Source organism: Ascaphus truei, assembly GCF_040206685.1.
Source record: "Ascaphus truei isolate aAscTru1 chromosome 12 unlocalized genomic scaffold, aAscTru1.hap1 SUPER_12_unloc_5, whole genome shotgun sequence".
Classification (NCBI taxonomy): Eukaryota; Metazoa; Chordata; class Amphibia; order Anura; family Ascaphidae; genus Ascaphus; species Ascaphus truei.
In genome coordinates this window covers 95,944-240,122 of record NW_027453841.1, presented here as the reverse complement: position 1 = coordinate 240,122, position 144,179 = coordinate 95,944, and the positions used below count along the sequence as shown (strand labels likewise).

The 144,179-nt window shown below is 39.7% G+C and overlaps 32 non-coding genes across 32 annotated transcripts; 19 read left to right on the top strand and 13 right to left on the bottom strand.

Moving 5' to 3' along the window:
• Positions 1-37,958: 37,958 nt before the first annotated feature.
• Positions 37,959-38,040, top strand: TRNAS-UGA (transfer RNA serine (anticodon UGA)). The gene has a single exon. It is a non-coding gene; the product is annotated as a tRNA-Ser (tRNA).
• Positions 38,041-40,954: 2,914 nt separating this feature from the next.
• On the top strand, positions 40,955-41,036 carry TRNAS-UGA (transfer RNA serine (anticodon UGA)). The gene has a single exon. It is a non-coding gene; the product is annotated as a tRNA-Ser (tRNA).
• Positions 41,037-43,472: 2,436 nt separating this feature from the next.
• TRNAI-UAU (transfer RNA isoleucine (anticodon UAU)) lies at positions 43,473-43,565 on the bottom strand. Its single transcript is given in 2 exon segments — positions 43,473-43,508; positions 43,528-43,565. It is a non-coding gene; the product is annotated as a tRNA-Ile (tRNA).
• Positions 43,566-43,944: 379 nt separating this feature from the next.
• On the top strand, positions 43,945-44,026 carry TRNAS-UGA (transfer RNA serine (anticodon UGA)). Its single transcript has one exon. It is a non-coding gene; the product is annotated as a tRNA-Ser (tRNA).
• A 2,435-nt stretch (positions 44,027-46,461) lies between these two features.
• Positions 46,462-46,554, bottom strand: TRNAI-UAU (transfer RNA isoleucine (anticodon UAU)). The gene is given in 2 exon segments: positions 46,462-46,497; positions 46,517-46,554. It is a non-coding gene; the product is annotated as a tRNA-Ile (tRNA).
• A 379-nt stretch (positions 46,555-46,933) lies between these two features.
• On the top strand, positions 46,934-47,015 carry TRNAS-UGA (transfer RNA serine (anticodon UGA)). Its single transcript has one exon. It is a non-coding gene; the product is annotated as a tRNA-Ser (tRNA).
• An 11,416-nt stretch (positions 47,016-58,431) lies between these two features.
• On the bottom strand, positions 58,432-58,524 carry TRNAI-UAU (transfer RNA isoleucine (anticodon UAU)). Its single transcript is given in 2 exon segments — positions 58,432-58,467; positions 58,487-58,524. It is a non-coding gene; the product is annotated as a tRNA-Ile (tRNA).
• A 379-nt stretch (positions 58,525-58,903) lies between these two features.
• On the top strand, positions 58,904-58,985 carry TRNAS-UGA (transfer RNA serine (anticodon UGA)). The gene has a single exon. It is a non-coding gene; the product is annotated as a tRNA-Ser (tRNA).
• A 6,133-nt stretch (positions 58,986-65,118) lies between these two features.
• TRNAI-UAU (transfer RNA isoleucine (anticodon UAU)) lies at positions 65,119-65,211 on the bottom strand. The gene is given in 2 exon segments: positions 65,119-65,154; positions 65,174-65,211. It is a non-coding gene; the product is annotated as a tRNA-Ile (tRNA).
• A 379-nt stretch (positions 65,212-65,590) lies between these two features.
• Positions 65,591-65,672, top strand: TRNAS-UGA (transfer RNA serine (anticodon UGA)). Its single transcript has one exon. It is a non-coding gene; the product is annotated as a tRNA-Ser (tRNA).
• A 2,436-nt stretch (positions 65,673-68,108) lies between these two features.
• Positions 68,109-68,201, bottom strand: TRNAI-UAU (transfer RNA isoleucine (anticodon UAU)). The gene is given in 2 exon segments: positions 68,109-68,144; positions 68,164-68,201. It is a non-coding gene; the product is annotated as a tRNA-Ile (tRNA).
• A 3,374-nt stretch (positions 68,202-71,575) lies between these two features.
• Positions 71,576-71,657, top strand: TRNAS-UGA (transfer RNA serine (anticodon UGA)). The gene has a single exon. It is a non-coding gene; the product is annotated as a tRNA-Ser (tRNA).
• Positions 71,658-77,724: 6,067 nt separating this feature from the next.
• On the top strand, positions 77,725-77,806 carry TRNAS-UGA (transfer RNA serine (anticodon UGA)). Its single transcript has one exon. It is a non-coding gene; the product is annotated as a tRNA-Ser (tRNA).
• A 6,066-nt stretch (positions 77,807-83,872) lies between these two features.
• Positions 83,873-83,954, top strand: TRNAS-UGA (transfer RNA serine (anticodon UGA)). The gene has a single exon. It is a non-coding gene; the product is annotated as a tRNA-Ser (tRNA).
• Positions 83,955-86,396: 2,442 nt separating this feature from the next.
• TRNAI-UAU (transfer RNA isoleucine (anticodon UAU)) lies at positions 86,397-86,489 on the bottom strand. The gene is given in 2 exon segments: positions 86,397-86,432; positions 86,452-86,489. It is a non-coding gene; the product is annotated as a tRNA-Ile (tRNA).
• Positions 86,490-86,868: 379 nt separating this feature from the next.
• Positions 86,869-86,950, top strand: TRNAS-CGA (transfer RNA serine (anticodon CGA)). Its single transcript has one exon. It is a non-coding gene; the product is annotated as a tRNA-Ser (tRNA).
• A 2,516-nt stretch (positions 86,951-89,466) lies between these two features.
• Positions 89,467-89,559, bottom strand: TRNAI-UAU (transfer RNA isoleucine (anticodon UAU)). The gene is given in 2 exon segments: positions 89,467-89,502; positions 89,522-89,559. It is a non-coding gene; the product is annotated as a tRNA-Ile (tRNA).
• A 379-nt stretch (positions 89,560-89,938) lies between these two features.
• Positions 89,939-90,020, top strand: TRNAS-AGA (transfer RNA serine (anticodon AGA)). The gene has a single exon. It is a non-coding gene; the product is annotated as a tRNA-Ser (tRNA).
• A 2,515-nt stretch (positions 90,021-92,535) lies between these two features.
• Positions 92,536-92,628, bottom strand: TRNAI-UAU (transfer RNA isoleucine (anticodon UAU)). Its single transcript is given in 2 exon segments — positions 92,536-92,571; positions 92,591-92,628. It is a non-coding gene; the product is annotated as a tRNA-Ile (tRNA).
• A 379-nt stretch (positions 92,629-93,007) lies between these two features.
• TRNAS-AGA (transfer RNA serine (anticodon AGA)) lies at positions 93,008-93,089 on the top strand. The gene has a single exon. It is a non-coding gene; the product is annotated as a tRNA-Ser (tRNA).
• A 2,515-nt stretch (positions 93,090-95,604) lies between these two features.
• On the bottom strand, positions 95,605-95,697 carry TRNAI-UAU (transfer RNA isoleucine (anticodon UAU)). The gene is given in 2 exon segments: positions 95,605-95,640; positions 95,660-95,697. It is a non-coding gene; the product is annotated as a tRNA-Ile (tRNA).
• Positions 95,698-96,076: 379 nt separating this feature from the next.
• On the top strand, positions 96,077-96,158 carry TRNAS-AGA (transfer RNA serine (anticodon AGA)). The gene has a single exon. It is a non-coding gene; the product is annotated as a tRNA-Ser (tRNA).
• A 2,991-nt stretch (positions 96,159-99,149) lies between these two features.
• On the top strand, positions 99,150-99,231 carry TRNAS-UGA (transfer RNA serine (anticodon UGA)). Its single transcript has one exon. It is a non-coding gene; the product is annotated as a tRNA-Ser (tRNA).
• A 2,985-nt stretch (positions 99,232-102,216) lies between these two features.
• Positions 102,217-102,298, top strand: TRNAS-AGA (transfer RNA serine (anticodon AGA)). Its single transcript has one exon. It is a non-coding gene; the product is annotated as a tRNA-Ser (tRNA).
• Positions 102,299-104,809: 2,511 nt separating this feature from the next.
• TRNAI-UAU (transfer RNA isoleucine (anticodon UAU)) lies at positions 104,810-104,902 on the bottom strand. The gene is given in 2 exon segments: positions 104,810-104,845; positions 104,865-104,902. It is a non-coding gene; the product is annotated as a tRNA-Ile (tRNA).
• Positions 104,903-105,276: 374 nt separating this feature from the next.
• TRNAS-AGA (transfer RNA serine (anticodon AGA)) lies at positions 105,277-105,358 on the top strand. Its single transcript has one exon. It is a non-coding gene; the product is annotated as a tRNA-Ser (tRNA).
• Positions 105,359-107,876: 2,518 nt separating this feature from the next.
• On the bottom strand, positions 107,877-107,969 carry TRNAI-UAU (transfer RNA isoleucine (anticodon UAU)). The gene is given in 2 exon segments: positions 107,877-107,912; positions 107,932-107,969. It is a non-coding gene; the product is annotated as a tRNA-Ile (tRNA).
• A 379-nt stretch (positions 107,970-108,348) lies between these two features.
• TRNAS-AGA (transfer RNA serine (anticodon AGA)) lies at positions 108,349-108,430 on the top strand. The gene has a single exon. It is a non-coding gene; the product is annotated as a tRNA-Ser (tRNA).
• Positions 108,431-110,949: 2,519 nt separating this feature from the next.
• On the bottom strand, positions 110,950-111,042 carry TRNAI-UAU (transfer RNA isoleucine (anticodon UAU)). Its single transcript is given in 2 exon segments — positions 110,950-110,985; positions 111,005-111,042. It is a non-coding gene; the product is annotated as a tRNA-Ile (tRNA).
• A 379-nt stretch (positions 111,043-111,421) lies between these two features.
• On the top strand, positions 111,422-111,503 carry TRNAS-AGA (transfer RNA serine (anticodon AGA)). The gene has a single exon. It is a non-coding gene; the product is annotated as a tRNA-Ser (tRNA).
• Positions 111,504-114,009: 2,506 nt separating this feature from the next.
• Positions 114,010-114,102, bottom strand: TRNAI-UAU (transfer RNA isoleucine (anticodon UAU)). Its single transcript is given in 2 exon segments — positions 114,010-114,045; positions 114,065-114,102. It is a non-coding gene; the product is annotated as a tRNA-Ile (tRNA).
• Positions 114,103-114,502: 400 nt separating this feature from the next.
• Positions 114,503-114,584, top strand: TRNAS-AGA (transfer RNA serine (anticodon AGA)). Its single transcript has one exon. It is a non-coding gene; the product is annotated as a tRNA-Ser (tRNA).
• The last annotated feature ends 29,595 nt before the right edge of the window (positions 114,585-144,179 follow it).

Sequence of the window (144,179 nt, the reverse complement as noted above, 5' to 3'; positions counted from 1 at the left end):
GTTAATGACACTGGCATCAACTATCTAAAAATCTGGATACCGTGGCTAGCCCAAACAGACATCCCTGGGGTGGAGCGCGACACAATATGGCATTGATAGTTCGAGGTGCATTCACCTTCGGTGGGTAAAGACCTTATTCCACTTCCACACAAAGGCCTCAGGTGCCACGTTCAACTAGACAAAAGGGTTCCTCAATAACAATAATGTGAAGATGGGCTCCAATAAACAGTCTTCAGAAACTACATCCGCAATCCTATCATCCCACCCTCCCCTCCCCCTTTCAGTAGTCCCACCCCTACCATCCTTCTCTCTCCTGTGTCACCCCCCCCCATCACCCGGTAAATTGTTATGAATGATATTCAAATACTCAAACGACTTACCCACCGAGAATTTGGTGATGTCTGAGTCAGTCTTGTCTTTTGTTTTCTTGTCGTCACCCCTAGTGCAATATATCACTTCTACATGTTAGTTGAATTTTATTCTAATTGCTTATATTGGTGTCATGTTATACTTTGTTCCTATACCTTACCTCAATAAAAATACAAGTTATAAAAAAATAAAAAAAACATCAACAGGTGTATGGTTTACTGCTAGTGAAAAGATTTATGTACAGAAAGTCAAAATATTTACAGTCAGTCAGGCCTGCACACAACTCCAGTCCTCGAGGGCCGCAAACAGCCCCGGTTTTAAGGCCTATTTGCGGCCCTCGGGGACTGGAATTGTGCAGGTCCTGTGTACAGTAAGGAAAAACATTTCTTTATTAATATAAGTTAAAACACGCAACATCTCCTTTATTAAAGTACAGAAAGTCAAAACATGTACAGCATAACAGTATGGTGTTATTAAAAAAAATTATTTAATCATAACATTTTAAAAACGCAACATCTCCTTTATTAAAGTACAGAAAGTCAAAAAATTTACATTAGGATGGTGTACAGAACAGTCAGTCAGGCCTGCACAACTCCAGTCCTCGAGGGCCACAAACAGCCCTGGTTTTAAGGATAACCTTGAAAACCTGGCCTTTTTGCGGCCCTCGGGACTGGAATTGTGCAGGTCCTGTGTACAGTATGTAAAAGCATTTCTTTATTAATACAAGTTAAAACACGCAACATCTCCTTTATTAAATTACAGAAAGTCAAAACATGTAAAGCAGAACATTATAGTGTTATTAAAAAAAATTATTTATTCATAAAATTTAAAAAACGCAACATCTTTATTAAAGTACAGAAAGTCAAAACATTTACAAAAACATATACAAAAAATAAACAACAGTTGAACAGTCACGCAAATTCGATCCCCACCAGATTGTCCTTCCAGGGCCGATGCCTTGTATGGCGCAAAATGCCATTAATGGAGTCTCGAATGATTTTCATGAAAGGATCTGTAATTGAAAAATAGCGCCACAATTCCTCCACAATAGTCCTTCTTAAATTTTCAGGAAGCGCCCTTTTTTCGCGATTTCCTTCGTAGTTCACTTTGTAGACCCACCCGCAGTACACCAAGTAGGACACGTGGTGCTTAAAAATTAACATGGCATTCTTCTGGGGTAAACCAGCACTCATCACCCTGTACTTCTCCCTGAGTGCCGGTTGCAGCTCGCGCAGGATGATGTCAGGCACCGTGTCGATGCAAGCGTATGTAGGTTGGGTTCTGGAAGCGGGTGTTCTTCTGTGAGTGGGTGTGCTTGTGGTTCCGGGCGAGGGTAGGTTGTCTGGGAGGGAGCTTTCCTCCTGTCTTGGTTGCCGTGTTGTCTCCTGGCGTGGTCTTGACGGGGTTGTCATGTTATCCTCCTCCTCAATGGCATACATGTACACACATTCTTCTGGTGGAGGGGGTGCGCTTGGTATTGGAAGGTGGTCGAAGGTCCCATTTATCACATCCATGCCACCCTCCTGCTCCGGCATCGGGGATACAGGGGCATGAACACCGAGCAAATTATGGATCCCTGCTATGCCAGTCTCTATATTCTCCATCCGTCGATCCATCTTCTCCATCCATTGATCCATCTTCTGCATCCGTTGATCCATATTTAGCATGGTCTCTAAAAGCAGATCTATCTTTACCAGCACATTAGAGTTCCCGGGGATATCCACACTTATCCCATTCAGCATGCGGTCTAACGAGCTGGTTCTTGTGCATGGCGTGCTGTGGACAACTGGGTGGATGGGTGCTGCAGAGGATGAGATGGGGGTTCCATGGAGAGAAGCGGCAGTGTCGTCGAAGAAGGATGGAGGAAGTGACCTGTGGATTTCCGGGCGAGAAGCGGCAGAGTCGTCTAAGCGTAATGGAGAAAGTGACCCGTGGATTTCATGTGCACCAGTGGCAGCGTCGTCGAAGAGCAGTGGCGAAGATGGGCTGTGGGTTTCCGGGAGAGCGTCGGCAGAGTCGTCGAAGCATAAACGAGGAAGTGGCCTGCGGGTTCGATGGGTTGGCTGCCATTTGTTTTGCGTTGAGTGTACATCACCGATTTTCTTCTTGACATAATAAGGTGTATTAAAACCTTTAGCCTTTGGGGTCAGCAGAAGTTTTTCTTTATTGGCCTTAGCCTGTCCCTTTGGCCTTGGCTTGGAAATGGCTGCCGCCTTTCGCTTTTTCTGTGTGATAGGCACGGCAGAGGCAAGTGGCTTCTTGCGTCCATGGAATCGGGGTTGATCCATGGAAGCACATGGCACAATGCAGTATCTGGACAAGGGCAAGTTCAGATAAAGTTCATCGAGTGGTGGGCTATGCAAAGTGTGTAACCTTTTATGCATAGCGACGAGGTACAGGTGTTGAAAGTGGGCGTACTCTAATGTGAGTCATTAACGTATAAATACACCATCCATTTTGTGGATTCACTGCACATTGAATACACATCAACCAAACATCGAATATACATTCTTGTGTTTGTATTTCTTTCTACTCGCAGCAATGCCTGTTAAAAAGATTTCAAAGGGTCTCAGCATGAGAATTAAGGAGATGTACTGTACACGAGCGGACAACGAATTGCAGATATCCAACGCTGGTTAGCTGCTTCTGGCCTCGTTGTGCCATTAACCACCATGTGCTATCATGCACACGGAAAAAACAAACAACGCACGAGGACACAAACGGTAACTAACGCGTAAGTATATTTATATAACTATATAATACAATATATCTATTATTGTTTATATTGCTGCATATTAAGAGAACTATTTTTTGTGTAGATCTATCTCATGTTATAGTTATTTCGGTATATTTATATAACTACAGTATTTAATACAGTATATCTATTGTTTATATTGCTACATATTAGCAATTAGCCGTCGGACGCGACCACCGGAGCCACACTGGTGAGAGGAACAATACCGGACGATCGGGCGGATGCTGGGCTGTTTTCAAAGCTGTATCGTGAGTGTTATTTTGTTTTTTGTACCTAATAAATCTTATTTGCTCACTCACCGAGTTCGGCCCTTTTCTTTCAATTTGGGAGAGAAGCAACTCACATACTGCCTCCACTAGGAGGGTGAGAAAGCCATTCATTGCTTCTGGCAGCATTCCGTGAAGGAAAGACTGCACACTAGACTCTGCTAACCAGCCCCATTATCCCTTTTAACCCCAGACTAACAGCAGGCTATACAAACACACATATTTTGCATCTGCCCACAAATAGCTCAATAAACCACACGATTTTATTTAAGAATTTTATTTAAGAAATTATCTCTTTTTAAAATATTTTTAATAATATCAATTATTTTAAAGGAAAACTTTTTTACTCTCTATTGTACTGTTTGGCTACCAAAACACTAATTCCGTGTTCCATATCTTCTTATCTCTATGTTTGAGCAAAATCCCGTGCGCTGACCAACCCTCCATCTCCACTGCAAATACAAGAAGATTCCGGGCTTTATCTCCAGCCGCAGAAAACAACAAGGGCAAGTATACACTACCCTTTCTTTGGTTACACATTACAACACAGGCAGCATCACAAGCCTATACAAATAGGGAGCGCCCCAACCTCTTTTCTTTTTGTCACATTGTTCCAAACCCGCTTTGGTGGCAGTACCCTGACCTTTGCATGATGGAAGAAGAAACACTAGAAACAGAAAACACCAATGAAATTATGGAAAGTATATTCACTAAAAGATTGTTTAGAAGCAATAATATAGAGAATAAAATGAAGGAAGTTGAGACGGCCGAGATGGGGGACATAGAAACCATCAACAACGAGTTTGATAAACTAGAGACACTCCTAAAAAAAGAAACAAAAAAAGTTTGGGACAAGGTATATCTACAGAAATACCTAGATGCAAAACGCATCCCAAGAGGATTGCGTTTTTCCAAAAAAGCCTCTTTTGATTTATCAGATATAGAATTTAATGTCATGTGGGAAGAGACTATGGATACTTGCTCCTACACCCTCATGAAACGCATCATTGAGCATCATAACAAAACCCTGTCAGATATAGACAGGGAGGTGGTTCTGATCCAGAAAAGACTTGAACCTATAATGGAAAATCCAACTTTCCAAAGTAGGGACAAAAAACTAGCAGATGAAATTGACACGATAGAAAGACTTCTAATAGAATCAAAAAACAAAAAATACAGAAGAGATGAGGAAGACTATCTAGTCGGCTCAAATCCAAGATGGCAGAAAGTCACACCAATCCCACCAAGCACTCCAAGGGAACGCAAGAGAACATTCGAATATAAGAGTAGGGACACCAATATAGAAGTGGTCCAAGCACTTCAAGCCACCAAACCAACACAGACTACTCTAAAACTAACGCAAAACACGGGAATAATAAGAATGTAAAATTCAGGCATGACGAAAAACAAGCACCCTCATGGGAATGGGCACCAAGGGAACACGAGAACCACAGAGAAGCAAATGAGAGTAGATATACATACCACGAAAGAGATAATAAGAGAACAAACACACACAGAAGGGATGAAGAGAAAAGACAATACAGACAGGGACACCAATATGATGACCAATGGAAATATAAATCTCACACCACCAAACACAGCGATTACCACGAGCACCATCACAGGGCCAGATCTCCCATAGAAAACCACAGAGCAAGATCTCCGCTAGAACAGAGAGAAAATAGATATGAAAGGGAACGTAGCCCAAGGAGAGATCAAAGGTCACCACCCAGACACTCAGGACATTCTGGGCCTTTTTTAGAGAAGGCCCCAGTGAGGAAAGCCCCCCCTCTAACGACACAGAACAGATATTTACTCTTAGAAGGACAGAGAGAACAAGACTCCCCGAACACAACTGCCAGAAAAAGACCACACGAGGAAAACGGGGAGGAAGAAATCAGCAGAAAAAGGCCAGCAACACAATAGAAACTAGCAACATCTTCAATCTTAGCAATAAGAGTCTGAATGCCGATGAGTGTAGTCTCATCAAAAAGGGCCTTAACTTTGCACCAGCCGCTGTAGCTAGTTGCTTCAATCTATACATAGACGCACATAAATTTATAAGACAACTGACCCTGAAAAAAATCTTCCTATCTAAAGATGTACAAAGTAGGGAAATCACAAACAACAGTACACCTACAACAATAGAAGAAGACACTTTCAAACACACATCTCTCAAAGAAAAATCTAAATTTTATCCCAGCTGGGCTAAGAGCCATAATATAGAGACATTCCACCAGAAAATACAAGGAGACTTCGAAAAACTAACTCAGAGCAATAGAAGTAAAATAAAACATAACCTAACACTAAAAGAGAAGACTGCGCTCAAAAAACTGGAGGATGATAAGTCAATAACCATCAAACAAGCAGATAAAGGGGGGGGCGTAGTCATCATGGATACTATCAACTACAAAAAAGAAGCAGACAGGATCCTCTCAGATGCTATAACATATGAGAGTCTAAAAGTAAATCCCCACAAGAATTTCTGTACAGAATATTCAAAACACCTAGACAAGGGTAAAGAGATAGGGGTCATAAACACCAAGGAATACGAATACCTGAATGTTAAATTCCCTGTGATGCCGATTTTCTATTTCCTTCCCAAAATACACAAAAGTCTTATAGACCCACCAGTAAGGCCGATCATTTCGGGAATAGGCTCTCTCACCTCACGACTGTCAGAGTACATAGACATTTCCCTACAACCCTATGTCGTGGGGATGAAATCATACCTTAGAGACACCACACAAACTATCAATCTGATAGAACAAACAGTATGGAGCCCAGATTTTATACTATGCACATGTGATGTAACATCACTGTACACATCCATCAACCACGAGGATGGTATTTCAGCCATTGATAGGATATTAAGTAATGACCCAAATGTTCATATAGAACAAAAATCTTTTATTCTAGAGAGTATTAACTTTATTTTAAAACATAACCTTTTTAACTTTGATGGAAAGTACTTCCTACAAAAATGTGGCACCGCGATGGGTACGAAATTTGCACCAAGCTACGCCAATCTTTTCATGGACGCCTGGGAACAGGACAAAATTTGGTCCACACATGAATTCAGCGCAGATCTGGCGCTATGGCGGAGATATATTGATGATATCTTCTTCATCTGGAGAGGAAGTGAGGATGATCTAAAACGGTTCTTGGAATATATCAATGACAACAAAATCAATCTGAAATTTACGGCCTGCACAAACTCCATCTCAGTAGATTTTTTAGATCTCACTATCTATGTCGAGAACAGTTCTCTTAAAACCAAAACATTTTTCAAGAAGGTAGACTGCAACAACTACCTACTGAGAACAAGCTGCCACCACAAGAAGTGGCCATCTAACATACCCCCAGGCCAATTCCGCCGTATCAGGCGGAATTGCAGCGACGGTAACACTTTTAAAGAACAAGTAGATATCTTAAAAAATCGGTTTATTAACAAAGGATTCAACGAAAATTCATTAGATGAATCCATTAAAAAGACAGGTCTCCTACAACGAAAAGATATTCTTAAAACAACTCAAAAACAACCGAGAGATAATTTTAACGTCGCATTTCTAACTCAGTATAGCCAGGATTCAGGCAAAATACAACAAATTTTAAACAAACACTGGCACCTTTTACAAGGAGATGACACTCTTAAAAACTACCTCCCAGAAAGACCTAAGGTCATTTTTAAAAAAGCAGATAATATAAAGAACAAACTAGCACCCAGTCTTTTCAGAACTGATAACACCAAAAGGGAAGAGAATTGGCTATAAAAAGCCAAGGTTTTTTTTAAGTGCAGCGCCTGTAAAGCTTGCAAACAAGGTCAAATGACAAAATAGACTTTTCATCACATGTAACAGGTGAACAATTCAAAACCAAGCACTTTATCAATTGCAAGAGCGACTACGTGGTCTATCTACTAAGCTGCCCCTGTGGACTCCAGTATGTCGGCCGCACCAGCCGACCACTAAGGGTTCGTATATTAGAACATATTGGTAACATCCGACGACAGGTTATGACCCATAGCGTGTCAAAACATTTTTCACTACAACATCAGGGAGATCCCTCTGGCTTGACCTATAGAGCCATAGAACAGATTCCCCCCCTTTGGAGAGGGGGAGATAGACTTACAAAACTAGCAAGAAAGGAGACACTATGGATTTATAAATTAAAGACGCTAGCACCCCAAGGACTTAACATTGACATCGACATTGGGGCTTTTCTTGAATAAAGCATATATATTTTTGAACACACTAATTAGGTTTCTCTTCTTCTCTCCTTTCTCTCCATCCCTCTCCCACTTTTGTACCAGTACCGCCGCAATTTGATGATTCACTCATATTTGTTATTTATCATCTTCACCGTTCATATTTCTATATTCTTTATGTTCACATGTTTGCTATTATACCAACGAGTATATGGAGTCTATCTGCCTCTGTGTAGCATAGCTAACTTATCACACTGCTATTGAGTGAGGGCCATAATGACCGTGGGGTCAAATCCCCAATGAACCACACACTATAAACACTGGAAATACACACTAAAATTTGAGTTCCACACATTTCTAAATTACTGATCATTATTTTGAACTACTGACCTATCATTTTAAAGAATATATTTTATTTCATTCAGATACCATTGCTATTCTCTAAACTAACCACAAGGGGGAGTCAAGACATATACAAGAACTTCAAATATTTTAAAATAAATCTTAAAATACCTTTTAAAATATCATTTCAGCCTGGGTAATACACCAAATGTTTACTAGCACTGATTATTATTGAACACATAAGTGATACCATATGGTTGCCCCACAAAATTTCCATTTTTTATATTTTTTATATTTTCTAATTTTTTCACTTTTACAACTTTTAATTTTTCATCCTTTCAAAAACAGAACTTGAGCTGTTTCACATACTGGCAGAGCCATGAACACATTTAGCTTAAATGTTACACACCACAGAAATGCAAATTCTAAATGCAAAAGCCATTTTGGGAATGCAAGTCAATTCGTTTAACAGATTGTTTAAAGGTTAAGGTCACAATGTATTCTGCTGCACCTGCCTCCAATTTTAAGAGATTTGTTTAAAGACGTGTGCATATTGCCCTAATCACTAATTGTTTACACCACAAGAGAGATAACTAGAATCCCAGAGATCTAATATGGAGAATAGATATCATGTGTGCATGATTAACTGCTTTATATAATATTATTACTATCTGCACCACTATTGTATGTATTTATGTATGTATTTAGCTTTTTAACACTTTTAATCACTTTTTCACATCATTGGACAATAGTCCAACACCCAACAAGGAATAAAGGTTGTTTTACGCTATGTAAATGTACCAGCACCAATTTATGCCAATCCAATCATCAATTAGATATCAGCCTATAAAGAGGGAAGACACAGGGCATCCGGCAGGAACCTGACGAAGCATCACTGCGAAACGCGTAGTTCCCTGCCAGAGCCCATTAACTGAAGGACCCAGCCAGCCTGCTGACATCCGGTAAGACCTCCTCTTCCGGTCCCGCCGTCGGACGCGACCACGGGAGCCACACTGGTGAGAGGAACAATACCGGACGATCGGGCTGATGCTGGGCTGTTTTCAAAGCTGTATCGTGAGTGTTATTTTGTTTTTTGTACCTAATAAATCTTATTTGCTCACTCACCGAGTTCGGCCCTTTTCTTTCAATTTGGGCACCCGGGAGAGAAGCAACTCACATACTGCCTCCACTAGGAGGGTGAGAAAGCCATTCATTGCTTCTGGCAGCATTCCGTGAAGGAAAGACTGCACACTAGACTCTGCTAACCAGCCCCATTATCCCTTTTAACCCTAGACCAACAGCAGGCTATACAAACACAGAAGCCCTGCTAGTCATCCACATATAGCACATATTTTGCATCTGCCCACAAATAGCTCAATAAACCACACAATTGTATTTAAGAATTTTATTTAAGAAATTTTTTTTTTTTAAATATTTTTAATAATATCTGTTATTTTAAAGGAAAACTTTTTTACTCTCTATTGTACTGTTTGGCTACCAAAACACTAATTCCGTGTTCCATATCTTCTTATCTCTATGTTTGAGCAAAATCCTGTGCGCTGACCAACCCTCCATCTCCACATATTAATAGAACTATATATTGTGTTGATCTCTAATTTTTTAGTTATTTCGGTATATTTATATAACTACAGTATATAATACTGTATATCTATTGTTTATATTGCTGCATATTAATTGAACTATATATTGTATAGATCTCTCATATTATAGTTATTTCGGTATATTTATATGAAGGAAAATCCGTTATTTCCTCCCCTGGCTTCAGAACCGAGAGGAACCTTTCCTCTGACAGGTAAACTGAAGCCTTGTGACTGAATACACTATCTGCACCGTTTGCAGCAGACTCCCCCGGAGAAGCTTTCACGCACTGCAACTGTTATCTTCGATCTTTGATTAACTTTATCAGGCCTGGAAGACGAACGAAATGAAACGTAACGCATGCCAGGTTTCAAATCCTTTGTCTCAATGTATTACTCATAGGGTAATGACTTTTATACAGAAAAAAAAAAAGATATTGGTTAGAGGCGTAACATAGGCGTATCATAGGCGTGTCTTGGGCGTAGCTTTGATTAGAGGCGTGATTTAGGGGCAGGACATATTAGTGGCGTGACTTTTGAGACGTGTCTTTTCCAATACAAGCAATTGTCTGAATACATAGCTTATTCATTGTCTGTTATCAAAAGAGACCTTGAGTCTTTAGCAACTATATTACACTATTTTGCTTCTTGCAGAGAACCATTCTATTATATTCTAACTAAAACATCAGGAAATTGACAACACAAAAGTATCGTATTAATATCCTGACCAGGAAGAAAGGAAATGCAATTTAGCAGAAACTGTGTGCATTTAGGAATTATATTTCAGCAAAAAGGCTGACTACAGAATTTTAACTAGTTATGACCATACAAAATGGAAGCTTAACATGAGTGCAGATTCTGGCCTGACATATTGGTCCTAACAATCCCCTCCTTTTTTTTTCTCTAAAAGAACAAATACCCTTACTAGGTACGCTTCTCTATGACTATGGCCTTATGGGGACCAATAGTATCATAGACTCTGTTCATGGCCACATATGAATTATTAGTTACATACATGGCGTGAGATGAAACTGAAGGTTTCCTTGAGACAAATGAAAGCATTGCACACTTAGCACAGTGAAAAATAACAAAAATTGCTGCGATTATACTAATCACTACAATAAAACCATAGAGAATTTTCATACCCAATTCTCCGATCCAACTAGTGAGTCCTGACATCCAATTAAAGCTAAGGCCTGAGGATTCTTTATGCATCCTTGCCTGAATTTCCTGTAACTTATCCATATCTTTATGAATAGTGCCAGACTCATCTTCAATATAGGCACAGCACTTCTGTCCTACAAGTTTACAAACACCTCCTTGTGAGGCTAGCAGAAAATCAAGAGCCATTCTATTCTGTAATAATACTGTTCGGATCTGCTCTTGTTCATTAGTCAGACGGATAATAGCATCACTTGTCTGATTAAGAGCATCATCAATATTTACCATAACATCACTTAATTTAGAACAGAGATCCAGAACACCTAAACTAGGTATAAAAACCCCAGCTGCAATGCAGGTTGGACTAATGGTCCTGGTCAGATCTTTTCGATTTCTCAGCTTCCCTTGGGGTAACGTGTCAGATACTGTACATAGAAAGTGGGAAGAATGAAACCCAGATAACAAGGGGCAGTGTGATTGCAGGGTACAATCTCCCTTTTCCATGTATTGCATTGAGTAGCTGCACAGCCTGCCTGCCTGCCCTACCAGGATGTGAGTATTTGCATATTTTTCAGGGGAACCTGCCAATGAGACATATGGTGAGTGGGTTGCACCACACACCACCTGTCTTCAGGAGGATAGTACCCATTATATGACACAATAGGTACTATATCAATTGTTAGTACCCTGGTACAGTGGTCTGGTTTATTATCATTTTGAGATATACCTGCATTTGAGCGCTTCAGCTATTTTCCATATTACAATCTTAGTGGCCCACATGCCACACAACCAATATATATATATATATATATATATATATATATATATATATATATATATATATATATATATATCATTAAATATTTCTATAGATTAGAAAATGGCTTACATCTCAATATGTCACATAATCTAAGGGTCAGCTATTTGTGAGAATTGGTGGGGGCTAATTTCTGCTAAGAGCGACTGCACAAACATTCTTCTTGCACACATCTTTCATACTGCATTTACTCAGAATGGCAAAACGGACCAAGATGGTTGCTATGGTCAAAATGGCTGACTTGTGATCCTTTCCTTGTGGTTGACTCACGTCCCTTTGTGACCTCCCACCTTCCTCATATCCAGTCTTCTCAGTCCCCCCATATCCTTAAGAGACAGTCTATTTAAAGAACAGAACAGTTAACCGTTTCAAAGTCCTGATGGACCAAGATGTCCAAGTTGTGCATAACTTCATTCCTTTCTTTTCCGGCCATTATATCAGCCCAGTTGATTTCTTCTTTGGTCTCTTCTTCTGGGGGACTGGCGACATCATCACCGCAGAGAGGCATAGCGTCGGTGGGGGTTGCAACGCACTTCTGGATCAGAGTTTTGCTGTACTTAATACATAGAGAGCAATGAGTAGGACAAACACACACATACAAAAACATTCGCTAGCTTCGCTCAAAGCAAATCAATCCAACCACCAAGTCCCCATGGTCCCTAAATCCTGGATAAATACACAACATTGGGCGTTAACTAGGGCGCATACATGCCCCTCCTTTTGAGGCTAAAATATAGTCTAGAGCTATTTTATTCTGCGGAGCCATTAATTTAAACTAAACCTATTCTTGGTTAAGTGAGTAAATGTCTGCGATTGTATGATTTAGGATATCCCTGTAAACCTGTCATACAGTAACCCAACTCCTACATTTGGGAATAAATTCCCTGAAACTTATTCTTCCCATAGACTACTTTTTAGCACTTGTGTATTGGGTGCATCTCTTCTGTTTCTAACTCTACCTGTGAGCAATTAACATAACCGTGTGTTTGACTGATAAAACATTCTCCCACCGGGATATCATTCTCCAGGAAGATTCTATTAACCTATAAATCCAAACAAAATAAACAAAGTTAAACAAATAATACCTTATACTATTTTGTCATCCTTATGGGACGCCACTTACACAAACATAATGGAGCATACATTGTAACTGAAAAATAATAAAAACCTGTAAAAATAAAAAGTTCAAAGTTTGTGTGTTGAGGCCTGGACATTTTTGCCTATAACCTTTCTCCCTTGATGATTAGTGGTCAGAGAGTATTGTGTCCATCAAAACACTTATTTGCAGGTGCTATGTCTTTGTCTTTATTAGCTGTTTGTGCTTAGACTGGCACTATTTTGACGTGCGTGATGTATATCCATGATGATAAGAAATTTTTACTGCAATGCTGGTGATGAGTAGCATTTAAATGGCCTTTTCATCTGGGATGAAGAGCGTGCTTGCGTAGAAAATGCTTGACCATTAACCCGTCTTGCGTAGGTGCACTTTCAGCTTTAACCTGTGCCTAGAAAGACTCAAAAATATATATTAGTTGCATGCAATACTCATTAATTGTTTTATTACCAATAACATGGTCCTTAATTCGTTACTTTGAACTACTGATGGTCATAACTCATCCCATAAGTGTCTCATAGGGAGAGAATTTATACATAGAAATAAATTATTGTATTAATATGGTTACTACTATTATTAGCATCCGCAATATTAAACAGAGATATTCCCTATTAACGCTCCTCAAATTTTAAACTAAGCAACCAATATGGACTTGACTTTGCTACAATACAAGTTCCTAAAACTTGGTACCTCAGCCTTTGCCAAACCAATTGCTTCCATAATCAACTCTATCCTGTCTGCAGGCCATATCCCTAAGACCTGGAAAACTGCTAGAGTTGTCCCAATCTTCAAAAATGGGGACAAAAACACTGTCTCAAACTACAAATCAATCTCTCTTCTCCCAATACACACTTACTCTCATTCATACCTAACTGCCATCTGCCATTTTCTCTGATGCAAATGGTGTCAACCTTTTAGTCATTTAATACTAACTAACCTTAAAACTCGCCCCACAAGTCAAGCATCCCAACAGCCTGCACTCATGGCTATTGTCCCACACCCACAGTCACTCCTGGCTTTCACCTCAAACACTCCACTGTAACTATTCTGCTAAAAATATGAAATGCCTTGTATATAATATGTATACCCTGTTCACTTATGCAATTATATATCCCCTGTCCTTTAACTCTATTTCCAGGACATACCCAAAAACAAATAAATGGTTACAAAATTATAAATTTGGCAGATATGATATATCCCTCAACATAGGGACGGCTTGCTACCTGCTTTGCTGTGACATCTGCAAAGGTATTATTATTATTTACCAGGGGCCTGTCAGCCCTTGGAGTTAACATTGCTATAATAAATTCTGAGGAATCGGTGGATTGGTCAGCGCACGGGTTTTTTTCTCATAAAATGAAAAGAGAGGATAAGGAACACGTGATTAGTGTTTATTTAGCCAGACAGTACATTATGCAATGATATAAGGTTGTCTTCTAAAGTATATAGTAAAATGCTTGAATTAAAAACTTGGATAAAAACCTGAATAAAAAGCTTGGATGAAAAGCCTTTAATAAAAACTACTTCATATATTTTAAAATGGAGTTCTGTGATTGATTGGACTGATCTAAGGTTGGGGGTGGTGGGATGGAGAATGGAAAATGAAAAATTGCAGGGTGGTGGGGGCTGGTGATTAGCAGGCTCTTATGCAGCCTGCTGTCTGACAGGGATAGGGATGCTGATTTGGCAGTATACGGGGGGCAGTCTTACTTTAACAGAGTGCTACCAGAAGCAATAACTTCCTCCTCCTCCTAATGAAGGTAGTGTGTAGGTGAAGCTAATTTAGCAGTATATGGGGGGCAGTCCTACTTTGACAGAGTGCTGTCAAAAGCAATGACTTCCTCCTCCTCCTAATGGAGGTAGTATGTAAGTGACTTCTCTCCCGGGTGCCCGATTTAGAGAAAAAAGGGCCGAACATGGTGAGTGGGTAAAAATGAATTTATTAAGTGCAGAAAAAACAGCAAACAGGAAAAACACTTACGATACCGTTTGGGCAACAGCCCAGCTTCAGCCCGATCGTCCGTTCATGCTCCTCTGACCAGTGTGTCTCCCGTGATCGCGTCCGATGGCGAGACCGGAAGGAGGGGGCTTACCGGATGTCAGCAGGCTGGCTGGGTCCTTCAGGCAATGGGCTACGGCAGGGAACTACGCGTTTCGCAGTGATGCTTCGTCAGGTTCCTGCCGGATGCCCTGGATCTTCCATTTTTATAGGCTTAAGAACTAGTTGATTGGTTAATTGCAATCAATTAGTATTTCATACAATTAAAATATTAAAACAGCTTTTTCTTCAATTGTGGGTACTAAATGTTTTGTACATTGACTGTAATGGGCGATTTTGGAGGAAAAGGATGAATGAATTGTGGATGCAAGATTTATACAATCGTGGAAATAAGTCAAACAGTTAATTATGCCCACATGGTATCACTTCTGCATAGTAGATTACTTGGAGCCTGATTATCTCACAAGCGGGTATGCAATTCAGTAATCAGGATAATACACATATATCTTTATACAGGTTTCTTAAAATGAGTGCTGTAGCAGAATTATATTGTACTATAGCCTTGCGATTGAATCCCCATGGATGTACATATGGCTCTATAATTGGGTATGACCGCTCTGTGGCTGGTGATTAGATTGTTAGAAGATGGTTTGATGGCTAAAAATAGGCTATGTGATAAAAGTATAACATAATGGGAATTTCATATGAAATTTGGAATAAAGGTTTGTGAATGGAGAGAATTAGAACTAGCAGAGTTCATGCGTGGTAATTTAGTCGCATCACATGTCTCTTCATTTAAAAATTGCTTCATAGCTTGATGGAAAATATAAAATATGAAATAGTAGAATATGTAAAAAAGTAGAATATAGAAAATATAAAAAATATATTAAAAAATATATTAGAAGATATATAGAGAATTAAAAAATTCAAAAAATTCGTAGACCTCATGTTTCCCCTTGTGGTTCATTTAGAAATAATATGAAATATTATGAATTGTAATGGTGCCTTTGGTGTATAAGGTTTTGTATTTCAGTCATTTACAGACTTTGAATACCTGAGTGTTCTTGTGTGTGCTGCATCGGGGATTCGATTCCAGGGTCACAGATGCAGATATTAGATGCATGCTTGCTGGTACAATGAGAGGTGATTTAACACAAATATTGCTGGATCCTCAGAGTTGCGCCGGTACTAGTACATTGGAGGAGGGGAAAAGGAGAAGGGGATTGATGGAATCAAGATAGAGAGGGAGAAGGGGAAAAAGATGAGAAAAGAGGGAAAAGGGAGGAGAAGAGGAAGGAGAAAGAGGAGGAGGGAAATGGGGAGAAAAAGGAGAAAAGAGAAAACATGATTAGTACAGTGGATCTTGAATGGAATGTGATCTTTATTCTAGAAAAGCCCCAATGTCTATATCAATGTTAAGTCCTAGGGGTGCTAGCGTCTTTAATTTGTAGATCCATAAAGTCTCCTTTTTGGCTAGTTTGGTTAGTCTATCACCCCCTCGCCAGAGGGGTGGGATCTGTTCTATGGCTCTACAGGTGAGGCCGGAGGGATCTCCTTGGTGATGTATTGAAAAATGTTTGGACACGCTGTGGGTCATTAACTGCCGTCGAATGTTCCCAATATGCTCTAATATGCGAACTTTTAATGGTCGGCTGGTACGGCCGACATACTGTAATCCACAGGGGCAGTTTAATAGATAGACTATGTGATCGCTCTTGCAGTTGATGAACTGTGCAGTTTTAAATTGCTCACCTGTTACTTGTGATGAAAAGTTCATTTTGTCGCTGGAGCCCTGTTTGCAGGTGCTGCACTTGAAAAAAACCTTTTGCTGTTGATAGCCAATTACTCTCCTTTTTCGTGTTGTCTGTTCTGAACAGACTGGGTGCTAGCTTGGTTTTTATATTGTCAGCTCGTTTGAAAATGACCCTTGGTCTTTCTGGGAGGTAATTCTTAAGAGTGTCATCCCCTAGTAGGAGGTGCCAGTGTTTGTTTAGGATTTGTTGTATTTTACCCGAATCCTGGCTATATTGAGTTAAGAATGGAGCATTGAAATCTTCTCTTTGTTGCTTTTGGGATGGTTTAAGAATGTCAGTTCTTTGTAAGAGGCCTGTCTTATTAATGGATTCTTCTAATGTGTTTTTATTGTATCCTTTATTGATAAACCTATCTTTCAGGATACCTGCTTGTTCTCTAAAGACGTTACTGTCACTGCAATTTCGCCTGATTCGGCGGAATTGGCCTGGGGGTATATTGGATAGCCACTTTCTGTGGTGGCAGCTTGTTTGTAGTAGGTAGTTATTGCAATCTACTTTTTTAAAGAATGTCTTGGTTTTGAGTGTGTTATTCTCTACATAGATGGTGAGATCTAAGAAATGTACTGAGACTTGGTTTGTGCAGGCTGTGAATTTTAAATTTATCTCGTTATTATTGATATATTCCAGAAAACGTTTCAGATCTATCTCGCTTCCTTTCCAGATGAAGAAGATGTCATCAATATATCTTCGCCATAGCACCAGATCTGCGCTGAATTCGTGTGGGGACCAAATAATGTCTTGTTCCCAGATGTCCATAAAAAGATTGGCGTAACTGGGTGCAAATTTTGTACCCATTGCCGTGCCTCATTTTTGTAGGAAATGTTTCCCATCGAAGTTAAAAAGGTTATGTTTTAAAATAAAGTTAATACTTTCTAAGATAAATGATTTTTGTTCTATGTGCATGTTTGGGTCATTGCTGAGTGTCCTATCTATAGCTGAGATGCCATCCTCGTGATTGATGGATGTGTATAAGGATGTCACATCACATGTGCATAGTGTAAAATCTGGGCTCCATGTTGTTTGTTCTATCAGATTGATAGTTTGTGTTGTGTCTCTAAGATACGACTTCATCTCCACAACATAGGGTTGTAGGGAAATGTCTATGTATTCAGAAAGTCTTGAAGTGAGAGAGCCTATACCCGAGATGATTGGTCTACCCGGTGGCGCTGTCAGGCTTTTGTGTATTTTGGGAAGGAAGTAGAAGATTGGCATCACGGGGAATTTCACATTCAGATATTCGTATTCTTTTTGATTTATGTCCTAAAACTGCATTTTGTATGGTCTTTCAAAAATTAAATAACGGGAATATTTCAAATTACTTATAAACACCAAGTCTATGCCTACAAGAGCATGCAACATTCTTTCACTCATTCCCCAGAACGCCTTCTGAAAGAAATCTCATATTCCTGCAAACTTCCATCAATACATCTTATGCTATCCCGTTTTAACTATGCCCTCTCTTAAGCTAAACAAAATATCTTCAAACATGCAACAGTTATACCATGACTAAAAAAACAGCAAGCTTGACCCTACCTGTCTTGTATGGCTTCTACACTGCTTATTTAACGGAGACAATTCTCGCTAAAATAACTGACCTCCATGCTGCTAAAGGCAGATATCATCACACTCCGCTCACACCACGGACACCCTCCTTTTGAAGCGCTATGTACATTAATGGCGTTATATACATATATAATTTAATATATTAATTCAAACAGTGCTTGTGAGCTCTTACCAGCATTTTAAACAAAAACAGCCCCAAATATATCTTAATCCTGTAGAAATAAAATTGAAATGTGTTATTTTACTGCTTTACGGAAAAGAAGACAGTTCTACATTACCTTGTTCTCATGAATAAACTGCTTAAGCACAGAGCTACCGTATATTCCGGCGTATAAGACGACTTTTTAACCCTGGAAAATCTTCTCGAAAGTCGGGGGTCGTCTTATACGCCGGCAAAGTGCAGAGCAGAGCAGTGACAGGGAGAAGATCCGTGCTGCTGTTTCCCTGTGCTTGCAGAGGGGGCGGGGCATCCCTCTGCACACAGTCACAAGCCCTCCTCTTCCTGGTTTTACTCCTGTGCTCAGAAGCGTGGGGAGCCGAGCAAGCAGTACAGAGTGTGTGTGTGTGTGTGTGTGTGTGTGTGTGTGTGTGTGTGTGTGTGTGTGTATAATGATGTGTGTATAATGATGTGTGTGTGTGTGTGTGTATAATGATGTGTGTGTGTGTGTGTGTGTGTGTGTGTGTGTGTGTGTGTGTGTGTGTGTGTGTGTGTGTGTGTGTGTGTGTGTGTGTGTGTGTGTGTGTATAATGATGTGTGTGTGTGTGTGTGTGTGTGTGTGTATAATGATGTGTATGTGTGTATAATGATGTGTGTGTGTGTGTGTGTGTGTGTGTGTGTGTGTGTGTGTGTGTGTGTGTGTGTGTGTGTGTGTGTGTGTGTGTATAATGATGTGTGTGTGTGTGTGTGTGTGTGTGTGTGTGTGTGTGTGTGTGTGTGTGTGTGTGTGTGTGTGTATGTATAATGATGTGTGTGTGTGTATATATATATATATATATATATATATATATATATATATATATATATATATTTATGTATAGTGGTGTGTGTGTGTATATATGTGTGTGTGTGTGTGTGTGTGTGTGTGTGTATATATGTGTGTGTGTATATATGTGTGTGTGTGTGTGTATATATGTATAGTGATATGTGTGTGTGTGTATGTGTATAGTGATATGTGTATGTTTTGTGATTGAATGTGTGGTGTGATTGTGTGTGTGTGGGGGTCGCGAGGGGAAAGGAAGGGGGAGGGGAAGATGCGGCTAGGCTACAACCAAATAAAAATTAAAAAAACATCAGATTTGATTTCAATATACTGTGCCGGCACATCCTATTCTAACTTTTACCTGTCTTGCTCAGCGCATCATTATGGGCTGGTGCCGAACGTGGCCGTGCGCCAGCCCATAATGATGCACGGAGCAAGACGGAGCAAGACCGGCACAGTATATATAAATGAAATCTGATGTTTTTTTAATTTTTATTTGGTTGGTGTGTGCGTTGGAAGAGGGGTAGTCTTATACGGCGAGTATATCCCAAACACTATATTTTAACTGGAAAAGTTGGGGGGTCGTCTTATACGCCCAGTTGTCTTATACGCCGGAATATACGGTAGTTAATTTTAATGTGAATGCTTTGCATTCTTTAAACTGTAAGAGAGAGGCTGTGCCCCTCCTTTTATTAAGATAGAAATACCACAAACGAAAAGAAATGTGTCCGGTTTAAAAAGTATCCGCCTGGCCAGGACGAATAAACCTTTCAAACTATAACCAGGGACAGAGCTGAATATACTCCCCTTTTGTTGTGAGGTATTTCTCTCTATATTCGGTGTACACCTTTTTAAAACCTTTTAAAATTTATATTTCATCATGAACATGGAAGGGAAGGGGAGGGTTAATTCCCACTTGTGATGCTAACCAGGAGTAGGCAATGTTTGATCATGATATAAAAATATAAACATCTTCATAGCATAGGACAGTTCATAAGACTCAGGATTCCAGATAGTCCAATGTTAAACACACTCCCATAGATTATGCCACTAGCCATATAGGTAAGTCTTATGTGGTGGTCTAGGTAACCGTGTGTGGTTTGCAGTTTGTGGTTTCCAATCTTCAGCAGCAGCAGCAGCAGCAGCAGCAGCAGCAGCAGCAGCAGATGCACCGCCATTTTCCCTGTACTCTCTTCAATATTTCATCATGAGCAACTAATATTCAAATTTTTTTTGTGTACACACGATAATCAGCATGACTTTCACACAGTATCTTTCACACAAGAAATCATTCAGGAAAAAATTAATCAGGGTTACAAACAAACCCTTTTACAGTACATAGGGTAGTGGTGGTTTTTTTTTTTATTTTATTTTTTACAGAGACTTTCACTCTGAGCCCCCACGGGCAAAGCAGCACTTCCCTGCTTCTGACTGATAGTGGCACACTCTCTGCCAATGACCAAAACCACCACAATTAAAACAGATCAGCATTATCCTGAGCTATTATTCCTGATTGATTTCTGAGATCAGCATAAACCATTAGTAGCTTATAGAAAAACAGCTAAATTATGACAAATAATTGCAATATTTATACTTACACAATATACAATGGTCGTTCAGCTAGATCAGAGATAACAGTCCAGTCGTGCACAGAATTTACTGGACTCTTAACAAAAATTCATTTTCAACGGAGCCCAGCTATCATCTTTAAGATCAGAGACTATCTGAAGATCACGGTATCTTGGACTTTAGCGCTGGGGACTTTAATATTGTTTGCGCACTAATTGTTTTCAGGTTTGGAATAACCTGACATTATTGTCACCTAGCTGCTTGCTCTTACAGCAATTGTCAGACTGTTTGTTGTTTTAGCACTTATTATCTAATAGCACATTAATTATCACATTTTAATTTAGTGTAGGTAAGCGCTTTTGGAGGGGTTATTTTCTTTGTTCTGTATTTTTTGTATTCCTTAACCCTTCAGCAGCCAACCACACATACCATGGCACTATTCACCAATAGAGCACTGAGGGGACAAACCCTAGCCGGTTTCTTCAATGATACCAGTGACCTTATGGAAACAGATAAGGAAAGCCTGGAGACCCAGTTTTTAAAATTAGAGAAATTATTGACGCAGGAGATGAGGCAGGTCTGGGAAACCTTCACTTTAAAACAGTATCTCGAGAACAAAAGGATTCCCAGAGGGCTTAGAGTCCTGAAACCACCAACATCTGACTATGACAATGAGGAATTCCTGAAAGAATGGAACTGTATACTAGATACATGTTCAGTTAATCTCATGCTACACCTTATCAAACGTAGGGCTGTCACACTGGAGGCTTTGGATGGGCAAATTAATTCAATTAAAGTACAGTTGGAACCCTTCACAGAGCTTCCAGAGTACAAAACCCTAGAAGAAAAAACATCTTTACGAATTGATAAGGTTGAGAAGGAGGTTAAACTAACAAAGCACAAAAAATTTAGTAGGGATAAGAAGGACTATGATGAAAATAGACAGAGGAACTGGAAAATAGAAAAAACAATTACAATAGTTGAAGTAGAAGCAGGAGACTATGAATCAAATCAAGTGTCAGGCCCACCCAGAGGTAGGATAGATTCCACTAGGAGTAATATGTCAGAAGATATAGCAGTGGAAAGGAAAGGAGAACCCTTGATAAAAGACATCAAGTCCAGCTCAAACCCTGGGAAAGGGAAAAAGAAATCTAATAAGCAAGAGCAGAGAGATGTAAGTACACATAAAGGTCCTCTAGAGGAACAACACCGTGTGGGACATGATTATAGGGATAGATCGCCGGTTGATAGAAAATATGAAGGTCATCATTATCGTGAAAGATCACCTATAGACAGAACCCTTAGAGGTAACTATGAGACATATGACCAATGTAAGAATTCATCCTCTTCCTCTTCTTTTTTAGAACAGCGCCAGGGCCGAGCACCAATGCGGGAACATTGGAGGGATACAAGAGCCCAACCAGACAGGCAGGAGCCAGTAAGGGTAGAAAAGAAGAGGCAGAGATTAGAAGAGCTCGAGGGAAAAGAGGAGGTACAAGGAAGAGAAAGGGAAAGAAGAAGACCAAACCCAAAAAGGGACTGGTAAAGAGCAATGTATTTAATATCAGCAGTATAGATCTTAAACCAGTAGAGCTAGAAGTTCTATCTCGAGGTTTAAACTTTGCCCCAGTAAGTGGACCAAACATGTTTAACATCTATGTTGATGTCCACAGATTCCTGAGGAAATTATCCCTCAAGAAGTACTATCTGAAGGATGCAGTGAGTAGATCAGTGATATCACCGAATGCCAATCCAGTAGTGGTAAAACCCCCCCTCACCCCATTCAAAAAGCCGTCCACCTTTTACCCGAGAGGCATGAAGTGGAACTTTGTAGACACCTTTGCCGAAATGGTAATCTCGGACTTAGAGGAAGCCAGTAATGATTTCAAGTGCCCCAAACAAAACCTGAGTAAGGAGGAAAAGGCGGCAGTTAAATCCCTCGAATCCAACTCCCAGATAGTAATCAAAGCGGCAGACAAAGGGGGAGGAGTTGTGGTGATGAACTCTTCATACTATAGGGAGGAATCACTCAGAATTCTGGGAGACACCACCACATATAAGGTATTAGAGTCTAATCCAACCGACTCCTTTAGAGAAGAAATGGTAGCTCTTGTGGATCAGGGTCTTAGGGATGAGATCATCAGCTCCAGGGAAAGAGAATTCCTTATGATTGAACAGCCCAGAATCCCTGTATTCTATTTCATCCCTAAGATCCACAAGAGCCTTACCCGACCCCCCGGCCGCCCGATAATATCTGGGATTCATTCCCTCACCTCCAACCTTTCCCAATTCCTAGATCATCTACTCCAAAAATATGTTATACAGGTCCCGTCATACATCAGGGACACGTCACAGGTGTTAAATCTTGTACAGGACCTGAAGTGGGGAGAAGATCTGTGTTGGGTCACCTGCGATGTAGTCTCGCTATATACGGTCATTGACCACTAGATGGGACTGGATGCAATTCAAAGAGTCCTAGAACAAGACGTTGAGGTAGACGAGAAATTGAAACATTTTATTCTGGACGGAATCAAATTCATTCTGACGCATAATTTCTTCAGCCATGACCATAGGTTCCACCTCCAGACATGCGGCACTGCCATGGGCACCAGGTTTGCCCCAAGTTACGCTAACTTGTTTATGTCCATCTGGGAAGAGGATCATATCAGGTCCTCTCACCCATTTGGTGCAAACCTGGTGCTCTGGAAAAGATATATCGACGATGTGCTGTGTGTCTGGAGGGGGTCATTAGATAGACTTGAGGAGTTCAAAATATATTTGAATGACAACATGCGGAACCTTAGATTCACGTTCAGTCATGATAGGACTTCAATTAATTTTCTCGATCTCTCCCTCTATGTAGTGAATGACATCATCCACACGAAAACCTTCCATAAGGAAGTAGATGCCAACACCTACCTTTTGGCATCCAGCCACCATCACCCCAACTGGTTACGTAACATCCCAAAGGGGCAAGCTCTTAGAATCAAACGGAATTGCTCCGAAACTTCAGTATACAAACATCAAATTAGGGAGTTGAAAACCAAGTTCATTGAACGTGAGTATAAGAATCAAGAATTGGATCTCGCGTTCAAAGAGGTCAATGAGACCAACAGAGCATCCCTACTGTGTGGTAAGAAACAGACGGCCGACGTGGGTCAGGCCCCATTCCCGTTTTTCATCACACAATATAGTGGTATAGCTCCAATTATATCTAAGACACTTACTAAACATTGGAGCATTCTCCAACGAGACCCAATCCTTAAAACTATACTCCCCAACAAACCTAAAATAGTTTTTAAGCGAGCAAAAAATTTAAAATCCTCCCTATCCCCGAGCTGTCCGCTAGACAGTCTAAGAGATCACCATGTCACATGGCTAAAAGATCTCAAAGGCTTCTATACATGTCAAAGCTGCATTGGATGCAAACATAGTAAAAAAACTAAGACCTTCAGATCCAATGTGACAGGTAAAAGCTATGACATAAAAACATTCATCAATTGCAAAACCAACTTCTGCGTCTATTTACTGGAATGCCCGTGCGGCCTACAATATGTGGGCCGCACGGGGAGACCCCTTAAACGGAGGTTCGCAGAACACGTTTATAACATCAGAAGGGGCCTCGAGACACATAGTGTCTCAAATCATTTCAGGCAAAAACATAATCAGAGTCCTGAAGGGTTATTGTGTGTAGGGATTGACAATCCAAAGAGTAGCTGGCGTGGGGGGGACAGGCTTAATCTAGTCTCCAAAAGAGAAAGTTACTGGATTTACACACTTAAGACCCTGACCCCCCTAGGTCTCAACATTGAGTTTGACTTGGCAGCCTTTTTGAAGGACAATTAGTCTATTCTTATACATTGATGTGGTATATTTTAGACATGAACTATATTGTCATTATTAAGAATACCAATTTTAGATCAAGCTAATTGCAATATGGTAACCCCCATTTGTCCTATGTGATTGAGATGTACCTTTATTCGATTCTAGGTTGATTTTAATACTGTGGACCCCATTTTATTTATTTTAGTTCGAATTTATCATTGTGGGTATTGCCAATATTATTAAGAAAATTCAGCCTTTATACACTATGTGGGTACATGCGCTTATTCATGCTAAGGAAATAACCCCAATCGCGCTGTTAGTTTCAGAGCTGATATTCCTCCTTCATTAGCCAGGTCCCACCCCAAGTAGGAGGTTCTCTCCATTTGAGACAGTACAAAAGGCATCACAGACTGGGCTCCACTATCCCCTGACGAAGTGACCACGTGTCACGAAACGCGTAGGGAGGAGGAGCCTAGTCGTTTGAGCCATCCCAGCAACCGTAGCTTTTGCAAGGGAGTTCCCAGCAGCGGTGACGTCACACGCTCAGTCTACCAGCGTGTCTGCATGCAGGGACTCTGTGCATTCTAAGGGCAGGATTTGCAAGCTGCGGACGGCAATTTTAGCAATACCAATCGTTATTGCACCATGTGAGTGTATTTTACATTGTTTTTTTAGTGTTTTAACCAATTAAAAGTGTCAAACTACACCATATTGTGCCCATTTCTTCCCTCTTCGGTGGGGGTTCTTAACGGAGCCACCCCCGACGCCATTGTGGATTGAGGCCACCTCCAGTAAGCTGCCTGCACGTGGGGTTGTGAGAGGAGCTGAAAGAAGGGGAACAAGCACAGATTCTCTCCACTGAATATATTGGCGTTCATCATGTGAGTAGGAATCTTCACTGTCTTAGATAGGGATCTGATTGCTTCATTCATTGTAACATCGCCGGAAGAAGAGATCAGTGTATCTCGAAAGCTCGCACAAATAAAAGCATTTCGTTAGCCACAGAACGGTATCATCTATTTATTTTTTGATTATTGAAGCTCGGCTAACACGGTACTGATACCTCTACATATATATATATATATATATATATATATATATATATATATATATATATATATATATATATATATATACACAAATGTAAATACAGCTGTATGCTCATCTGCATGTCTTAGGCAGGTCTGCAACCCCGCCTTTCCCCATTATCACCCAGCACACAGCACTTCCACTGCAGCAAGGGATTCTGGGAAATGACATGCAAATGAGCACACAGTGCCACTTTTTGCTTCAAAAACTATTTATATATATATATATATATATATATATATGAGAGAGATATATTTGTATGGACATGGTACTGTAGGGGTTAAGTGTTGACAAGATGAACTCAGTAATTATGTAAGCACATGACACCAATTGTAATCACACTTTGGCGCCACGATCTCTGTGTTTGACACCCTATAAAAACATATATTTTTTTTGTTCCAACGTGTGGGTGCAGTTGTGAGGAGAGGAGAGATAGAGCGGAGTTGTTGTTGTTGTTGTTGGTGGTGGTAGTAGGAGAGAGTTCTTGATTACTGAGTGAGTTGTATTGTATTTTGTTTATTTTCAAAACATTTTTGTCTTGTTGCTGTGAAAGTTATTTGTCAGTGTGTCCTTTTTGTTTATATTTTTTTTGTGACTGAGTGAAATAGAGAGGATGAGTGGATGTGGGAGTGGACGTGGACGTGTGAGTGGTGCGGTGGCTGGTGGCGTGGTGGAGCGTGGGAGTGGAGTGGTGGAGCGTGGGAGTGGAGTGGTGGAGCATGGGAGTGGAGTGGTGGAGCGTGGGAGTGGAGTGGTGGAGAGTGGGAGTGGAGTGGTGGAGCGTGGGAGTGGAGGTGGTGCGGTGGCTGGTGGGAGTGGGAGAGGAGTGGGACGTACAGGTACGGTTCGTCCTGCCCGGGCAGGCACGTCCCATGATGACACTCCAGGTGGGGGAGTGCAGGTGGGTGAGGGTAGCTGCAGTAGTGGACATGGAGAGGGAGACACTGTTCACCATACAAACAGTGATGAGGATGGAAGTGATGAGGGGCCATCAACAACCCAGGCGCCTACGGAGGGCATGAGAAACCCAAAATGACATCCTTGTTGTAGGTGTCATGTCATCCTATGATCGACTATATGGATCCTTGGCAAGTAAGTATTTTTTATCTAATGTATTATAATATTCAAAGTATGTTGTGTATACCGCAATACCTAATGTATGAACTGTACATACATTACATTTGTAATTCTTGTGCTGGGGAACAATGAAATAAAATTAACAGGAGGGGGAGGGATGGTGAGGGTAAAGGGGATATGTGTATGATCCGCGGGGAGCATGGAAGGAAAATGGAAATGAAACACAATTTAAGTGTAAACTGTTTGATAACGGATGGGTTAATACAATAGTGTATCTTGGCTCCTATGTGTTGCCTACTCACAGGATTCAAACAAAAAACAGGCAGTGTGACACAATGGTATTGGCAGAGTGGATCTGTGGAATCTTGATATGGTGTGGACCCCCAATCTCAGCAGGACAGCATGTTACATGTGGGAGAAAGAGTAGCCATAGTGCAGACCAATCATGTAGAAAATGGACTTTATAAAACTTAAAAATGCACACTTACAATAAAAACAATATATTCAAGCATTGATCACATGTATGTGATGGAAGAGAGCAGACTGTGGATATTTTGGGCTCACCCACCACCTCCGGTGCGCACGCGATGCGTGGGATACTGCTACGCTGGACGTTGCCTCCTCACAATCCCCTCCGGGGTGCTTTGGCGTCGGACGCTTCTGTCCCTGTGCTGCACGATGGTATCCGTGTGTATCTCCAGCTCCCTCAGATGCGCGCCGTCAAGTCCCATCCGGTGGACTGCAATGCGTCACTTCCGGTCCAGTCGCGATACGTCACTTCCGGTGGAGGGCTCCCAATTTTCGTCCCTGCTTCTCTCTCACAATAGGCGGGTACCACTCTACGCATTTCGCCAATCGGTACGTGGCTTCGTCAGCACGTTTCAAAGGGGATATGTGACATCACTAAAGTGAGGGATATTATAACCTAATCACTAACATGGAAGGAAGTTGTGCTGATGAGAAGCAGGGTTAATGTTACGTTTCGTGCTCACTTACCCCTTCTACAGGCCCATTCTCATTCACCTCAAAGTGGGATTATGGTACTTTACGACTCACTCACACTAAATTAATCCCATTCTTGAAACAAATGCAACAAATATGACAACCATGTTTAATCAATACATGAGTAACGTAATATTGAGCTTGTCAACATGTCTGCTATCACGGATGTGTGCTGATTATTGGGCACATGTAATGTGTCACTAATGTGCGCATTACATAGCCTAATTGGTGTCCTTAATTATATGTACATGTTCACAAACAGTTTCAGATATTACCATACAGCAGGCGTGCTCAACTCCAGTCCTGGAGGGCCACAAACAAGCCAGGTTTTCAGGATATCCCTACTTCAGCACAGATGGCTTAATTAGTGGCTCAGTATGACTGAGCCATTAATTGAGAGATAATAGATATAAATCCAATGTGAATGGATCAAAATAATAAATATTCCTAGATTAATCGGTGCAGGGGTGGTGGTATATAAAATAAAATAATAATTTAAACACTTACACGGCCTTGTGTAAGTACTGTCCCGTAAATGTCTCTTTCCTTGTCTCCTTCTTTCTTCTTCCTTCTCTTATGGTTGTTCTTCTGCTTCCATCCAAATGCACGTCCCTTCAATCTCTCAGTGAGGTTCAATCATATGGTGTCACCCTCGGAGCAAGAAATAAATAAAGATTGAGGGACAGATAATACACTGATACAACAGGTACTGTTCAAATGGTTATACACAATATATGCAGCAAATCCTGCAAGCACTCACACGGGCAAGTGTGAGTGCAATCGTTGGGGGGGTATCTTTAACCTCCTCCTACGTAGGGGTTCACACGGAACTCTAATCCTACACACAATAAGTCAATAGATGGGGGAAGGGGAAGAAATATAAATCAAAGCTAAAATAAAGATACTCACATGGCCACGTGTGAGCTCGCACCGTGAATGGGCATCTTTGGAACTCCTGCTTCAGAATCCAACGCTGCTGCCAAGCATAAAACAGCCAGAAACAAAGTACTGTAAACTACATGATACTTTAATGGACATAAACATATTAAAAAGTCTAAAAACACTCGGTTTACACAACCAAATGTAGCACAGAGGTCAGTCCTTGCAGGAACTTGCGCAGGTAGTTAGGGTCTCAGCTGACTTCCCGCATCTGGGCGTTGAGCTGTGATCCTGCTTCCTACTCCTGACGGTGGCCGCAAACATACAAAAGGCTCTAGGGTTTTGAGCTACGCGTTTCGCCCTCGTTTGGGCTTCCTCAGGCTCCGTAGTTAGGTTTGACTGGGACTCCCTGATATATATAGTCCCTCAGTGAGCAATCCTACCGTCTCCCTAAAGCCACCTCCCTTATCACTTCGTTTTCCGTACCTCACATGTCTTTCCGTTAATAGGCTCCAAAAATGGCTATTAATAACTGACATTTGCACCAAACATAATGGGGTTATAGACCTTAAAGTCTGCCTATGGTTCATACAAATTGGTTAACGAACTCATTTGTTACAGGCTCGATTCATATAATGAATACAAAAAAGGATGGGGGAGCACAGTTGTGGTTTCCATAGCTGCTTTAATTGTAAAGCATGCAAACAAGCAGCAAAGGGTAATAAAATGGAGTTCACGTCCACTGTAACAAAAGAAATCTTCAAGATCAAGCAACACCTAAGCTGCCGCACAGATCATATTGTTTATCTATTGTCCTGCCCATGTGGGCTCCAGTACGTGGGCCGCACTTCGAGACCTTTGAGAGTCCGCGTGCTGGAACACATGGGAAACATAAAAAGGCAGCTAATGACACACAGTGTCTCTAAGCATTTTAGCGAATGCCATGAGGGTAACCCAAATCTTCTGACATATATGGGGATAGAGAGGGTTGACGTCAACTGGAGAGGTGGGGACAGGTTGCGTAAGCTATGCCAACGAGAAACCTTCTGGATATATAAATTAAAGACACTAACACCCAGAGGACTCAACATAGATATAGATCTGGGGGCATTTATGTGAACACTTAATACCCCAGACTATGGTCCACATATTCTACCCATGGACAATATATATGTTTAGTCCAAGGTGATTACTAACCTGCTTTTTCTCTTCTAACCACAGATACACCTGCCCAAGGCTTTGAAATTTTCGCCATCACTAATATTGGACTTGCTATACTCACGATTATTTACTGGATCACACTTTTTGGTTTGCACAGTCGACCTCTGATCCTCATTTTATTCTATTCTATTTTATTTTTACTCTTGCCGTAGCATTCCCGCACAGAGATTTTTTTCTAGTCCATCAACTGCATATATTTATATATATATATTTTTTAGTTCCCACATTATATATATTATATATGCAATATATTCACATTATTTACGTACACATTCTTAACGTTATATTATTTCTTTTCATATACATCATTCACTTTATCTATCATCACCTTGCCAGCAGTGCGATTACACTCTACTAGTATACACCTAGGGCTAACTCACTTGTCATATTCACTTTCATAAGACATTAAGTCAGTATGTTATTCACAATCTTTCATTTCCACATTATATATTTACCACTCCAATTATTATTATATCCACCCACTAACAATAGGTTATTCATTCCACCTTCATCTCTTCTAACATTTAAACTTCACTCACTTTTATCATATTTTGAATTAACTTTAGATTAGATAATACTTATCTTTTTTGAGGTAACCCACATCTTAATACACATTTTTTATTTTTATTTTTTATTTCCTCCTTTTTCACTTTAATATTATCTCCACGTATTAATTTAAGATCACCAAAAGAGACACATAACTCTCTACATGTATGCAATTTTATTCGTTTATATAGAGAGGTTTATGGCACACTATAATATACATACTTTCTGTATACAGCCTTTGGAGGCATTATCAACACCTTCAATGCCACTTTTTGGCATGGTTCCAACTTTCACTAAGTTGGAACCCACACCCGATCACGAATGGGAATCCTGAGAGACATCCATTAGGATATACAAATGCGTAGCATGTATAGGACTGCGCGCGCAACTTTACACTTCAAAAATAAGGAACTTTATTGAGACACAATATGGACACTGAAAAGGCCTCCATGAGGGCGTGTGGCTACATAGCCTATGCCAGGATGCATACGCAACCCTTAGCACTACTCCCCTTCAATTCTGGAAACTTTATTGACATACCGAATTTCGCACACGCGCGACCCAACAGAAGATGGGATGCGCGCGCAACTGGAAAGATGGCGACGTCCCGTCGCAGCAGAAACACGAGAATAGGACCACACCCAGATCAGGATTGGATAATGCTTGTATAAAAAGGACAAGGAACAGTCGGTCCTGATCTACAGAGCCTGAGGAAGTCCAGTTCCGGACGAAACGCATTGCTCTTTCATCTGAGACATTTCACAGCACACCACAGAGGAGGCAGAAGTGTAGTTGTAGCTCCCCATACGGATGCGGAAGGCGAGACCCCCTACTACTATATACCACACTACCCCCCCTTGTTTTTACTTCCCCACAGAAGCCTTATGGTTTCTGCTTTTATACTTTTATTTTTTTGTTTTTTCTTAAAGTTAGTTTTTACCCTCCAGACCATAGTGTCTTTTATTTTGTTGCCTAACCCATCTTCAGCTTCAGCCACACGAGGAGTAGAAGCACAAAGAAACTGCTAGGAGTGTGTACTCACACTGGCCCGTGTGAGTATTGTGTTGTATATACACTTTGTATCTTTGCCCCCACCCCTCCATCACTATCTGATACCAATTGGGTAGTATCCCTAATGGGCAGAAACAAGATACCAAGATAAGAATACACTCACATTAGCCCGTGTGAGTGCTAAATCATACCGTTTTATTTCAGTGGTCTATTAATACCCCATCCTCCCCCTCATTGACGTCTCTATATACATATGACCTAATCCTATCCTCTTTTTTGTTTATATGAGAGGAAATCCCCCTGGAGCGGAGCATTGAACCAACGAAGTAAGCAGTATATACAAGAAGAAGAAGAACTCACATTGCGGAGAGAAAGCATCATTGCAAGATCAACTGGACTCCCAAAGAAACCTTGAAGCGACTGAGCTTACACAAGGCCGTGTAAGTTATATATTATTATTATCTTTACCCCTTTTCCCACACATACACAATTTATGTATGTTTACCCTTCAAAATTGGTTATCAGCCACCTGAGCTATCACGCTTGCTCAGGGTTTAACAGCTATATTTTATTACTAGATACATTACACTGCCTGTTTCCCACAAGTGTGCTCCCCCATCCTTTTTTGTATTCATTGCCTATAAGGGTCCTGGATAGATCCTGCTGGGGTCCTGAGTCACAGGAAGACATCAATTGAAAACCACTCTCAGGCAGTATCATACCCTCCCTTTTTCTCTACATTTCCGTATATTCGACAAGCTCCACAGAGATAGCGCCCGGGTTTCTCTTCAATCGATTCATATAATATTTGCTCGAACATACAATAAATCCTAAGGTTAAAAACATTTCATGTGCTTGTTAACTCTTCATGAAAAGATGGAGTTCGTATCTTTATGAACTGTTATTGTGTCCTGTGATATAAAGGGTTGCTACTTGAAAATGTGTAAGATACACCTGCAGTTAGTGCCCTATGTCTCAGGATATATTTAAAATCCTGTATGGTAAAGTTCTTGTCTGGTTAACTGGAATCACATCAAATTCTACTCATTGGTGCTATTTCCTAAAGTACTAGTCAATTACAATGTCTAATTTTTGTTCATTTGATTGGACTTAGGGTAAATCCTTAAATTAAAAACATTTCGTGTACCCTTTATAGAAGGTTTGAGTGTTTGTGCCTTTTGAAGCTCATGTTTTGTAGTGTATTGCAAATCATTGTTGCTTTATGAGACACGGACAAAACCGTGCTGCATAAATATGTATAATCTAATGCTAAATGAATAATTTAAAATACTAAAAGGTCTCTTTCATGTAGGGGTAATTAAAAATACATCAATTTCTACTCATTAATAACATTTCTTAAAGTGCATTTCTAAAACCAAAAAATGCGAGTTTAATCTGCTCTCAGCACTTTAAATAAATAACTTAAATATTATAAAATCTTAAAAAATCTTACACAATCTTGAAAAGCCTTTTAGCCACAAAAATAGTTATGCAAAATGTCCAATAAAAAAAACTCTGAATACATTCCAATGAAAAACCAATTAGAAAGGTACTTGGGGTAAAAGTCTTGTTTGAAAATGTCTTTTTTGACAATGTCTTGTTTAACAATACACAGTGCTCCAGAAGAATCGTTAAAAGTTTGATTGCGTCTGGAATAGATCATAAAAATATGTCAGTAAGCATGAAACATAAATCCACTCATAGTGTGCCTAAAATGTATTTGCTGCATCCGCTCTTGTTTAAGCACTTGATATAATGCCTAATGATTTTATCCTATGGGCTCTAAGTTAAAATGAAATGGAGGTCCTATGATTACTATACCAAATATAGAGTATAGAGCATACGCCCTATTCTATACAGAGGTGGGACTGAATACTAGATGAAGGTCCCAAGATCTATATCTATGTTCAGACCTCTAGGGGTTAGAGTTTCAGTCTATAGATCAAGTATGTCTCCCATTGACAAAGCTTCTGGAGTCTATCTCCCCCTCTCCAGTGTTTATTGACCCTTTCAATCCCCTTATATCTGAGCCCATCTGTGTTTCCTCCGTGAGATAAGCTGAAATGCCTCGATACACTATGTGTCATTACTTGTTTCCGTATATTGCCCATGTGTTCCAGCACGCGGACTCTCAGAGGTCTCGAGGTGCGGCCCATGTACTGGAGTCCACATGGGCAAACAAGCAGGTAAACTACATAATCCATATGGCAATTTATCATTTGTTTGATTTGAAATTTTCTTTCATAACGTTTGAGGTGAAAAGTGTTTTATCCCCTTCTGTTACCTGTTTACATGCCTTGCAGCCATGACAGCCATAAATACCTACTGGTGGTGATAACCAGTTGTTACTTGTAGTCTCTTTCCTAAACGTGCTTGGTGCCAATTTCGACTTTATGCATGGTGCTTTTCTGAAGATTACTTTGGGTACCTCAGGGATGTGTCCCATTAAAACTGGGTCTTTCTACACTACATGCCAATGCTTCTTAATTATGTCTCTGACTTTTACTGCATCTGTGCTGTAGGTGGTGACAAAGGCTGTAATAAAACCTGCATCTTTCTTTTTTATAGATGGCTTCAATAGATCCCCTCTTTGTACTGACTCTGTTTTTTTAAAAGCTGCCTCCACTACCTTGGGTTGATACCCACGTTCCAAAAACCTCCCCTGTAATACACGCAATTGTTCTTTAAAAATTGTGTTATCGGAACAATTCCTCTTGATTCTCCTAAACTGGCCGTAAGGGATGTTGTTGAGCTACTTTGGATGGTGGCAACTTGAGGTTAAAGGGAAATTATTTGCGTCGGTGGTTTTAAAATAGGTCTTAGTTTTGATTTCTTCATGCTCTATATAGATTGTAAGATCTAAGAAGTTAATTGATTCCTTACTATGCTCCGATGTGAATTCTAAATGTATTTTGTTACTGTTAATATACTTCATGAATTCCCCTAAAGTGTCTTCGCTTCCCTTCCATAGGAATAACACATCATCGATATACCTACACTGGCGACACACTTTATTCGAGCTCGGCTAGTCCCACGAATTCGGGTATACCCGGGTGTATTGAGGTTTGTGACTGTTTTCTGCCCGAGTGCATTGAGGTATTTTCCAGGCAGGGATTGAAGCATTTTATTCCCGCTGGCTGCAATACTGCACAGTATATATATATATACTGCATTACAATTCATGAATTTATGCCATCTGGTAGACACGCGAAGCATTGCAGCCTATTAAATCCTAATCATTATCATTTAACAGATCAGCCGCCCGTCAGCCAGGCATGAACCCAGGCTGGGAAGGCAAACCCAACGGGGCTTGTCAGAGGTGAGGAGCGGCGCATTCCAGGTATCTGCCAGGTACATACTGGGTATTTGCTCGAATAAAGTGTGTCGGTGCAGTATTCCACTAATTGAGCCAGCTGTGCTGAAGTAGTGATATCCTGAAAACCTGGCCTGTTTGCGGCACTCGAGGACTTGAGTTGTGCAGGCCTGATATAATGTCAAAATTACACCTCACTGTTGATTGTAGGAAAAGCATGCTTGTTATTTAACTGATGCACGGATAATTTACATAGAATCACAATATGTGCATTCACTATGTCTGTACAGGCAAATAAAGAGTAGCACATAATAACTTAGCCAGTATGTTGATTGTAACGTATTGTAATTTATTATATAGTTATAGCTGAGGACACGGAATCAGATGTGTCACCAACAGAACATGAAAATGTTAGAAGTGAGGATGATGAGATGGTACTGGATACACCACATATTGATGCCCCAGAACATGAAGATTCAGGCCCAGATTTCAGTGCATTACAGGAGACAACACATGATACAGATTAAGACCATGACCAGATACCAGCGGGACAGGGAGACCAGGTTGCTTCGGACAGATTGGCGGGTTTAACAAATCTAGAATCCATTTATTTTAAACACCAACAAGATCACACTGACCGACAGTCTAAAATTAATGAAAACATCTCTAATCACATGAAAAACATGACTGCCATAATGACCCAACAGCAGGAGACTCTACAAAATATGGCCAATAGCCTAACGATCATAGCAACATGCATGGTGCAGGTTGTGGCACATGTGCAGACACAGCACCCGCCAGACCCACTGGCACAATCTGAGACACTATCTCAGAGGCAAAAAGACCCACATCCAGAGCTACCATCAGAGCCAGAAGCAAAGCTACCATCAGAGCCAGAAGCAGAGCTACCATCATAGCCAGAAGCAGAGCCACAAAGTGAACCACCAAGAGAGCCAGAGCCACAGCAGGATCCGCTGCCACAGGCTATTCACCTGGCACAAATCGTGGCACTTGCACTGGCACAGCCGCAGCAACATCAGCTGGCATTGACACTGTCCCAAGCTTTGGGACTGGCCCAACCTCAGGCACTGGCCCAAACTCAGCCACTGGCCCAAGCTTGGGGACAGGCCCAACCTCAACCCCTGGACCAAGCTTGGGGACAGGCACAACCTCAGCCACTGGGCCAAGCTTGGGGACAGGCACAACCTCAGCCACTGGCCCAAGCTTGGGGTCAGGCCCAACCTCAGCCACTGGCCCAAGCATGGGGACAGGCCCAACCTCAGCCACTGGGCCAAGCTTGGGGACAGGCCCAACCTCAGCCACTGGACCAAGCTTGGGGACAGGCACAACCTCAGCCACTGGCCCAAGCTTGGAGACAGGCACAACCTCAGCCACTGGCCCAAGCTTGGGGTCAGGCACAACCTCAGCCACTGGCCCAAGCTTGGGGACAGGCCCAACCTCAGCCACTGGGCCAAGCTTGGGGACAGGCCCAACCTCAGCCACTGGACCAAGCTTGGGGACAGGCACAACCTCAGCCACTGGCCCAAGCTTGGGGACAGGCCCAACCTCAGCCACTGGGCCAAGCTTGGGGACAGGCACAACCTCAGACACTGAACCAAGCTTGGGGACTGGCCCAACCACAGCCACTGGCACAACCTCAGCCACTGGACCAAGCTTGGGGACAGGCACAACCTCAGCCACTGGCACAACCTCTGCCCATGGCCCAACCTCTGCCACTGGCCCAAACTCTTCCACTGGCCCAACCTCAGCCACTGGGCCAACCTCTGCCACTGGCCCAACCTCAGCCACTGGCCCAATCACCAACTGTTCGAAGAAGGCAACGTGCACGTCAACGTGCATCTGATCCCACATCAAGGCCTCCACACGGTCATCGCAACGAAATAGTCAAAATAAGAAGTCTTGTTCCTTCATATTTACTTTAACTGTGTTACTCAAATCTTCAATGTTGTTTTAGCATGTTTTCCTTTAGCTTGCTATGTAATTGGCAAAAAAAAGAAGATTCTTTATTCCTCTTCTATGTTGTCATTTATGATTGCCCACTCTGATAAAGCATAAAGCATAAAGCAAGTAAAACTGAAAGAAAAGGTGGTCGTACATGCAAAACTTCTTTCAGCACTCTTGGTTTCTACCACATACAAGATCCACTCGCCTATAGCAATAAGATAATTTATTAAATTGAAGGCTCTGGTGAAATAGCATGGGGTTGTGCTACAGTGAGGATTAACTCTTAAGAGGGATTTATACTTGTTTGTATTTAAAAACAAAACGTAGAAAGCTTTTGTTCCACCACCGCCATTCAGGTACAAATTGTGTTTGAAAAAATATTTCAGGCTTGATTGAAAGGTAGAATGTGGCTTTGCTAGGGTGAATTGTAACTCTTAATGGGGTTTTGTATTGAGTCTAGATTTGTTTATTAATCATTCTCAGGAGGTAGGTGGAGGAAATGTAATAACAACAGATTATGAGAGAGGTGAGAAGTGGTTTACATATGGTGAGCAAAATATGAATGTGAGAGGTGTATAGTTGGGTTAAGAAGGGGGGATAGGCTGACCCTTACTTAGTACAGATAGACAGGATGCTCATTAAAGATTACCTTTTTAGGATACAGGAATCTGGAAATATATGTATCCTCTTGACCCAAATAATGAGTAGCATTGGCTTCACTGGTGGATTTTGGTTTGAAAAAAGGAAGAATGTGCTAGGACAGCTTTCATTTTTTAATTTTTTTAAATCATACATCATCAATTACCAATATCTTCTTGCCCACATTGAGACACCTATTGAATTTGATTGCTTTACATGCGCTCCAATGTAAGCCAAATAGGAAAATGAGGAAATGTTGTTTTTTATGTAAAAGATTACATTTTACAATTTACATCCATAGGCCTTTTATTTAACATTGTATACATTCAAACAATGCTATTGGTTGATGATACAAAAAAAGGGTTTGCTTCAGGTGAGGCTTGAACTCACAACCTCGGCATAGCTTAGCATATACTGACATATAAGTACAGTGTGCTAACCGATTATGCCACTGGAGCATGTTCCTGTAATGATCCATGTTCTTCTTGCCCCAATTGCCCTCCAACACTGCTCTTTTAATCTCTGACATCCAAGTTAGATCATTTTCCCATTACTCCTTTTAACCCCTTTTCTTTTTTTCTGCCTCAGATCTGTTTCATACTGTACATTGAATGTGGTTAACAAAAAGTATTTCTCGTCATTGTTCAAAAACCCAATAGAAGCAACATTTTACAAAGATAATGTTGTTTAAACAATGTGAACAAACAAGTCATGTATTTCTCTTTATGAAAATGTTCTCATGGTTATTTAGTTCATATTGGTCATCATTCATTAGTGAGTGTTACCCATATCCGCTCAAGAGCCATCTGTGTGACTGTATTCAGTACTACCAGCTATGTAGTCATGGCCGAGTGGTTAAGGCGATGAACTTGAAATCCATTGGGTTTTCCCCGCGCAGGTTCAAATCCTGCTGACTACGTTGACTTTTTCAGTGGTAGCGTGTTATTAAAAACTTCACTGCACTTTGCATTTTGTTTGTATCTGCTTGGCAAAGCAATCTTTACTTACTGGAATATGTGGCACACTAAAGAAGAAAACACTCTGAATTCTTCAAACATTTTCCAAGTTATACATTTTAGTGTGCTGCTGGCTGTAAAACATTTAATAAAGAACTCCATTTCAATAAATGCATTGTCTTCTATTGATAAGTATCTCTAAGTTGCAACATAGTGCTAAGAGGTCATTTGTGTGCAATACTTTGCACAACATAAAATAGAGGAGAAATGGCTTACCCCTACAGAAATAACTTAAGGTGACAAAGGATAATGAGCACTTTAGTGTGAGAGTGAGGGAATTCTTCCACTTTATAATTACAGATAATATTTGAATTCTTCTTAAGGACTGTGCTAAGTACTGCATGTATTGAGATGTGTACATTCTTTACAGTCTGCCAAAACGATATTGTTTAAATATAATGGGAATAATCAATGTTATAGTTCAACTGCTTATCACACTTCAGCACAAATAGCTTTTTGTTATGAAAAAGCATTTGTAATGTTTTATTGTTATCATTCACAAAAGATAAGCAGGGCTTTCTAAACCTGTTGAAGAAATAACCAACTTAGCATGAATTTTACTGAAAAATGGTCATTAATGTACTGTAATAATTGTACTGTAACTTCCTGAAGTTTACAGAAAATTAAGAAATTAATCAAATGTAAACTTTATGGAATCTTTTGTGAAACAGAATGATTCGCATTAAGAACAAATGTACTTTGTACTTTGATATTAAATTCAGAGACAGAACATGTTATATTAAAATCAGATTTATTATTTGGGGGGGTTCAATATGATCTTATAGGGGTTCTGTATGTTTTTGTCTTGCAGATTAACAATATTGAATACCTAATTCTAGGACATGTTTATTTTGTTGATACTTTTGCCATAGTCTGCATATTGATAGTTCCCTCTAGATACCCAAGAGATCAATGTTGGTATCCCTCCACCCTTTGTATGTCAAAATTGATCAAAAGCAGAAAAAAACAAGATAAATGCTGCACAGCAAAAACTGAAAACTCTAACTGATACTTGCTGTTACTGGTGCTCCTGATCCAGGGGAGTCCCTGTGAATGACAGACTCCAAAGTCAGCAAAAGAAACGGAGGATTCAGGGCTCTACGGATTTAAAGAATTTATTATATCAAATGCACAACGTTTCAACCATCAAAAAGTGGTCTTTCTCAAGTGAGAACCCTCTGTTTAAAATTGATCAAAAGACATGATTTTTTGAGTGAGTTGCAAAGTTCAAATGTTTTGGAATATTTTATTCTATGCTTAAGGCATTTAAAATCTCTTTAATATTAACATCGAGCTTTGTTCCTTCATATTTACTTTAACTGTGTTACTCAAAGCTTCAATGTGGTCTTAGCATGTTTTCCTTTAGCTTGCTATGTAATTGGCAAAAAAAGAAGATTCTTTATTCCTCTTCTATGTTGTCATTTATGATTGCCCACTCTGATAAAGCATAAAGCATAAAGCAAGTAAAACTGAAAGAAAAGGTGGTCGTACATGCAAAACTTCTTTCAGCACTCTTGGTTTCTACCACATACAAGATCCACTCGCCTATAGCAATAAGAGAATTTATTCAATTGAAGACTCTGGTGAAATAGCATGGGGTTGTGCTACAGTGAGGATTAACTCTTAAGAGGGATTTATACTTGTTTGGATTTAAAAACAAAACGTATAAAGCTTTTGTTCCACCACCGCCATTCAGGTGCAAATTGTGTTTGAAAAAATATTTCAGGCTTGATTGAAAGGTAGAATGTGACTTTGCTAGGGTGAATTTTAACTCTTAATGGGGTTTTGTATTGAGTTTAGATTTGTTTATTAATCATTCTCAGGGGGTAGGAGGAGGAAATGTAATAACAACAGATTATGAGAGAGGTGAGAAGTGGTTTACATATGATGAACAAGATACGAATGTGAGAGGTGAATAATTGGGTTAAGAAGGGGGGATAGGCTGACCCTTACTTAGTACAGATAGACAGGATGCTCATTAAAGATTGCCTTTTTAGGATATATAAATCTGGAAATATATGTATCCTCTAGACCAAAATAATGAGTAGCATTGGCTCCACTGGTGTATTTTGATTTGAAAAAAGGAAGAATGTGCTTGGACAGCTCTCATTTTTTTATTTTTTTAAATCATACATCATCAATTACCAATATCTTCTTGCCCACATTGAGACACCTATTGAATTTGACTGCTTTACATGCGCTCCAATGTAAGCCAAATAGCAAAATGCGGAAATGTTGTTTTTAATGTAAAAGATTACATTTTACAATTTACATCCATAGGCCTTTTATTTAACATTGTATACATTCAAACAATGCTATTGGTTGATGAAACAAAAAAAGGGTTTGCTTCAGGTGAGGCTTTAACTCACAACCTCGGCATAGCTTAGCATATACTGACATATAAGTACCGTGCGCTAACCGATTACGCCACTGGAGCATGTTCCTGTAATGATCCATGTTCTTCTTGCCCCAATTGCCCTCCAACTCTGCTCTTTTAATCTCTGACATCCAAGTTAGATCATTTTCCCATTACTCCTTTTAACCCCTTTTCTTTTTTTTCTGCCTCAGATCTGTTTCATACTGTACATTGAATGTAGTTAACAAAAAGTATTTCTCGTCATTGTTCAAAAACCCAATAGAAGCAACATTTTACAAAGATAATGTTGTTTAAACAATGTGTACAAACAAGTCATGTATTTCTCTTTATGAAAATGTTCTCATGGTTATTTAGTTCATATTGGTCATCATTCATTAGTGAGTGTTACCCATATCCGCTCAAGAGCCATCTGTGTGACTGTATTCAGTACTACCAGCTATGTAGTCATGGCCGAGATGTTAAGGCGATGGACTTGAAATCCATTGGGTTTTCCCCGCGCAGGTTCAAATCCTGCTGACTCCGTTGACTTTTTCTGTGGTAACGTGTTATTAAAAACTTCACTGCACTTTGCATTGTGTTTGTATCTGCTTGGCAAAGCAATCTTTACTTACTGGAATATGTGGCACACTAAAGAAGAAAACACTCTGAATTCTTCAAACATTTTCCAAGTTATACATTTTAGTGTGCTGCTGGCTGTAAAACATTTAATAAAGAACTCCATTTCAATAAATGCATTGTCTTCTATTGATAAGTATCTCTATGTTGCAACATAGTGCTAAGAGGTCATTTGTGTGCAATACTTTGCACAACATAAAATAGAGGAGAAACGGCTTACCCCTACAGAAATAACTTAAGGTGACAAAGGATAATGAGCACTTTAGTGTGAGAGTGAGGGAATTCTTCCACTTTATAATTACAGATAATATTTGAATTCTTCTTAAGGACTGTGCTAAGTACTGCATGTATTGAGATGTGTACATTCTTTACAGTCTGCCAAAACTATATTGTTTAAATATAATGGGAATAATCAGTGTTATAGTTCAACTGCTTATCACACTTCAGCACAAATAGCTTTTTTGTTATGAAAAAGCATTTGTAATGTTTTATTGTTATCATTCACAAAAGATAAGCAGGGCTTTCTAAACCTGTTGAAGAAATAACCAACTTAGCATGAATTTTACTGAAAAATGGTCATTAATGTACTGTAATAATTGTACTGTAACTTCCTGAAGTTTACAGAAAATTAAGAAATTAATCAAATGTAAACTTTATGGAATCTTTTGTGAAACAGAATGATTCTCATTAAGAACAAATGTACTTTGTACTTTGATATTAAATTCAGAGACAGAACATGTTATATTAAAATCAGATTTATTATTTGGGGGGGTTCAATATGATCTTATAGGGGTTCTGTATGTTTTTGTCTTGCAGATTAACAATATTGAATACTTAATTCTAGGACATGTTTATTTTGTTGATACTTTTGCCATAGTCTGCATATTGATAGTTCCCTCTAGATACCCAAGAGATCAATGTTGGTATCCCTCCACCCTTTGTATGTCAAAATTGATCAAAAGCAGAAAAAAACAAGATAAATGCTGCACACCAAAAACTGAAAACTCTAACTGATACTTGCTGTTACTGGTGCTCCTGATCCAGGGGAGTCCCTGTGAATGACAGACTCCAAAGTCAGCAAAAGAAACGGAGGATTCAGGGCTCTACGGATTTAAAGAATTTATTATATCAAATGCACAACGTTTCAACCATCAAAAAGTGGTCTTTCTCAAGTGAGAACCCTCTGTTTAAAATTGATCAAAAGACATGATTTTTTGAGTGAGTTGCAAAGTTCAAATGTTTTGGAATATTTTATTCTATGCTTAAGGAATTTAAAATCTCTTTAATATTAACATCAAGCTTTGTTCCTTCATATTTACTTTAACTGTGTTACTCAAACCTTCAATGTGGTTTTAGCATGTTTTCCTTTAGCTTGCTATGTAATTGGCAAAAAAAGAAGATTCTTTATTCCTCTTCTATGTTGTCATTTATGATTGCCCACTCTGATAAAGCATAAAGCAAGTAAAACTGAAAGAAAAGGTGGTCGTACATGCAAAACTTCTTTCAGCACTCTTGGTTTCTACCACATACAAGATCCACTCGCCTATAGCAATAAGAGAATTTATTCAATTGAAGACTCTTGGTGAAATAGCATGGGGTTGTGCTACAGTGAGGATTAACTCTTAAGAGGGATTTATACTTGTTTGGATTTAAAAACAAAACGTAGAAAGCTTTTGTTCCACCACCGCCATTCAGGTGCAAATTGTGTTTGAAAAAATATTTCAGGCTTGATTGAAAGGTAGAATGTGACTTTGCTAGGGTGAATTTTAACTCTTAATGAGGTTTTGTATTGAGTTTAGATTTGTTTATTAATCATTCTCAGGGGGTAGGTGGAGGAAATGTAATAACAACAGATTATGAGAGAGGTGAGAAGTGGTTTACATATGATGAACAAGATACGAATGTGAGAGGTGAATAGTTGGGTTAAGAAGGGGGGATAGGCTGACCCTTACTTAGTACAGATAGACAGGATGCTCATTAAAGATTGCCTTTTTAGGATATATACATCTGGAAATATATGTATCCTCTAGACCCAAATAATGGGTAGCATTGGCTCCACTGGTGTATTTTGGTTTGAAAAAAGGAAGAATTTGCTTGGACAGCTCTCATTTTTTTATTTTTTTAAATCATACATCATCAATTACCAATATCTTCTTGCCCACATTGAGACACCTATTGAATTTGATTGCTTTACATGCGCTCCAATGTAAGCCAAATAGCAAAATGCGGAAATGTTGTTTTTAATGTAAAAGATTACATTTTACAATTTACATCCATAGGCCTTTTATTTAACATTGTATACATTCAAACAATGCTATTGGTTGGTGAAACAAAAAAAGGGTTTGCTTCAGGTGAGGCTTGAACTCACAACCTCGGCATAGCTTAGCATATACTGACATATAAGTACCGTGCGCTAACCGATTACGCCACTGGAGCATGTTCCTGTAATGATCCATCTTCTTCTTGCCCCAATTGCCCTCCAACTCTGCTCTTTTAATCTCTGACATCCAAGTTAGATCATTTTCCCATTACTCCTTTTAACCCCTTTTCTTTTTTTCTGCCTCAGATCTGTTTCATACTGTACATTGAATGTGGTTAACAAAAAGTATTTCTCGTCATTTTTCAAAAACCCAATAGAAGCAACATTTTACAAAGATAATGTTGTTTAAACAATGTGTACAAACAAGTCATGTATTTCTCTTTATGAAAATGTTCTCATGGTTATTTAGTTCATATTGGTCATCATTCATTAGTGAGTGTTACCCATATCCGCTCAAGAGCCATCTGTGTGACTGTATTCAGTACTACCAGCTATGTAGTCATGGCCGAGATGTTAAGGCGATGGACTTGAAATCCATTGGGTTTTCCCCGCGCAGGTTCAAATCCTGCTGACTCCGTTGACTTTTTCTGTGGTAACGTGTTATTAAAAACTTCACTGCACTTTGCATTGTGTTTGTATCTGCTTGGCAAAGCAATCTTTACTTACTGGAATATGTGGCACACTAAAGAAGAAAACACTCTGAATTCTTCAAACATTTTCCAAGTTATACATTTTAGTGTGCTGCTGGCTGTAAAACATTTAATAAAGAACTCCATTTCAATAAATGCATTGTCTTCTATTGATAAGTATCTCTATGTTGCAACATAGTGCTAAGAGGTCATTTGTGTGCAATACTTTGCACAACATAAAATAGAGGAGAAACGGCTTACCCCTACAGAAATAACTTAAGGTGACAAAGGATAATGAGCACTTTAGTGTGAGAGTGAGGGAATTCTTCCACTTTATAATTACAGATAATATTTGAATTCTTCTTAAGGACTGTGCTAAGTACTGCATGTATTGAGATGTGTACATTCTTTACAGTCTGCCAAAACTATATTGTTTAAATATAATGGGAATAATCAATGTTATAGTTCAACTGCTTATCACACTTCAGCACAAATAGCTTTTTGTTATGAAAAAGCATTTGTAATGTTTTATTGTTATCATTCACAAAAGATAAGCAGGGCTTTCTAAACCTGTTGAAGAAATAACCAACTTAGCATGAATTTTACTGAAAAATGGTCATTAATGTACTGTAATAATTGTACTGTAACTTCCTGAAGTTTACAGAAAATTAAGAAATTAATCAAATGTAAACTTTATGGAATCTTTTGTGAAACAGAATGATTCTCATTAAGAACAAATGTACTTTGTACTTTGATATTAAATTCAGAGACAGAACATGTTACATTAAAAACAGATTTATTATTTGGGGGGGTTCAATATGATCTTATAGGGGTTCTGTATGTTTTTGTCTTGCAGATTAACAATATTGAATACTTAATTCTAGGACATGTTTATTTTGTTGATACTTTTGCCATAGTCTGCATATTGATAGTTCCCTCTAGATACCCAAGAGATCAATGTTGGTATCCCTCCACCCTTTGTATGTCAAAATTGATCAAAAGCAGAAAAAAACAAGATAAATGCTGCACACCAAAAACTGAAAACTCTAACTGATACTTGCTGTTACTGGTGCTCCTGATCCAGGGGAGTCCCTGTGAATGACAGACTCCAAAGTCAGCAAAAGAAACGGAGGATTCAGGGCTCTACGGATTTAAAGAATTTATTATATCAAATGCACAACGTTTCAACCATCAAAAAGTGGTCTTTCTCAAGTGAGAACCCTCTGTTTAAAATTGATCAAAAGACATGATTTTTTGAGTGAGTTGCAAAGTTCAAATGTTTTGGAATATTTTATTCTATGCTTAAGGCATTTAAAATCTCTTTAATATTAACATCAAGCTTTGTTCCTTCATATTTACTTTAACTGTGTTACTCAAACCTTCAATGTGGTTTTAGCATGTTTTCCTTTAGCTTGCTATGTAATTGGCAAAAAAAGAAGATTCTTTATTCCTCTTCTATGTTGTCATTTATGATTGCCCACTCTGATAAAGCATAAAGCAAGTAAAACTGAAAGAAAAGGTGGTCGTACATGCAAAACTTCTTTCAGCACTCTTGGTTTCTACCACATACAAGATCCACTCGCCTATAGCAATAAGAGAATTTATTCAATTGAAGACTCTTGGTGAAATAGCATGGGGTTGTGCTACAGTGAGGATTAACTCTTAAGAGGGATTTATACTTGTTTGGATTTAAAAACAAAACGTAGAAAGCTTTTGTTCCACCACCGCCATTCAGGTGCAAATTGTGTTTGAAAAAATATTTCAGGCTTGATTGAAAGGTAGAATGTGACTTTGCTAGGGTGAATTTTAACTCTTAATGAGGTTTTGTATTGAGTTTAGATTTGTTTATTAATCATTCTCAGGGGGTAGGTGGAGGAAATGTAATAACAACAGATTATGAGAGAGGTGAGAAGTGGTTTACATATGATGAACAAGATACGAATGTGAGAGGTGAATAGTTGGGTTAAGAAGGGGGGATAGGCTGACCCTTACTTAGTACAGATAGACAGGATGCTCATTAAAGATTGCCTTTTTAGGATATATAAATCTGGAAATATATGTATCCTCTAGACCCAAATAATGGGTAGCATTGGCTCCACTGGTGTATTTTGGTTTGAAAAAAGGAAGAATTTGCTTGGACAGCTCTCATTTTTTTATTTTTTTAAATCATACATCATCAATTACCAATATCTTCTTGCCCACATTGAGACACCTATTGAATTTGATTGCTTTACATGCGCTCCAATGTAAGCCAAATAGCAAAATGCGGAAATGTTGTTTTTAATGTAAAAGATTACATTTTACAATTTACATCCATAGGCCTTTTATTTAACATTGTATACATTCAAACAATGCTATTGGTTGGTGAAACAAAAAAAGGGTTTGCTTCAGGTGAGGCTTGAACTCACAACCTCGGCATAGCTTAGCATATACTGACATATAAGTACCGTGCGCTAACCGATTACGCCACTGGAGCATGTTCCTGTAATGATCCATCTTCTTCTTGCCCCAATTGCCCTCCAACTCTGCTCTTTTAATCTCTGACATCCAAGTTAGATCATTTTCCCATTACTCCTTTTAACCCCTTTTCTTTTTTTCTGCCTCAGATCTGTTTCATACTGTACATTGAATGTGGTTAACAAAAAGTATTTCTCGTCATTTTTCAAAAACCCAATAGAAGCAACATTTTACAAAGATAATGTTGTTTAAACAATGTGTACAAACAAGTCATGTATTTCTCTTTATGAAAATATTCTCATGGTTATTTAGTTCATATTGGTCATCATTCATTAGTGAGTGTTACCCATATCCGCTCAAGAGCCATCTGTGTGACTGTATTCAGTACTACCAGCTATGTAGTCATGGCCGAGTGGTTAAGGCGATGGACTTGAAATCCATTGGGTTTTCCCCGTGCAGGTTCAAATCCTGCTGACTACGTTGACTTTTTCATAGGTAACGTGTTATTAAAATCTTCACTGCACTTTGCATTTTGTTTGTATCTGCTTGGCAAAGCAATCTTTACTTACTGGAATATGTGGCACACTAAAGAAGAAAACACTCTGAATTCTTCAAACATTTTCCAAGTTATAAATTTTAGTGTGCTGCTGGCTGTAAAACATTTAATAAAGAACTCCATTTCAATAAATGCATTGTCTTCTATTGATTGCAATCTATATTGATAGCTTCTCTATGCTGCAACATAGTGCTAAGAGTTCATTTGTGTGCAATACTTTGCACAACATAATGTAAGGATGTGCATATATATAAAGGTTCCGCGCTGTCATTTGCAAAGGAAGCGCCATATTGTCCTTTTGCCAGCAAGGTCACTGTGTACAAGTTAGGCTGCGCATGCGCGAGAGAAGCGCGCGAAGGGCAACCAATCTGTAGAGACTCTGAACTCTGAACTCTGAACTGTGAGAGAGTCAGCTGAGGCTGAGGACCAATCGGGTGTGAGACTCGGGATAGAGGAACAGGATGTGTGTGGGCGGTGGGTGAGACACGAGAGGGAGGTGAAGGAGGAGGTTGGCGGAACCTCGTGTGCGTGAGCGGAGGGTCAGTGACCTTCCTGCTTAGGTGAGAGACATTCCCCAGGCCCGAGGAGCATTCCCCTGTCATCGTAGGGTGCCATTTTGTAGGGATGCCCATAGCTGTTAGGGACGTTTCCCTTTAGTGCGGTTGGATCTGCGGAGCTGCGGTCGCCATCTTGGATTGGATACAGACGGCGCAGCATAACGGAGTGTCGGCGAATGGCTGGAACAACGCTAAGGACCCTGTGTGGAGTGTGACGGTCATCGCAGTGATCAGAAGGTATCATTGTCTACAAGTGCACCTACACCGGTCAACAGGCGCTGATCCCGCCTCCCACTAACTAATTGGGGCATCAGTGTGAAACCATATGGTACAATACAGATACTGGTTATAGGACATACTCCTAGGGAGAGTGGCAGAGCCACCTGTGTACAGAACATTATCCCTGATAAGGTGTGGCCGAGCCACTGTGTGTGTGTAGCGTTAAGATATATATTCTGCATTTATTCCGTTCAGTATGCATAATACATAAAAGGTTGCTGTTGCACAATATGGTTGTTATGTTCTTGCTTAGGGTATATTCTCTATCATGGGGATCCTGGGCAAGTGGAGGCGCTGCACCGTGATAAGTAAGGGTATGACCCCAGGCTCCCAAATAGCGGAGGCTCAGAGCTCCTGAAGCCACAGGTACATGCAACACCGTAGTTCCTTAGTGCATGCAGTCACAAAAAGGGCTACATTTGGAGGCGCTGCTGAGATCTTAGACCTGGGGTGCTCCCACATTTTTTTTTGTCTCTATTGTGCAACCAACCCACATCATGTCGGTGCCCTCGGCGTTCGAGGTGCGCAAGTGGGCCCAGCGGCGCGGGATTCCCTTGAACCGTGCTTTCGCGCTGGGCCATGTCCCCGCCACGATCTCATTAGGCACAGTGACCGAGCAGGTCCGAAAGCTTCCGCTCCTGGACAATGCCCAAGTACAAGACCATTTCTATGACCGCGACCAGGCCTGGCGCCGGGTCTTGTATGCCACTGAACAAGATATATGCCCCAAGGCTTTGCCCCGTATACTGCTGCTGCCCGAGGCCCCGGGGGTGCGCTGCCCCATAGTCCAGGCGGACACCCCTGCGCCCCTGGCCACCTCCACCCCACAGAGAGAGTATACACCCGCCGTAGGTGCCGCGACCGGAGGCCCCGACCACTCCCCTGACCGTGGCCTGCACCCTCGCTGGCCGGCAGCCCTGAGCCTAGGCTCCTCCTCCACCCCGTCCGGCCTGCGGTCTGGCCTCAACCGACTTAGCTTATCAAGATTGGACTCTTACCCCGCAGTCGGGGATAGCTTACCGGGAGACACCTCTATTCCCGCCATAGCCACCGCTCTCCACAACACCACCCAGTCACTCCAGTACAGGAAGTTAAAGGCCTTCTCCGGTGAGAAACCCACGCCCCAAGGGGAAGTACACTGGCGACACAGTTTATTGCACTGCGGCCAGATCCGCAAGCCGGGAGATTTCCCGGCTTGCTAGTGGCCACCCCTCGGCGTGCCGCGCGTCACCGACGCGCGGTCACGCGTCATCGGGAGCGTGCGCCCCCTGCACGCGCGTCCAGGGCTCCCCGAGGGAGCCCTGGTGTCCCGCGATGTGGGGGACGGCGGCAGGGGGTTCCGGGGGACCCGGTGGACCCGGCAGCGGGAGGGAGAGCGCCCCGATTGGAGGGCACTCTTCCGCTGCTTCGGCGCGCGCCCGTCACCCTCCGGCGCGCTCCAGGCTACTGCTGCGGCCGAGAACAGGCAAATGCACGTATAAACTCGGCCGCAGCAGTAGGGATAGAGGACTGGTTGGATCATACCGAACAGGTACCTCCTGAATGGACCTGCACGGACGCGGTCCGCAGACAGCGCATCGTTGAGTGCTTACGGCCCCCCGCGTCCCACATGGTGCACTACTACCGAGATGACAATCCGGAAGCTGATGCGGCAGATCTCATCTACTGCCTGACAAAGGCGTATGGAGCCCCGGTGGACACGTATGCTTTGATGGCCAAATTCCATGCGTTAGCCCAGAAGGAAGGGGAAATGGTGTCCTATTTTCTCAGGCGACTACACCTGGACCTCTGGAATCTGGTGAGGAAAGGCGTGTTGCCGAGGATAGAAGCCAACGGACTACGCACCACTCAGCTGTTGAGGGGGCTCCTACCCCTACACCCCGTGTCGGTGCGGGTCAGTAGCTGCCTAACGCCCGGACAAGCCTTGTCGTTTCACGACCTAATGGATCGGGTCCAAGCGCACGAGACGGTGTTGTTAGGGCGTGACCTAGCCACCGGGAAGAAGCCACAGCCCGGGAGTAAGGAAGTCAAGAAAGTGGAACCCAAGCCCGACGTGCCCGAATCTGGGGATCCCGACCCCGAGGATGTCACCCCCCCAGTGACACCCAGATCTCGTCCCCCGACCGGGCGAAGTTCACCAACCAGGAGAGGCGAGGATTACCTCAGCCAGATGCAGTGCTACGCATGCGGAAAGATGGGACATTTACGGGCCCGCTGCCCCACCTTGCGGAGGACGTCGTCCCGACCGGCGCAGTCAATGCCGTGCCAAACTCTGGAGGATGAAAAGGCATCACCGCCCTCTCAGAGCCACCGAATTGGCCCCGCCTCCATTATTCGGGTAGTTATCGAGGGCATCTATGCCGCCGCATTGTTGGATACGGGATCCCAAGTGACCATCGTATACCGGCCCTTCTACGACCAACACCTACACCAATTGCCGTTGCTATCTGCGGATGCCTTGCGACTACGGGGATTGAGTCATGAGGATTACCCCATAGACGGAGTAGTAAAGGTGCAGTTAGATATTCTCCAGCTGAACACGGGTAAACATCACCCCATGGAAGTGGAGGCCTTAGTGTGCCCCGAACCTCAGGACCACCCCAGCGCCCCAATCATCTTGGGGACCAACGCTGACATTGTGCGCGCGGTATTCCGCCAGTTTTTGCAGGAAGCGGGAGAAGCCCCACTGCTGGCCCTAGCGGCCTGCCCCGCCCTCCAAGAGGTCTGCGGAAAAATTGCGACTGAAGAGGAGTATGGCGTCCTTTACAGCCAAGAATGGGGGCTGACTCAAATTCCCCCGGGGGAAGGACGAATGATGGTCGCTGCTTGCCACTACCCCCGACGACGGTCGGAGGATCAACTCTTCACCGTGGAAAGTGTGGCCCAAGACGAACAACGATTGGGCTACAAAGTACTGGCCTCCGTAAAGAAATGGCCCGGGAAGATTCCGAGTCGCACCTGGGTGTACGTGCAGAATATATCCCCGTATCCCATGACTATTGACCGGCGGCAGACGCTGGGAAGAATATACCCCGTGACTCCCGAGGAGAAGGTCCCGACGAGACAATCTAGGTGCTCCCCTACTACCTCTGATTCAGTGTTGGAATTTGACTTCGGCGACTCGCCACTCCCGGATGAATGGAGGAAGAGACTGCAGAATGAGCTACACGACCGAAGGAGTGTGTTCTCCACTAGTGATATGGATGTGGGGTGCAGTCGCAGTGCCCACCATACCCTCCGAATGAGCGACGCTACCCCCTTCCGGGAGCGCTCCCGCCGGCTTGCCCCCAGGGATGTTGAAGAAGTGAGGAGATTACTCGCCGAGATGGAAACGGCTGGCATCGTGCAGGAATCTCAGAGCCCTTACGCCTCACCCATCGTGGTAGTCCGCAAGAAGAACGGGACGGTCCGTCTCTGTGTGGATTACAGAACCCTGAATACCCGTACTATCCCCGATCAGTATACACTGCCCCGAATCGAGGATCTCCTGAACGCTCTGACGGGAAGTAAATGGTTCAGTGTGCTCTATCTCAGGTCCGGATACTACCAAGTACCCATGGGCCAGGAAGACCAAGAAAAAACGGCCTTCATCTGTCCATTAGGGTTTTACCAATTTACCCGCATGCCACAAGGGATCTGCGGGGCCCCGGCCACGTTCCAGAGATTAATGGAAAAAACCCTCGGAGACCTGAACCCGCGAGAATGCTTGGTGTACCTGGACGACATTATCGTGTTCGGGCGGACTCTAGAGGAGCACTCCGAGAGGCTGATGAAGGTGCTGGATAGACTTCAGGGGGAGGGTCTAAAACTGTCTCTGGACAAATGCAAGTTCTGTCGATCCTCCGTGACGTATGTGGGTCATATTGTATCGGCTGATGGAGTATCCACCGATCCAGGGAAGATAGAGGCGGTGGTGAATTGGCCTAGACCTCATAATGTCCAAGAGTTGCGGTCCTTCTTGGGATTTTGTGGCTATTATCGCCGGTTCGTTGAGGGCTATTCTAGCAAGGCCAAGCGATTGAACGATCTTCTAAAGGTATATCCGGGAGAAACCGAGAGGAAGGGAATCACGGCACAGACGCCCTTTGGGGAGACATGGACCCCGGAATGTGAACAGGCCTTCATGAACTTAAAGGCCAGCCTCACTCAGGCTCCCGTCTTGGCCTATGCGGACCCAGAACGAGAATATGTCCTACATGTCGATGCTAGCCTTAGCGGCTTAGGGGCGGTCTTGCATCAGAAGTATGAGACCGGGCTACGTCCGGTGGCCTATGCGAGCCGAAGCTTGACCCCTAGCGAACAGAACTACCCGGTCCATAAACTGGAATTCTTGGCGCTAAAATGGGCTGTGGTGGACAAACTGCACGACTACCTGTATGGGGTACAGTTCGAAGTACGTACGGACAACAATCCCATGACATATATAAATACATCTGCCAAATTAGACGCCACGGGACACCGTTGGTTAGCTGCTCTAGCCAACTACAGGTTCAACCTTAAATACAAACCCGGGCCCACCAACATAGGTGCCGACGCCCTGTCTCGTCGACCTGGCCTTCAATCCACCCCTGATGAGGAAGTCTGGGAAGAGATACCGGGTCCCGGGATTCGTGCCCTCTGCTCCGTGGCTGCGGTAGTCGACGACCAAGTAGCATTCTCGGAATTACGGGTTGTTGACTCGTTGGGATGTCATTCGCGGGCTATTCCTCGGGCCTATCAAGGTCGAGAAGGGATGAACATCACTGAAGATAATATCATCTCGTGGAGGGATCTAGTGCATTATCAAACTCAAGACCCCATAGTGGAGCTAGCCCGTCAAGCGGTACAACAAGATAACCCTTCTATACTGAAGCGAGCCCCCAAAGACTTGGTGAAACTCCTGTCAAATGAGTTTGGGAAGTTCGAAATGGACAATTGTTTGTTATATCGGGTGATACCCTATCATAACCATCCCGATCGGCGCCAGCTGTTTTTGCCGGAACGCTTGAGAACCCTAGTCCTCCGGGCCCTTCACGATGACCATGGCCACCTGGGCATTGACAAGACATTTGGGCTACTACAGGATAGGTTCTATTGGCCTAGAATGAGGGAGTCCGTGGAGTGACATTGTCGGAGGTGTAATCGCTGTTTGCAAAGAAAGACACTGCCCACCAGGGCGGCCCCCATGGCACACTTGAAAAGCTCGGGCCCCATGGATTTGGTGTGTATGGATTTCCTCTGTATCGAGCCCGACAGTCGGGGCGTTAGTAATGTTCTCGTGATCACTGACCACTACACTAGGTACACCCAAGCGTTCCCTACGAAAGACCAGAAGGCCGTAACGGTGGCCCGAGTACTGTGGGAGAAATATTTCTTTCACTATGGGTTACCCAATCGTCTTCACTATGATCAGGGCAGGGATTTTGAGAGTACACTGATACGGGAGTTACTCACACTACTGAACATTGCCAAGTCGCGTACTACCCCGTACCACCCCGAAGGGGATGCTTTGCCTGAACGGTTCAATCGCACTTTGTTAGATATGTTAGGAACTTTGACGAGCCCGCAAAAGACGGAGTGGAGTAAACACGTCGAGGCCTTGGTACATGCGTATAATTGTACCCGACATGAGTCCACCGGGTATACCCCGTATTTTTTGATGTTTGGAAGAGAAGCCCGGTTACCGGTGGATGTGCGCCTGCGGATATCTACCGATGGGGTATCCAATAGAACGCATTTTCGATATGTACAGCGGCTAAGGGACAGTTTACAGCTGGCCTATAAATTGGCTGAACGGACGACAGCGCAATTGAATGCGGGAAATAAAAGGCGCTACGATCACAAAGTACGTCACAAGGAAATTCACCCCGGAGATGCGGTCCTCTTACGCAACTTAGGTGTTCCTGGGAAGCATAAATTGGCGGACCGGTGGCGGGAAGGTGTGTATGAGGTGGAGTCACAGATGCCTGGCCTTCCTGTGTACCGGATCAAGGATTCCGAAGGCCGCGTAAAAGTGTGGCATAGGAATCATCTACTTCCCATACCTCAAGTAGGGACTGACGAATTGGAAGTTCCAGCCACGCCCATAGATGGAGAAGTTGAACACACAGAGGATGGCCCAGAGACTGTAAAAATTGCCACCTCTGAGGATCCAATGGAAGGAACCTCTCAAAGGGGCCTTCCGGCTGTGGGGGCATCTCCCGAAGGAGCCACGGGTAAAGAGCCTCTTGGCCCGAACATTGACCATTTGACTCCAGCGAGTCAGTCCCTTGATCCACAAAGTCCCTGTTTCACACCCCAGAGAGACTGTACTAATGCTGAAAACCCCTCAAGGGTAGAGATGGAAATACCAGTTGAGACTGGATACTCTGCAGAGGAAGCAGAGGAGAATCAACCTCGGCGAAGTCAAAGAACCAGTCAGCCTCCCATGCGGGTGGCATATGATCAATTTGGGGCACCCCATTATGAGGCTCAGCAGTGGGCTCGGCATAGGATGCAAGCTGTGATGGTACTGTTTAACGAAATGTGTAACCTAATCTAGGAAAGAGAGGGTCGTGTAAATAGTTATATATATGTGGTTTAGGTAGACCAGCGGGGACTTTGGATTCTGGAGAGGGGAGAATGTAAGGATGTGCATATATATAAAGGTTCCGCGCTGTCATTTGCAAAGGAAGCGCCATATTGTCCTTTTGCCAGCAAGGTCACTGTGTACAAGTTAGGCTGCGCATGCGCGAGAGAAGCGCGCGAAGGGCAACCAATCTGTAGAGACAGTATACAAATGGGTAAATCAACTGACTAACCCTCCAGGCGCTCAGAATAAAGCATAGTCCTGCTGGTGAGCAATAATAAAATGAATCTTTCAGACCCCGGCTATAATCAACCATCTGGCAGTGTAATATGTATATTATGTCCTTCCCCCCAACAAGCTCACCGTGAGCACTATCAGGCTGGAACACGGGAAACTCAAGTATATTTCTTGTGGCTGTTGATGTCAAGCCTGTCCGGTCTTGGCAATGTGATGTATGCTCCTGCTCCTCCTGGATGAAGCTAGGATCCCTCCGTTTCAAGATCTTGTTTCTTCACCGCCAACCCGCTACCCGCCGATGCGGAGGGTGGTCACCTGACCGGCGGCATAGATGGTGCTTCTAGATGACGTCACGGCAGACCCGGCAGCCAGGAACAAACCAGCAATGACTCGGCGTGCAGACGCGAAATGTAACAGCATAGAAAACCTCTCAAAAAGAGAAAAAGCGCCGCACAGCACAAAAAAGGAAGGTGAAGGCTGATGTGAGAAAATAAAAGGAGCTTTATTTGCACAAGGTGCAAGCGAAACCTCTTGACGCGTTTCGGCCTGGCAGGCCTTTGACAAAGGCCTGCCAGGCCGAAACGCGTCAAGAGGTTTCGCTTGCACCTTGTGCAAATAAAGCTCCTTTTATTTTCTCACATCAGCCTTCACCTTCCTTTTTTGTGCTGTGCGGCGCTTTTTCTCTTTTTGAGAGGTTTTCTATCCCAATCTGTAGAGACTCTGAACTCTGAACTGTGAGAGAGTCAGCTGAGGCTGAGGACCAATCGGGTGTGAGACTCGGGATAGAGGAACAGGATGCGTGTGGGCGGTGGGTGAGACACGAGAGGGAGGTGAAGGAGGAGGTTGGCGGAACCTCGTGTGCGTGAGCGGAGGGTCAGTGACCTTCTCGCTTAGGTGAGAGACATTCCCCAGGCCCGAGGAGCATTCCCCTGTCATCGTAGGGTGCCGTTTTGTAGGGATGCCCATAGCTGTTAGGGACGTTTCCCTTTAGTGCGGTTGGAGCTGCGGAGCTGCGGTCGCCATCTTGGATTGGATACAGACGGCGCAGCATAACGGAGTGTCAGCGAAAGGCTGGAACAACGCTAAGGACCCTGTGTGGAGTGTGACGGTCATCGCAGTGACCGGAAGGTATCATTGTCTACAAGTGCACCTACACCGGTCAACAGGCGCTGATCCCGCCTCCCACTAACTAATTGGGGCATCAGTGTGAAACCATATGGTACAATACAGATACTGGTTATAGGACACACTCCTAGGGAGAGTGGCAGAGCCACCTGTGTACAGAACATTATCCCTGATAAGGTGTGGCCGAGCCACTGTGTGTGTGTAGCGTTAAGATATATATTCTGCATTTATTCCGTTCAGTATGCATAATACATAAAAGGTTGCTGTTGCACAATATGGTTGTTATGTTCTTGCTTAGGGTATATTCTCTATCATGGGGATCCTGGGCAAGTGGAGGCGCTGCACCGTGATAAGTAAGGGTATGACCCCAGGCTCCCAAATAGCGGAGGCTCAGAGCTCCTGAAGCCACAGGTACATGCAACACCGTAGTTCCTTAGTGCATGCAGTCACAAAAAGGGCTACAATAAAATAGAGGAGAAACGGCTTACCCCTACAGAAATAACTTAAGGTGACAAAGGATAATGAGCACTTTAGTGTGAGAGTGAGGGAATTCTTCCACTTTATAATTACAGATAATATTTGAATTCTTCTTAAGGACTGTGCTAAGTACTGCATGTATTGAGATGTGTACATTCTATACAGTCTGCCAAAACTATATTGTTTAAATATAATGGGAATAATCAATGTTATAGTTCAACTGCTTATCACACTTCAGCACAAATAGCTTTTTGTTATGAAAAAGCATTTGTAATGTTTTATTGTTATCATTCACAAAAGATAAGCAGGGCTTTCTAAACCTGTTGAAGAAATAAACAACTTAGCTTGAATTTTACTGAAAAATGGTCATTAATGTACTGTAATAATTGTACTGTAACTTCCTGAAGTTTACAGAAAAGTAAGAAATTAATCAAATGTAAACTTTATGGAATCTTTTGTGAAACAGAATGATTTGCATTAAGATCAAATGTACTTTGTACTTTGATATTAAATTCAGAGATAGAACATTTTATATTAAAATCAGATTTAATTTTTTGGGGGGTTCAATATGATCTTTTAGGGGTTCTGTATGTTTTTGTCTTGCAGATTAACAATATTGAATACCTAATTCATGGACATGTTTATTTTGTTGATACTTTTGCCATAGTCTGCATATTGATAGTTCCCTCTAGATACCCAAGAGATCAATGTTGGTATCCCTCCAACCTTTGTATGTCAAAATTGATCAAAAGCAGAAAAAAACAAGATAAATGCTGCACACCAAAAACTGAAAACTCTAACTGATACTTGTTGTTACTGGTGCTCTTGATCCAGGGGAGTCCCTGTGTATGACAGACTCCAAAGTCAGCAAAAAAAAACAGAGGGTTCAGGGCTCTACGGATTTAAAGAATTTATTAAATCAAATACACAAATACACAACGTTTCAACCACTCTGTTTAAAATTGATCAAAAGACATGATTTTTTGAGTGAGTTGCAAAGTTCAAATGTGTTGGAATATTTTATTCTATGCTTAAGGCATTTAAAATATCTTTAATATTAACATCAAGCCTTGTTCCTTCATATTTACTTTAACTGTGTTACTCAAATCTTCATTGTGGTTTTAGCATGTTTTCCTTTAGCTTGCTATGTAATTGGCAAAAAAAAGAAGATTCTTTATTCCTCTTCTATGTTGTCATTTATGATTGCCCACTCTGATAAAGCATAAAGCATAAAGCAAGTAAAACTGAAAGAAAAGGTGGTCGTACATGCAAAACTTCTTTCAGCACTCTTGGTTTCTACCACATACAAGATCCACTCGCCTATAGCAATAAGAGAATTTATTCAATTGAAGACTCTGGTGAAATAGCATGGGGTTGTGCTACAGTGAGGATTAACTCTTAAGAGGGATTTATATTTGTTTGGATTTAAAAACAAAACGTAGAAAGCTTTTGTTCCACCACCGCCATTCAGGTGCAAATTGTGTTTGAAAATATATTTCAGGCTTGATTGAAAGGTAGAATGTGACTTTGCTAGGGTGAATTTTAACTCTTAATGAGGTTTTGTATTGAGTTTAGATTTGTTTATTAATCATTCTCAGGGGGTAGGTGGAGGAAATGTAATAACAACAGATTATGAGAGAGGTGAGAAGTGGTTTACATATGATGAACAAGATACGAATGTGAGAGGTGAATAGTTGGGTTAAGAAGGGGGGATAGGCTGACCCCTACTTAGTACAGATAGACAGGATGCTCATTAAAGATTGCCTTTTTAGGATATATACATCTGGAAATATATGTATCCTCTAGACCAAATAATGGGTAGCATTGGCTCCACTGGTGTATTTTGGTTTGAAAAAAGGAAGAATTTGCTTGGACAGCTCTCATTTTTTTATTTTTTTAAATCATACATCATCAATTACCAATATCTTCTTGCCCACATTGAGACACCTATTGAATTTGACTGCTTTACATGCGCTCCAATGTAAGCCAAATAGCAAAATGCGGAAATGTTGTTTTTAATGTAAAAGATTACATTTTACAATTTACATCCATAGGCCTTTTATTTAACATTGTATACATTCAAACAATGCTATTGGTTGATGAAACAAAAAAAGGGTTTGCTTCAGGTGAGGCTTGAACTCACAACCTCGGCATAGCTTAGCATATACTGACATATAAGTACCGTGCGCTAACCGATTACGCCACTGGAGCATGTACCTGGAATGATTCATCTTCTTCTTGCCCCAATTGCCCTCCAACTCTGCTCTTTTAATCTCTGACATCCAAGTTAGATCATTTTCCCATTACTCCTTTTAACCCCTTTTCTTTTTTTCTGCCTGAGATCTGTTTCATACTGTACATTGAATGTGGTTAACAAAAAGTATTTCTCGTCATTTTTCAAAAACCCAATAGAAGCAACATTTTACAAAGATAATGTTGTTTAAACAATGTGTACAAACAAGTCATGTATTTCTCTTTATGAAAATGTTCTCATGGTTATTTAGTTCATATTGGTCATCATTCATTAGTGAGTGTTACCCATATCCGCTCAAGAGCCATCTGTGTGACTGTATTCAGTACTACCAGCTATGTAGTCATGGCCGAGTGGTTAAGGCGATGGACTTGAAATCCATTGGGGTTTCCCCGCGCAGGTTCAAATCCTGCTGACTACGTTGACTTTTTCAGTGGTAACGTGTTATTAAAAACTTCACTGCACTTTGCATTTTGTTTGTATCTGCTTGGCAAAGCAAACTTTACTTACTGGAATATGTGGCACACTAAAGAAGAAAACACTCTGAATTCTTCAAACATTTTCCAAGTTATACATTTTAGGGTGCTGCTGGCTGTAAAACATTTAATAAAGAACTCCATTTCAATAAATGCATTGTCTTCTATTGATAAGTATCTCTATGCTGCAACATAGTGCTAAGAGGTCATTTGTGTGCAATACTTTGCACAACATAAAATAGAGGAGAAACGGCTTACCCCTACAGAAATAACTTAAGGTGACAAAGTATAATGAGCACTTTAGTGTGAGAGTGAGGGAATTCTTCCACTTTATAATTACAGATAATATTTGAATTCTTCTTAAGGACTGTGCTAAGTACTGCATGTATTGAGATGTGTACATTCTTTACAGTCTGCCAAAACTATATTGTTTAAATATAATGGGAATAATCAGTGTTATAGTTCAACTGCTTATCACACTTCAGCACAAATAGCTTTTTTGTTATGAAAAAGCATTTGTAATGTTTTATTGTTATCATTCACAAAAGCTAAGCAGGGCTTTCTAAACCTGTTGAAGAAATAAACAACTTAGCTTGAATTTTACTGAAAAATGGTCATTAATGTACTGTAATAATTGTACTGTAACTTCCTGAAGTTTACAGAAAATTAAGAAATTAATCAAATGTAAACTTTATGGAATCTTTTGTGAAACAGAATGATTCGCATTAAGAACAAATGTACTTTGTACTTTGATATTAAATTCAGAGACAGAACATTTTTTATTAAAATCAGATTTAATTTTTTGGGGGGTTCAATATGATCTTATAGGGTTCTGTATGTTTTTGTCTTGCAGATTAACAATATTGAATACCTAATTCTTGGACATGTTTATGTTGTTGATACTTTTGCCATAGTCTGTATATTGATAGTTCCTTCTAGATACCCATGAGATCAATGTTGGTATCCCTCCAACCTTTGTATGTCAAAATTGATCAAAAGCAGAAAAAAACAAGATAAATGCTGCACACCAAAAACTGAAAACTCTAACTGATACTTGTTGTTACTGGTGCTCTTGATCCAGGGGAGTCCCTGTGAATGACAGACTCCAAAGTCAGCAAAAAAAAACAGAGGGTTCAGGGCTCTACGGATTTAAAGAATTTATTAAATCAAATACACAACGTTTCAACCATCAAAAAGTGGTCTTTCTCACTTGAGAAAGACCACTTTTTGATGGTTGAAACGTTGTGTATTTGATATAATAAATTCTTTAAATCTGTAGAGCCCTGAACCCTCTGTTTAAAATTGATCAAAAGACATGCTTTTTTGAGTCAGTTGCAAAGTTCAAATGTGTTGGAATATTTTATTCTATGCTTAAGGCATTTAAAATATCTTTAATATTAACATCAAGCCTTGTTCCTTCATATTTACTTTAACTGTGTTACTCAAATCTTCAATGTGGTTTTAGCATGTTTTCCTTTAGCTTGCTATGTAATTGGCAAAAAAAAGAAGATTCTTTATTCCTCTTCTATGTTGTCATTTATGATTGCCCACTCTGATAAAGCATAAAGCAAGTAAAACTGAAAGAAAAGGTGGTCGTACATGCAAAACTTCTTTCAGCACTCTTGGTTTCTACCACATACAAGATCCACTAGCCTATAGCAATAAGAGAATTTATTCAATTGAAGACTCTTGGTGAAATAGCATGGGGTTGGGCTACAGTGAGGATTAACTGTTAAGAGGGATTTATACTTGTTTGGATTTAAAAACAAAACGTAGAAAGCTTTTGTTCCACCACTGCCATTCAGGTGCAAATTGTGTTTGAAAAAATATTTCAGGCTTGATTGAAAGGTAGAATGTGACTTTGCTAGGGTGAATTTTAACTCTTAATGAGGTTTTGTATTGAGTTTAGATTTGTTTATTAATCATTCTCAGGGGGTAGGTGGAGGAAATGTAATAACAACAGATTATGAGAGAGGTGAGAAGTGGTTTACATATGGTGAGCAAGATACGAATGTGAGAGGTGAATAGTTGGGTTAAGAAGGGGGGATAGGCTGACCCTTACATAGTACAGATTGACAGGATGCTCATTAAAGATTGCCTTTTTAGGATATATAAATCTGGAAATATATGTATCCTCTAGACCCAAGTAATGAGTAGCATTGTTCCACTGGTGTATTTTGGTTTGAAAAAAGGAAGAATGTGCTTGGACAGCTCTCATTTTTTAATTTTTTTAAATCATACATAATCAATTACCAATATCGTCTTGCCCACATTGAGACACCTATTGAATTTGACTGCTTTACATGCGCTCCAATGTAAGCGAAATAGGAAAATGAGGAAACGTTGTTTCTTATGTAAAAGATTACATTTTACAATTTACATCCATAGGCCTTTTATTTAACATTGTATACATTCAAACAATGCTATTGATTGATGAAACAAAAAAAGGGTTTGCATCAGGTGAGGCTTGAACTCACAACCTCGGCATAGCTTAGCATATACTGACATATAAGTACCGTGCGCTAACCGATTACGCCACTGGAGCATGTTCCTGTAATGATCCATCTTCTTCTTGCCCCAATTACCCTCCAACTCTGCTCTTTTAATCTCTGACATCCAAGTTAGATCATTGTCCCATTACTCCTTTTAACCCCTTTTCTTGTTTTCTGCCTCAGATCTGTTTCATACAGTACATTGATTGTGGTTAACAAAAAGTATTTCTCGTCATTGTTCAAAAACCCAATAGAAGCAACATTTTGCAAAGATAATGTTGTTTAAACAATGTGTACAAACAAGTCATGTATTTCTCTTTATGAAAATGTTCTCATGGTTATTTAGTTCATATTGGTCATCATTCATTAGTGAGTGTTACCCATATCCGCTCAAGAGCTATCTGTGTAACTGTATTCAGTACTAGCAGCTATGTATTCATTTCCGAGTGGTTAAGGCGATGGACTTGAAATCCATTGGGGTTTCCCCACGCAGGTTCAAATCCTACTGACTACGTTGACTTTTTCAGTGGTAACGTGTTATTAAAAACTTCACTGCACTTTGCATTTTGTTTGTATCTGCTTGGCAAAGCAATCTTTACTTACTGGAATATGTGGCACACTAAAGAAGAAAACACTCTGAATTCTTCAAACATTTTCCAAGTTATACATTTTAGGGTGCTGCTGGCTGTAAAACATTTAATAAAGAACTCCATTTCAATAAATGCATTGTCTTCTATTGATAAGTATCTCTATGCTGCAACATAGTGCTAAGATGTCATTTGTGTGCAATACTTTGCACAACATAAAATAGAGGAGAAACGGCTTACCCTTACAGAAATAACTTAAGGTGACAAAGGATAATGAGCACTTTAGTGTGAGAGTGAGGGAATTCTTCCACTTTATAATTACAGATAATATTTGAATTCTTCTTAAGGACTGTGCTAAGTACTGCATGTATTGAGATGTGTACATTCTTTACAGTCTGACAAAACTATATTGTTTAAATATAATGGGAATAATCAATGTTATAGTTCAACTGCTTATCACACTACAGCACAAATAGCTTTTTGTTATGAAAAAGCATTTGTAATGTTTTATTGTTATCATTCACAAAAGATAAGCAGGGCTTTCTAAACCTGTTGAAGAAATAACCAACTTAGCATGAATTTTACTGAAAAGTGGTCATTAATGTACTGTAATAATTGTACTGTAACTTCCTGAAGTTTACAGAAAATTAAGAAATTAATCAAATGTAAACTTTATGGAATCTTTTGTGAAACAGAATGATTCTCATTAAGAACAAATGTACTTTGTACTTTGATATTAAATTCAGAGACAGAACATGTTATATTAAAATCAGATTTATTTTTTGGGGAGGTTCAATATAATCTTATAGGGGTTCTGTATGATTTTGTCTTGCAGATTAACAATATTGAATACCTAATACTTGGACATGTTTATTTTGTTGATACTTTTGCCATAGTCTGCATATTGATAGTTCCCTCTAGATACCCAAGAGATCAATGTTGGTATCCCTCCACCCTTTGTATGTCAATATTGATCAAAAGCAGAAAAAAACAAGATAAATGCTGCACAGCAAAAACTGAAAACTCTAACTGATACTTGCTGTTACTGGTGCTCCTGATCCAGGGGAGTCCCTGTGAATGACAGACTCCAAAGTCAGCAAAAGAAACGGAGGATTCAGGGCTCTACGGATTTAAAGAATTTATTATATCAAATGCACAACGTTTCAACCATCAAAAAGTGGTCTTTCTCAAGTGAGAACCCTCTGTTTAAAATTTATCAAAAGACATGATTTTTTGAGTGAGTTGCAAAGTTCAAATGTGTTGGAATATTTTATTCTATGCTTAAGGCATTTAAAATATCTTTAATATTAACATCAAGCTTTGTTCCTTCATATTTACTTTAACTGTGTTACTCAAACCTTCAATGTGGTTTTAGCATGTTTTCCTTTAGCTTGCTATGTAATTGGCAAAAAAAGAAGATTCTTTATTCCTCTTCTATGTTGTCATTTATGATTGCCCACTCTGATAAAGCATAAAGCAAGTAAAACTGAAAGAAAAGGTGGTCGTACATGCAAAACTTCTTTCAGCACTCTTGGTTTCTACCACATACAAGATCCACTACAAGATCCAAAAACTGAAAACTCTAACTGATACTTGTTGTTACTGGTGCTCTTGATCCAGGGGAGTCCCTGTGAATGACAGACTCCAAAGTCAGCAAAAAAAAACAGAGGGTTCAGGGCTCTACGGATTTAAAGAATTTATTAAATCAAATACACAACGTTTCAACCATCAAAAAGTGGTCTTTCTCACTTGAGAAAGACCACTTTTTGATGGTTGAAACGTTGTGTATTTGATATAATAAATTCTTTAAATCTGTAGAGCCCTGAACCCTCTGTTTAAAATTGATCAAAAGACATGCTTTTTTGAGTCAGTTGCAAAGTTCAAATGTGTTGGAATATTTTATTCTATGCTTAAGGCATTTAAAATATCTTTAATATTAACATCAAGCCTTGTTCCTTCATATTTACTTTAACTGTGTTACTCAAATCTTCAATGTGGTTTTAGCATGTTTTCCTTTAGCTTGCTATGTAATTGGCAAAAAAAAGAAGATTCTTTATTCATCTTCTATGTTGTCATTTATGATTGCCCACTCTGATAAAGCATAAAGCATAAAGCAAGTAAAACTGAAAGAAAAGGTGGTCGTACATGCAAAACTTCTTTCAGCACTCTTGGTTTCTACCACATACAAGATCCACTCGCCTATAGCAATAAGAGAATTTATTCAATTGAAGACTCTTGGTGAAATAGCATGGGGTTGTGCTACAGTGAGGATTAACTCTTAAGAGGGATTTATACTTGTTTGGATTTAAAAACAAAACGTAGAAAGCTTTTGTTCCACCACCGCCATTCAGGTGCAAATTGTGTTTGAAAAAATATTTCAGGCTTGATTGAAAGGTAGAATGTGACTTTGCTAGGGTGAATTTTAACTCTTAATGAGGTTTTGTATTGAGTTTAGATTTGTTTATTAATCATTCTCAGGGGGTAGGTGGAGGAAATGTAATAACAACAGATTATGAGAGAGGTGAGAAGTGGTTTACATATGATGAACAAGATACGAATGTGAGAGGTGAATAGTTGGGTTAAGAAGGGGGGATAGGCTGACCCTTACTTAGTACAGATAGACAGGATGCTCATTAAAGATTGCCTTTTTAGGATATATACATCTGGAAATATATGTATCCTCTAGACCCAAATAATGGGTAGCATTGGCTCCACTGGTGTATTTTGGTTTGAAAAAAGGAAGAATTTGCTTGGACAGCTCTCATTTTTTTATTTTTTTAAATCATACATCATCAATTACCAATATCTTCTTGCCCACATTGAGACACCTATTGAATTTGATTGCTTTACATGCGCTCCAATGTAAGCCAAATAGCAAAATGCGGAAATGTTGTTTTTAATGTAAAAGATTACATTTTACAATTTACATCCATAGGCCTTTTATTTAACATTGTATACATTCAAACAATGCTATTGGTTGGTGAAACAAAAAAAGGGTTTGCTTCAGGTGAGGCTTGAACTCACAACCTCGGCATAGCTTAGCATATACTGACATATAAGTACCGTGCGCTAACCGATTACGCCACTGGAGCATGTTCCTGTAATGATCCATCTTCTTCTTGCCCCAATTGCCCTCCAACTCTGCTCTTTTAATCTCTGACATCCAAGTTAGATCATTTTCCCATTACTCCTTTTAACCCCTTTTCTTTTTTTCTGCCTCAGATCTGTTTCATACTGTACATTGAATGTGGTTAACAAAAAGTATTTCTCGTCATTTTTCAAAAACCCAATAGAAGCAACATTTTACAAAGATAATGTTGTTTAAACAATGTGTACAAACAAGTCATGTATTTCTCTTTATGAAAATGTTCTCATGGTTATTTAGTTCATATTGGTCATCATTCATTAGTGAGTGTTACCCATATCCGCTCAAGAGCCATCTGTGTGACTGTATTCAGTACTACCAGCTATGTAGTCATGGCCGAGATGTTAAGGCGATGGACTTGAAATCCATTGGGTTTTCCCCGCGCAGGTTCAAATCCTGCTGACTCCGTTGACTTTTTCTGTGGTAACGTGTTATTAAAAACTTCACTGCACTTTGCATTGTGTTTGTATCTGCTTGGCAAAGCAATCTTTACTTACTGGAATATGTGGCACACTAAAGAAGAAAACACTCTGAATTCTTCAAACATTTTCCAAGTTATACATTTTAGTGTGCTGCTGGCTGTAAAACATTTAATAAAGAACTCCATTTCAATAAATGCATTGTCTTCTATTGATAAGTATCTCTATGTTGCAACATAGTGCTAAGAGGTCATTTGTGTGCAATACTTTGCACAACATAAAATAGAGGAGAAACGGCTTACCCCTACAGAAATAACTTAAGGTGACAAAGTATAATGAGCACTTTAGTGTGAGAGTGAGGGAATTCTTCCACTTTATAATTACAGATAATATTTGAATTCTTCTTAAGGACTGTGCTAAGTACTGCATGTATTGAGATGTGTACATTCTTTACAGTCTGCCAAAACTATATTGTTTAAATATAATGGGAATAATCAGTGTTATAGTTCAACTGCTTATCACACTTCAGCACAAATAGCTTTTTTGTTATGAAAAAGCATTTGTAATGTTTTATTGTTATCATTCACAAAAGATAAGCAGGGCTTTCTAAACCTGTTGAAGAAATAAACAACTTAGCTTGAATTTTACTGAAAAATGGTCATTAATGTACTGTAATAATTGTACTGTAACTTCCTGAAGTTTACAGAAAATTAAGAAATTAATCAAATGTAAACTTTATGGAATCTTTTGTGAAACAGAATGATTCTCATTAAGAACAAATGTAGTTTGTACTTTGATATTAAATTCAGAGACAGAACATGTTATATTAAAATCAGATTTATTATTTGGGGGGGTTCAATATGATCTTATAGGGGTTCTGTATGTTTTTGTCTTGCAGATTAACAATATTGAATACCTAATTCTTGGACATGTTTATTTTGTTGATACTTTTGCCATAGTCTGCATATTGATAGTTCCCTCTAGATACCCAAGAGATCAATGTTGGTATCCCTCCACCCTTTGTATGTCAAAATTGATCAAAAGCAGAAAAAAACAAGATAAATGCTGCACACCAAAAACTGAAAACTCTAACTGATACTTGCTGTTACTGGTGCTCCTGATCCAGGGGAGTCCCTGTGAATGACAGACTCCAAAGTCAGCAAAAGAAACGGAGGATTCAGGGCTCTACGGATTTAAAGAATTTATTATATCAAATGCACAACGTTTCAACCATCAAAAAGTGGTCTTTCTCAAGTGAGAACCCTCTGTTTAAAATTGATCAAAAGACATGATTTTTTGAGTGAGTTGCAAAGTTCAAATGTTTTGGAATATTTTATTCTATGCTTAAGGCATTTAAAATCTCTTTAATATTAACATCAAGCTTTGTTCCTTCATATTTACTTTAACTGTGTTACTCAAACCTTCAATGTGGTTTTAGCATGTTTTCCTTTAGCTTGCTATGTAATTGGCAAAAAAAGAAGATTCTTTATTCCTCTTCTATGTTGTCATTTATGATTGCCCACTCTGATAAAGCATAAAGCAAGTAAAACTGAAAGAAAAGGTGGTCGTACATGCAAAACTTCTTTCAGCACTCTTGGTTTCTACCACATACAAGATCCACTCGCCTATAGAAATAAGAGAATTTATTCAATTGAAGACTCTTGGTGAAATAGCATGGGGTTGTGCTACAGTGAGGATTAACTCTTAAGAGGGATTTATACTTGTTTGGATTTAAAAACAAATCGTAGAAAGCTTTTGTTCCACCACCGCCATTCAGGTGCAAATTGTGTTTGAAAAAATATTTCAGGCTTGATTGAAAGGTAGAATGTGACTTTGCTAGGGTGAATTTTAACTCTTAATGAGGTTTTGTATTGAGTTTAGATTTGTTTATTAATCATTCTCAGGGGGTAGGTGGAGGAAATGTAATAACAACAGATTATGAGAGAGGTGAGAAGTGGTTTACATATGATGAACAAGATACGAATGTGAGAGGTGAATAATTGGGTTAAGAAGGGGGGATAGGCTGACACTTACTTAGTACAGATAGACAGGATGCTCATTAAAGATTGCCTTTTTAGGATATATAAATCTGGAAATATATGTATCCTCTAGACCCAAATAATGAGTAGCATTGGCTCCACTGGTGTATTTTGATTTGAAAAAAGGAAGAATGTGCTTGGACAGCTCTCATTTTTTTATTTTTTTAAATCATACATCATCAATTACCAATATCTTCTTGCCCACATTGAGACACCTATTGAATTTGACTGCTTTACATGCGCTCCAATGTAAGCCAAATAGCAAAATGCGGAAATGTTGTTTTTAATGTAAAAGATTACATTTTACAATTTACATCCATAGGCCTTTTATTTAACATTGTATACATTCAAACAATGCTATTGGTTGATGAAACAAAAAAAGGGTTTGCTTCAGGTGAGGCTTGAACTCACAACCTCGGCATAGCTTAGCATATACTGACATATAAATACCATGCGCTAACCGATTACGCCACTGGAGCATGTTCCTGTAATTATCCATGTTCTTCTTGCCCCAATTACCCTCCAACTCTGCTCTTTTAATCTCTGACATCCAAGTTAGATCATTGTCCCATTACTCCTTTTAACCCCTTTTCTTGTTTTCTGCCTCAGATCTGTTTCATACAGTACATTGATTGTGGTTAACAAAAAGTATTTCTCGTCATTGTTCAAAAACCCAATAGAAGCAACATTTTGCAAAGATAATGTTGTTTAAACAATGTGTACAAACAAGTCATGTATTTCTCTTTATGAAAATGTTCTCATGGTTATTTAGTTCATATTGGTCATCATTCATTAGTGAGTGTTACCCATATCCGCTCAAGAGCTATCTGTGTAACTGTATTCAGTACTAGCAGCTATGTATTCATTTCTGAGTGGTTAAGGCGATGGACTTGAAATCCATTGGGGTTTCCCCACGCAGGTTCAAATCCTACTGACTACGTTGACTTTTTCAGTGGTAACGTGTTATTAAAAACTTCACTGCACTTTGCATTTTGTTTGTATCTGCTTGGCAAAGCAATCTTTACTTACTGGAATATGTGGCACACTAAAGAAGAAAACACTCTGAATTCTTCAAACATTTTCCAAGTTATACATTTTAGGGTGCTGCTGGCTGTAAAACATTTAATAAAGAACTCCATTTCAATAAATGCATTGTCTTCTATTGATAAGTATCTCTATGCTGCAACATAGTGCTAAGATGTCATTTGTGTGCAATACTTTGCACAACATAAAATAGAGGAGAAACGGCTTACCCTTACAGAAATAACTTAAGGTGACAAAGGATAATGAGCACTTTAGTGTGAGAGTGAGGGAATTCTTCCACTTTATAATTACAGATAATATTTGAATTCTTCTTAAGGACTGTGCTAAGTACTGCATGTATTGAGATGTGTACATTCTTTACAGTCTGACAAAACTATATTGTTTAAATATAATGGGAATAATCAATGTTATAGTTCAACTGCTTATCACACTACAGCACAAATAGCTTTTTGTTATGAAAAAGCATTTGTAATGTTTTATTGTTATCATTCACAAAAGATAAGCAGGGCTTTCTAAACCTGTTGAAGAAATAACCAACTTAGCATGAATTTTACTGAAAAGTGGTCATTAATGTACTGTAATAATTGTACTGTAACTTCCTGAAGTTTACAGAAAATTAAGAAATTAATCAAATGTAAACTTTATGGAATCTTTTGTGAAACAGAATGATTCTCATTAAGAACAAATGTACTTTGTACTTTGATATTAAATTCAGAGACAGAACATGTTATATTAAAATCAGATTTATTTTTTGGGGAGGTTCAATATAATCTTATAGGGGTTCTGTATGATTTTGTCTTGCAGATTAACAATATTGAATACCTAATACTTGGACATGTTTATTTTGTTGATACTTTTGCCATAGTCTGCATATTGATAGTTCCCTCTAGATACCCAAGAGATCAATGTTGGTATCCCTCCACCCTTTGTATGTCAATATTGATCAAAAGCAGAAAAAAACAAGATAAATGCTGCACAGCAAAAACTGAAAACTCTAACTGATACTTGCTGTTACTGGTGCTCCTGATCCAGGGGAGTCCCTGTGAATGACAGACTCCAAAGTCAGCAAAAGAAACGGAGGATTCAGGGCTCTACGGATTTAAAGAATTTATTATATCAAATGCACAACGTTTCAACCATCAAAAAGTGGTCTTTCTCAAGTGAGAACCCTCTGTTTAAAATTGATCAAAAGACATGATTTTTTGAGTGAGTTGCAAAGTTCAAATGTGTTGGAATATTTTATTCTATGCTTAAGGCATTTAAAATCTCTTTAATATTAACATCAAGCTTTGTTCCTTCATATTTACTTTAACTGTGTTACTCAAATTTTCAATGTGGTTTTAGCATGTTTTCCTTTAGCTTGCTATGTAATTGGCAAAAAAAGAAGATTCTTTATTCCTCTTCTATGTTGTCATTTATGATTGCCCACTCTGATAAAGCATAAAGCATAAAGCAAGTAAAACTGAAAGAAAAGGTGGTCGTACATGCAAAACTTCTTTCAGCACTCTTGGTTTCTACCACATACAAGATCCACTCGCCTATAGCAATAAGAGAATTTATTAAATTGAAGACTCTGGTGAAATAACATGGGGTTGTGCTACAGTGAGGATTAACTCTTAAGAGGGATTTATACTTGTTTGGATTTAAAAACAAAACGTATAAAGCTTTTGTTCCACCACCGCCATTCAGGTGCAAATTGTGTTTGAAAAAATATTTCAGGCTTGATTGAAAGGTGGAATGTGACTTTGCCAGGGTGAATTTTAACTCTTAATGGGGTTTTGTATTGAGTTTAGATTTGTTTATTAATCATTCTCAGGGGGTAGGTGGAGGAAATGTAATAACAACAGATTATGAGAGAGGTGAGAAGTGGTTTACATATGATGAACAAGATACGAATGTGAGAGGTGAATAATTGGGTTAAGAAGGGGGGATAGGCTGACACTTACTTAGTACAGATAGACAGGATGCTCATTAAAGATTGCCTTTTTAGGATATATAAATCTGGAAATATATGTATCCTCTAGACCCAAATAATGAGTAGCATTGGCTCCACTGGTGTATTTTGATTTGAAAAAAGGAAGAATGTGCTTGGACAGCTCTCATTTTTTTATTTTTTTAAATCATACATCATCAATTACCAATATCTTCTTGCCCACATTGAGACACCTATTGAATTTGACTGCTTTACATGCACTCCAATGTAAGCCAAATAGCAAAATGCGGAAATGTTGTTTTTAATGTAAAAGATTACATTTTGCAATTTACATCCATAGGCCTTTTATTTAACATTGTATACATTCAAACAATGCTATTGGTTGATGAAACAAAAAAGGGGTTTGCATCAGGTGAGGCTTGAACTCACAACCTCGGCATAGCTTAGCATATACTGACATATAAGTACCGTGCGCTAACCGATTACGCCACTGGAGCATGATCCTGTAATGATCCATGTTCTTCTTGCCCCATTTACCCTCCAACTCTGCTCTTTTAATCTCTGACATCCAAGTTAGATCATTGTCCCATTACTCCTTTTAACCCCTTTTCTTGTTTTCTGCCTCAGATCTGTTTCATACTGTACATTGATTGTGGTTAACAAAAAGTATTTCTCGTCATTGTTCAAAAACCCAATAGAACCAACATTTTGCAAAGATAATGTTGTTTAAACAATGTGTACAAACAAGTCATGTATTTCTCTTTATGAAAATGTTCTCATGGTTATTTAGTTCATATTGGTCATCATTCATTAGTGAGTGTTACCCATATCCGCTCAAGAGCTATCTGTGTGACTGTATTCAGTACTAGCAGCTATGTAGTCATGGCCGAGTGGTTAAGGCGATGGACTTGAAATCCATTGGGGTTTCCCCGCGCAGGTTCAAATCCTGCTGACTACGTTGACTTTTTCAGTGGTAACGTGTTATTAAAAACTTCACTGCACTTTGCATTTTGTTTGTATCTGCTTGGCAAAGCAATCTTTACTTACTGGAATATGTGGCACACTAAAGAAGAAAACACTCTGAATTCTTCAAACATTTTCCAAGTTATACATTTTAGGGTGCTGCTGGCTGTAAAACATTTAATAAAGAACTCCATTTCAATAAATGCATTGTCTTCTATTGATAAGTATCTCTATGCTGCAACATAGTGCTAAGATGTCATTTGTGTGCAATACTTTGCACAACATAAAATAGAGGAGAAACGGCTTACCCCTACAGAAATAACTTAAGGTGACAAAGGATAATGAGCACTTTAGTGTGAGAGTGAGGGAATTCTTCCACTTTATAATTACAGATAATATTTGAATTCTTCTTAAGGACTGTGCTAAGTACTGCATGTATTGAGATGTGTACATTCTTTACAGTCTGCAAAAACTATATTGTTTAAATATAATGGGAATAATCAATGTTATAGTTCAACTGCTTATCACACTACAGCACAAATAGCTTTTTGTTATGAAAAAGCATTTGTAATGTTTTATTGTTATCATTCACAAAAGATAAGCAGGGCTTTCTAAACCTGTTGAAGAAATAACCAACTTAGCATGAATTTTACTGAAAAGTGGTCATTAATGTACTGTAATAATTGTACTGTAACTTCCTGAAGTTTACAGAAAATTAAGAAATTAATCAAATGTAAACTTTATGGAATCTTTTGTGAAACAGAATGATTCTCATTAAGAACAAATGTACTTTGTACTTTGATATTAAATTCAGAGACAGAACATGTTATATTAAAATCAGATTTATTTTTTGGGGAGGTTCAATATAATCTTATAGGGTTTCTGTATGATTTTGTCTTGCAGATTAACAATATTGAATACCTGAATGGTGAAGAAAAAAAATGTGAACTAGCGCTAAAGTGTAATACACAGTGTGATATTAAAAAACTTATAATAAAGGATGGCTGCCCGGTGATACTGCCAGTACTAACAGAATAAACCAAAATAAAGAAAAACCTGGCGCCAAATAGTCAGTGGAATGTCCTGTACTCCTCAAGGGATCCGCACATTTGCTCGACAGACCATGCAAAGAAAAGAACACAAACAAACAAAAATCATAGCGCAACACTGTAGGGTAAGCAGTACTGCACTAATACACACAAACAGTTAAGAATCCTAGCGATTATTAAAATAATTATTTATTAAAAAGAACTATGCCAAGACCGACAATGGCAAATACAAGGAACCGCAGGTCATCCGGAGCACAAAAATTGGAGCCCTACTTACATACAGCAAGGTTTAAGCTCACATGGTAGGAACAAGTCCTAGGTAGAGATGATCTCCCTGGCGGGTGATGCCTCTGCTCCACTGCGGCTCAGACACCAGTCAGTCCTTACGATGGTAACCGGAACAGCTCCGGCCGTGGGGGCTGGTGTGCGGGGTCCACAGCTCTGCACCGCGTGTAGACACACGCCTCACTTCCTCCTACGGAGCAACAGGAAGTCTCTGCGCGCCCGCGCGCGATAGTGCCCGTTGCCTTAAAGGAACAGCTGGCAGGCTGAAGGGAAAGTTGGGCTCCAAGGCCAAATGTCCTTAAACGTCCAAAGTCAGTCAAATAGTGGCTGTGCCACTAGCCCTACGCGTTTCGTAGATGTCACTCTACTTCCTCAGGGGCTGAAAACAATGATACTTGGTGACACATAGATATACCCTAGCCAATTAAAATTAATTGATCGTTTATAATTAAAACAGCCTGTATGTCATTAGTACCAAATCAATACATGGACTCTTAGACATACATGACATCAAACACATAAAAAACACATAAAAAACACATAGAAACAACAGTACCAGCATATGTCAAAACATGTATATACCCTAATGTCATATGCATATTAAGTAAACCTACAGAGGTATGAAAATATTCAAACTCTCCCCTTGGGTATAGTTAATTGCTACACAAACTCCTTTTGCTTTTAATTTAACAGGTTCTGCACTAGTCACTGACACAAAAGTTAACTCTCTCCTCACTTTTATCACTAGACCAATCTATTTCCCTAGAAAAGAACCCAATTCAAAATCTATGTTAAGACCATTGGGGGACAGGGTCTTCAGTTCAAAGATCCAAAAGGCCTCACGTCTGTTTATATGTTTAATAGTGTCCCCACCTCTCCAATCTGGAGTGCATAACTCAATGGGTTGACAGACCAGGCCCTTTGGGTCTCTGCCGTGATGCAACAGAAAATGGTGGGACACACTGTGCGTTGTTAGACCTTTCTTTATATTATAGACGTGTTCATAAATACGTCTTTGAAAGGTTCTACCAGTGCGTCCCACATATTGCAAGCCGCATGGGCATTGCAATACATAAATTACAAATTGCGATTTACATGTGATGTGCGACATAATCTTGTATATTTTATCAGTAACATTAGATCTAAACTCAATGTTACACCTACTGTATTTACATGCTATGCACTTTTTGCATGGTTTGAACCCATTAGGACCCTTGGTGGTTATCATTTTATCCTTCCCTTGATGTAACGGACAACTGGGTGCCAATTCATTTTTGAAATTATTTGCTTTTTTAAAAATAATGGAAGGTCTCGGAGTTAGTACCTGTGAAAGTGTAGCGTCCTGTAGCAAAATTGGCCAGTGCTTGGCAAAGATGTTTCTTATTCTTGGGGCCATAGCGTTATACTGGGTAATGAAAGAGATGTTATTCCTTCCTTGATCTAACCCTTTCTCTTTATATTGAAGGAGCTTATTCCTGTCCATATCTTGGACCAGGGATATTGTGCTCTCAAGTTCTTCAATAGGGTAATTCCTTTCAAGAAATTTTTGCACTCCAGATTGGAGAGGTGGGGACACTATTAAACATATAAACAGACGTGAGGCCTTTTGGATCTTTGAACTGAAGACCCTGTCCCCCAATGGTCTTAACATAGATTTTGAATTGGGTTCTTTTCTAGGGAAATAGATTGGTCTAGTGATAAAAGTGAGGAGAGAGTTAACTTTTGTGTCAGTGACTAGTGCAGAACCTGTTAAATTAAAAGCAAAAGGAGTTTGTGTAGCAATTAACTATACCCAAGGGGAGAGTTTGAATATTTTCATACCTCTGTAGGTTTACTTAATATGCATATGACATTAGGGTATATACATGTTTTGACATATGCTGGTACTGTTGTTTCTATGTGTTTTTTATGTGTTTTTTATGTGTTTGATGTCATGTATGTCTAAGAGTCCATGTAGTGATTTGGTACTAATGACATACAGGCTGTTTTAATTATAAACGATCAATTAATTTTAATTGGCTAGGGTATATCTATGTGTCACCAAGTATCATTGTTTTCAGCCCCTGAGGAAGTAGAGTGACATCTACGAAACGCGTAGGGCTAGTGGCACAGCCACTATTTGACTGACTTTGGACGTTTAAGGACATTTGGCCATGGAGCCCAACTTTCCCTTCAGCCTGCCAGCTGTTCCTTTAAGGCAACGGGCACTATCGCGCGCGGGCGCGCAGAGACTTCCTGTTGCTCCGTAGGAGGAAGTGAGGCGTGTGTCTACACGTGGTGCAGAGCTGTGGACCCCGCACACCAGCCCCCACGGCCGGAGCTGTTCCGGTTACCATCGTAAGGACTGACTGGTGTCTGAGCCGCAGTGGAGCAGAGGCATCACCCGCCAGGGAGATCATCTCTACCTAGGACTTGTTCCTACCATGCGAGCTTAAACCTTGCTGTATGTAAGTAGGGCTCCAATTTTTGTGCTCCGGATGACCTGCGGTTCCTTGTATTTGCCATTGTCGGTCTTGGCATAGTTCTTTTTAATAAATAATTATTTTAATAATCGCTAGGATTCTTAACTGTTTGTGTGTATTAGTGCAGTACTGCTTACCCTACAGTGTTGCGCTATGATTTTTGTTTGTTTGTGTTCTTTTCTTTGCATGGTCTGTCGAGCAAGTGTGCGGATCCCTTGAGGAGTACAGAACATTCCACTGATTATATGGCGCCAGGTTTTTCTTTAATATTGAATACCTAATACTTGGACATGTTTATTTTGTTGATACTTTTGCCATAGTCTGCATATTGATAGTTCCCTCTAGATACCCAAGAGATCAATGTTGGTATCCCTCCACCCTTTGTATGTCAATATTGATCAAAAGCAGAAAAAAAACAAGATAAATGCTGCACAGCAAAAACTGAAAACTCTAACTGATACTTGCTGTTACTGGTGCTCCTGATCCAGGGGAGTCCCTGTGAATGACAGACTCCAAAGTCAGCAAAAGAAACGGAGGATTCAGGGCTCTACGGATTTAAAGAATTTATTATATCAAATGCACAACGTTTCAACCATCAAAAAGTGGTCTTTCTCAAGTGAGAACCCTCTGTTTAAAATTGATCAAAAGACATGATTTTTTGAGTGAGTTGCAAAGTTCAAATGTGTTGGAATATTTTATTCTATGCTTAAGGCATTTAAAATCTCTTTAATATTAACATCAAGATTTGTTCCTTCATATTTACTTTAACTGTGTTACTCAAATCTTCATTGTGGTTTTAGCATGTTTTCCTTTAGCTTGCTATGTAATTGGCAAAAAAAGAAGATTCTTTATTCCTCTTCTATGTTGTCATTTATGATTGCCCACTCTGATAAAGCATAAAGCATAAAGCAAGTAAAACTGAAAGAAAAGGTGGTCGTACATGCAAAACTTCTTTCAGCACTCTTGGTTTCTACCACATACAAGATCCACTCGCCTATAGCAATAAGAGAATTTATTCAATTGAAGACTCTGGTGAAATAGCATGGGGTTGTGCTACAGTGAGGAATAACTCTTAAGAGGGATTTATACTTGTTTGGATTTAAAAACAAAACGTAGAAAGCTTTTGTTCCACCACCGCCATTCAGGTGCAAATTGTGTTTGAAAAAATATTTCAGGCTTGATTGAAAGGTAGAATGTGACTTTGCTAGGGTGAATTTTAACTCTTAATGAGGTTTTGTATTGAGTTTAGATTTGTTTATTAATCATTCTCAGGGGGTAGGTGGAGGAAATGTAATAACAACAGATTATGAGAGAGGTGAGAAGTGGTTTACATATGGTGAGCAAGATACGAATGTGAGAGGTGAATAGTTGGGTTAAGAAGGGGGGATAGGCTGAGCCCCTACTTAGTACAGATAGACAGGATGCTCATTAAAGATTGCCTTTTTAGGATATATACATCTGGAAATATATGTATCCTCTAGACCCAAATAATGGGTAGCATTGGCTCCACTGGTGTATTTTGGTTTGAAAAAAGGAAGAATTTGCTTGGACAGCTCTCATTTTTTTATTTTTTTAAATCATACATCATCAATTACCAATATCTTCTTGCCCACATTGAGACACCTATTGAATTTGACTGCTTTACATGCACTCCAATGTAAGCCAAATAGCAAAATGCGGAAATGTTGTTTTTAATGTAAAAGATTACATTTTGCAATTTACATCCATAGGCCTTTTATTTAACATTGTATACATTCAAACAATGCTATTGGTTGATGAAACAAAAAAGGGGTTTGCATCAGGTGAGGCTTGAACTCACAGCCTCGGCATAGCTTAGCATATACTGACATATAAGTACCGTGCGCTAACCGATTACGCCACTGGAGCATGTTCCTGTAATGATCCATGTTCTTCTTGCCCCAATTACCCACCAAATCTGCTCTTTTAATCTCTGACATCCAAGTTAGATCATTGTCCCATTACTCCTTTTAACCCCTTTTCTTGTTTTCTGCCTCAGATCTGTTTCATACTGTACATTGATTGTGGTTAACAAAAAGTATTTCTCGTCATTGTTCAAAAACCCAATAGAACCAACATTTTGCAAAGATAATGTTGTTTAAACAATGTGTACAAACAAGTCATGTATTTCTCTTTATGAAAATGTTCTCATGGTTATTTAGTTCATATTGGTCATCATTCATTAGTGAGTGTTACCCATATCCGCTCAAGAGCTATCTGTGTGACTGTATTCAGTACTAGCAGCTATGTAGTCATGGCCGAGTGGTTAAGGCGATGGACTTGAAATCCATTGGGGTTTCCCCGCGCAGGTTCAAATCCTGCTGACTACGTTGACTTTTTCAGTGGTAACGTGTTATTAAAAACTTCACTGCACTTTGCATTTTGTTTGTATCTGCTTGGCAAAGCAATCTTTACTTACTGGAATATGTGGCACACTAAAGAAGAAAACACTCTGAATTCTTCAAACATTTTCCAAGTTATACATTTTAGGGTGCTGCTGGCTGTAAAACATTTAATAAAGAACTCCATTTCAATAAATGCATTGTCTTCTATTGATAAGTATCTCTATGCTGCAACATAGTGCTAAGATGTCATTTGTGTGCAATACTTTGCACAACATAAAATAGAGGAGAAATGGCTTACCCCTACAGAAATAACTTAAGGTGACAAAGGATAATGAGCACTTTAGTGTGAGAGTGAGGGAATTCTTCCACTTTATAATTACAGATAATATTTGAATTCTTCTTAAGGACTGTGCTAAGTACTGCATGTATTGAGATGTGTACATTCTTTACAGTCTGCAAAAACTATATTGTTTAAATATAATGGGAATAATCAATGTTATAGTTCAACTGCTTATCACACTACAGCACAAATAGCTTTTTGTTATGAAAAAGCATTTGTAATGTTTTATTGTTATCATTCACAAAAGATAAGCAGGGCTTTCTAAACCTGTTGAAGAAATAACCAACTTAGCATGAATTTTACTGAAAAGTGGTCATTAATGTACTGTAATAATTGTACTGTAACTTCCTGAAGTTTACAGAAAATTAAGAAATTAATCAAATGTAAACTTTATGGAATCTTTTGTGAAACAGAATGATTCTCATTAAGAACAAATGTACTTTGTACTTTGATATTAAATTCAGAGACAGAACATGTTATATTAAAATCAGATTTATTTTTTGGGGAGGTTCAATATAATCTTATAGGGTTTCTGTATGATTTTGTCTTGCAGATTAACAATATTGAATACCTGAATGGTGAAGAAAAAAAATGTGAACTAGCGCTAAAGTGTAATACACAGTGTGATATTAAAAAACTTATAATAAAGGATGGCTGCCCGGTGATACTGCCAGTACTAACAGAATAAACCAAAATAAAGAAAAACCTGGCGCCAAATAGTCAGTGGAATGTCCTGTACTCCTCAAGGGATCCGCACATTTGCTCGACAGACCATGCAAAGAAAAGAACACAAACAAACAAAAATCATAGCGCAACACTGTAGGGTAAGCAGTACTGCACTAATACACACAAACAGTTAAGAATCCTAGCGATTATTAAAATAATTATTTATTAAAAAGAACTATGCCAAGACCGACAATGGCAAATACAAGGAACCGCAGGTCATCCGGAGCACAAAAATTGGAGCCCTACTTACATACAGCAAGGTTTAAGCTCACATGGTAGGAACAAGTCCTAGGTAGAGATGATCTCCCTGGCGGGTGATGCCTCTGCTCCACTGCGGCTCAGACACCAGTCAGTCCTTACGATGGTAACCGGAACAGCTCCGGCCGTGGGGGCTGGTGTGCGGGGTCCACAGCTCTGCACCGCGTGTAGACACACGCCTCACTTCCTCCTACGGAGCAACAGGAAGTCTCTGCGCGCCCGCGCGCGATAGTGCCCGTTGCCTTAAAGGAACAGCTGGCAGGCTGAAGGGAAAGTTGGGCTCCAAGGCCAAATGTCCTTAAACGTCCAAAGTCAGTCAAATAGTGGCTGTGCCACTAGCCCTACGCGTTTCGTAGATGTCACTCTACTTCCTCAGGGGCTGAAAACAATGATACTTGGTGACACATAGATATACCCTAGCCAATTAAAATTAATTGATCGTTTATAATTAAAACAGCCTGTATGTCATTAGTACCAAATCAATACATGGACTCTTAGACATACATGACATCAAACACATAAAAAACACATAAAAAACACATAGAAACAACAGTACCAGCATATGTCAAAACATGTATATACCCTAATGTCATATGCATATTAAGTAAACCTACAGAGGTATGAAAATATTCAAACTCTCCCCTTGGGTATAGTTAATTGCTACACAAACTCCTTTTGCTTTTAATTTAACAGGTTCTGCACTAGTCACTGACACAAAAGTTAACTCTCTCCTCACTTTTATCACTAGACCAATCTATTTCCCTAGAAAAGAACCCAATTCAAAATCTATGTTAAGACCATTGGGGGACAGGGTCTTCAGTTCAAAGATCCAAAAGGCCTCACGTCTGTTTATATGTTTAATAGTGTCCCCACCTCTCCAATCTGGAGTGCATAACTCAATGGGTTGACAGACCAGGCCCTTTGGGTCTCTGCCGTGATGCAACAGAAAATGGTGGGACACACTGTGCGTTGTTAGACCTTTCTTTATATTATAGACGTGTTCATAAATACGTCTTTGAAAGGTTCTACCAGTGCGTCCCACATATTGCAAGCCGCATGGGCATTGCAATACATAAATTACAAATTGCGATTTACATGTGATGTGCGACATAATCTTGTATATTTTATCAGTAACATTAGATCTAAACTCAATGTTACACCTACTGTATTTACATGCTATGCACTTTTTGCATGGTTTGAACCCATTAGGACCCTTGGTGGTTATCATTTTATCCTTCCCTTGATGTAACGGACAACTGGGTGCCAATTCATTTTTGAAATTATTTGCTTTTTTAAAAATAATGGAAGGTCTCGGAGTTAGTACCTGTGAAAGTGTAGCGTCCTGTAGCAAAATTGGCCAGTGCTTGGCAAAGATGTTTCTTATTCTTGGGGCCATAGCGTTATACTGGGTAATGAAAGAGATGTTATTCCTTCCTTGATCTAACCCTTTCTCTTTATATTGAAGGAGCTTATTCCTGTCCATATCTTGGACCAGGGATATTGTGCTCTCAAGTTCTTCAATAGGGTAATTCCTTTCAAGAAATTTTTGCACTCCAGATTGGAGAGGTGGGGACACTATTAAACATATAAACAGACGTGAGGCCTTTTGGATCTTTGAACTGAAGACCCTGTCCCCCAATGGTCTTAACATAGATTTTGAATTGGGTTCTTTTCTAGGGAAATAGATTGGTCTAGTGATAAAAGTGAGGAGAGAGTTAACTTTTGTGTCAGTGACTAGTGCAGAACCTGTTAAATTAAAAGCAAAAGGAGTTTGTGTAGCAATTAACTATACCCAAGGGGAGAGTTTGAATATTTTCATACCTCTGTAGGTTTACTTAATATGCATATGACATTAGGGTATATACATGTTTTGACATATGCTGGTACTGTTGTTTCTATGTGTTTTTTATGTGTTTTTTATGTGTTTGATGTCATGTATGTCTAAGAGTCCATGTAGTGATTTGGTACTAATGACATACAGGCTGTTTTAATTATAAACGATCAATTAATTTTAATTGGCTAGGGTATATCTATGTGTCACCAAGTATCATTGTTTTCAGCCCCTGAGGAAGTAGAGTGACATCTACGAAACGCGTAGGGCTAGTGGCACAGCCACTATTTGACTGACTTTGGACGTTTAAGGACATTTGGCCTTGGAGCCCAACTTTCCCTTCAGCCTGCCAGCTGTTCCTTTAAGGCAACGGGCACTATCGCGCGCGGGCACGCAGAGACTTCCTGTTGCTCCGTAGGAGGAAGTGAGGCGTGTGTCTACACGTGGTGCAGAGCTGTGGACCCCGCACACCAGCCCCCACGGCCGGAGCTGTTCCGGTTACCATCGTAAGGACTGACTGGTGTCTGAGCCGCAGTGGAGCAGAGGCATCACCCGCCAGGGAGATCATCTCTACCTAGGACTTGTTCCTACCATGCGAGCTTAAACCTTGCTGTATGTAAGTAGGGCTCCAATTTTTGTGCTCCGGATGACCTGCGGTTCCTTGTATTTGCCATTGTCGGTCTTGGCATAGTTCTTTTTAATAAATAATTATTTTAATAATCGCTAGGATTCTTAACTGTTTGTGTGTATTAGTGCAGTACTGCTTACCCTACAGTGTTGCGCTATGATTTTTGTTTGTTTGTGTTCTTTTCTTTGCATGGTCTGTCGAGCAAGTGTGCGGATCCCTTGAGGAGTACAGAACATTCCACTGATTATATGGCGCCAGGTTTTTCTTTAATATTGAATACCTAATACTTGGACATGTTTATTTTGTTGATACTTTTGCCATAGTCTGCATATTGATAGTTCCCTCTAGATACCCAAGAGATCAATGTTGGTATCCCTCCACCCTTTGTATGTCAATATTGATCAAAAGCAGAAAAAAAACAAGATAAATGCTGCACAGCAAAAACTGAAAACTCTAACTGATACTTGCTGTTACTGGTGCTCCTGATCCAGGGGAGTCCCTGTGAATGACAGACTCCAAAGTCAGCAAAAGAAACGGAGGATTCAGGGCTCTACGGATTTAAAGAATTTATTATATCAAATGCACAACGTTTCAACCATCAAAAAGTGGTCTTTCTCAAGTGAGAACCCTCTGTTTAAAATTGATCAAAAGACATGATTTTTTGAGTGAGTTGCAAAGTTCAAATGTGTTGGAATATTTTATTCTATGCTTAAGGCATTTAAAATCTCTTTAATATTAACATCAAGATTTGTTCCTTCATATTTACTTTAACTGTGTTACTCAAATCTTCATTGTGGTTTTAGCATGTTTTCCTTTAGCTTGCTATGTAATTGGCAAAAAAAGAAGATTCTTTATTCCTCTTCTATGTTGTCATTTATGATTGCCCACTCTGATAAAGCATAAAGCATAAAGCAAGTAAAACTGAAAGAAAAGGTGGTCGTACATGCAAAACTTCTTTCAGCACTCTTGGTTTCTACCACATACAAGATCCACTCGCCTATAGCAATAAGAGAATTTATTCAATTGAAGACTCTGGTGAAATAGCATGGGGTTGTGCTACAGTGAGGAATAACTCTTAAGAGGGATTTATACTTGTTTGGATTTAAAAACAAAACGTAGAAAGCTTTTGTTCCACCACCGCCATTCAGGTGCAAATTGTGTTTGAAAAAATATTTCAGGCTTGATTGAAAGGTAGAATGTGACTTTGCTAGGGTGAATTTTAACTCTTAATGAGGTTTTGTATTGAGTTTAGATTTGTTTATTAATCATTCTCAGGGGGTAGGTGGAGGAAATGTAATAACAACAGATTATGAGAGAGGTGAGAAGTGGTTTACATATGGTGAGCAAGATACGAATGTGAGAGGTGAATAGTTGGGTTAAGAAGGGGGGATAGGCTGACCCCTACTTAGTACAGATAGACAGGATGCTCATTAAAGATTGCCTTTTTAGGATATATACATCTGGAAATATATGTATCCTCTAGACCCAAATAATGGGTAGCATTGGCTCCACTGGTGTATTTTGGTTTGAAAAAAGGAAGAATTTGCTTGGACAGCTCTCATTTTTTTATTTTTTTAAATCATACATCATCAATAACCAATATCTTCTTGCCCACATTGAGACACCTATTGAATTTGACTGCTTTACATGCACTCCAATGTAAGCCAAATAGCAAAATGCGGAAATGTTGTTTTTAATGTAAAAGATTACATTTTGCAATTTACATCCATAGGCCTTTTATTTAACATTGTATACATTCAAACAATGCTATTGGTTGATGAAACAAAAAAGGGGTTTGCATCAGGTGAGGCTTGAACTCACAGCCTCGGCATAGCTTAGCATATACTGACATATAAGTACCGTGCGCTAACCGATTACGCCACTGGAGCATGTTCCTGTAATGATCCATGTTCTTCTTGCCCCAATTACCCACCAAATCTGCTCTTTTAATCTCTGACATCCAAGTTAGATCATTGTCCCATTACTCCTTTTAACCCCTTTTCTTGTTTTCTGCCTCAGATCTGTTTCATACTGTACATTGATTGTGGTTAACAAAAAGTATTTCTCATCATTGTTCAAAAACCCAATAGAAGCAACATTTTGCAAAGATAATGTTGTTTAAACAATGTGTACAAACAAGTCATGTATTTCTCTTTATGAAAATGTTCTCATGGTTATTTAGTTCATATTGGTCATCATTCATTTGTGAGTGTTACCCATATCCGCTCAAGAGCTATCTGTGTGACTGTATTCAGTACTAGCAGCTATGTAGTCATGGCCGAGTGGTTAAGGCGATGGAATTGAAATCCATTGGGGTTTCCCTGCGCAGGTTCAAATCCTGCTGACTACGTTGACTTTTTCAGTGGTAACGTGTTATTAAAAACTTCACTGCACTTTGCATTTTGTTTGTATCTGCTTGGCAAAGCAATCTTTACTTACTGGAATATGTGGCACACTAAAGAAGAAAACACTCTGAATTCTTCAAACATTTTCCAAGTTATACATTTTAGGGTGCTGCTGGCTGTAAAACATTTAATAAAGAACTCCATTTCAATAAATGCATTGTCTTCTATTGATAAGTATCTCTATGCTGCAACATAGTGCTAAGAGGTAATTTGTGTGCAATACTTTGCACAACATAAAATAGAGGAGAAACGGCTTACCCTTACAGAAATAACTTAAGGTGACAAAGGATAATGAGCACTTTAGTGTGAGAGTGAGGGAATTTCTTCCACTTTATAATTACAGATAATATTTGAATTCTTCTTAAGGACTGTGCTAAGTACTGCATGTATTGAGATGTGTACATTCTTTACAGTCTGCCAAAACTATATTGTTTAAATATAATGGGAATAATCAATGTTATAGTTCAACTGCTTATCACACTTCAGCACAAATAGCTTTTTGTTATGAAAAAACATTTGTAATGTTTTATTGTTATCATTCACAAAAGATAAGCAGGGCTTTCTAAACCTGTTGAAAAATAACCAACTTAGCATGAATTTTACTGAAAAATGGTCATTAATGTACTGTAATAATTGTACTGTAACTTCCTGAAGTTTACAGAAAATTAAGAAATTAATCAAATGTAAACTTTATGGAATCTTTTGTGAAACAGAATAATTCTCATTAAGAACAAATGTGCTTTATACTTTGATATTAAATTCAGAGACAGAACATTTTATATTAAAATCAGATTTATTTTTTTGGGGGCTTCAATATGATCTTATAGGGGTCCTGTATGTTTTTGTCTTGCAGATTAACAATATTGAATACCTAATTCGTGGACATGTTTATTTTGTTGATACTTTTGCCATAGTCTGCATATTGTTAGTTCCCTCTAGATACCCAAGAGATCAATGTTGGTATCCCTCCACCCTTTGTATGTCAAAATTGATCAAAAGCAGAAAAAAAACAAGATAAATGCTGCAAAGCAAAAACTGAAAACTCTAACTGATACTTGCTGTTACTGGTGCTCCTGATCCAGGGGAGTCCCTGTGAATGACAGACTCCAAAGTCAGCAAAAGAAACGGAGGATTCAGGGCTCTACGGATCTAAAGAATTTATTATATCAAATGCACAACGTTTCAACCATCAAAAAGTGGTCTTTCTCAAGTGAGAACCGTCTGTTTAAAATTGAACAAAAGACATGATTTTTTGAGTGAGTTACAAAGTTCAAATGTGTTGGAATATTTTATTCTATGCTTAAGGCATTTAAAATATCTTTAATATTAACATCAAGCCTTGTTCCTTCATATTTACTTTAACTGTGTTACTCAAATCTTCAATGTTGTTTTAGCATGTTTTCCTTTAGCTTGCTATGTAATTGGCAAAAAAAGAAGATTCTTTATTCCTCTTCTATGTTGTCATTTATGATTGCCCACTCTGATAAAGCATAAAGCATAAAGCAAGTAAAACTGAAAGAAAAGGTGGTCGTACATGCAAAACTTCTTTCAGCACTCTTGGTTTCTACCACATACAAGATCCACTCGCCTATAGCAATAAGATAATTTATTAAATTGAAGACTCTGGTGAAATAGCATGGGGTTGTGCTACAGTGAGGATTAACTCTTAAGAGGGATTTATACTTGTTTGGATTTAAAAACAAAACGTAGAAAGCTTTTGTTCCACCACCGCCATTCAGGTGCAAATTGTGTTTGAAAAAATATTTCAGGCTTGATTGAAAGGTAGAATGTGGCTTTGCTAGGGTGAATTTTAACTCTTAATGGGGTTTTGTATTGAGTTTAGATTTGTTTATTAATCATTCTCAGGGGGTAGGTGGAGGAAATGTAATAACAACAGATTATGAGAGAGGTGAGAAGTGGTTTACATATGATGAACAAGATACGAATGTGAGAGGTGAATAATTGGGTTAAGAAGGGGGGATAGGCTGACCCTTACTTAGTACAGATAGACAGGATGCTCATTAAAGATTGCCTTTTTAGGATATATAAATCTGGAAATATATGTATCCTCTAGACCCAAATAATGAGTAGCATTGGCTCCACTGGTGTATTTTGATTTGAAAAAAGGAAGAATGTGCTTGGACAGCTCTCATTTTTTTATTTTTTTAAATCATACATCATCAATTACCAATATCTTCTTGCCCACATTGAGACACCTATTGAATTTGACTGCTTTACATGCACTCCAATGTAAGCCAAATAGCAAAATGCGGAAATGTTGTTTTTAATGTAAAAGATTACATTTTGCAATTTACATCCATAGGCCTTTTATTTAACATTGTATACATTCAAACAATGCTATTGGATGATGAAACAAAAAAAGGGTTTGCTTCAGGTGAGGCTTGAACTCACAACCTCGGCATAGCTTAGCATATACTGACATATAAGTACCGTGCGCTAACCGATTACGCCACTGGAGCATGTTCCTGTAATGTTCCATGTTTTTCTTGCCCCAATTACCCTCCAACTCTGCTCTTTTAATCTCTGACATCCAAGTTAGATCATTGTCCCATTACTCCTTTTAACCCCTTTTCTTGTTTTCTGCCTCAGATCTGTTTCATACTGTACATTGATTGTGGTTAACAAAAAGTATTTCTCGTCATTGTTCAAAAACCCAATAGAAGCAACATTTTGCAAATATAATGTTGTTTAAACAATGTGTACAAACAAGTCATGTATTTCTCTTTATGAAAATGTTCTCATGGTTATTTAGTTCATATTGGTCATCATTCATTAGTGAGTGTTACCCATATACGCTCAAGAGCTATCTGTGTGACTGTATTCAGTACTACCAGCTATGTAGTCATGGCCGAGTGGTTAAGGCGATGGACTCGAAATCCAATGGGGTTTCCCCGCGCAGGTTCAAATCCTGCTGACTACGTTGACTTTTTCAGTGGTAACGTGTTATTAAAAACTTCACTGCACTTTGCATTTTGTTTGTATCTGCTTGGCAAAGCAATCTTTACTTACTGGAATATGTGGCACACTAAAGAAGAAAACACTCTGAATTCATCAAACATTTTACAAGTTATACATTTTAGGGTGCTGCTGGCTGTAAAACATTTAATAAAGAACTCCATTTCAATAAATGCATTGTCTTCTATTGATAAGTATCTCTATGCTGCAACATAGTGCTAAGAGGTCATTTGTGTGCAATACTTTGCACAACATAAAATAGAGGAGAAACGGCTTACCCTTACAGAAATAACTTAAGGTGACAAAGGATAATGAGCACTTTAGTGTGAGAGTGAGGGAATTCTTCCACTTTATAATTACAGATAATATTTGAATTCTTCTTAAGGACTGTGCTAAGTACTGCATGTATTGAGATGTGTACATTCTTTACAGTCTGCAAAAACTATATTGTTTAAATATAATGGGAATAATCAATGTTATAGTTCAACTGCTTATCACACTTCAGCACAAATAGCTTTTTTTTATGAAAAAGCATTTGTAATGTTTTATTGTTATCATTCACAAAAGATAAGCAGGGCTTTCTAAACCTGTTGAAGAAATAACCAACTTAGCATGAATTTTACTGAAAAATGGTCATTAATGTACTGTAATAATTGTACTGTAACTTCCTGAAGTTTACAGAAAATTAAGAAATTAATCAAATGTAAACTTTATGGAATCTTTTGTGAAACAGAATGATTCGCATTAAGAACAAATGTACTTTGTACTTTGATATTAAATTCAGAGACAGAACATTTTATATTAAAATCAGATTTAATTTTTTGGGGGGTTCAATATGATCTTTTAGGGGTTCTGTATGTTTTTGTCTTGCAGATTAACAAAATTGAATACCTAATTCTTGGACATGTTTATTTTGTTGATACTTTTGCCATAGTCTGCATATTGATAGTTCCCTTTAGATACCCAAGAGATCAATGTTGGTATCCCTCCAACCTTTGTATGTCAAAATTGATCAAAAGCAGAAAAAAATAAGATAAATGCTGCACACCAAAAACTGAAAACTCTAACTGATACTTGTTGTTACTGGTGCTCTTGATCCAGGGGAGTCCCTGTGAATGACAGACTCCAAAGTCAGCAAAAAAAAAAACAGAGGGTTCAGGGCTCTACGGATTTAAAGAATTTATTAAATCAAATACACAACGTTTCAACCATCAAAAAGTGGTCTTTCTCACTTGAGAAAGACCACTTTTTGATGGTTGAAACGTTGTGTATTTGATATAATAAATTCTTTAAATCCGTAGAGCCCTGAACCCTCTGTTTAAAATTGATCAAAAGACATGATTTTTTGAGTGAGTTGCAAAGTTCAAATGTGTTGGAATATTTTATTCTATGCTTAAGGCATTTAAAATATCTTTAAAATTAACATCAAGCCTTGTTCCTTCATATTTACTTTAACTGTGTTACTCAAATCTTCATTGTGGTTTTAGCATGTTTTCCTTTAGCTTGCTATGTAATTGGCAAAAAAAAGAAGATTCTTTATTCCTCTTCTATGTTGTCATTTATGATTGCCCACTCTGATAAAGCATAAAGCATAAAGCAAGTAAATCTGAAAGAAAAGGTGGTCGTACATGCAAAACTTCTTTCAGCACTCTTGGTTTCTACCACATACAAGATCCACTCGCCTATAGCAATAAGAGAATTTATTCAATTGAAGACTCTGGTGAAATAGCATGGGGTTGTGCTACAGTGAGGATTAACTCTTAAGAGGGATTTATACTTGTTTGGATTTAAAAACAAAATGTAGAAAGCTTTTGTTCCACCACCGCCATTCAGGTGCAAATTGTGTTTGAAAAAATATTTCAGGCTTGATTGAAAGGTAGAATGTGACTTTGCTAGGGTGAATTTTAACTCTTAATGAGGTTTTGTATTGAGTTTAGATTTGTTTATTAATCATTCTCAGGGGGTAGGTGGAGGAAATGTAATAACAACAGATTATGAGAGAGGTGAGAAGTGGTTTACATATGGTGAGCAAGATACGAATGTGAGAGGTGAATAGTTGGGTTAAGAAGGGGGGATAGGCTGACCCCTACTTAGTACAGATAGACAGGATGCTCATTAAAGATTGCCTTTTTAGGATATATACATCTGGAAATATATGTATCCTCTAGACCCAAATAATGGGTAGCATTGGCTCCACTGGTGTATTTTGGTTTGAAAAAAGGAAGAATTTGCTTGGACAGCTCTCATTTTTTTATTTTTTTAAATCATACATCATCAATTACCAATATCTTCTTGCCCACATTGAGACACCTATTGAATTTGACTGCTTTACATGCGCTCCAATGTAAGCCAAATAGCAAAATGCGGAAATGTTGTTTTTAATGTAAAAGATTACATTTTACAATTTACATCCATAGGCCTTTTATTTAACATTGTATACATTCAAACAATGCTATTGGTTGATGAAACAAAAAAAGGGTTTGCTTCAGGTGAGGCTTGAACTCACAACCTCGGCATAGCTTAGCATATACTGACATATAAGTACCGTGCGCTAACCGATTACGCCACTGTAGCATGTTCCTGTAATGATCCATCTTCTTCTTGCCCCAATTGCCCTCCAACTCTGCTCTTTTAATCTCTGACATCCAAGTTAGATCATTTTCCCATTACTCCTTTTAACCCCTTTTCTTTTTTTCTGCCTCAGATCTGTTTCATACTGTACATTGAATGTGGTTAACAAAAAGTATTTCTCGTCATTTTTCAAAAACCCAATAGAAGCAACATTTTACAAAGATAATGTTGTTTAAACAATGTGTACAAACAAGTCATGTATTTCTCTTTATGAAAATGTTCTCATGGTTATTTAGTTCATATTGGTCATCATTCATTAGTGAGTGTTACCCAGATCCGCTCAAGTGCCATCTGTGTGACTGTATTCAGTACTACCAGCTATGTAGTCATGGCCGAGTGGTTAAGGCGATGGACTAGAAATCCATTGGGGTTTCCCCGCGCAGGTTCAAATCCTGCTGACTACGTTGACTTTTTCAGTGTTAACGTGTTATTAAAAACTTCACTGCACTTTGCATTTTGTTTGTATCTGCTTGGCAAAGCAATCTTTACTTACTGGAATATGTGGCACACTAAAGAAGAAAACACTCTGAATTCTTCAAACATTTTCCAAGTTATACATTTTAGGGTGCTGCTGGCTGTAAAACATTTAATAAAGAACTCCATTTCAATAAATGCATTGTCTTCTATTGATAAGTATCTCTATGCTGCAACATAGTGCTAAGAGGTCATTTGTGTGCAATACTTTGCACAACATAAAATAGAGGAGAAACGGCTTACCCCTACAGAAATAACTTAAGGTGACAAAGGATAATGAGCACTTTAGTGTGAGAGTGAGGGAATTCTTCCACTTTATAATTACAGATAATATTTGAATTCTTCTTAAGGACTGTGCTAAGTACTGCATGTATTGAGATGTGTACATTCTTTACAGTCTGCCAAAACTATATTGTTTAAATATAATGGGAATAATCAATGTTATAGTTCAACTGCTTATCACACTTCAGCACAAATAGCTTTTTGTTATGAAAAAGCATTTGTAATGTTTTATTGTTATCATTCACAAAAGATAAGCAGGGCTTTCTAAACCTGTTGAAGAAATAAACAACTTAGCTTGAATTTTACTGAAAAATGGTCATTATTGTACTGTAATAATTGTACTGTAACTTCCTGAAGTTTACAGAAAATTAAGAAATTAATCAAATGTAAACTTTATGGAATAATTTGTGAAACAGAATGATTCGCATTAAGAACAAATGTACTTTGTACTTTGATATTAAATTCAGAGACAGAACATTTTATATTAAAATCAGATTTATTTTTTTGGGGGGTTCAATATGATCTTTTAGGGGTTCTGTATGTTTTTGTCTTGCAGATTAACAATATTGAATACCTAATTCTTGGATATGTTTATTTTGTTGATACTTTTGCCATAGTCTGCATATTGATAGTTCCCTCTAGATACCCAAGAGATCAATGTTGGTATCCCTCCACCCTTTGTATGTCAAAATTGATCAAAAGCAGAAAAAAACAAGATAAATGCTGCACACCAAAAACTGAAAACTCTAACTGATACTTGTTGTTACTGGTGCTCTTGATCCAGGGGAGTCCCTGTGAATGACAGACTCCAAAGTCACCAAAAAAAAAACAGAGGGTTCAGGGCTCTACGGATTTAAAGAATTTATTAAATCAAATACACAACGTTTCAACCATCAAAAAGTGGTCTTTCTCACTTGAGAAAGACCACTTTTTGATGGTTGAAACGTTGTGTATTTGATATAATAAATTCTTTAAATCCGTAGAGCCCTGAACCCTCTGTTTAAAATTGATCAAAAGACATGATTTTTTGAGTGAGTTGCAAAGTTCAAATGTGTTGGAATATTTTATTCTATGCTTAAGGCATTTAAAATATCTTTAAAATTAACATCAAGCCTTGTTCCTTCATATTTACTTTAACTGTGTTACTCAAATCTTCATTGTGGTTTTAGCATGTTTTCCTTTAGCTTGCTATGTAATTGGCAAAAAAAAGAAGATTCTTTATTCCTCTTCTATGTTGTCATTTATGATTGCCCACTCTGATAAAGCATAAAGCATAAAGCAAGTAAATCTGAAAGAAAAGGTGGTCGTACATGCAAAACTTCTTTCAGCACTCTTGGTTTCTACCACATACAAGATCCACTCGCCTATAGCAATAAGAGAATTTATTCAATTGAAGACTCTGGTGAAATAGCATGGGGTTGTGCTACAGTGAGGATTAACTCTTAAGAGGGATTTATACTTGTTTGGATTTAAAAACAAAACGTAGAAAGCTTTTGTTCCACCACCGCCATTCAGGTGCAAATTGTGTTTGAAAAAATATTTCAGGCTTGATTGAAAGGTAGAATGTGACTTTGCTAGGGTGAATTTTAACTCTTAATGAGGTTTTGTATTGAGTTTAGATTTGTTTATTAATCATTCTCAGGGGGTAGGTGGAGGAAATGTAATAACAACAGATTATGAGAGAGGTGAGAAGTGGTTTACATATGGTGAGCAAGATACGAATGTGAGAGGTGAATAGTTGGGTTAAGAAGGGGGGATAGGCTGACCCCTACTTAGTACAGATAGACAGGATGCTCATTAAAGATTGCCTTTTTAGGATATATACATCTGGAAATATATGTATCCTCTAGACCCAAATAATGGGTAGCATTGGCTCCACTGGTGTATTTTGGTTTGAAAAAAGGAAGAATTTGCTTGGACAGCTCTCATTTTTTTATTTTTTTAAATCATACATCATCAATTACCAATATCTTCTTGCCCACATTGAGACACCTATTGAATTTGACTGCTTTACATGCGCTCCAATGTAAGCCAAATAGCAAAATGCGGAAATGTTGTTTTTAATGTAAAAGATTACATTTTACAATTTACATCCATAGGCCTTTTATTTAACATTGTATACATTCAAACAATGCTATTGGTTGATGAAACAAAAAAAGGGTTTGCTTCAGGTGAGGCTTGAACTCACAACCTCGGCATAGCTTAGCATATACTGACATATAAGTACCGTGCGCTAACCGATTACGCCACTGGAGCATGTTCCTGTAATGATCCATCTTCTTCTTGCCCCAATTGCCCTCCAACTCTGCTCTTTTAATCTCTGACATCCAAGTTAGATCATTTTCCCATTACTCCTTTTAACCCCTTTTCTTTTTTTCTGCCTCAGATCTGTTTCATACTGTACATTGAATGTGGTTAACAAAAAGTATTTCTCGTCATTTTTCAAAAACCCAATAGAAGCAACATTTTACAAAGATAATGTTGTTTAAACAATGTGTACAAACAAGTCATGTATTTCTCTTTATGAAAATGTTCTCATGGTTATTTAGTTCATATTGGTCATCATTCATTAGTGAGTGTTACCCAGATCCGCTCAAGTGCCATCTGTGTGACTGTATTCAGTACTACCAGCTATGTAGTCATGGCCGAGTGGTTAAGGCGATGGACTAGAAATCCATTGGGGTTTCCCCGCGCAGGTTCAAATCCTGCTGACTACGTTGACTTTTTCAGTGGTAACGTGTTATTAAAAACTTCACTGCACTTTGCATTTTGTTTGTATCTGCTTGGCAAAGCAATCTTTACTTACTGGAATATGTGGCACACTAAAGAAGAAAACACTCTGAATTCTTCAAACATTTTCCAAGTTATACATTTTAGGGTGCTGCTGGCTGTAAAACATTTAATAAAGAACTCCATTTCAATAAATGCATTGTCTTCTATTGATAAGTATCTCTATGCTGCAACATAGTGCTAAGAGGTCATTTGTGTGCAATACTTTGCACAACATAAAATAGAGGAGAAACGGCTTACCCCTACAGAAATAACTTAAGGTGACAAAGGATAATGAGCACTTTAGTGTGAGAGTGAGGGAATTCTTCCACTTTATAATTACAGATAATATTTGAATTCTTCTTAAGGACTGTGCTAAGTACTGCATGTATTGAGATGTGTACATTCTTTACAGTCTGCCAAAACTATATTGTTTAAATATAATGGGAATAATCAATGTTATAGTTCAACTGCTTATCACACTTCAGCACAAATAGCTTTTTGTTATGAAAAGGCATTTGTAATGTTTTATTGTTATCATTCACAAAAGATAAGCAGGGCTTTCTAAACCTGTTGAAGAAATAAACAACTTAGCTTGAATTTTACTGAAAAATGGTCATTATTGTACTGTAATAATTGTACTGTAACTTCCTGAAGTTTACAGAAAATTAAGAAATTAATCAAATGTAAACTTTATGGAATAATTTGTGAAACAGAATGATTCGCATTAAGAACAAATGTACTTTGTACTTTGATATTAAATTCAGAGACAGAACATTTTATATTAAAATCAGATTTATTTTTTTGGGGGGTTCAATATGATCTTTTAGGGGTTCTGTATGTTTTTGTCTTGCAGATTAACAATATTGAATACCTAATTCTTGGATATGTTTATTTTGTTGATACTTTTGCCATAGTCTGCATATTGATAGTTCCCTCTAGATACCCAAGAGATCAATGTTGGTATCCCTCCACCCTTTGTATGTCAAAATTGATCAAAAGCAGAAAAAAACAAGATAAATGCTGCACACCAAAAACTGAAAACTCTAACTGATACTTGTTGTTACTGGTGCTCTTGATCCAGGGGAGTCCCTGTGAATGACAGACTCCAAAGTCACCAAAAAAAAAACAGAGGGTTCAGGGCTCTACGGATTTAAAGAATTTATTAAATCAAATACACAACGTTTCAACCATCAAAAAGTGGTCTTTCTCACTTGAGAAAGACCACTTTTTGATGGTTGAAACGTTGTGTATTTGATATAATAAATTCTTTAAATCCGTAGAGCCCTGAACCCTCTGTTTAAAATTGATCAAAAGACATGATTTTTTGAGTGAGTTGCAAAGTTCAAATGTGTTGGAATATTTTATTCTATGCTTAAGGCATTTAAAATATCTTTAAAATTAACATCAAGCCTTGTTCCTTCATATTTACTTTAACTGTGTTACTCAAATCTTCATTGTGGTTTTAGCATGTTTTCCTTTAGCTTGCTATGTAATTGGCAAAAAAAAGAAGATTCTTTATTCCTCTTCTATGTTGTCATTTATGATTGCCCACTCTGATAAAGCATAAAGCATAAAGCAAGTAAATCTGAAAGAAAAGGTGGTCGTACATGCAAAACTTCTTTCAGCACTCTTGGTTTCTACCACATACAAGATCCACTCGCCTATAGCAATAAGAGAATTTATTCAATTGAAGACTCTGGTGAAATAGCATGGGGTTGTGCTACAGTGAGGATTAACTCTTAAGAGGGATTTATACTTGTTTGGATTTAAAAACAAAATGTAGAAAGCTTTTGTTCCACCACCGCCATTCAGGTGCAAATTGTGTTTGAAAAAATATTTCAGGCTTGATTGAAAGGTAGAATGTGACTTTGCTAGGGTGAATTTTAACTCTTAATGAGGTTTTGTATTGAGTTTAGATTTGTTTATTAATCATTCTCAGGGGGTAGGTGGAGGAAATGTAATAACAACAGATTATGAGAGAGGTGAGAAGTGGTTTACATATGGTGAGCAAGATACGAATGTGAGAGGTGAATAGTTGGGTTAAGAAGGGGGGATAGGCTGACCCCTACTTAGTACAGATAGACAGGATGCTCATTAAAGATTGCCTTTTTAGGATATATACATCTGGAAATATATGTATCCTCTAGACCCAAATAATGGGTAGCATTGGCTCCACTGGTGTATTTTGGTTTGAAAAAAGGAAGAATTTGCTTGGACAGCTCTCATTTTTTTATTTTTTTAAATCATACATCATCAATTACCAATATCTTCTTGCCCACATTGAGACACCTATTGAATTTGACTGCTTTACATGCGCTCCAATGTAAGCCAAATAGCAAAATGCGGAAATGTTGTTTTTAATGTAAAAGATTACATTTTACAATTTACATCCATAGGCCTTTTATTTAACATTGTATACATTCAAACAATGCTATTGGTTGATGAAACAAAAAAAGGGTTTGCTTCAGGTGAGGCTTGAACTCACAACCTCGGCATAGCTTAGCATATACTGACATATAAGTACCGTGCGCTAACCGATTACGCCACTGTAGCATGTTCCTGTAATGATCCATCTTCTTCTTGCCCCAATTGCCCTCCAACTCTGCTCTTTTAATCTCTGACATCCAAGTTAGATCATTTTCCCATTACTCCTTTTAACCCCTTTTCTTTTTTTCTGCCTCAGATCTGTTTCATACTGTACATTGAATGTGGTTAACAAAAAGTATTTCTCGTCATTTTTCAAAAACCCAATAGAAGCAACATTTTACAAAGATAATGTTGTTTAAACAATGTGTACAAACAAGTCATGTATTTCTCTTTATGAAAATGTTCTCATGGTTATTTAGTTCATATTGGTCATCATTCATTAGTGAGTGTTACCCAGATCCGCTCAAGAGCCATCTGTGTGACTGTATTCAGTACTACCAGCTATGTAGTCATGGCCGAGTGGTTAAGGTGATGGACTAGAAATCCTTTGGGGTTTCCCCGCGCAGGTTCAAATCCTGCTGACTACGTTGACTTTTTCAGTGGTAACGTGTTATTAAAAACTTCACTGCACTTTGCATTTTGTTTGTATCTGCTTGGCAAAGCAATCTTTACTTACTGGAATATGTGGCACACTAAAGAAGAAAACACTCTGAATTCTTCAAACATTTTCCAAGTTATACATTTTAGGGTGCTGCTGGCTGTAAAACATTTAATAAAGAACTCCATTTCAATAAATGCATTGTCTTCTATTGATAAGTATCTCTATGCTGCAACATAGTGCTAAGAGGTCATTTGGGTGCAATACTTTGCACAACATAAAATAGAGGAGAAACGGCTTACCCCTACAGAAATAACTTAAGGTGACAAAGGATAATGAGCACTTTAGTGTGAGAGTGAGGGAATTCTTCCACTTTATAATTACAGATAATATTTGAATTCTTCTTAAGGACTGTGCTAAGTACTGCATGTATTGAGATGTGTACATTCTTTACAGTCTGCCAAAACTATATTGTTTAAATATAATGGGAATAATCAATGTTATAGTTCAACTGCTTATCACACTTCAGCACAAATAGCTTTTTGTTATGAAAAAGCATTTGTAATGTTTTATTGTTATCATTCACAAAAGATAAGCAGGGCTTTCTAAACCTGTTGAAGAAATAAACAACTTAGCTTGAATTTTACTGAAAAATGGTCATTATTGTACTGTAATAATTGTACTGTAACTTCCTGAAGTTTACAGAAAATTAAGAAATTAATCAAATGTAAACTTTATGGAATAATTTGTGAAACAGAATGATTCGCATTAAGAACAAATGTACTTTGTACTTTGATATTAAATTCAGAGACAGAACATTTTATATTAAAATCAGATTTATTTTTTGGGGGGGTTCAATATGATCTTTTAGGGGTTCTGTATGTTTTTGTCTTGCAGATTAACAATATTGAATACCTAATTCTTGGACATGTTTATTTTGTTGATACTTTTGCCATAGTCTGCATATTGATAGTTCCCTCTAGATACCCAAGAGATCAATGTTGGTATCCCTCCAACCTTTGTACGTCAAAATTGATCAAAAGCAGAAAAAAACAAGATAAATGCTGCACACCAAAAACTGAAAACTGTAACTGATACTTGTTGTTACTGGTGCTCTTGATCCAGGGGAGTCCCTGTGAATGACAGACTCCAATGTAGGCAAAAAATCCTGAGGGTTCAGGGCTCTACGGATTTAAAGAATTTATTAAATCAAATACACAACGTTTCAACCATCAAAAAGTGGTCTTTCTCACTTGAGAAAGACCACTTTTTGATGGTTGAAACGTTGTGTATTTGATATAATAAATTCTTTAAATCCGTAGAGCCCTGAACCCTCTGTTTAAAATTGATCAAAAGACATGATTTTTTGAGTGAGTTGCAAAGTTCAAATGTGTTGGAATATTTTATTCTATGCTTAAGGCATTTAAAATATCTTTAATATTAACATCAAGCCTTGTTCCTTCATATTTACTTTAACTGTGTTACTCAAATCTTCAATGTGGTTTTAGCATGTTTTCCTTTAGCTTGCTATGTAATTGGCAAAAAAAAGAATATTCTTTATTCCTCTTTTATGTTGTCATTTATGATTGCCCACTCTGATAAAGCATAAAGCATAAAGCATAAAGCAAGTAAAACTGAAAGAAAAGGTGGTCGTACATGCAAAACTTCTTTCAGCACTCTTGGTTTCTACCACATACAAGATCCACTCGCCTATAGCAATAAGAGAATTTATTCAATTGAAGACTCTGGTGAAATAGCATGGGGTTGTGCTACAGTGAGGATTAACTCTTAAGAGGGATTTATACTTGTTTGGATTTAAAAACAAAACATAGAAAGCTTTTGTTCCACCACCGCCATTCAGGTGCAAATTGTGTTTGAAAAAATATTTCAGGCTTGATTTAAAGGTAGAATGTGACTTTGCTAGGGTGAATTTTAACTCTTAATGAGGTTTTGTATTGAGTTTAGATTTGTTTATTAATCATTCTCAGGGGGTAGGTGGAGGAAATGTAATAACAACAGATTATGAGAGAGGTGAGAAGTGGTTTACATATGGTGAGCAAGATACGAATTTGAGAGGTGAATAGTTGGGTTATGTAGGGGGGATAGGCTGACCCCTACTTAGTACAGATAGACAGGATGCTCATTAAAGATTGCCTTTTTAGGATATATACATCTGGAAATATATGTATCCTCTAGACCCAAATAATGGGTAGCATTGGCTCCACTGGTGTATTTTGGTTTGAAAAAAGGAAGAATTTGCTTGGACAGCTCTCATTTTTTTATTTTTTTAAATCATACATCATCAATTACCAATATCTTCTTGCCCACATTGAGACACCTATTGAATTTGATTGCTTTACATGCGCTCCAATGTAAGCCAAATAGCAAAATGTGGAAATGTTGTTTTTAATGTAAAAGATTAAATTTTACAATTTACATCCATAGGCCTTTTATTTAATATTGTATACATTCAAACAATGCTATTGGTTGATGAAACAAAAAAAGGGTTTGCTTCAGGTGAGGCTTGAACTCACAACCTCGGCATAGCTTAGCATATACTGACATATAAGTACTGTGCGCTAACCGATTACGCCACTGGAGCATGTTCCTGTAATGATCCATCTGCTTCTTGCCCCAATTGCCCTCCAACTCTGCTCTTTTAATCTCTTACATCCAAGTTAGATAATTTTCCCATTACTCCTTTTAACCCTTTTCTTTTTTTCTGCCTCAGATCTGTTTCATACTGTACATTGAATGTGGTTAACAAAAAGTATTTCTCGTCATTTTTCAAAAACCCAATAGAAGCAACATTTTACAAAGATAATGTTGTTTAAACAATGTGTACAAACAAGTCATGTATTTCTCTTTATGAAAATGTTCTCATGGTTATTTAGTTCATATTGGTCATCATTCATTAGTGAGTGTTACCCATATCCGCTCAAGAGCTATCTGTGTGACTGTATTCAGTACTACCAGCTATGTAGTCATGGCCGAGTGGTTAAGGCGATGGACTTGAAATCCATTGGGGTTTCCCCGCGCAGGTGCAAATCCTGCTGACTACGTTGACTTTTTCAGTGGTAACGTGTTATTAAAAACTTCATTGCACTTTGCATTTTGTTTGTATCTGCTTGGCAAAGCAATCTTTACTTACGTGGCACACTAAAGAAGAAAACACTCTGAATTCTTCAAACATTTTCCAAGTTATACATTTTAGGGTGCTGCTGGCTGTAAAATATTTAATAAAGAACTCCATTTCAATAAATGCATTGTCTTCTATTGATAAGTATCTCTATGCTGCAACATAGTGCTAAGAGGTCATTTGTGTGCAATACTTTGCACAACATAAAATAGAGGAGAAACGGCTTACCCTTACAGAAATAACTTAAGGTGACAAAGGATAATGAGCACTTTAGTGTGAGAGTGAGGGAATTTCTTCCACTTTATAATTACAGATAATATTTGAATTCTTCTTAAGGACTGTGCTAAGTACTGCATGTATTGAGATGTGTACATTCTTTACAGTCTGCCAAAACTATATTGTTTAAATATAATGGGAATAATCAATGTTATAGTTCAACTGCTTATTACACTTCAGCACAAATAGCTTTTTGTTATGAAAAAGCATTTGTAATGTTTTATTGTTATCATTCACAAAAGATAAGCAGGGCTTTCTAAACCTGTTGAAGAAATAAACAACTTAGCTTGAATTTTACTGAAAAATGGTCATTATTGTACTGTAATAATTGTACTGTAACTTCCTGAAGTTTACAGAAAATTAAGAAATTAATCAAATGTAAACTTTATGGAATAATTTGTGAAACAGAATGATTCTCATTAAGAACAAATGTACTTTGTACTTTGATATTAAATTCAGAGACAGAACATTTTATATTAAAATCAGATTTATTTTTTTGGGGGGTTCAATATGATCTTTTAGGGGTTCTGTATGTTTTTGTCTTGCAGATTAACAATATTGAATACCTAATTCTTGGACATGTTTATTTTGTTGATACTTTTGCCATAGTCTGCATATTGATAGTTCCCTCTAGATACCCAAGAGATCAATGTTGGTATCCCTCCAACCTTTGTATGTCAAAATTGATCAAAAGCAGAAAAAAACAAGATAAATGCTGCACACCAAAAACTGAAAACTCTTACTGATACTTGTTGTTACTGGTGCTCTTGATCCAGGGGAGTCCCTGTGAATGACAGACTCCAAAGTCAGCAAAAAATCCTGAGAGTTCAGGGCTCTACGGATTTAAAGAATTTATTAAATCAAATACACAACGTTTCAACCATCAAAAAGTGGTCTTTCTCACTTGAGAAAGACCACTTTTTGATGGTTGAAACGTTGTGTATTTGATATAATAAATTCTTTAAATCCGTAGAGCCCTGAACCCTCTGTTTAAAATTGATCAAAAGACATGATTTTTTGAGTGAGTTGCAAAGTTCAAATGTGTTGGAATATTTTATTCTATGCTTAAGGCATTTAAAATATCTTTAATATTAACATCAAGCCTTGTTCCTTCATATTTACTTTAACTGTGTTACTCAAATCTTCAATGTGGTTTTAGCATGTTTTCCTTTAGCTTGCTATGTAATTGGCAAAAAAAAGAATATTCTTTATTCCTCTTTTATGTTGTCATTTATGATTGCCCACTCTGATAAAGCATAAAGCATAAAGCATAAAGCAAGTAAAACTGAAAGAAAAGGTGGTCGTACATGCAAAACTTCTTTCAGCACTCTTGGTTTCTACCACATACAAGATCCACTCGCCTATAGCAATAAGAGAATTTATTCAATTGAAGACTCTGGTGAAATAGCATGGGGTTGTGCTACAGTGAGGATTAACTCTTAAGAGGGATTTATACTTGTTTGGATTTAAAAACAAAACGTAGAAAGCTTTTGTTCCACCACCGCCATTCAGGTGCAAATTGTGTTTGAAAAAATATTTCAGGCTTGATTGAAAGGTAGAATGTGACTTTGCTAGGGTGAATTTTAACTCTTAATGAGGTTTTGTATTGAGTTTAGATTTGTTTATTAATCATTCTCAGGGGGTAGGTGGAGGAAATGTAATAACAACAGATTATGAGAGAGGTGAGAAGTGGTTTACATATGGTGAGCAAGATACGAATGTGAGAGGTGAATAGTTGGGTTAAGAAGGGGGGATAGGCTGACCCCTACTTAGTACAGGTAGACAGGATGCTCATTAAAGATTGCCTTTTTAGGATATATACATCTGGAAATATATGTATCCTCTAGACCCAAATAATGGGTAGCATTGGCTCCACTGGTGTATTTTGGTTTGAAAAAAGGAAGAATTTGCTTGGACAGCTCTCATTTTTTTATTTTTTTAAATCATACATCATCAATTACCAATATCTTCTTGCCCACATTGAGACACCTATTGAATTTGACTGCTTTACATGCGCTCCAATGTAAGCCAAATAGCAAAATGCGGAAATGTTGTTTTTAATGTAAAAGATTACATTTTACAATTTACATCCATAGGCCTTTTATTTAACACTGTATACATTCAAACAATGCTATTGGTTGATGAAACAAAAAAAGGGTTTGCTTCAGGTGAGGCTTGAACTCACAACCTCGGCATAGCTTAGCATATACTGACATATAAGTACTGTGCGCTAACCGATTACACCACTGGAGCATGTTCCTGTAATGATCCATATGCTTCTTGCCCCAATTGCCCTCCAACTCTGCTCTTTTAATCTCTGACATCCAAGTTAGATCATGTTCCCATTACTCCTTTTAACCCCTTTTCTTTTTTTCTGCCTCAGATCTGTTTCATACTGTACATTGAATGTGGTTAACAAAAAGTATTTCTCGTCATTTTTCAAAAACACAATAGAAGCAACATTTTACAAAGATAATGTTGTTTAAACAATGTGTACAAACAAGTCATGTATTTCTCTTTATGAAAATGTTCTCATGGTTATTTAGTTCATATTGGTCATCATTCATTAGTGAGTGTTACCCAGATCCGCTCAAGAGCCATCTGTGTGACTGTATTGAGTACTACCAGCTATGTAGTCATGGCCGAGTGGTTAAGGCGATGGACTAGAAATCCATTGGGGTTTCCCCGCGCAGGTTCAAATCCTGCTGACTACGTTGACTTTTTCAGTGTTAACGTGTTATTAAAAACTTCACTGCACTTTGCATTTTGTTTGTATCTGCTTGGCAAAGCAATCTTTACTTACTGGAATATGTGGCACACTAAAGAAGAAAACACTCTGAATTCTTCAAACATTTTCCAAGTTATACATTTTAGGGTGCTGCTGGCTGTAAAACATTTAATAAAGAACTCCATTTCAATAAATGCATTGTCTTCTATTGATAAGTATCTCTATGCTGCAACATAGTGCTAAGAGGTCATTTGTGTGCAATACTTTGCACAACATAAAATAGAGGAGAAACGGCTTACCCCTACAGAAATAACTTAAGGTGACAAAGGATAATGAGCACTTTAGTGTGAGAGTGAGGTAATTCTTCCACTTTATAATTACAGATAATATTTGAATTCTTCTTAAGGACTGTGCTAAGTACTGCATGTATTGAGATGTGTACATTCTTTACAGTCTGCCAAAACTATATTGTTTAAATATAATGGGAATAATCAATGTTATAGTTCAACTGCTTATCACACTTCAGCACAAATAGCTTTTTGTTATGAAAAAGCATTTGTAATGTTTTATTGTTATCATTCACAAAAGATAAGCAGGGCTTTCTAAACCTGTTGAAGAAATAAACAACTTAGCTTGAATTTTACTGAAAAATGGTCATTAATGTACTGTAATAATTGTACTGTAACTTCCTGAAGTTTACAGAAAATTAAGAAATTAATCAAATGTAAACTTTATGGAATCTTTTGTGAAACAGAATGATTCGCATTAAGAACAAATGTACTTTGTACTTTGATATTAAATTCAGAGACAGAACATTTTATATTAAAATCAGATTTAATTTTTTGGGGGGTTCAATATGATCTTTTAGGGTTCTGTATGTTTTTGTCTTGCAGATTAACAAAATTGAATACCTAATTCTTGGACATGTTTATTTTGTTGATACTTTTGCCATAGTCTGCATATTGATAGTTCCCTCTAGATACCCAAGAGATCAATGTTGGTATCCCTCCAACCTTTGTATGTCAAAATTGATCAAAAGCAGAAAAAAACAAGATAAATGCTGCACACCAAAAACTGAAAACTGTAACTGATACTTGTTGTTACTGGTGCTCTTGATCCAGGGGAGTCCCTGTGAATGACAGACTCCAAAGTCAGCAAAAAATCCTGAGGGTTCAGGGCTCTACGGATTTAAAGAATTTATTAAATCAAATACACAACGTTTCAACCATCAAAAAGTGGTCTTTCTCACTTGAGAAAGACCACTTTTTGATGGTTGAAACGTTGTGTATTTGATATAATAAATTCTTTAAATCCGTAGAGCCCTGAACCCTTTGTTTAAAATTGATCAAAAGACATGATTTTTTGAGTGAGTTGCAAAGTTCAAATGTGTTGGAATATTTTATTCTATGCTTAAGGCATTTAAAATATCTTTAATATTAACATCAAGCCTTGTTCCTTCATATTTACTTTAACTGTGTTACTCAAATCTTCAATGTGGTTTTAGCATGTTTTCCTTTAGCTTGCTATGTAATTGGCAAAAAAAAGAAGATTCTTTATTCCTCTTCTATGTTGTCATTTATGATTGCCCACTCTGATAAAGCATAAAGCATAAAGCAAGTAAAACTGAAAGAAAAGGTGGTCGTACATGCAAAACTTCTTTCAGCACTCTTGGTTTCTACCACATACAAGATCCACTCGCCTATAGCAATAAGAGAATTTATTCAATTGAAGACTCTGGTGAAATAGCATGGGGTTGTGCTACAGTGAGGATTAACTCTTAAGAGGGATTTATACTTGTTTGGATTTAAAAACAAAACGTAGAAAGCTTTTGTTCCACCACCGCCATTCAGGTGCAAATTGTGTTTGAAAAAATATTTCAGGCTTGATTGAAAGGCAGAATGTGACTTTGCTAGGGTGAATTTAACTCTTAATGAGGTTTTGTATTGAGTTTAGATTTGTTTATTAATCATTCTCAGGGGGTAGGTGGAGGAAATGTAATAACAACAGATTATGAGATAGGTGAGAAGTGGTTTACATATGGTGAGCAAGATACGAATGTGAGAGGTGAATAGTTGGGTTAAGAAGGGGGGATAGGCTGAACCCTACTTAGTACAGATAGACAGGATGCTCATTAAAGATTGCCTTTTTAGGATATATACATCTGGAAATATATGTATTCTCTAGACCCAAATAATGGGTAGCATTGGCTCCACTGGTGTATTTTGGTTTGGAAAAGGGAAGAATTTGCTTGGACAGCTCTCATTTTTTTATTTTTTTAAATCATACATCATCAATTACCAATATCTTCTTGCCCACATTGAGACACCTATTGAATTTGACTGCTTTACATGCGCTCCAATGTAAGCCAAATAGCAAAATGCGGAAATGTTGTTTTTAATGTAAAAGATTACATTTTACAATTTACATCCATAGGCCTTTTATTTAACATTGTATACATTCAAACAATGCTATTGGTTGATGAAACAAAAAAAGGGTTTGCTTCAGGTGAGGCTTGAACTCACAACCTCGGCATAGCTTAGCATATACTGACATATAAATACCGTGCGCTAACCGATTACGCCACTGGAGCATGTTACTGTAATAATCCATCTTCTTCTTGCCCCAATTGCCCTCCAACTCTGCTCTTTTAATCTCTGACATCCAAGTTAGATCATTTTCCCATTACTCCTTTTAACCCCTTTTCTTTTTTTCTGCCTCAGATTTGTTTCATACTGTACATTGAATGTGGTTAACAAAAAGTATTTCTCGTCATTTTTCAAAAACCCAATAGAAGCAACATTTTACAAAGATAATGTTGTTTAAACAATGTGTACAAACAAGTCATGTATTTCTCTTTATGAAAATGTTCTCATGGTTATTTAGTTCATATTGGTCATCATTCATTAGTGAGTGTTACCCATATCCGCTCAAGAGCCATCTGTGTGACTATATACTACCAGCTATGTAGTCATGGCCGAGTGGTTAAGGCGATGGACTAGAAATCCATTGGGGTATCCCCTCGCAGGTTCAAATCCTGCTGACTACGTTGACTTTTTCTGTGGTAACGTGTTATTAAAAACTTCACTGCACTTTGCATTTTGTTTGTATCTGCTTGGCAAAGCAATCTTTACTTACTGGAATATGTGGCACACTAAAGAAGAAAACACTCTGAATTCTTCAAACATTATCCAAGTTATACATTTTAGGGTGCTGCTGGCTGTAAAACATTTAATAAAGAACTCCATTTCAATAAATGCATTGTCTTCTATTGATAATTATCTCTATGCTGCAACATAGTGCTAAGAGGTCATTTGTGTGCAATACTTTGCACAACATAAAATAGAGGAGAAACGGCTTACCCCTACAGAAATAATTTAAGGTGACAAAGGATAATGAGCACTTTAGTGTGAGAGTGAGGGAATTCTTCCACTTTATAATTACAGATAATATTTGAATTGTTCTTAAGGACTGTGCTAAATACTGCATGTATTAAGATGTGTACATTATTTACAGTATGCCAAAACTATATTGTTTAAATATAATGGGAATAATCAATGTTATAGTTCAACTGCTTATCACACTTCAGCACAAATAGCTTTTTGTTATGAAAAAGCATTTGTAATGTTTTATTGTTATCATTCACAAAGATAAGCAGGGCTTTATAAACCTGTTGAAGAAATAAACAACTTAGCTTGAATTTTACTGAAAAATTGTCATTAATATACTGTAATAATTGTACTGTAACTTCCTGAAGTTTACAGAAAATTAAGAAATTAATCAAATGTAAACTTTATGGAATCTTTTGTGAAACAGAATGATTCGCATTAAGAACAAATGTACTTTGTACTTTGATATTAAATTCAGAGACAGAACATTTTATATTAAAATCAGATTTAATTTTTTGGGGGGTTCAATATGATCTTATAGGGGTTCTGTATGTTTTTGTCTTGCAGATTAACAATATTGAATACCTAATTCTTGGACATGTTTATTTTGTTGATACTTTTGCCATAGTCTGCATATTGATAGTTCCCTCTAGATACCCAAGAGATCAATGTTGGTATCCCTCCAACCTTTGTATGTCAAAATTGATCAAAAGCAGAAAAAAACAAGATAAATGCTGCACACCAAAAACTGAAAACTCTAACTGATACTTGTTGTTACTGGTGCTCTTGATCCAGGGGAGTCCCTGTGAATGACAGACTCCAAAGTCAGCAAAAAAAAAACAGAGGGTTCAGGGCTCTACGGATTTAAATAATTTATTAAATCAAATACACAACGTTTCAACCATCAAAAAGTGGTCTTTCTCACTTGAGAAAGACCACTTTTTGATGGTTGAAACGTTGTGTATTTGATATAATAAATTCTTTAAATCCGTAGAGCCCTGAACCCTTTGTTTAAAATTGATCAAAAGACATGATTTTTTGAGTGAGTTGCAAAGTTCAAATGTGTTGGAATATTTTATTCTATGCTTAAGGCATTTAAAATATCTTTAATATTAACATCAAGCCTTGTTCCTTCATATTTACTTTAACTGTGTTACTCAAATCTTCAATGTGGTTTTAGCATGTTTTCCTTTAGCTTGCTATGTAATTGGCAAAAAAAAGAAGATTCTTTATTCCTCTTCTATGTTGTCATTTATGATTGCCCACTCTGATAAAGCATAAAGCATAAAGCAAGTAAAACTGAAAGAAAAGGTGGTCGTACATGCAAAACTTCTTTCAGCACTCTTGGTTTCTACCACATACAAGATCCACTCGCCTATAGCAATAAGAGAATTTATTCAATTGAAGACTCTGGTGAAATAGCATGGGGTTGTGCTACAGTGAGGATTAACTCTTAAGAGGGATTTATACTTGTTTGGATTTAAAAACAAAACGTAGAAAGCTTTTGTTCCACCACCGCCATTCAGGTGCAAATTGTGTTTGAAAAAATATTTCAGGCTTGATTGAAAGGCAGAATGTGACTTTGCTAGGGTGAATTTAACTCTTAATGAGGTTTTGTATTGAGTTTAGATTTGTTTATTAATCATTCTCAGGGGGTAGGTGGAGGAAATGTAATAACAACAGATTATGAGAGAGGTGAGTAGTGGTTTACATATGGTGCGCAAGATACGAATGTGAGAGGTGAATAGTTGGGTTAAGAAGGGGGGATAGGCTGATCCCTACTTAATACAGATAGACAGGATGCTCATTAAAGATTGCCTTTTTAGGATATATACTGTACATCTGGAAATATATGTATCCTCTAGATCCAAATAATGGGTAGCATTGGCTCCACTGGTGTATTTTGGTTTGAAAAAAGGAACAATTTGCTTGGACAGCTCTCATTTTTTTATTTTTTTAAATCATACATCATCAATTACCAATATCTTCTTGCCCACATTGAGACACCTATTGAATTTGACTGCTGTACATGCGCTCCAATGTAAGCCAAATAGCAAAATGCGGAAATGTTGTTTTTAATGTAAAAGATTACATTTTACAATTTACATCCATAGGCCTTTTATTTAACATTGTATACATTCAAACAATGCTATTGGTTGATGAAACAAAAAAAGGGTTTGCTTCAGGTGAGGCTTGAACTCACAACCTCGGTATAGCTTAGCATATACTGACATATAAGTACCGTGCGCTAACCGATTACGCCACTGGAGCATGTTCCTGTAATGATCCATCTTCTTCTTGCCCCAATTGCCCTCCAACTCTGCTCTTTTAATCTCTGACATCCAAGTTAGATCATTTTCCCATTACTCCTTTTAACCCCTTTTCTTTTTTTCTGCCTCAGATCTGTTTCATACTGTACATTGAATGTGGTTAACACAAAGTATTTCTCGTCATTTTTCAAAAACCCAATAGAAGCAACATTTTACAAAGATAATGTTGTTTAAACAATGTGTACAAACAAGTCATGTATTTCTCTTTATGAAAATGTTCTCATGGTTATTTAGTTCATATTGGTCATCATTCATTAGTGAGTGTTACCCAGATCCGCTCAAGAGCAATCTGTGTGACTGTATTCAGTACTACCAGCTATGTAGTCATGGCCGAGTGGTTAAGGCGATGGACTAGAAATCCATTGGGGTTTCCCCGCGCAGGTTCAAATCCTTCTGACTACGTTGACTTTTTCAGTGGTAACGTGTTATTAAAAACTTCACTGCACTTTGCATTTTGTTTGTATCTGCTTGGCAAAGCAATCTTCACTTACTGGAATATGTGGCACACTAAAGAAGAAAACACTCTGAATTCTTCAAACATTATCCAAGTTATACATTTTAGGGTGCTGCTGGCTGTAAAACATTTAATAAAGAACTCCATTTCAATAAATGCATTGTCTTCTATTGATAAGTATCTCTATGCTGCAACATAGTGCTAAGAGGTCATTTGTGTGCAATACTTTGCACAACATAAAATAGAGGAGAAACGGCTTACCCCTACAGAAATAATTTAAGGTGACAAAGGATAATGAGCACTTTAGTGTGAGAGTGAGGGAATTCTTCCACTTTATAATTACAGATAATATTTGAATTGTTCTTAAGGACTGTGCTAAGTACTGCATGTATTAAGATGTGTACATTATTTACAGTATGCCAAAACTATATTGTTTAAATATAATGGGAATAATCAATGTTATAGTTCAACTGCTTATCACACTTCAGCACAAATAGCTTTTTGTTATGAAAAAGCATTTGTAATGTTTTATTGTTATCATTCACAAAGATAAGCAGGGCTTTATAAACCTGTTGAAGAAATAAACAACTTAGCTTGAATTTTACTGAAAAATGGTCATTAATATACTGTAATAATTGTTCTGTAACTTCCTGAAGTTTACAGAAAATTAAGAAATTAATCAAATGTAAACTTTATGGAATCTTTTGTGAAACAGAATGATTCGCATTAAGAACAAATGTACTTTGTACTTTGATATTAAATTCAGAGACAGAACATTTTATATTAAAATCAGATTTAATTTTTTGGGGGGTTCAATATGATCTTATAGGGGTTCTGTATGTTTTTGTCTTGCAGATTAACAATATTGAATACCTAATTCTTGGACATGTTTATTTTGTTGATACTTTTGCCATAGTCTGCATATTGATAGTTCCCTCTAGATACCCAAGAGATCAATGTTGGTATCCCTCCAACCTTTGTATGTCAAAATTGATCAAAAGCAGAAAAAAACAAGATAAATGCTGCACACCAAAAACTGAAAACTCTAACTGATACTTGTTGTTACTGGTGCTCTTGATCCAGGGGAGTCCCTGTGAATGACAGACTCCAAAGTCAGCAAAAAAAAAACAGAGGGTTCAGGGCTCTACGGATTTAAATAATTTATTAAATCAAATACACAACGTTTCAACCATCAAAAAGTGGTCTTTCTCACTTGAGAAAGACCACTTTTTGATGGTTGAAACGTTGTGTATTTGATATAATAAATTCTTTAAATCCGTAGAGCCCTGAACCCTCTGTTTAAAATTGATCAAAAGACATGATTTTTTGAGTGAGTTGCAAAGTTCAAATGTGTTGGAATATTTTATTCTATGCTTAAGGCATTTAAAATATCTTTAATATTAACATCAAGCCTTGTTCCTTCATATTTACTTTAACTGTGTTACTCAAATCTTCAATGTGGTTTTAGCATGTTTTCCTTTAGCTTGCTATGTAATTGGCAAAAAAAAGAAGATTCTTTATTCCTCTTCTATGTTGTCATTTATGATTGCCCACTCTGATAAAGCATAAAGCATAAAGCAAGTAAAACTGAAAGAAAAGGTGGTCGTACATGCAAAACTTCTTTCAGCACTCTTGGTTTCTACCACATACAAGATCCACTCGCCTATAGCAATAAGAGAATTTATTCAATTGAAGACTCTGGTGAAATAGCATGGGGTTGTGCTACAGTGAGGATTAACTCTTAAGAGGGATTTATACTTGTTTGGATTTAAAAACAAAACGTAGAAAGCTTTTGTTCCACCACCGCCATTCAGGTGCAAATTGTGTTTGAAAAAATATTTCAGGCTTGATTGAAAGGCAGAATGTGACTTTGCTAGGGTGAATTTTAACTCTTAATGAGGTTTTGTATTGAGTTTAGATTTGTTTATTAATCATTCTCAGGGGGTAGGTGGAGGAAATGTAATAACAACAGATTATGAGAGAGGTGAGTAGTGGTTTACATATGGTGCGCAAGATACGAATGTGAGAGGTGAATAGTTGGGTTAAGAAGGGGGGATAGGCTGATCCCTACTTAATACAGATAGACAGGATGCTCATTAAAGATTGCCTTTTTAGGATATATACTGTACATCTGGAAATATATGTATCCTCTAGATCCAAATAATGGGTAGCATTGGCTCCACTGGTGTATTTTGGTTTGAAAAAAGGAACAATTTGCTTGGACAGCTCTCATTTTTTTATTTTTTTAAATCATACATCATCAATTACCAATATCTTCTTGCCCACATTGAGACACCTATTGAATTTGACTGCTTTACATGCGCTCCAATGTAAGCCAAATAGCAAAATGCGGAAATGTTGTTTTTAATGTAAAAGATTACATTTTACAATTTACATCCATAGGCCTTTTATTTAACATTGTATACATTCAAACAATGCTATTGGTTGATGAAACAAAAAAAGGGTTTGCTTCAGGTGAGGCTTGAACTCACAACCTCGGTATAGCTTAGCATATACTGACATATAAGTACCGTGCGCTAACCGATTACGCCACTGGAGCATGTTCCTGTAATGATCCATCTTCTTCTTGCCCCAAGTGCCCTCCAACTCTGCTCTTTTAATCTCTGACATCCAAGTTAGATCATTTTCCCATTACTCCTTTTAACCCCTTTTCTTTTTTTCTGCCTCAGATCTGTTTCATACTGTACATTGAATGTGGTTAACACAAAGTATTTCTCGTCATTTTTCAAAAACCCAATAGAAGCAACATTTTACAAAGATAATGTTGTTTAAACAATGTGTACAAACAAGTCATGTATTTCTCTTTATGAAAATGTTCTCATGGTTATTTAGTTCATATTGGTCATCATTCATTAGTGAGTGTTACCCAGATCCGCTCAAGAGCAATCTGTGTGACTGTATTCAGTACTACCAGCTATGTAGTCATGGCCGAGTGGTTAAGGCGATGGACTAGAAATCCATTGGGGTTTCCCCGCGCAGGTTCAAATCCTTCTGACTACGTTGACTTTTTCAGTGGTAACGTGTTATTAAAAACTTCACTGCACTTTGCATTTTGTTTGTATCTGCTTGGCAAAGCAATCTTCACTTACTGGAATATGTGGCACACTAAAGAAGAAAACACTCTGAATTCTTCAAACATTATCCAAGTTATACATTTTAGGGTGCTGCTGGCTGTAAAACATTTAATAAAGAACTCCATTTCAATAAATGCATTGTCTTCTATTGATAAGTATCTCTATGCTGCAACATAGTGCTAAGAGGTCATTTGTGTGCAATACTTTGCACAACATAAAATAGAGGAGAAACGGCTTACCCCTACAGAAATAATTTAAGGTGACAAAGGATAATGAGCACTTTAGTGTGAGAGTGAGGGAATTCTTCCACTTTATAATTACAGATAATATTTGAATTGTTCTTAAGGACTGTGCTAAGTACTGCATGTATTAAGATGTGTACATTATTTACAGTATGCCAAAACTATATTGTTTAAATATAATGGGAATAATCAATGTTATAGTTCAACTGCTTATCACACTTCAGCACAAATAGCTTTTTGTTATGAAAAAGCATTTGTAATGTTTTATTGTTATCATTCACAAAGATAAGCAGGGCTTTATAAACCTGTTGAAGAAATAAACAACTTAGCTTGAATTTTACTGAAAAATGGTCATTAATATACTGTAATAATTGTTCTGTAACTTCCTGAAGTTTACAGAAAATTAAGAAATTAATCAAATGTAAACTTTATGGAATCTTTTGTGAAACAGAATGATTCGCATTAAGAACAAATGTACTTTGTACTTTGATATTAAATTCAGAGACAGAACATTTTATATTAAAATAAGATTTAATTTTTTGGGGGGTTCAATATGATCTTATAGGGGTTCTGTATGTTTTTGTCTTGCAGATTAACAATATTGAATACCTAATTCTTGGACATGTTTATTTTGTTGATACTTTTGCCATAGTCTGCATATTGATAGTTCCCTCTAGATACCCAAGAGATCAATGTTGGTATCCCTCCACCCTTAGTATGTCAAAATTGATCAAAAGCAGAAAAAAACAAGATAAATGCTGCACACCAAAAACTGAAAACTCTAACTGATACTTGTTGTTACTGGTGCTCTTGATCCAGGGGAGTCCCTGTGAATGACAGACTCCAAAGTCAGCAAAAAAAAACCAGAGGGTTCAGGGCTCTACGGATTTAAAGAATTTATTAAATCAAATACACAACGTTTCAACCATCAAAAAGTGGTCTTTCTCACTTGAGAAAGACCACTTTTTGATGGTTGAAATGTTGTGTATTTGATATAATAAATTCTTTAAATCCATAGAGCCCTGAACCCTCTGTTTAAAATTGATCAAAAGACATGATTTTTTGAGTGAGTTGCAAAGTTCAAATGTGTTGGAATATTTTATTCTATGCTTAAGGCATTTAAAATATCTTTAATATTAACATCAAGCCTTGTTCCTTCATATTTACTTTAACTGTGTTACTCAAATCTTCAATGTGGTTTTAGCATGTTTTCCTTTAGCTTGCTATGTAATTGGCAAAAAAAGAAGATTCTTTATTCCTCTTCTATGTTGTCATTTATGATTGCCCACTCTGATAAAGCATAAAGCAAGTAAAACTGAAAGAAAAGGTGGTCGTACATGCAAAACTTCTTTCAGCACTCTTGGTTTCTACCACATACAAGATCCACTCGCCTATAGCAATAAGAGAATTTATTCAATTGAAGACTCTGGTGAAATAGCATGGGGTTGTGCTACAGTGAGGATTAACTCTTAAGAGGTATTTATACTTGTTTGGATTTAAAAACAAAACGTAGAAAGCTTTTGTTCCACCACCGCCATTCAGGTGCAAATTGTGTTTGAAAAAATATTTCAGGCTTGATTGAAAGGCAGAATGTGACTTTGCTAGGGTGAATTTTAACTCTTAATGAGGTTTTGTATTGAGTTTAGATTTGTTTATTAATCATTCTCAGGGGGTAGGTGGAGGAAATGTAATAACAACAGATTATGAGAGAGGTGAGAAGTGGTTTACATATGGTGAGCAAGATACGAATGTGAGAGGTGAATAGTTGGGTTAAGAAGGGGGGATAGGCTGATCCCTACTTAGTACAGATAGACAGGATGCTCATTAAAGATTGCCTTTAAAGGATATATACATCTGGAAATATATGTATCCTCTAGATCCAAATAATAGGTAGCATTGGCTCCACTGGTGTATTTTGGTTTGAAAAAAGGAACAATTTGCTTGGACAGCTCTCATTTTTTTATTTTTTTAAATCATACATCATCAATTACCAATATCTTCTTGCCCACATTGAGACACCTATTGAATTTGACTGATTTACATGCGCTCCAATGTAAGCCAAATAGCAAAATGCGGAAATGTTGTTTTTAATGTAAAAGATTACATTTTACAATTTACATCCATAGGCCTTTTATTTAACATTGTATACATTCAAACAATGCTATTGGTTGATGAAACAAAAAAAGGGTTTGCTTCAGGTGAGGCTTGAACTCACAACCTCGGTATAGCTTAGCATATACTGACATATAAGTACCGTGCGCTAACCAATTACGCCACTGGAGCATGTCCCTGTAATGATCCATCTTCTTCTTGCCCCAATTGCCCTCCAACTCTGCTCTTTTAATCTCTGACATCCAAGTTAGATCATTTTCCCATTACTCCTTTTAACCCCTTTTCTTTTTTTCTGCCTCAGATCTGTTTCATACTGTACATTGAATGTGGTTAACACAAAGTATTTCTCGTCATTTTTCAAAAACCCAATAGAAGCAACATTTTACAAAGATAATGTTGTTTAAACAATGTGTACAAACAAGTCATGTATTTCTCTTTATGAAAATGTTCTCATGGTTATTTAGTTCATATTGGTCATCATTCATTAGTGAGTGTTACCCATATCCGCTCAAGAGCCATCTGTGTGACTGTATTCAGTAATACCAGCTATGTAGTCAGTAATACCAGCTATGTAGTCATGGCCGAGTGGTTAAGGCGAAGGACTAGAAATCCATTGGGGTTTCCCCGCGCAGGTTCGAATCCTGCTGACTACGTTGACTTTTTCAGTGGTAACATGTTATTAAAAACTTCACTGCACTTTGCATTTTGTTTGTATCTGCTTGGCAAAGCAATCTTTACTTACTGGAATATGTGGCACACCAAAGAAGAAAACACCCTGAATTCTTCAAACATTATCCAAGTTATACATTTTAGGGTGCTGCTAGCTGTAAAACATTTAATATAGAACTCCATTTCAATAAATGCATTGTCTTCTATTGATAAGTATCTCTATGCTGCAACATAGTGCTAAGAGGTCATTTGTGTGCAATACTTTGCACAACATAAAATAGAGGAGAAACGGCTTACCCCTACAGAAATAACTTAAGGTGACAAAGGATAATGAGCACTTTAGTGTGAGAGTGAGGGAATTCTTCCACTTTATAATTACAGATAATATTTGAATTCTTCTTAAGGACTGTGCTAAGTACTGCATGTATTGAGATGTGTACATTCTTTACAGTCTGCTAAAACTATATTGTTTACATATAATGGGAATAATCAATGTTATAATTCAACTGCTTATCACACTTCAGCACAAATATCTATTTGTTATGAAAAAGCATTTGTAATGTTTTATTGTTATCATTCACAAAAGATAAGCAGGGCTTTCTAAACCTGTTGAAGAAATAAACAACTTAGCTTGAATTTTACTGAAAAACGGTCATTAATGTACTGTAATAATTGTACTGTAACTTCCTGAAGTTTACAGAAAATTAAGAAATTAATCAAATGTAAACTTTATGGAATCTTTTGTGAAACAGAATGATTCGCATTAAGAACAAATGCACTTTGTACTATGATATTAAATTCAAAGACAGAACATTTTATATTAAAATCAGATTTATTTTTTTGGGGGGTTCAATATGATCTTATAGGGGTTCTGTAGTTTCGCAAACCTGTATGTGGGACACTGGGAGGATCAATGTATATGGGCCAACAATCCCTTTGCCAATAACATCATTGTTTGGCGGCGTTATATAGATGATGTCCTGGTTTTTGGGACAGGGATAATGCATCAGTAGACAACATTGTGTCATTTATTAATAACAATGACTTCAATTTGGAGTTCACACACCAAACAGATATGAATACCATTAATTATCTGGACCTCAAACTAACATCTAATCAAGAAGGAAGGGTGCAAACTGAGACCTTCCTTAAGGAGGTTGACACAAATAACCTACTGATGGCATCCAGTAATCATAAAGACACTTGGATTAGAAATATCCCTTGGGGCCAGTTCATGAGGTTGAAAAGAAATTGCAGTGACAACAACACCTATTTGAAACAAGCAGATTTAATGTTTTGACGGTTTATTGAAAGAGGATACAATTCTGAGTACTTAGCAAAAGAACTCAAAGAGTACAGTGTATGGACCGTGAAAATCTGTTGACTCAAAAGGAAAAGAAACCAAGGGTTACAACCACACAAACAGTAGATGTGGCATTTGTGACTAACTATAGTTCTGTACACAAACAAATCGAGAAGGTGGTTTCGAAACACTGGTCTATTTTAAGTAATGATCCAGTGTTGGGTGACCATCTGGCTAAAAAACCTAGATTCATTTATAGAAAAGCTTCAAATCTAAAGAATGTCTTAACTCCTAGTGACATTGGACTAATCACATGTCCAGTCTCTAAAAAGATTTGGCTGGGTAATAAACCCATGGGTAACTTCAACTGCACAAAGTGTTCTGTATGTAAATACATGCATGTAAATAGGAAGACCTTTTTGTCTAAAAAAACAAAAGAAGTGTTCACTATAGAGCAGGGTTTCCCAAACTTTTTTTTCCGTGACCCGGTTATTTTTGAACTTCTCCTTCGTGACCCACTAAAATTTTTATCACCTATAGGGCCTGCACAGACACACACACACACAGCCACTGATACACACACACACAGCCACTGATACACACGCAGCCACTGACACACGCAGCCACTGACACACGCAGCCACTGACACACACACAGCCACTGATAAACACACACGCAGCCACTGACACACACACAAGCAGCCACACAGAGACACTGCTACACACACACTGCTACACACACACAGAGACACTGCTACACACACACACACAGACACTGCTACACACACACAAACACTGGGACTGGGTGGGTGGGAGAGGGGACTGGGACTGGGTGGGTGGGAGAGGGGACTGGGACTGGGTGGGTGGGAGAGGGGACTGGGACTGGGTGGGTGGGAGGGGGGACTGGGTGGGTGGGGGGACTGGGACTGGGTGGGACTGGGGACTGGGTGGGGGAGACTAGCACTGGGTGGGTGGGAGGGGGGACTGGGTGGGTGGGAGGGGGGACTGGGACTGGGTGGGACTGGGGACTGGGTGGGGGAGACTAGCACTGGGTGGGTGGGAGGGGGGACTGGGACTGGGTGGGAGGGGGGACTGGGACTGGGACTGGGTGGGAGGGGGGGCTGGGACTGGGTGGGTGGGAGGGGGGACTGGGACTGGGTGGGTGGGAGGGGGGACTGGGACTGGGTGGGTGGGAGGGGGGACTGGGACTGGGTGGGTGGGAGGGGGGACTGGGACTGGGTGGGTGGGAGGGTGGACTGGGACTGGGTGGGTGGGAGGGGGGACTGGGTGGGAGGGGGAGGGGGGACTGGGAGGGGGGACTGGGAGGGGGGACTGGGACACTTGGGTGGGAGGCAGTGACTGGGTGGGTGTGTGGGAGACAGTGGGTGAGTGACTGGGTGGGTGGGAGACGGTGGGTGGGTGACAGTGACTGGGTGGGTGACAGTGACTTTGACAGTGACTGGGTGGGTGACAGTGACTGGGTGGGTGGGTGACAGTGACTGGGTGGGTGACAGTGACTTGACAGTGACTGGGTGGGTGGGTGACAGTGACTGGGTGGGTGGGTGACAGTGGGTGGGTGACAGTGACTGGGTGGGTGACAGTGACTGGGTGGGTGACAGTGACTGGGTGGGTGGGTGACAGTGACTGGGTGGGTGGGTGACAGTGACTGGGTGGGTGGGTGACAGTGACTGGGTGGGTGACAGTGACTTGACAGTGACTGGGTGGGTGGGTGACAGTGACTGTGTGGGTGGGTGACAGTGGGTGGGTGGGTGACAGTGGGTGGGTGGGTGACAGTGGGTGGGTGGGTGACAGTGACTGGGTGGGTGACAGTGACTGGGTGGGTGACAGTGACTGGGTGGGTGGGTGACAGTGACTGGGTGGGTGACAGTGACTGGGTGGGTGGGTGACAGTGACTGGGTGGGTGACAGTGACTGGGTGGGTGACAGTGACTTGACAGTGACTGGGTGGGTATGTATGTATGTATGTATGTCTTTATTTGTATAGCGCCATAAAATGTACATAGCGCTTCACAGTAGTAATACATGTCATATAAATAACAAATATAAATAACACATCATGGGAATAAGTGCTTCAGACATACTGTAAAAGTAACATTAAGGAAGGAGTCCCTGCTCCGAGGAGCTTACAATCTAATTGGTAGGTAGGGAGAACATACAGAGACAGTAGGAGGGAATACTAGTAAGTGCGTCTGCAGGAGGCCAAGCTTTGTGTCATGTGTCCATGATTATCCAGTGCTACTCATATGCTTCTTTAAGCAGATGTGTCTTAAGGTGGGTCTTAAAGGTGGATAGCGAGGGAGCTAGTCGGGTATTGAGGGGAAGAGCATTCCAGAGGTGTGGGGCAGAAAGTGAGAAAGGTTTGAGGCGGGAGAGAGCTTTAGATACAAAGGGGGTAGAAAGAAGACATCCTTGAGAAGAACGCAAGAGTCGTGATGGTGCATAGCGAGAAATTAGGGCTGAGATGTAATGAGGGGCAGAAGAATGTAAAGCTTTAAAAGTGAGCAGTAGAATTGAGTGTGAGATACGCGATTTAATCGGAAGCCAGGAGAGGGATTTCAGCAGGGGAGACGCTGAGACAGATTTAGGAAAGAGTAGAGTGATTCTGGCAGCAGTGTTTAGGATAGATTGTAGGGGAGACAGGTGAGAGGTAGGAAGGCCGGACAGCAGGAGGTTGCAGTAATCGAGACGTGAGAGAATGAGGGCCTGAGTCAGAGTTTTAGCAGTTGAGTAACAGAGGAAAGGGCGTATCTTTGTGATATTGCGGAGGAAAAAGCGACAAGTTTTAGAAACGTTTTGAATATGAGAGGAGAATGAGAGAGAGGAATCAAGTGTGACCCCTAGGCAGCGTGCTTGGGCTACTGGGTGAATGATCGTATTTCCAATAGCAATGTGGAAGGATGTAGTAGGGCCAGGTTTGGGAGGTAGTATAAGGAGCTCTGTTTTTGCCATGTTAAGTTTCAGTCGGCGGATGGCCATCCAGGATGATATTCCAGAGAGGCATTCAGAAACTTTGGTCTGTATAGCAGGTGTAAGGTCAGGGGTTGAAAGGTAAATTTGTGTGTCGTCAGCATAGAGGTGATATTTAAACCCAAAAGATGTGATTAGGTCACCTAGAGAGAGTGTGTAGAGAGAAAAGAGTAGGGGTCCCAGGACAGAGCCCTGGGGTACCCCCACAGAGAGATCAATAGAGGAGGAGGAGGTGTTAGCAAAAGAGACACTGAAGGTACGATGGGAGAGGTAAGAGGAGATCCAGGATAAAGCTTTGTTCCGAATACCAAGAGTATGGAGAATGTGAAGGAGAAGAGGGTGGTCCACGGTGTCGAATGCTGCAGAGAGGTCGAGTAATATGAGCAGAGTGTAATGACCTCTGTCTTTGGCAGCGTGGAGGTCGTCAGTTATTTTAGTGAGGGCTGTTTCAGTAGAGTGAGCAGTGCGGAAGCCAGATTGTAGAGGGTCTAGTACAGAATAGGTGTTGAGAAAGTGTAGCAATCGAGAGAATACAAGACGTTCAAGGAGTTTGGAGGCAAAAGGCAGGAGGGAGACAGGTTGATAGTTAGAAGGACAGGTAGGGTCAAGCTTGCTGTTTTTGAGTAATGGTATAACGGTTGCATGCTTGAAGGATGAAGGAAAGGTACCAGAGTAGAGGGAAGAGTTAAAGATCTGTGTGAGCATAGGGATTATAGAAGGAGCAAGAGGTTTTAGGAGATGGGAGGGAATGGGGTCAAGTGGGCAAGTGGTAGAGGGCGAAGAGGAGATCAGCAGTGATACATCCTCCTCCGAGATAGCAGAAAAAGAGTCAAGAAAGACAGGAGGAGAGTTGGGAAGCATTGTGGGAGGGGAGGAGGCAACAGATGGGATGTTCTGCCGTATGGACTCCACCTTTTTCTTAAAAAAATCAGCAAAGTCCTGAGGTGAGATGGATGAAGAAGAGGAGGCAGCTGAGGGTGGTCTGAGTAGAGAGTCAAAGACAGAAAAGAGACGGCGTGGGTTAGACTTGTGTGTGTTGATTAGTGATGAAAAGTAGGTTTGTTTAGCCTGAAAGAGGGCAGAGTTGAAACAGGATAGCATAAATTTGTAGTGAATGAAGTCTGCGAGCGTATGAGATTTCCTCCAGAGGCGTTCAGAGGAACGAGTGGAGGAACGCAGCATGCGTGTGTGGGAGTTTAGCCAGGGTCTGGGGTTAGAAGGGCGAGGACGGCAGAGAGAAAGTGGGGCATGAAGATCAAGAGAGGAAGATAAGGCAGAGTTGTAGTTCCTGACCAGGTTGTCAGGGTCTGAAGCGGAACTGAGAGAGGAGAGGGAGGAGCGTAATGTGGAATCAAGAGCTGGTAGGTTAATAGAGTGCAGGTTTCTGCAAAAACGAGGGCGAGATGGAGATGGAGATGGAGAGAAGCGAGAGAGAGAAAATGAGATGAGGTGATGGTCAGAGAGAGGAAAAGGGGAAATGGAGAAGTCGGAGAGAGAGAAGTTTTTAGTGAAAACCAGGTCTAAGTAGTGGCCATCCTTGTGGGTGCTGGCTGCAGTCCACTGTTGAAGGCCAAAAGAAGAGGTTAGAGAAAGAAAGCGGGAAGCCCAAGGGAGAGAGGGGTCATCAATGTGGCAATTGAAGTCCCCAAGGAGAAGAACAGGGGAGTCTGAGGAGAGAAAGAAAGAGAGCCAGGATTCAAAGTGAGAGAGAAAGACAGAAGGGGGATGAGTAGAGGAAGGTGGGCGATAGATGACCGCCACATGGACCGGGAGAGGAGAGAAGATCTGGACTGTGTGAGCCTCGAAGGAGGGAAAAGCAAGAGAGGGGGGAATAGAAACTGTTCTGTAACGGCAGAGAGAGGAGAGCAGGAGCCCCACGCCTCCACCCCTGCCATCAGGGCGTGGAGTGTGGGAGAAGGAAAGGCCACCATAGGAGAGGGCAGCTTCCAGAGCAGAGTCAGACTGAGTGAGCCAGGTCTCAGTTATAGCAAAGAGAAGCAGGGAGTGAGAGAGAAAGAAGTCATGCACAGAGAGGAACTTGTTAGAGAGGGAGCGAGCATTCCAAAGTGCACAGGAGAAAGGGAGAGAGGAGGGAGGGTGGCAGGGGATGGGTATGAGGTTGGAGGGGTTAACACCAGAAGGAGTAGAAGTTGCATGTGGGAGGCGAGGACGAGAGCAAGTAGAAATAAGGCAGGGACCAGGATTGGGAGAGATATCCCCAGAAGCAAGGAGGAGAAGCATGGACAGAAAGAGAATGTGTGAGGATGATTTGTAGGGGTGTGTTTTAGTGCAGGCGGCATAACTGTGTGGTGACAGAGGGCGCAGGTAAGAGAGGAGTTCATGTGAACTGAGAAGTGGTGAAGTAAGGAGAGATGGCGAAATATGAATAGAGTTAGAGACATGAGGCTGGTGGAAGGAAGTGCATAATTTGAAAATAAGTGAGGTTACAGTAAATATAAAAAGTAAAGGTGGCATCACAGCAATAGTAATGTGTTGAGATGTGCAGTGTGGGATGATAACCTCCTTTCCAGCGTAGTTCAAATGCAGGAATCAGAAGCAGTAGATTGTGTCCATTTTTTCCACTTCTTTTTGAACTTCCTTTTTTAAACTTCCACTACTTTAAAGATTTCTACTTAAAAGCATTTCTGCTTAAGAGCAAAGGCTGCAAGCAGCAATGGCTGTTGTAAGTTTACTTATATACATTTAGAAAGTCACCTGGTTGGTACAACAAACTTAATTAGCACATGTGAGGGATGTTAAACCTAATTGTTTTTCAAAGGTGGGTGTTGTCTTGCACAAGTGTGAAAGTGACAGTGACTGTGTGGGTGTGTGACAGTGTGGGTGTGTGACAGTGACTGGGTGGGTGACAGTGGGTGGGTGGGTGACAGTGGGTGGGTGGGTGACAGTGACTGGGTGGGTGACAGTGACTGGGTGGGTGACAGTGACTGGGTGGGTGACAGTGACTGGGTGGGTGACAGGGACTGGGTGGGTGGGTGACAGTGACTGGGTGGGTGACAGTGAATGGGTGGGTGACAGTGACTGGGTGGGTGACAGTGACTGGGTGGGTGGGTGACAGTGACTGGGTGGGTAGGTGACAGTGACTGGGTGGGTGACAGTGACTGGGTGGGTGACAGTGACTGGGTGGGGTGACTTACCTTGAGGCCGGACACTTTCCCCTGCTGCCCCCGATATCCCCTGCTGCCCGGGACGGGAGGTGGGCTTGGGGGCACGGGAGATGGGCTCGGGAGGGGGTGCCCCGGTAGGTGGGCTCGGGAGGGGGTGCCACGGGAGGTGGGCTCGGGAGGGGGTGCCACGGGAGGTGAGCTCTGGAAGCGGGTCGCGGGAGGAAGCGGGCCGCAGAGGAGATAGTACTTCCGCCTCCGTCCCACGTTGGGAGCGGGGGGGAGGAAGGGAGCGGTCCCTGCTTGCCCTGCGCATGCGCGCGGGACCGCAGGGGGAATCGCTGCTATTTTTTTTAACTCGAGCAGCGGGAGGGGGGGCTGGGAGGAGACACCGCGCGGCCAGCCTCGCTGCGACCCGGCAATTTTGGTGCCGTGGCCCGGTGCCGGGTCGCGACCCACCATTTGGGAAACGCTGCTATAGAGGATTTCATAACCTGTGATTCAATGTACGTAGTGTATTTACTAGAATGTTCCTGTGGATTACATTACGTAGGGAGAACGAAATGTAATTTAAAGATAAGAATACAGGAACACATTCGGAATATCAGGAATGGATTTGAAAAACACAGTGTTTCCAGACATTTCCTGACCCACCATCAGAAAGACCCTTCAAGTTTGACATTTCTGGGCATCAAACATGTTGCAATAGACAGGAGAGGGGGTGATAGACTTAAGGCCCTTTCTGCTCAGGAATCCTTTTGGATACATAAATTAGATTGTATGGTACCTAAGGGGTTGAACGAAGAGTTAGATGTATGGGCATTTTATTAGCACTATATGGATGCCACCGTATGTATCTAATATACTTCATCACGTTTATATTTGTTATCTCTTAGGATAGCATCAGGTCCATTGACTCCATTGAACAGTATAATCTTCTCTATGTGGGAAATTTCTTATATTTTTTATAATCATTTTTATCAACTTTTAGATAAATAAATATGTAATAACGATGTGTATTTGTTTAATGATTGTGTTTTATTTCCCCCTTTTTTTGCAGAGCCGTTTTTTTGCAGAGTTATATATGTAATAAAGTGTGTTAACTGCTTTTGTATATTTCTGATCCGATCCATTGTCACGCCCCCAGTTTTGAGTATATACATGTGATTGGCTTATTGCCCTAATAGGCTGACCAATGATGGCAGTGACGTGTGTATTTAATACTGGAGAATGTGACGGTGAATTTTATCCCTGGAGAAGAAGCATTTTTAGCTTCGAAACGCGTTGGATTATTTTATAGCTTGGTACCTTTTAATTTTGCCACTACTCATTGCTATATTAGCATTTTTATGCCTTTGTGGTATGAACTATTGGCCTAGTTCGTTCCGTTCTCACTCTGCATGCTACCCGTGACGTCACTGAGGTGCGCGAGCGCCGGGACTGTATACTACTGCTGCACACCGGGGGATCTGGTAACAGAGAAAGTGCTTCAACATGGACGTGCACTGCTGGTTATAAAGACTTCCGCATGTGCGGTCTACACGCAGTGCCTTGATCTACACAGATGCTCCAGTCGGTGGGGTGATTCCAGCAGCTCAAGGACTGAGGCTGTTGATCGCGAGGACATCCGGGTGGTGAGAGACTCTGATGACGTTGCACTAACGCCAGCTGCTGTACCATTGGACCTTACCTTCTACCCAGATGACTGCAATGTGGTAACATTGTGCAATTTTGCACATGAATGCTCATTTTGTTCTATATTGATGTACGCTTAATACTTACCTCCTTATCACGAATACATTTGTATATGACATACTTCACCATTTGCGTTTTGCGCTTTTCCTGTGTTTTTTTCTTCTAGTTTGTGTGAGTGCTGAGCCACTCTCTGATTTAGCAGCACACGCCACAACCAACGGACTGTATGGTTTGAATTATACTTTCAGAGTAGAGTAACACCTGTATTGTGTTTTATTTAATTATACAAGGTGATTTATATGGTACACTATTATATTTATATAGTGATTCACATTATTAAGGTGTTTTTTGGGTTCCGCACTTATTTCTTCATTATATTTTAACACCTGTACCTCGTCACCATGCATAAAAGGTTACAAACTTTGCATAGCTACCACTCAATGATCTTTATCTGAACTTGCCCTTGTGCAGATACTGCATTGTGCCATCTGCTTCCATGGATCAACCCCGATTCTACGGATGCAGGAACCCACTCGCCTCTGCCGTGCCTGTTATGCAGAAAAAGCGAAAGGTGGCAGCCGTTTCCACGCCAAGGCCAAAGCGACAGGCTAAGGCCAATAAAGAAAACCTTCTGCTGACTCCAAAGGCTAATTGTTTTAATAGACGTCAGCCTTATTATGTCAAGAAGAAATACGGCAATGTACACTCAACGCAAAACAAATGGCAGCCAACCCATCGTACCCGCAGACCACTTCCTCCCATTCACTTCGACGACTCTGCCGCCGCTCTCCTGAAAATCTTCAGCCCGTCTTCTCCACTACTCGTCCTTGACGCTGCCGCCGCCCTCCCGGGAACCCACAGGCCATCTTCGCCAGTGCTCTTTGACGACGCTGCCGCTGGTGCCTCTGAAATCCACGGGTCACTTTCTCCTTTGCGCTTAGACGACTCTGCCGCTTCTCGCCCGAAAATCCAGATGTCACTTTCTCCATTCCTCTTCGACGACGCTGCCACTTCTCCTCTCCAGGATATCCACAGGTCACCTCCTCCACCCTTCTTTGATGACGCTGCGCTTCTCTCCATGGAACCCCCATCTCATTCTCCGTAGCACCCATCCACACAGATGTCCACAGAACACCATGCACAAGAAGCAGCTCGTTAGACCGGATGCTGAATGGGATAAGTGTGGATATTCCCGAGAACTCTATTGTGCTGGCAAAGATAGATCTGCTTCTGGAGACCATGCTAAATATGGAACAACGGATGCTAAATATGGATCAATGGATGGATCGACGGATGGAGAAGATAGAGGCTGACATAGCGGGGATACATAATTTGCTCGGTGTTCATGCCCCTGTATCCCCGATGTCAGAGCAGGAGTGTACATGTATGCCGTTGAAGAGGAGGATAACATGATAACCCCGTCAAGACCACACCAGGAGACAACACGGCGACCAAGACAGGAGGAAAGCTTCCTCCCAGACCACCTACCCTCGCCCGCCACCACAAGCACACCTGCTCACGGAAGAGCACCCGATTCCAGAACCCAACCTACATTTGCTTGTATCGATACGGTGCCCGACATCATCCTGCGCGGTCTGCCACCGGCACTCAGGGAGAAGTATAGGGTGATGAGTGCTCGTGCACTCCACAAGTATGCCTTGTTCCTTTTTTTTTTTTTCCAATGTTTTTATTAGGCACTTATACAGTACATCAGTCATTACAAATAACATAGCCTAAAAATAATTTTTTGAACAACTTTTTTGGGGGAGAAGTAAAGTGGCAACCGGAGCTGCCAGAGAAGAAGAAAAAAAGAGGAAGGGGGGGATGCCTTCGGGGAAGGAAGGCGAAGAGAGGGAGGGGTGTGGGGAATGAAGGGGAGAGAGAGGGGGAGGGTGGAGAGTTAGGTGGGAGGGGTGGGAAACCCATTTTGCTGTTGTAGGTTCTCTGTTTCGAACTGTTTTTTAGTCCTTACGGGGAGGAGGAGGGCCTCCGACTCGTTAAGGTTGGTTGGGCAACTCTAGTGAGAAGGATCCAGGGTTCCCAAATTTCCTCATAGGCGGGGACTTTTTGCCTAACGATGGCGGTCAGCCGTTCCATGGACATCACATCACCGATTCTGTTTTTGATTGTGCTCAGTGCTGGCGTGGTCGTTTTCCTCCAGGAGGCCGCAATGCAGCATCTAGCCGCGGTAAGGATGAAGGAGATTAATTTCCTGGTGGGCCGGACAATGTCCGGCATTGGCGCAGCCAACAGGTAGGTCAGTGGTTCAATAGGAATTTCTAGGTCGGTGACCTCTTTTATCAAAATGTGGACCTTGGTCCAGTATTTCACAATTTCTGGACAGGACCACCAGATGTGGACCATGTCCCCTCTATTACCACAGCCTCTCCAACATTGGTCTGATGCCAGAGGGTAGATCTGGTTTAATCGTGCTGGGGTAAGATACCAGCCAAACATAATCTTGTAAATATTTTCCTTGATTGTAGTACATAGGGAAGTTTCTGAGGCTGCCTGCCAGATTTCTTCCCAAGTCTCTCTTTCTATATTCATACTCAGATCTGCTGACCATCTAAGCATGTAATCATGCTGTTTGGGAGTCGTTGAGTGCTCTAGTACATTGTATATATCTGATATTAGACCCTTCTGGTGAGTCTTAACCTCACAGAGGTGCTCGAACTTAGTGAGAGTGGGGTATTCTGGAAGAGGACAGGTGGTCCGTACAAAATTTCTGATTTGTAGATATTTGAATATGTCCAATTCTCGAATTTTATATTTAGTCCTCAGTTCTTGATAGGTCAGGAGCTTCCCTAGGCTCAAAAGATCAGCAATTGCCTCTATACCCCTTGTGTTGAATTGGACGAACAGTTTAGATCCGCATCCCGGAGGGAATCTCGGGTTATTAAAGATAGGGGTCAGTTGAGAACTAGTTGAGGAGAGATCATATTTGATTTTGCATCTATTCCAGACATCCCACGTGAGTCGTGAGGCCTGCAGTGCAAGATTATATTTTTGCCCCTCTCCTCTGTCCAGGCTCCAGAGGTAGGCTTGCAAGGAAGGCATCTTGGCATATTGAGTCTCTATTTTTACCCAGCAACAACGGGTCGGGTCTGAGTTCCACATTACTACCTGCTTGAGCTGGGCAGCTAGGTAGTATTTATATAAATCTTGTACCCCCAGTCCCCCCCTGGATCTCGCGGCCATCAGGACCGATCTGGCTACTTTGGGCCTCTTGCCCTGCCAAATGAAGTGGAGCAATCTGTTCTGTATGTATTTTAGATCAGTGGCCGGAACGTGGATCGGGAGTGTCTGAAAAATGTATAACATTCTTGGGAGTATATTCATTTTTGCGGAGATCATCCTCCCGAACCACGAGATCTGGTAACCTTCCCAATGATCTAGATCCTTTTTGATCTTGACCCATGACTTCGGGTAGTTAACCCGGTATAGATCCCGGTAGTGCCTTGACACATTAATTCCCAGATACTTAATGTGCGAAGGGCACCATCTATAGCTAAAATTTAGTTTAAGGAGTTTGACCACGGGATCTGGGAGGCTACGATTTAGGGCCTCAGATTTGTCGCTGTTTATTTTATATCCTGATACCTTCCCAAACTCCGTCAGTTCCATCTGAAGGTTAGGGAGGGAAGTTAGGGGGTTAGTCAGAGTTAGGATGATATCATCAGCGAAAAGGGAAATGTTGTATTGTTCCTGATCGAGGGAGAGACCCTGAATATTTGGGTTTTGTCTTATTCTAGTCGCCAGTGATTCGATCGTGAGGGCGAAAAGAAGAGGGGAGAGGGGGCATCCTTGCCGGGTTCCATTGCGGATTTGGAATCGTTCGGGGCCTCCACCTGAAAGTCTTTTTGAGGCTGACGGGTTTCGGTATAGTCCCTGAACCCCCTTCATGAACGAATCTTTGGACCCAAATTTTGTCAGTGCGTGTTCTAGAAATAGCCAGTCAATTCTGTCAAATGGATACAAAAAAGAGACACAGCGCACAACACTCATAGTGCATTACAAAATATTATTGACATGAATAATAAATGGTGAGTAATGTGCGTACATCAAATAAATTAATAACAAGCAGTTTCGGGATATTTTACCCAATGCCTTCGGAGACCAGGATATATGTCTTTGCAGGGGTGATACTGCTGTCCTCGATGGTGCAGGGTCCTATTGAAATGTATGCACAACCTCTGCTTGATCTTGCTCCCCTGAGCACAGGCAGGCTGGGAGCTGCTGATTCCTGCAGTGTTTCAGCAGGGCAGTTTTAGACATCAGCTGTGCGCCAACACTCTCCTCCGTGTGGATCACTTCCTGGATCGTGACGTCACCGCAGGGATTCGGCGCCGCTCAGCAACAGTCAAAATCGCGCAGTAGGGTGCCAGTATGGGGCTAGAGCACTAGTACAAGCTTGTCCTACGCGTTTCGAAACGGAACGTTTCTTCTTCAGGGACTAATATTAAGTGGATTTCGGGTAAAAGCTATATATCCCGCAATCGTGTCTCATTGGTTAATCCCTTAATCCTATTGTCCAATAGGGAACCAACGGGGGCGGGATTAGAGTCCTGAAAGACATACGTCACTAACTAAGGTTAACATATGCAAAAAAACTTGGAACAAACTTTAATAACAAGAACAATGTTAACCAAGACGCAAATGATGGGCTCATACATTTGATGACACAAAGGTCTTCATTTAATCACATGCAAATGTTCCCTCTGACACACCTAGAATACTTAAATCAAGCTGTTCTCTCTCCAGAGTTTCAGGGTATCTCTCTGCTTCAGACAGCATACAAAAAGAAAGACTTTATAGCAGTAATCTACTTCAGCATTTCAGTCCTCTCTCTTGACCAGCCAGGTGCCCTGACGAATCAGAATGGCAACCCCTCTGCGTTTGCTACTAAACGAAGAGAAGTAGCTCAACGGATACGCTTGCTGAAATGTTTTAGGCGGCTCCTGAGATGTGAAGTTGGTCTCCTGGAGGAAAACCATATCACCCCCCGACTTCTTAATTCCTGGAGTGCCAGGCGTCTCTTCCTATTGTTGTGCAGGCCCTTAACATTTAGGGAAACAATTTTTAGTGCTTTTTGTTGAGACATTTTGTCTTAAGTTTTCGCTGGGCCAAGGGTGGGGTCCCTTCCGGTTTGGGGGGGGGAGGCTTGAGAGGGGGTCTTAGTGACTGGGGTTGCCTGCTCTGACGGGGAATCGTCGTGTGTGTTTTCATTGGCGTAGAGCTGAGAGACAAGCAGCCAAAATGGGGGGGAAGCGGGGGGGAGAGAGAGGGTGGGTTGGGGGGGGAAGAGAGGGAGGATTGGGTGAGGAACCGCTGGGACAGTAACAGCGGGTAAGAGAAGAGGAGAAGAAAATCGACCCTAATGGGGTCTTAAAGGTTGAAAACCGGTCTAATCTAAGGACCGGCTGGAGTGGTATAAGACCCTTGGGGGCCGGGCCGGTAATGGCCTCCAGCAGAGGCGGGCTGGGCAGAGACCCTTAACAATCTTCGGTTACACCCGAGCATATTTTCTCTAGAGTGTCCGAATTGGAGAGGCTTCTAGGGAACTTACTGCCAACAGGGCAGATCGGGTCTATACTACCATCGCCCTATTTTCCTTCGTGCGGGGGGGGCTAAAGGGGGATAACATCTTTTGGTTTCCCATGTATTGAGGTGCGGGTGAGATTGGGGGGGGAGTGGTTTAGGGCTGGTGGGAGTGGGGGAATGAGCTGCGCGCATGAGGATGGGTGCCTAGAGATAGAGGGGGCGAGAGGAGGGGGGGGAGGAAGGGAGAGCCAAAAGGGAGAAGGAAAGATAAAATAAGGAGGGGGGAGAGGGTAGGGGGGGGAGAGAGAGGGGGGGTGTAGGTAGGGGGGAAGAGGTGGGAGGGTGAAAGGGCAGTTCAATCACATGTTCTCTGTTGTTTTTCATTTTAGATAGCATGAAACACTCAAAGTACATATTGCATTACACAATCCTTTACCACCAGGGTAAGTAGTGCCAACCTTTTGGGATAGGCTACACACTCCCGATGTCTGGTGGGATACTGTTATGAGGCGTCCTTTCCAGGAAGGTAGGATGCTTGGGGGGTGGGGGGAGGAGGGGGAGAGAGGGAGGGGGGATAGGCAGAGGGAGTGGGGTTGAGGGAGAAGGGGGGGGAGTGTGATGGAGGGGGGGGAGGGAGGGAGAGGGGAGAAGGGGGCAAGGGTAGGGGAGTACCAGGTATGGGGGGGGGCAAGAGACGAGGGGAGTGTGGGGGGGGAGAGGGGAGAGGAGGGGAGAGGGGAGAGGAGTGGGAGAGGACCGCGACAGGATGGGGGGGAGCGGGGGGATCAAAAAGGGGCTCGGGAGGAGCCCGTTATTGGATAACGTCATTTTGAGCATCAAGGAGTATGTAGCATGCATCCCCAGGTGGGGCCGGTTAGCCCTTGAGAAAGGGCAATAGGCTCCTGTGACATGTTTGGCTGACGTAATTATGGATTATTTCTTTAACAACCAGACTGAACATCGGGTAACATTGAGAATATGCATTACATGGGCCATGGCAGGAAAGTTAGGCCTTGACATCTTTCATAAAGACTGCTATAGTCGCCTGGTACCTGTTGAGATGGTGTAGATTAGAGACATAGATATAACATCAGATCACATTCAACCAGTACTAACAAAGCATTCAAGAGACCAGGTGTTAGAAGTTATCAGTGTGTCGGGGGGGTCGTTGCCTCCTGCTTTTAGTCCGGGCAGTGTCTCTCTCACCTGTGTGTTGTTGGGAACAGTTTTAGCAGAGTGAGAGGGTAGTTAGTTGGTGAAGGCGGGAGGGGGTTGGTGGTAGGGGTAGGGTGGGGGGAGGGAGAGGGGAAGGGGGGGGTGGGGAGGGGGGGTGTGGGAGAGGGAGGGGGGAGAGGGGGGTGGGGAGGGGGGAAGGGGAGAGGGGGGGGAAGGGGAGAGTGGGGGGGGCGAAGGAGGGGGGTAGGAAAGGGGGGGGGGTAGGGGAACAGGGGGGGGGGGGTAGGGGAACGGGGGGGGATACATATATCCGCATAAGCAACAATTTGTCTCAGCCTGTAGGTGAAGCGAGCATAATAACATGAGCTCCATTCGGAGCAATAACAGTAACGATCGCAGCAGCAACAACAGAACTTTTTCATGGGGCCCTGAATCAAAATCAAAATGGGGGAACATCTATAACGCTAACGATAAAGGAATGGGAGCTTGAGGGAAAGAGTCAATGTCTAATCCTGATAATCCTTCTAGTGGGGGATAACACAACTATAGGGTAGTGAGGGGGTAACCCAGCTGACTCTAGGGGTGGTAGGAAGAGACTCAGAGGGGAATATATGTGGGTATCATAGTTTTACAGACCCCATCCCTGGAAGTATGACCGCGGAAGGGCTCATGTGGGGCTGTGAAGACTTGCGCTGGCAGCACTCCTCCAGGGAGCGAGAGGGAGCCCGGGATCCGGTGAGGGTATAAGATTGCCCCGGGAGGGCCCATCGGCCGAGAGGGGGGAGCGCCAGGTTGCCCCGAGCTGGGAGTATCCTGTGGTATCAGCTGTATGCCACTTAGCCGCTGGGTGTCGCTCGGGGGCCCCGGCGCTCCGGCCAGGAGCAGGCGAGGCTTCCGTCGGCGCCGGGCGCGGGTCGCGCACCCTGCTGATGTCATTTGCGGCTCGTCCGTGAGCCCCATGACGCTCTGCGGGCGGAGACTGATTCCGGGTTCAGGCGGGGTCTCCGTTGGCGCCGGATGTGAGTCAAGCATCCTACTGACATCAGCCGTGGCGCGCCAGCAGATCCCACGGAGCCCCACGGGCGGGGACGTCCCCAGCAGGCGCCATTTTGTGGAGGGAGCTTGCAACTCAGCCAGGGGCGCCACGTGGACCGGTAGGTTTGTTCCGGACGCCATTTTGGGGAGAAATTTGGAGCAGGCGATGGCGTTTTCCTCATCGATCACCGGGAGTAGCCGCGAAGATCCGAAGTTGGCCGCGCTGTGTTCGCCCTCCGATTATCCTTGGTGGGGCTTCTGGGACCGGGGAGGAAGAAGGGCACACCGCGGCCGCGATCCGGAGGTCTTCTCCATGGGAAGGTACTTATAACCCACATATATAAAACATAATAGACATACATAAACACCTCTTACCAGTAAAAACATTGGGATTAAAAACAAAGACACTGTAATGCTCACATAATACTGAAAAAATATATAATCAATTGAACAACACAAATTCATAATGTGACGTATTAGAGTTGGATGATGTGGACAAATCATCTCCCTGATAGATTTATAATCAATAGCATATACCCATATATACATAACATACCATATCTAGAATACAATATTGATGATGGGGTGAACCTTCAGTCTCAATATTTTCAATATTTACTTTATTTCACAAAAAGGTAGATCAAATATACCCCATTGAAGTGCGATGTAGCAGACATAGTATACACGCAAAAGCCATAAGGCTTCTTTGCAAAGAATTACTGAAGCGCAGCAATATTCCTTAATTGTAACTATAATGGCCTATTACACCCAGCACACTCCCCAACCACTCAGCCAACCAGGAAGTGTTTGAGTTCCCACTCCTGGTTGATGCCAAGTGGGTGAAGAGTGCGCAAGGTGTAAATCCAGTACATTTCACGCCGATTAAGCATACCCTCCTTGTCTCCTCCCCTAGTATGTGGGGAAACATGTTCAAGGGCCATAAATGAGAAATTCTCAATACCACCCCTACTACACTTTGAAAAATGTCGAGGTACTGGATGTGTAACATCGTTCCTTTTTATTAAGCGAACATGTTCTGCAATGCGGGGTTTTAAGGATCTTTTTGTGTGGCCAACATACCGCATAGTGCACCCGCATTGCAACAAATAAATTGTAAAGGTGGTATTGCAATTCAAAAAGGTTTTTATAACATGGCTCTTTTTGTTATCATCATACTTTATGATCTTAGTTTTGCATACATACCTACACATTGAACAGTTTCCACATGAGAAAAAAACCTTTAGGTATCCCTCTTATGTTTGTATATTCTGATCTTGTTTGGAATAAGCTTGGTGACAAATGTGACGCTAGTGTCTGCGCTTTCCGATATGTAAATTTAGGGCCATTTTTTACAAACTTTGTTAAGTCTTTATCTAAAGCTAGTGTAGCCCAATGTTTCATGACTATGTCACGTATATTCCGAGCTTGGCGACTATATATGGAGATAAATAACGGACACTTTTCCCCATATAATGAAGGTAAGTTATTTTTTTGTCTCTTTTGTTTTTTAAGAAGTAATGATCTATCCATAGACTTAGCTGACTCAAATGCTTCTTGGATATCTGTCTGAGTATATCCTCTTACCAGAAATCTATTTGATAGTTCTCTTGACTGTACAATTAAGCTCTCATCATTTGTGCACAATCTGCGTAGTCTTACGAATTGCGCTTTGGGAATACTTTTAACCAGCGAGCGTGGGTGGCAGCTCTTGGCAGACAGTAGTGTGTTCCTGGAATTTGGTTTACGGAATATTTCTGATTGGATTTTCATGTCATGATCAATGTAGAGAAGGAGGTCTAGGAAACTAATACAATTGATGTTTTGTTCATACACTACCGACACACTTTATTGAAGTGTGGTCGGTACCGCAAGCCGGGAAATCTCCCGGCTTGCTAGTGGCCGCCCCTCGCGTGTCCAGGGGCTCCCCGAGGGAGCCCTGGTGTCCCGCGATCGCGGGACAGCGGCAGGGGGTTCCGGGGGACCCGGCGGACCTGGCAGCGGTAGGGAGAGCGCCCCGATCGGAGGGCGCTCTTCCGCTGCTTCGGCGCACGCCCGTCACACTCGGGCGCGCGCCAGGCTACTGCTGTGGCACAGAACGGGCAAATGCTCGAATAAACTGTGCCGCAGCAGTAATTAAACCTAATATTCAAATCATTATCATTTAATGTATTAGCAAAAGAATCCAGTGACGATTCATCTCCGTCCCATATCATTATGAGATCGTCTATGTACCGTTTAAAGAATATAATATTAGAACGATAAGTGTTATTACTGTGATATATAAACTGTGACTCCCAAAAACCCATAAATAAATTTGCGTATGATGGTGCAAAACTCGTGCCTATTGCTGTGCCTAATAATTATAAGTAAAATCGTGAATCAAATAGAAAATAATTATGAGTGAGTAAGAAAGTGATAGATTCTAAAAGAAAAGTGCAAAGTGAAGTGGATAATTGTGACTTATTAAGAAAGTGATTCACCGCTAATAACCCATGTTCATGCTGTATAATAGAATATAAAGAAACCACGTCTAATGTGACCCATCTATAATGTGATTTCCAGACCACGTCCCCTAGATCGACCATGACATCCGCTGAATCCTTTATAAATGATGGTAGTTGGAACACTAATGGTTTGAGATAGCTGTCCACATACCGCGATAACCCATCTCCCAAAGATCCAATACTAGCCACTATAGGGCGGCCAGGAGGGTCGACCAGTGACTTATGGATCTTTGGAAGATGGTGGAATACCGGAATCACGGGATGTGGACAGCTCAAATAATCTACTTCCTTTTTATCTATTACACATAGAATTTTTCCAAAATCAATCAGTTTATCAAGTTGTAAGGAAAAATTGATAGTAGGATCCCCTGTAAGGGGTTTGTAATGAGTAGCATCATTCAACTGCCTCAGAGCCTCCTGTCTGTATTGTACAGTTGATATCCAAAATGTGAAGGGAGCGATTTTCAGGAACACCCCAAAAAAGAAACACAATAATAGTGTAATAAAATCACACAATGATGACTTATTAAAATCTTGGCTCGTATGAATCTTCTACTTACAAGAAGTGAAGAGTCAGCGTTTAGCAGGATAATGAAGAATCAGCAGTGATCAGGAAAGCAGGATTGAATATGTTCTTGTTCAGAGTTGTGGTCATGTAAGAAATATCAAAGGAAGACCATAGTATGGACCAATTGGCACAGGTTTATAAGAATAAAAAACATAAGAAATGTACTCACAATATGTACATCAAATGTAGACACATAAAGGTATCTTTTGCGGCGTGGTGAGAGTCTGGTCTTTCTGTGTAAAGCCTCCTCGGTCTGTCCGTGGTAACCGGCGTCTGACGTCACATCCTTCTGAGACGGACTGCTTCCGGTACAGCGGAGGACAGGAACGAGTGGTTTTGCGGATGGTAAGGCGGCACGAAAGGACTCTTCAGCCACGATCTTTGAGCAGGAATGGTCGCATGCAGTGTACAGGCTTAGCTCTACGCGTTTCGCTGATCTCACAGTCAGCTTCCTCAGGAGCAATATATCAACCCCCATGGGTCTATAGCTTATGTAGTATGTGCAATTAGCAATTAATTGGCGAATTAATCACAGGTTCTCTCTTAAAGGAGTACATAACCATGTGGTTCAAAATCAGACAAACATTTAAGATTTTATTCAAAAAATATATATATAAAAATATGTTATTAAGCAATCTATAATATGATATAATATAATAATAGAAAACTTTATGTTAAAAAACGTAACTAAAAAGCTTAAGAAACTTAAAACAGATAAGCAGATACTCGTGATGTGATACATAAGAGATGGGAGAGAGGAGACAAAAAGGAGGCATTAGTATCTATTCATGGAGTCATATAATGTATAAATGCTATTATCAGTGAATACAGAGATAGAAAAAAGTGCGAGTAAACTAGGGGTGACAAACGGAAAAGCTGATCAAAGGAAAGGTGTGATCTCAAAGTCTGCATTGAGTCCGTTAGGTGTTAGAGTATTTAATCTCTGGATCCAATACATCTCACGTTTACTTAGATCACTATCTCGGCTACGACCTCTCCAATGTTGGATTACATTTTCAATGGGGGTGAAAATTAGACCTTTGGGGTTTGAATTATGACAGAGAGCAAAATGCTTTGAAACGCTGTGTGTCATTATGCCCCGTCTAATATTGCTGAGATGCTCAATAATTCGTTTTTTTATAGCTCTCTTTGTTTTCCCAACATATTGGAGCCCGCATGGGCATTCTAATAAGTAGATTACGTATTCCGTATTGCAGTTCATATATTCCTTGATCTTAAAAATTTCATTTTTATTATTTGATCTGAAATTTTTCTTATCAGTTTGCTTGTGCTCACAGGCTTTGCAGGTTGAGCATCCATAAAAGCCCTCTAATTTTTGAAACCACCCCTTGTCTTTATTTTCTATCTTTTTGAGAGCACTGGGTGCAATAATATTTTTCAAATTCTTTGCTTTTTTGAATATTATTTTTGGATTTTTTGGGATTTCATTCTTTAATATCGGATCATTTAGTAATACATGCCAATGTTTCCGAATTATTTTACCAATATTGTTTGCTTCTCTATTAAACGATGTCATAAAGGCTGTATCAAAATTATTTGTTGTATTCTTTATTGTTGTTGTTTTATTCTTTATTAGAGTTTTCCTATCTAGAACCTTTGCTTTTTCGAAAGCTGTGTCTAAAACTTCTACACTATAATCCTTTTGAGTAAAGCGTGTTTTTAATATCACGCATTGTTGTTCAAAAATTTCATCATCTGTACAGTTTTTTCGCATTCTTCTGTATTGATTAAATGGAACATTGTCCATCCATAATGGATGATGGCAGCTGGAACGTAGAATGTATTTATTACTATCCACGTCCTTGAAAAAAGATCTTGTTTTTAGTTTTCCATCCTGGACATAGATATTAAGATCCAAAAAATTCAATGAAGTTTTGCTTACAGTAGAAGTAAATTTTAGGTTATAGTTATTAACATTCATATTTTCCAAAAATAACTTCAGACTTTGTTCGTCACCCTGCCAAATAATAATGATGTCATCAATGTAGCGCCACCATAGAACAAGGTCCGACCCCAGACTATCACCATGCCAGATGTGATGCTCTTCCCACAATCCCATAAAGAGATTGGCATAGCTGGGGGCGAACCTCGAACCCATGGCGGTGCCACATTTCTGAACATAAAAAGTATTTTCAAACCAAAAGTATTTTTTATTGAGTATAAACGAAATACTATCCAAAATAAAATCTATTTGTGTGTTGTGAAAATTGGAGTCTTGATTCAGAAAATGTTTGACAGCTTCACAACCTAAATCGTGTTTGATAGAGGTGTAAAGGGAAGAAACGTCGATAGTCGCCATAATATATTCCTCTTTCCAGATAATACTCTCTAGAATTTGGAGAACATCGGTACTGATCTCACAGTCAGCTTCCTCAGGAGCAATATGGCAACCCCCATGGGTCTATAGCTTATGTAGTATGTGCAATTAGCAATTAATTGGCGAATTAATCACAGGTTCTCTCTTAAAGGAGTACATAACCATGTGGTTCAAAACCAGACAAACATTTAAGATTTTATTCAAAAAAAAATATATATAAAAAGATGTTATTAAGCAATTTATAATATGATATAATATAATAATAGAAAACTTTATGTTAAAAAACGTAACTAAATAGCTTAAGAAACTTAAAACAGATAAGCAGATACTCGTGATGTGATACATAAGAGATGGGAGAGAGGAGTTTTCCATCAGCTCATAACCAAAGATTTTGAGAAACTAACTATGAATAATAAAAAATCAAAATTTACTAATAATTTGACCAAAGAAGAAAGGAGTGCATTAGAAGAAATTACAGAAAATACAAACTTAGTAATCAAACAGGCAGACAAGGGAGGGGGGTTGTAATCATGAACAGGGAAGACTACCTCAAAGAAGCTACACGCCTTTTGGGAGATACTGACACCTATGAAATTCTAAAAAACAACCCCACAAAACAATTTACTAAAGATCTCTTGGTACTTCTAGATAAAGGAAAAGAAATTGGAATTATAACAGAACAGGAATACAAATTTCTGTTTAATGAAACTCCTCAGTTACCAATTTTTTATATACTCCCCAAGATACATAAGTGTTTAGACAACCCCCCGGGGAGACCAATAATTTCCGGAATAGACTCCCTTACATCTAACCTATCAGCCTATATTGACAGCTTCTTACAGGAATACGTTAAATCTTTAAAATCATATCTAAAAGATAGTACCGATGTTCTCCAAATTCTAGAGAGTATTATCTGGAAAGAGGAATATATTATGGCGACTATCGACGTTTCTTCCCTTTACACCTCTATCAAACACGATTTAGGTTGTGAAGCTGTCAAACATTTTCTGAATCAAGACTCCAATCTTCACAACACACAAATAGATTTTATTTTGGATAGTATTTCGTTTATACTCAATAAAAATTACTTTTGGTTTGAAAATACTTTTTATATTCAGAAATGTGGCACCGCCATGGGTACGAGGTTTGCCCCCAGCTATGCCAATCTCTTTATGGGATTGTGGGAAGAGCATCACATCTGGCATGGTGATAGTCTGGGGTCGGACCTTGTTCTATGGCGGCGCTACATTGATGACATCATTATTATTTGGTAGGGTGACGAACAAAGTCTGAAGTTATTTTTGGAAAATATGAATGTTAATAACTATAACCTAAAATTTACTTCTACTGTAAGCAAAACTTCATTGAATTTTTTGGATCTTAATATCTATGTCCAGGATGGAAAACTAAAAACAAGATCTTTTTTCAAGGACGTGGATAGTAATAAATACATTCTACGTTCCAGCTGCCATCATCCATTATGGATGGACAATGTTCCATTTAATCAATACAGAAGAATGCGAAAAAACTGTACAGATGATGAAATTTTTGAACAACAATGCGTGATATTAAAAACACGCTTTACTCAAAAGGATTATAGTGTAGAAGTTTTAGACACAGCTTTCGAAAAAGCAAAGGTTCTAGATAGGAAAACTCTAATAAAGAATAAAACAACAACAATAAAGAATACAACAAATAATTTTGATACAGCCTTTATGACATCGTTTAATAGAGAAGCAAACAATATTGGTAAAATAATTCGGAAACATTGGCATGTATTACTAAATGATCCGATATTAAAGAATGAAATCCCAAAAAATCCAAAAATAATATTCAAAAAAGCAAAGAATTTGAAAAATATTATTGCACCCAGTGCTCTCAAAAAGATAGAAAATAAAGACAAGGGGTGGTTTCAAAAATTAGAGGGCTTTTATGGATGCTCAACCTGCAAAGCCTGTGAGCACAAGCAAACTGATAAGAAAAATTTCAGATCAAATAATAAAAATGAAATTTTTAAGATCAAGGAATATATGAACTGCAATACGGAATACGTAATCTACTTATTAGAATGCCCATGCGGGCTCCAATATGTGGGGAAAACAAAGAGAGCTATAAAAAAACGAATTATTGAGCATCTCAGCAATATTAGACGGGGCATAATGACACACAGCGTTTCAAAGCATTTTGCTCTCTGTCATAATTCAAACCCCAAAGGTCTAATTTTCACCCCCATTGAAAATGTAATCCAACATTGGAGAGGTCGTAGCCGAGATAGTGATCTAAGTAAACGTGAGATGTATTGGATCCAGAGATTAAATACTCTAACACCTAACGGACTCAATGCAGACTTTGAGATCACACCTTTCCTTTGATCAGCTTTTCCGTTTGTCACCCCTAGTTTACTCGCACTTTTTACTATCTCTGTATTAACTGATAATAGCATTTATGCATTATATGACTCCATGAATAGATACTAATGCCTCCTTTTTGTCTCCTCTCTCCCATCTCTTATGTATCACATCACGAGTATCTGCTTATCTGTTTTAAGTTTCTTAAGCTTTTTAGTTACGTTTTTTAACATAAAGTTTTCTATTATTATATTATATCATATTATAGATTGCTTAATAACATCTTTTTATACACAGGCGGCACACTTTATTTGAGTACGGCTCATTCCGCAAGCCGGGATATGTCCCGGCTTGCGAGCCGCACTCCCTCAGCGTGCGATGCGCGGTCACGCGTCATCGGGTGCCTGTGCCGACTGTACGCGTGCCCAGGGCTCCCCGAGGGAGCCCTGGTGTCGCGCGGATGTGAGGACGGCGGCAGGACATTCCGGGGGACCCGGCGGACCTGGTGAGGAGAGGGGGAAGCCCTGATCGGCGGGCCTCTCCTCCAAGGCTTCAGCGCGTGCCCGGCACCCTCCGGCACGCGCCAGGTTACTGCTGCGGCCGAGAACGGGCAAATGCTCGAATAAACTCGGCCGCAGCAGTATATATATTTTTTTGAATAAAATCTTAAATGTTTGTCTGATTTTGAACCACATGGTTATGTACTCCTTTAAGAGAGAACCTGTGATTAATTCGCCAATTAATTGCTAATTGCACATACTACATAAGCTATAGACCCATGGGGGTTGCCATATTGCTTCTGAGGAAGCTGACTGTGAGATCAGCGAAACGCGTAGAGCTAAGCCTGTACACTGCATGCGACCGTTCCTGCTCAAAGATCGTGGCTGAAGAGTCCTTTCGTGCCGCCTTACCATCCGCATACCACTCGTTCCTGTCCTCCACTGTACCGGAAGCAGTCCATCTCAGAAGGATGTGATGTCAGACGCCGGTTACCACGGACAGACCGAGGAGGCTTTACACAGAAAGACCAGACTCTCACCACGCCGCAAAAGATACCTTTATGTGTCTACATTTGATGTACATATTGTGAGTAAATTTCTTATGTTTTTTATTCTTATAAACCTGTGCCAATTGGTCCATGCTATGGTCTTCCTTTGATATTTCTTACATGACCACAACTCTGAACAAGAACATATTCAATCCTGCTTTCCTGATCACTGCTGATTCTTCATTATCCTGCTAAACGCTGACTCTTCACTTACTTCTTGTAAGTAGAAGATTCATACGAGCCAAGATTTTAATAAGTCATCATTGTGTGATTTTATTACACTATTATTGTGTTTCTTTTTTGGGGAGTTCCTGAAAATCGCTCCCTTCACATTTTGGATATCTACTATTGCCTATGAGGGAATTCGTACAAACTTCCCTGTGAAGGTTGAGAACTTTTTTGAACACTCTACATATTATTGCGTGTATTCACTATACTGTGTCTCAGCGCCTTCTAAATCACTTGGGTTAACTTGTATTGTACAGTTGACAGAACTACCAAAGCCCCACCCTTGTCCGCATTACGAAACATGATGTCTCTTCTAGACTTAAGTTGTTCTAATTGTTGATATTCAATATACGTCAGGTTTTTTGCCTGAATGGAGGATTGTGAGAAACCTTGGGCTAATAGCCTCAAGTCCCTTTCCACTAGACCCTCAAAAGTGGTAATAAAGGGCCCCCTGTTGTAATTGGGGCAGAATATAGATTTCCTTTTTAGGCCTGAATTATGATTACCAAAGAAGGACTGAGAAAAAATATTCAAATTTTCCCCTTGTTGTTCCAACAATCCTTCCATGTCAGACAACATACATGTTTCCTGAAAATTAAAGTTAAACATATTACCCATCTCATTAGACTCATCATTATCAGTACACACAGGTACCTGACTTCCAAATCCTGTAGCATCAGTGACCTCAAATGGACTCCAGGTAGAATTTTTTTTTTCAATGTTAATTTACGAGTAAATCTCTGGAGATCAATGACAGTTTGAAATAGCTGGAAGTCCTTGACCGGGGCAAACCCCAGACCTTTATTCAAAAGAGATAATTGTTCAAAGGTAAGGTCCACACCTGAAAGATTAATCACGTTATTATTATCAATAACCTTGTCTACATATACTTCTTCCTTTTTGTCCTTCCTCTCGCTTCTCCGTTTCCTCCTTGAGCGTCTGGTTCCTTTTGCTGCCTTGTTCCTGCCGGTAAAAAAGAATAGAGGAGGAAGAAGACTGGTTTGTTGATTTTGGTCTAACAGCGGCAGACGTGATAGAAAATCTACTGTCACTCCTTGTTCTCCCATGATTATCTCTTATACCGTCAGTAGAGCCTTCAAAAGAGACCGAGTGTGATCTAGCCTCATAATCAGAAGCATCTGAGTCCATGCTAGAGGCCTCCATAGGTCTGCTCTTCAAAATAGATTTATTGGGTGTATTCTTCGCCCACCCCTTTGAAAATGATTTAGAACCCCTAGATGTATTGGCTCCTGTACTGTCCTTAAATTGGGGTTTCTGCCAACAATACACCTGTCCTTTGATGTAGTCCGTACGGTCTCTCTCAAACTTCTCATGTTTTTTATCGCTTATTGCGTCTTCAATGCTCTCTATGTTGGATAGCAATGTTTTATCATTTTTTATAAATCGTTCCATCTTAGCAAATGGTTTCAAATGGGTCCTAAGTATATTAATATCTGACATTAATGCTTCTTTCTCTTTGGTCTTTTGCTGAATTATCAGCTCCATTAATGTTAATGAGCATTGGTCAAGGGCCTTTGTCCACTCATGTTCAAATTGCCTGTTGATAAAGCCAAATGTGGGTGTCTTTTTAATTCTCAAGCCTCTTGATATCCTATTACATCTGATATAGTTGTTTAAAGATGTAATATCCCACCATAACCTAATGTTCATCACTAACAGCTTTTCCAGTTTCACAAAGTAATGGGTGAGATCAGAAGGTTCATCACAAATCACTTCGGTATTTTCATCGAATAAATGTGCTGCCTTTTTGGACCTTTTTGTGTTGTCTCCACACGTATCCACATATGTTTCTCCATCAGTACAATCAGTTTCAGTGTCCACATCATCCATTTCAAAAAATTGCAAAATTACTTCTATATTTTATGAAAAAAGAGTTACTAATAAAACTCAAAAAACTTAGAAAAAACTCAAAAATATATATTTGTTGTTCCAAAAAATATAATATAAGAAAATACTATAAACCTACATAAAAATATTTAGCCTATGCGTTGGTTGTGACGAATATAGGAGGTGCAGATCCACATCAACATGTAGAACTCCAAAACATAATAGTCTTTAATTGATGTAAACTTTCAATAGTCCATAATATGCTCTAGTCTTAAAGTAAAATATCTGTGGTGAGCACTCAGGTGCAAAATAGTTACAAGCAGCAATTGGGTATTAACCCGTTAAGTACCGAGTCTCCTAAACCACAGACACTGTTGAATCTGCAATCATCCCATAGATCTTGGAGCTGACACCACTTATATATAAGCCTTACAGTTTTCTTGTGAGGAAAAGCAGTGATAGTACAGGCAGTGGGCTGGTTAATCCGTTAGAAATACAGCGGAGCCTCTTCAAAGAAGACACCCCAAGGTAAGTCACAGTCCGGTGCCAAATAGCCTCACCTCTGCCTGATAAACATATCTGCATGTAAACGTTATGTACTCACGACACCCGCTCTGCAATCCTGCTATCAGAATGCTCCGGTGGACATCACTGCTCCTCGTGGTGTCGGCGTGCTCCTATCCGGATATGACGTGTGAGGAGGAGGAAATGGTAACCGTGGTCACAGCACTCCACACAACCAACGCTTGGAAAAATATAAAAAACTTTATTTAAACTCCACAGTGAGCATATAAAGCACCACTCTGACGCATTTTGTCTATAGATAGACTTTTTCAAAGAGTGAAGATCCCCACACAGTACCGGATCTTATATAGGAAATGACGCATACAACAGGCACCTCCCTAATTGACAAGGGCCTCCCATTCTCCTAAATAAAGTCAAAATTGGACGTCATCCTATTAAAGGGACCAAGTACTTATAACCCACATATATAAAACATAATAGACATACATAAACACCTCTTACCAGTAAAAACATTGGGATTAAAAACAAAGACACTGTAATGCTCACATAATACTGAAAAAATATATAATCAATTGAACAACACAAATTCATAATGTGACGTATTAGAGTTGGATGATGTGGACAAATCATCTCCCTGATAGATTTATAATCAATAGCATATACCCATATATACATAACATACCATATCTAGAATACAATATTGATGATGGGGTGAACCTTCAGTCTCAATATTTTCAATATTTACTTTATTTCACAAAAGGGTAGATCAAATATACCCCATTGAAGTGCGATGTAGCAGACATAGTATACACGCAAAAGCCATAAGGCTTCTTTGCAATGAATTACTGAAGCGCAGCAATATTCCATAATTGTAACTATAATGGCCTATTACACCCAGCACACTCCCCAACCACTCAGCCAAACAGGAAGTGTTTGAGTTCCCACTCCTGGTTGATGCCAAGTGGGTGAAGAGTGCGCAAGGTGTAAATCCAGTACATTTCATGCCGATTAAGCATACCCTCCCTGTCTCCTCCCCTAGTATGTGGGGAAACATGTTCAAGGGCCATAAATGAGAAATTCTCAATACCACCCCTACTACACTTTGAAAAATGTCGAGGTACTGGATGTGTAACATCGTTCCTTTTTATTAAGCGAACATGTTCCGCAATTCGGGTTTTTAAGGATCTTTTTGTGCGGCCAACATACCGCATAGTGCACCCGCATTGCAACAAATAAATTGTAAAGGTGGTATTGCAATTCAAAAAGGTTTTTATAACATGGCTCTTTTTGTTATCATCATACCTTATGATC